Consider the following 144,179-nt stretch of genomic DNA (forward strand, 5'->3'; position numbering starts at 1 on the left):
TATAAGGTTTGCTAACATTTCTGTAAATGCAAAAAATCTCCTTGAAAATGCTACCAAAATGCCAAGGTCCAAAAAATAGGAACTGATTTACATAAAACATGAAAATGCCACTCTAACTATGAAATATTGAGGAGTATTTCTTTCCGCCATTATCTGATAGCCCGGAAGTGCTGCTTGATTACCTATTTAGTACTATTGTTATTGTAAAAAATAAGTTTGTGTGACATCGCTAATTATTTTACAGTGCACAAGTACGGTACAGTACGGTACGTGAAATTTTCTATTTGGTGCAAAGTCACGTCCCTTTAGTTAAAAGCAGCCATTTGTACTAACTAAACTAGAACAAAAACAATGAGAAGTTAAATTTGTGACAGTCATCAGTACATAATAAGCGATTATTTTCTAGGTACAAGTGATCCACAACGTCAAAGGAAAGAGTTAAGTCTGAAGTAAAGTACGTAGGTCATGATTTATTTATGTTAATCAGGTCGGAAACTTATCTTCCTTGTTGAAAGTCGTTCAGGTTGTTGTTTTTTTCACCAGAGAGACATTTTCTTGGGCTAAACACTGTCTCTCGTTTGAAAGACAAACCGCCTTTCGATCGAAAGACTCAAATTAGCTTAAGCAGTGAATATCAATGAAAGAATTAAAACACTCATTTTAGAATGCATAAATTTATTTCAAATATGTAGATGATGCTACTGGATAGCGTCCTACAACCGGACACTTTTGGAATATTTTTCAGGATAATTCGGGAAATAGATATATCAAGTGGTTGAAATTTTACGTGAACAAAGCTAGGTTCTCCTCCAAACTAAAGAACTAGAGTCAGTGTACCTGGTTTCGCACACTTTTTACACACTTCTTGAAATAAACTGAAATATGTGGAAGCAATTTATTATTTTGCATTTTCAGGCAGAAGAATAGATACATGGCTCTTTATTTATGCACTAGGTTATTCTTCATGTGATAACTGCTCACGACTGTTAGCTCTCCAATATAGCCAGAAAATGACCCATTATTCGAACATATTTGTACCCGGTTTCGCACACCGTGACTAAAAATTCTCTAATTCTTTGTACAGTACGGATATTGGTTGAATCGAAATTGCACAACACTGATACTTCTGTAGAAACTGCATTTTTAGCTGTCATTATCATAATGATGTCGCTATACCATGCACAAGCGAGGTACCCTCAGTGGTGTCTAATTTTATGCTGTCTGGGTGATACTTTTACTACACTTTTATATATCTTTGTCTTTTATCAGGATGCCTGCTTGTCGTTTAGAAAACTATAGGAACATTCAAAAGGAGACCTGGTCCCTTGATTTCACCAGTTAAAATTTCTCTTGGCAAGTATTTCATTACAAGAAACGGAAAATTCTTTGGTGTGCGAAACCGTGAACTGTGCGAAACCGAGTACACTTACTCTAATTTGTTTTCTTCTAAAATTATGTCAAGTACTTTTTCGAGGCCCGAACGAAGGGCCATCAGATCACGTTGTTTTAAGGTCTAACAGTACCATGTTTCTGGACAACAATTTAACACTTTATTGATTTTCAATTTACGTTCAACATTGAATTAAACTTTATTTTCAACCAAGGCAAAGTAGTCGTACAGTGTCTGAGTCAAAGAATTCTACGAATTACCTCTATTGAATCTGTAATTTGATCGTATCTCTCTTTTAAAATTTCACTTTTCGAAGTGGATATTTTGATATCAGGGGTCCTGAAATAAGCTGTCCGAGTTGTCCGATTCGTGGATTCCTCGGTCCGGACAAGCAGTTTTTAGAAGCTGGCTTGTCCAGGGACAAGTAAAATTTCTGTGGTAAACATTTTATGAAAACGAAACTAATCGGCGTCATTTGTGATTTCCGCATGCCTAAAGGCAATATCTAATCTGTTTGTGATCATTTATGACCCTTAAATTATCAAAACGAAATGTATGCAGCCATTTATAGACATGTGGACTGGTTTACTACAATGAATGATCATTATTGGAAAATTATACCGTGAAGTTGAAAATGAGTGCCAGTCTAAGGATTCCCGTTATCTACTTTCATTTTTGATTTAGCTAGGTTGGTGCTATGTAAAAAAGTTTAGTAGCCAAAATTTGTGGCTTAATTTTTCGAGTCGATTGTTTTGACATTTAACAACTCGGACAGCTTAGTTCAGGACCCCTGAAAGACCAGTGCAGTATTCAGTGAATGTTATGGGACCAGGGTAGAAATTCTAGGCATACTTAGACTATTTTTGTCAATGGCATGTGTTCAAGTGTTTTTAATTATTCTCTACTCATTAAACTTGCTAGTCATAACATATTTTCAAGTGGATGTTCTAGTCACTTAGTTTGCTAGTTATAACATATTTTCAAATGGATGGTTCGAGTCATAACGTAAAAACTTTATATAAGTCAAAATAGAAGTCAACATAAGTGTATGTTTGTATTATTTGTTTATTTAGTAATGATAATGCTTATCCTTCACTTTTTGAACTAAAAAGTACGGACAAGTTCTTCTTTGGTACGGACAAGTGGATTTGTGGGCCCAACTTGTCCGTGGACAAGTAGACTCTAAAAATATTTCAGGACCCCTGGATATGAAAATGTGTTTTAGGGTGTACTAAAATCATGCATTAAATTATCAAAGCTGTATTTCCCTGGTTTAAGTGTTTATCTGTTTATTAAACGTCTCGTCTGCTTACCTCAAATTTGCATGGGGCCTTTGATTTAATGGCGGGACCTCACAGAAATACTGCGCATGCGCATCACGCTACTTCCGACTTCCCCCCTACATGTAAACGTGCTCTGTGAGTGCAGAGGACATAAAATTTAGCATTTCTTGTAAAATACTTAAATTAAACTGTTGTTACTTCGCTATGTTGTTGAAAATCAAGTGTCCTTTAGATCATAAACAGATAAGCAAGGTTAAAGACCGAATAAAGCATTTACGGGACTGTCCGGTTTGGTGGTCGTCCGGATTTGGTGGTCACTAGCCAGTAGTCCAACAAATTTGACGCGATCATAGAAAATATTGAGATAATTTTTTCATATGGGCAATATCCCCACTTGCTTCAAACACTCGAAAGACCAAAATAGTGGAAGCAATTTCCGATGAAATTTTCATCGCTGCTGATGCTTTACATGCTATAGGTTTAAATGTTGATTATGTCACAAATTAGCCATAAATTCAAATAAAACTTACATGTATCATAAGGGATTAAATTCCTCATTAATTTTATGTAAAAATTATCAAATAATATCCAAAATTACAATTTTTCTTGTGATTTAAATCTATGTATGTACTGTACACGATTAATGTTTACCGTGTCTACATGCAAATATGCGCAAGCGATAAAACCAATAACTTTATATTCATGACTGTGTTCTGTGATTTATCCTCCATTATTTTGGTCCTACAAAGTTTTGACATTTAGATTGCCCCGTCACAAATATAAAACAATCTGAATGTCGAATTATTAGTCCCCTACTGGTTGAAAACCAGTTTCGGGGACTATAGGAATGCACTTTTCCGTCATTCTGTCATTCCGTCCGTCCGCAATTTCGTGTCCGGTCCATAACTCTTTTATCCATGAAGGGATTTTATTATTACTTGGCACAAATGTTCCCCATGATGAGACGACGTGTCATGTGCAAAACCTGGACCCCTAGCTTAAAGGTCAAGGTCACAATTGGAGGTCAAAGGTCAACAGGGCTTTTTTCCTGTCCGGTCCATAACTCTCCCATCCATGAAGGGATTTTAATATCACTTGGCACAATTGTACCTCATAATAAGACGATGTGTCATGCACAACTTTCAGACCCCTAGCTCAAAGGTCAAGGTCACACTTAGTAGTCAAATGCTAACATGGCATGAACAGGGTCTGTTTCGTGTCCGGTCCATAACTCTTTCATCCATGAAGGGATTTTAATATTACTTGACACAAATGTTCCCCATGATGTGACGATGTGTTATGCGCAAAACCTGCACCCCTGACTCAAAGGTCAAGGTCACAATTGGAGGTCAAAGGTCAACAGGGCTTTTTTCCTGTCCGGTCCATAACTCTTTCATCCATGAAGGGATATTAATATTACTTGACACAAATGTTCCCCATGATGTGACGATGTGTCTTGCGCAAAACCTGCACCCCTAACTCAGGGGTCTAGCTAGGTCCAAATTTTTGGGAGAAGTCACTTCTCCCTCAAGCTGTTTTAGGGAGAAGTGGGGAGACTTTAGGGAGAAGTGGGAAGACTTTCTACCGCAATGATGTTGAGTGATTCGAAAGGTGGCTGTAATTTTCTTGTTTCTTGATAAAAAACATTGATGTGACCGTTCATTTTCTTAGTTAGATCATTTCCCATACAGTGGTTATCGTTTTCTTACAAAATTCTGAAAAAAGTCGTTTTCAAAATTCAAGCCGATGCTATAAATGTAACACGCCGAATTTTGGTTATATCTTGTAACTGTATGAAGTGTTTATTATTAACACCGAGCAACGCGAAGTGTCAAAGACGTAAACGCGGCGCTGATTGGCTTAACACAATAGACTCTGGTGTATCGGATAATTTGATTCGCTTTCACACTTCTCGGCATAATCTCGCTTAAATTATGCTGCCGGCGTGTGTTTGTGTATTCGACACTCATTATGACACGGTGCAAATTGTCAACAGTCTGGGTAGCAGTAATTAGCGAGTGCGGAAATCAAAGAAAATCGGGCGACTTGCATTTCGCTTTGAGGTTAGATGTGAGCGAAGTTTGAAGTTCTAGAGCGCCTGTTTCGCTCAAGTCGCCCAGTCGCGAGAGCCCTGTAACTTAAAGGTCAAGGTCACAATTGGAGGTCAAAGGTCAACAGGGCTTTTTTCCTGTCCGGTCCATAACTCTCTCATCCATGAAGGGATTTTAATATCAATTTGCAAAATTGTATCTCATAATAAGACGATGTGTCGTGCACAACTTTCAGACCCCTAGCTCAAAGGTCAAGGTCACACTTAGTAGTCAGATGTTAACATGGCATGAACAGGGTCTGTTTAGTGTCCGGTCCATAACTCTGTCATTCATTAAGGGATTTCAATATTACATGGCACAGATGTTCTCCATGATGAGACAACGTGTCATACACAAATCCCGGAGCCCTTGCATACTTAGAGGTCAAAGGTCTAATTTAAGAAGGACTTTGTCTGGAGCATTTCTTCTTTATGCATGGAGGGATTTTAATGTAACTTGGCACAAATGTTCACCACCATAAGACAAATTGTCTTGCGCCAGAACCTGGTCGCTTGGACTAAGGTCAAGGTCATACTTAGAGGTCAAAGGTCAAATTCAAGAATGACTTTGTCCGGAGCATTTCTTCTTCATGCATGGAGAGATTTTGATGTAACTTGGCACAAATGTTCACCACCATAAGGCACACTTTTTTAGAATTACGTCCCTTCGTTGTTACTATAAATAGATTACATTGTAACTTTTTTTATTACTGGCCTTAGGGAAAATTCAAGACCACTTTTCTGTGGTACAACATGCATGTTACATCCAATATTTAGGTGTATTTTGGTCTATCTCTACCTGGTAAAGATTTTCTTGTGGACTTACATTTTATAGATTTTTTTTTTTTTTTTTTTTTTTTTAGGATTAATTTCACTTTGTTGTTACTATAAATAACTTTTATGATAACTTTTTGTAAAATCGGCCAAAAAAATTCCAAATGAAAACAACTGTACGTTTTTATATATGCAAATTTTAATCCAAGTGCTTTGTTATATTATATTGTAAATGTAGTACAATATTGTTTATACATCATTGACAAATATCAGTTCATTATGTTATACTGCAGTAGAGAAAATTAGGTGCCTTCCAGTAGGGGACTTTGTATTGCATGGCAATACTTCATTCACTTGTTTTGATTAGATGACGATCTAGATAATTATCTTTCTTTTAACAACTTTATTTGTGAATTTTGTTTAAGGATATTCCGCAAATTGAAATTAGAAATTCATGTGAAAAATTAGAATCCTCAAAACAGCTTTGGAAATGCAAGGACACAAAAAATAAATGATACAGTAAAAGTTGAAATGATATATCTGTAAGTAAATTTGCGAGTATGAAAGCTACGCTGAAATTTTCTGAAACTGAATTATTTGATTAAACGCCTATTTTTATACAATGATAATTATATTCAACAGTCAGGGGTGTAACTGTTTTTAGTTATGTAACCTATTTCAGTTACTTTTTCAAGCAGTTTATAACCTGTATTAGTTATAAAATATAGTTAACTCAGGTAAGTTATTCAAAAAAAGTATTTTGCTGTTCTCACAAAGTGATCTTTAAAGTGAAATTAGTAGCAAACTGTGGTTAATCAAATTCTCTTTTAATCTGAGCATGACCTGATAAGCATAATGGGATGTTAAGTGTTTTATAGCTTTAAAACTTTTGTGTAAAACTTTATCAGCCTTGCGTAAAAATTTTTACTGCATAGCTGGAAAGATAAAAGGTCAAGGATTCAGGAAATAATTGCATTAGTCTCATTTAAAATGAGGAATTGGCACTGGAGGGCTTTGTAATATTTCATGATAACTGAAAGAAGTTATGAAAGAATAAGCAATAACTCAAATGGGTTATAAATTGCGATAACTTGTAACAGTTACACCCCTAATTGTTCAATGGCGTTGTACATAATAACAATGATTATTATTATAACAATATTAATAATGACAATAATAATAATAACAGCCTTATTGTAACAAACAGTCATGACTGCACCCCTCCCCTTGAGGTCATTTTACCCCTATTGTGAATACCAGTGCTTAAAGCATCACATAGTATGCTCAGACAAGCTGCATATAGAGGTTCAAACCCCCCCCCCCACCCTGGTTAATGGTGCCATCATATACATTTTAAGAAAGAAATACTACACACTACCCTACCGATAGAGCCTTACCAACAAGTGCGTTTAATTAAACAAACCTTGGAAATAGAAATGTTGAAATGTAAAACCTTTCACAAAAATTTAAGAACTATCACCTGCTGTTTTTGCATAATAAACAGTTATCAAAAAATTTAAAACAACGCCGCGAAATCTCTGAAATACAGTGTCTTAAGATTTTTTTTTAATGTGTCAAGTGATTTACTTTTGCATAGTTCTAACGGCAGTTCATTCCAAAGTTTTTGACCAATAGTACAGAAACTTCTATCATTGAATGTTTTGCACTTGTTGTATGGCACAATATAACGACATTCTGAATTTTCAGATGATCTCAAACCTTGTCTACTAGGAGTATACTCTGTAAGCAATTATGTTTAAATGAACTGTCCGATCTTCTCCACAGTGCATTGAAAGAAAATGAGTGAACATTTTCGATGCAGAGTTTTTGTATTGTATGCAACTCAAACTGCTACAAAATGTGTATTTTCAAGTCAAAGAAATGCCAAAATAATGCATACGAGCATTACTTTTTCAAGAATATGTCATTAAACATTCTTAGACTAATGCGCAAAACACGTGCACAGTTTTTCTAGAATATTTCGCCGCCATGTTTATTTCAGGGAATTAAATATATGTTTGTTCTTTTACCCCAGATTTCCTTACTGAAATATATATTTTACCTTATTCACTGCTAGGCTTCTCCATTTAGTACAGTTTTGCACTGTCCGATCTCCTTGATCTGTTACCGATCCTTTATATTTAAAGAATAAACGCAATGTGTAAACATAGTTTTTGACTGTTTTTCGCTTAACACACTGCTCTTGGACAAGAAAGCCTTTTCACTTAAAATTTGTAAGCATCCGCTGGCAAAATATTAATGAAAGATCGGAACTTTTTCTAAAACAAAATTTAATTTCAATCATTTTCAAAAACTGGAAATATTGCACAAGGGAACTATACGTTTCAGCCGAACAACTCATTTCAAAATGACACAAAACTGTTTTCTCTTTGTAAACAATGTCAAAGTTCACCTGAGTAAAATTACTGAAAAAGGAGAAGTGCTTACTTGTTTCAGTTTTTCATCCTGTAGAAAGCAATCAACTTGCCACTCTAAAAGAACTGTCCGATCTTTTCCGTGAGAAATAAAATGAAGCAATTTTAACTATTTGTTTACACTTCAACCATGTGAAATTAAAGGCATGTACTGTCACAAGACACCCGTGCATTTTGAACCTCGTGGTGAATAAACTAAATTTACTTTAAAGTATGGTGTCTCAGTTCAGCCAGTTACCTGTTAATTCTAAACAAGTGTGCACTCGGCAAATAGCAAGACTATTATTTTGAGTTGTATACTGGACACTCATCCCAATGTTCATAATTTTCAGATGAAGAAGTGTTAGTACTGGACCGCTGCTTCCGCTGTTGACATTGCAGTAATATAAAGTCAAGGTCCATTTCTATGCCCGAATTGCAATACACATTATTATCAGTTTCAAGTATATGAAAGTTTGAAAAAATAAAAAATTATCATTCTTTAACGAAGAGCAAAAATATAAGTAAAAGTTACTAATGAGATATTTCTGATTTTAATCTAAAGGCTTTTCGTGTGAAAGGTTCAACTGATTGCATTTGTTTTCAAAACTTCTAAATGTTTCACAGTTATCTACAATTGTATACAAATTTTATTAACGAATATTTGGCTGTCCTTTTTTTTCTGTGAATTATTATGCCCCCCTTCGAAGAAGGAGGGGTATATTGTTTTGCAGATGTAGGTCGGTCGGTCGGTGGGAATGTAGACCAATCCGTTTCCGGATGATAACTCAAGAACGCTTGGGCCTAGGATCATGACATTTGATAGGGAGGTTGGTCATCGCCAGCAGATGACCCCTATTGATTTTGAGGTCTGTATGTCAAAGATCAAGGTCACAGTGACCCTGAATGGTAAAACGGTTTCCGGATAACTCAAGAACACTTGGGCCTAGGATCATGAAAGTTGATAGGGAGGTTGGTAATGACCAGCAGATGACCCCTATTGATTTTGAGGTCAGTATGTTAAAGGTCAAGGTCACAGTGACCCTGAACAGTAAAACGGTTTCCGGATGATAACTCAAGAACGCTTAGGCCTAGGGTCATGAAAGTTGATAGATTGGTCATGACTAGCAGATGACCCCTATTGATTTTGAGGTCAGTATGTCAAAGGTCAAGGTCACAGTGACCAGGAACAGTAAAATGGTTTCCAGGCAATAACTCTAGAACACTTGGGCCTAGTGTCAGGAAAATTGACAGTTAGGTTGGCCATGACCAGCAGATAACTCCTATTGATTTTGAGGTCATTAGGTCAAAGGTCAAGGTCACATTGGCCAGGAACAGTTAAAACGGTTTCTGATCTTCTTGTCCAAAACCATAGGGCCTAGGGCTTTGATATTTGGTATGTAGCAAAATCTAGTGGTCCTCTACCAAGATTGTTCAGATTATTTCCCTGGGGTCAAATATGGCTCCGCCCTGGGGGTCACATGGTTTACATAGACTTATATAGGGAAAAACTTTGAAAATCTTCTTGTCCAAACCACAAAGACTATGGCTTTGATATTTTGTAATGTAGCATCATTTAGTGGTTCTCTACCAAGTTTGTTCAAATTATCCATCTAGGGTCAAATATGGCCCCACCCCAGGGGCTCAACTCAACTTCATATAGGCTTATATAGGGAAAAACTTAGAACCTTTATGTCCATAACTTACATCATTCAAATTTGGACCACATGTATAGTTTTGAGTGGCAAGATGAACCTTGACATGAGTTGACCTTGATCTTGACCTAGTGACCTACTTCCACATTTCTGTAGCTACAGCCTTCAAATTTGGACCACATGCATAGGTTTGTGTACCGAAAAAACTTTGACCTTGTTATTGACCTACTTTCACATTTTTGAAGGTACAGGCTTCAAATTTGGACCACATGCATAGTTTTTTTTTTCCAAATTAAAATTTGACCTTGATTTTGACCTAGTGACCTACTTTCACATTTCTCAAGCTACAGCCTTCAAATTTGAACCACAAGCATAGTTTTGTGTACTGAAATGGACTTTGATCTTGAGATTGACCTAGTGACCTACTTTCACATTTCTGAAGGTACAGGCTTCAAATTTGGACCACTTGCATAGTTTTGTGTTTCAAAATAAAATTTGACCTTGATTTTGACCTAGTGACCTACTTTCACATTTCTCAAGCTACATCCTTCAAATTTGAACCACATGCATAGTTTTGTGTACAGAAATGAACTTTGATCTTGAGATTGACCTAGTGACCTACTTTCACATTTCTTAAGCTACAGGCTTGCATGTTTTTGTGTTCTGAATTGAAATTTGACATTGATTTTTACCTATTACCTACTTTCACACTTCTCAAGCTACAGCCTTCAGATTTGAAGCACATGCATAGTTCTGTCTACCGAAATGAACTTTGACCTTGAAATTGATCTACTGACCTGCTTTCACATTTCTCAAGCCACAGCTTTCAAATTTGGACCAAATACACATTGTTTTGTACCGAAATGAAATCTGACATTGATTTTGACCTTGAGCTGGTCTTGAAATTTGGAACATTCAAAAATGGCTCAGTGGATGGCGCCAAGATCACTCTGTAATCTCTCGTTAGGTTAATAGGTTAAAGGTCAAGGTCAGATTAAACCAGAATGGTAGAACTTTTGTTTACAGTGAGCATATAATTTCTGTTCCTTGTGCAATTACTGAATGCATCAAGGGGGGCATTTCGTGTTCGACTAGCTCTTGTTCTCACTGTGTTTAACCATTCTGCATAGATTAATTGTATAAAACATGGATAAATCAAAATTGGTTAGTTTACAACACATGTAACATCTAATAAGACATTACTATATAATTTAATACAAATCCGGCAAAGTAAGGTTTAGCTTGTCCCAGACCAATATGCGGAAATACAGTGGCTCGATGTTTCAAGATTGTCTCGAAAAATATTTGCATATATTGTGATAAAGCAAATATTTTGATTGTTTATATAATTTATAAATATACAACTACGTATGTGTGAAAAAGTTACGTTAAGCCATTTCGGTTAAGTTATCGCAGAAAATGCCGAAAATTCCATTTCCGCCAAATTTTCCGTCGGATAAGCAGTGCGTAAGTACATCAATTCCAGTATAATAAATTAAACCCTTATTAAACTTGCACAATCATTAAAACGAATTTTGGATCATTGCTTGATCTTGTTCACATTACGTCAGAGACTTATCTTACAATTTTAGGCAGTTTCACCATACATTGAAAAAATCTTGTCCACACATTGCACTACTTTTATGTATGCTGAAAATAGCAACATGTATTTTCATCTAAATAAATGCAGTGGTCAGATTTGAAAACAGATTTTGGAATATTAGTTCAGTTCTATTTAGTAAGACAATTCTCGTATGCATTAATTGAAACTTTAAACTAACTTTTGCCATTCATGAATTTTTAATTAAGTAATTGAAAAGGATTTATAGATGCTACCGGAAGTTTGGAAACTTACAGTGAATTTCCAAATTTCAGTTTTATTTTTTTATACAGCTACTTCTAGTTGAGGTCTTGCAAATGGAGCTGTTTTGTGCTATTGAACAGCTGCATTTGAAAGTTTTAGTTCACTATATTTACACACCCCAAATGAAGGTCTTTCTAAATTCAAGATGGCGGAAGTACCTTAAGCATTATAGTTCTTAAGGAAACTTTTATGAAAATGTGTTTCTTGTAAAGTTTATTTGAAATAAAAGGTTGTTTAAATGAATAAATAATGTAATTGTAATGAAATGGTTATTTCAATAATTATTTTATGGTAAGCTAAATCTATGGCCAGTCTACAGGAAAAACCAGTGATACCCTGTCATATGCAAAAATGGAAGCAAAACTTTAGTTTTAAATTTTAACGTGAACATTCATTTTTAAAAACATTTTTTTTTTCAACTGAAAGTGAAATACAGTTAGAGAAATCAGTTTTTATCAACAACTGTTTCAAAGTGATTTAAAAAATCACTAAATTAAGATTCACCATTTACTGAAAATTGTAATCCAATTTCAAACATAACTGACACAGAATAATTGTAGGAAAAAAGTGGCAAAGTTTAAATTTTTCCAGGCAATTTTCTATAGTAAATTATTTTTAATAATTTGATGGTTTTTTCGTGAATGTTAGTACAGGGTTGTCAATAAGTTTTTGTTGAACAGGCTGAAATAGAAAAGCCGACCAGGTGTGGGTAGGGTCCAGCATCACCACCCCCGACACCTCCCACACTGAAAATTTTGAAATTCAGTGCTTCATTTCTTGGGCACTTTAGGAGCATTCACACATTTTCCACTGCAATTTTGCATACAATATACCTGGTAATACACCTTATTTTCACATTTTTATGACTCACCTGTTAAAGTTGGGAAGAATAATGAAATTAAGTTTTCTTAAAGGTTAAATTCATTGTTTCTTTGAGATAATTAATGTAAATATGAATGACGTCGGGGTCATATGTAGCAGCAGCCACATACACTAAAAATGAATGTGGTCTTAATATTGCCTTTTCGAAAAATGAATTTCTTTCTTTTTCTCTTCTTTCTTATTTTAAGATTTTCCAGGGGTGGGGGTTTGGACCCCCCTCTGAATCCACAAATGTACTGAACCTAAACTATACCTTTTCTGTTCTAGAATCTTCAAATGGACCTTTGTGACTGGCAGATGGGAAGATCCCTAAACAGCTGTCTGGGAGAACTATTTTTGAAGAGGCTGTGGTCAGACATCAGCTTCAGGTGTAAAGACCAAGACCAACTTCCTCAGAACAGTATCCAGGCACATAAAATCATTCTTGCAGCGAGAAGTCCCGTCTATCAGGTTTTTATTACAGTTTTTGAATACAGTCAAACTTTGTTCTCTTAAACTCAAAGGGATTGGAAAAGTTTGTTCAAGCTATCAGTAGTTTGGACCATTGAACAATATACGTTATACAGGGACTTTGCCGGGACGATAATCATGAGTGAAGGGCAGTGCTCAAATTATCCAAGTTGGAGTGAATGAAGTTTGACTGTAGTTGACTTTTAATTTCAGTTTTTATGGTTTACAGTCAATTCATTTGTCTCCTCGAATGTTGTCTAGGTTTTCAATGGTTTTCTTGCAATCTTACATTCTATGTGGTTAAATTTTACTAAGGCATGGTCAAAGTAAAAATGATGAACACCAGCCAGTGGGCTGAACATAAAGACATTTACCAAAGACTTATTTTCTTTTGGAAATATTTCATAAGATTTTAAAATTGGACTTAAATTTTTAGCTCAACTACACAAAGTATATGGAGAACTGTTCTAAAACCTGTTTGCGTCACTGCTGCAACCACACCGTAGTTTACGTTTTGAAACTCTTTATATACTTTCACTCTATCTCTGTTATTACTTGATAGATTTGCTTTGAACCTAATATAGTTATTACTTACCATTACCTACATCATATAGACACAAGGGCATAATTTGACTTTAATAGAATTTCTGGTTAAAGGTTTGGTGCACGATTGCTCTATCTCTATTATTACTCAATGGATTTGATTCAAACTTAAAACAGTTCTTCACCATAATCATCCTTAACATATGACACTAAGTGCATAACTCTTGCACAAATATTTCATGAATAATGTCCCTTTTCACAATTTCAGTTTAATCTTGATGCTCTTTCACACATGCATTTTGAAATGGATTTGATTCAAACTTAAAATGTTTGCTGCACATCATATCTACTAGGGTACATCAAAAAATTTGGTCCAGAGTTATGAGGTCTCGATTTATCAAAAATGCTATATTTCACTTTCTTTAGTTTTCATCATATTGATAATTTTTCACCAGTTTTTTTTTTTCAATATTTAGACAGAACGTGTTTTCCTATAAAACCACGGTCATACAGCATAATTTAAAACTTTGTCGGGTCAGAGAGCACGGATTTATCACAGTTACATGCCCTTAATGTCTCCTTAAAATTACATCCACGACAATTTTGATCATATTGTGAATGTGTATGCAGACATGGCAGGCATTAAGTGAGAATATTTTTGAGGTCAGACTATTTGTCGGCGAGTTATGTGCACTTGACTAAGCAACAATTGCCATAACTTAATATTGTGCTGTAACTTCTATGTGACATCCCATGTATTCTAAACTTGGTATGTTAATTTATAACAGGATTTGATAGCATAGTGTCCGTAAGATGTGTCTCTGCGACTTTGAACAACTTTTTTTAATCCCCCGCCACAAATGGTGGGGGGTTATAGGAATGGTCTCCGTCCGTTCTTCCATCCGTCCGTCCTTCCGTCTGTCTGTAACACTTCCGTGTCCGCTCCATATCTCCTAAACACCTTGAAGGATTTTCATGAAACTTGGGTCAAATGATCACCTCATCAAGACGGTGTGCAGAACCCGTGAGTCAGCCATGTTGGCTCAAGGTCAAGGTCACAACTCAGTGTCAACGGTTTCAGCCTTCCATTTTGTGTCCGCTCTGAATCTCCTAAACCCCTTGAAGGAATTTTATAAAACTTGGGTCAAATGATCACCTCATCAAGACGATGTGCAGAACCCATGAGTCAGCCATGCCAGCTCAAGGTCAAGGTCACAACATAGAGTGAAAGGTTTGAGCCTTCCATTTTGTGTCCGCTCTATATCTCCTTGAAGGATGATCATGAAACTTGGGTCAAATGATCACCTCATCAAGACGATGTGCAGAACCCATGACTCAGCCAGGTCGGTTCAAGGTCAAGGTCACAACTCAAGGTCAAAGGTTTGAGCCTTCCAGTTTGTGTCCGCTCTATATCTCCTAAACCCCTTGAAGGATAATCATGAAACTTGGGTCAAATGATCACCTCATCAAGACGATGTGCAGAACCCATGAGTCAGCCATGCCGGCTCAAGGTCAAGGTCACAACTCAAGGTCAAAGGTTTGAGCCTTCCATTTTGTGTCCGCTCTATATCTCCTAAACCCCTTGAAGGAATTTTATAAAACTAATGGGTCAAATGATCACCTCATCAAAACGATGTGCAGAACTTATTGTTAAGCCATGCCGGCTCAAGGTCAAGGTCACAACTTAGAGTCAAAGGTTTGAGTCTTCCATTTTGTGTCCACTCTGTATCTCGTAAACCCCTTGAAGGATTTTCATCAAACTTGGGTCAAATGATCACCTCATCAAGAACTCATGAGTCAGCCATGTCAACTCAAGGTCAAGGTCACAACTCTAGGTCAAAGGTATGAGCTCTGTATCTCCTAAACCCCTTGAAGGATTTTCATGAAACTTGAGTCAAATGATCACCTCATCAAGACATTGTGCAGAATTCATGAGTCAGCCATGTCAGTTCAAGGTCAAGGTCACAGCTAAAGGTCAATGGTTTACCCTTTCACTGTCCATAGCAGTGACGGGGGATTTAGCTGTCTTTCAGACTGCCTTGTTCTTAAGAGCAATAGTCCTGAGAAAGAAAGGGCCATTATGTTTTGTATTTGATATAAATTATGATTTCAGACAATATTCTTTATACATTTAATTACTTTCCTTTCTATTTACCCAAATGTTAACTTATAACACAAACACTGTACCTTTTTGTTTTTTAGATCGGCTATACGAAGTATATGGAGATAAGAGCTATTCTACTCGCCCCGATGTCGGCGTCTCCGCATCCACACCTTGGTTAAAGTTTCGGTGCACTTTCACTCTTTATCTGATTTGATTCAAACTTAAAATAGTTGTTCCACATCATCACCCACATCATATGACACAAGGGTCCATAACTCTGGCACCATTTTTTCATGAATTATGCCCCCTTTTTTCATAAAATTACAGGTTAAAGTTTTGATGCACTTTCAATCTTTATCTGTTATTACCAATTGGATTTGATTCAAACTTAAAGTAGTTGTAGCACATCATCACCCACATAATATGACACAAGGGCCATAACTGTGGCACCAATATTTCATTAATTATTCCCCCTTTTTACTTAAGATTTCAAGTTAATTTTGGTGCACTTTCACTTTATCTGTGTTATTACTTAATGAATTTGATTCAAATTTAAAATGGGGGTTCCACATGGTCACCAACATCATATGACACAATGTTCATTATGCTGGCACCAAAATGCTATGAGAAATGCCCTCTTTTTACTAGAATCTCAAGTTCAAGTTGTGATGCACTTCTGTTCTATTTAAACTTCAAATAGTTGCTCCACATTACATTAGCCACATGATATGACACGATGTCCTGGTGCATTACTTTTGCAGAAATTTCGATGAATTGTGTCCCTTTTATCACATGTTTGACGTCGTGGCAGTGTAATAAAGCCATTACATAAAAATGATAATAAAGCTTTGACGTCGATGTCATTAATAGTATAAGAGACGTTGGTAAAATTGACCTGTTTATATAGTAAAAGAAAGTAGAATTTTTGATGTTTCGACAGGAAAAACTAACATGTGATAAAAAGAATATTACATTTGTGACTTTCCATATTGAATGTATTAAACTCGTTTAATAAAATTGATAAAATGCTCGGCAGTGCCTCACATTTTGGCAGAGCCTCACATATTTTTTTTTCAACTCGTTTATTTAATTCGATGTGAAAAGACGCTCATGTAATATCCTCTATTTATACTTATTTAATGTTTTGATACACTTCTCTATCCCTGTTATTACTAAATACATTTGACACAGACTTAAGCTATTGTCAAATATCTTCATCCACATTGGAGTAATTAAACACTTCAGTGACAGCTCCAGCTTCCTCAGATGTGCCCATCATCAGAATAGTCAAGCATGCTGTCTCCTGTGACAGTTCTTGTTCTGTCTTCCAGTATATTTTTTTTTAGCAATGACCAAGTTGTGCATGCCCATTCACATTTCCATTCTAAGGAAGTGTTGTCGGAGACAAGTGCTTATACCTAAAACAAGCTCTAGATTATAGTTGTCAGTTTCAGTGGCAGATTCATGAAATGATTACAGAATGAAAGAATCCGTGTGCTATTCAGTAATGTTGTACATTGCAAATATCTCTGAGATCTTAGTCAACCTTTGGACCATGTTTGATTTTAATACAACACAATGAAAATCTGGAACAGCATCTATGAAATATGGATTTAGTGATAAAAAGCATAACATTTTGGCCAGAACCTTTGACACACAGGATCCAGATAAATAATTTTCTAAGTAAACAATATTCATGAAAACTAAAAAATTAAATAAAAAAATCATGATATCTCATTGAAGAACAGACTTAATTTTTGAAAACATTATTTTGATTTATATGGATTTATTATTTAGAGCAATCACCATTACAAAGATATTGTCATATTGTGTATTATACAAAACCAAGCACAAAAGCAAATTTGCTATTCAGAAATATTTTTGTTTTCACCATTTTATCATCTTCGTGTTAGCAATCATGTTTCAAAGACTAAAACGTGTACTTCGATTACATTGATTTTTAATAGCTTTGCTTGTGACTCTGGATGGACTGTCGGGAGGTAACTAGAGTCCTAGATTGCGACTAGGAGTAAAGTAGCAAAACAACTATACCAAAATATTGTAGGGCCACTTCAACAAAAAATTTGTTTAGGGCGTATTTATTGAACTGAGACAAAATTCAGCTGCTTGGGTCCCATTATACTACAATTTGATATTCAGTCTGATCTGATTTAAATGATCCACATAGTGAAAAAATCCCAATGATGTTCAAACTTGATTTGACAGAAGGGCTCTTTACTTGGTAAAATTTCTAGTTCCTAGTTAAACTGAGAGACTGGGGAGACTTTTTGTTCTTTTGTTTATAATCAACTACCACCATTTTGTCTGATTCTGACATAAATTGACGGTTCATTTTAAAAAGCTGGAAATAAAACCAGTTGGACGTTTTCAGAAAAAAAACCTAATTTATTGTAAACGGTTAAAACGGAACCAATGAATAATCTTGCTATTAACAAGTGCACTGTAATACTTTAGGAATCTGCAGGGAGGAGTCGCATGGGATATTTAAAACCCCATTGGACATTGTATATGCATTTGGAATTTTGGATACATTCTATATGTAAAAAATAATAAATATTTCAAAATTAATACAGAATTTGTAATGCATTACTCATCGACCCTTAACTCACATCAGGACTAAAATGCAATTAGAAATAGAAGTGAAGATTGTCAAAATCGCGAATTTGCTGAGATATCCTAGTGCTGGTATATAGTTATGTGTTACAGTCCTAAATTCTATATTGCAGGCTATGTTTTATGGACCATGTGCGGACACGAATCCGGAGATAGAGCTTTCTGATACTGATTCTAATACATTCAGACTGTTTTTGAAGTGAGTTTTTGCAGTTTTATCCCAATTCTTACCAGTAAGTGAGTTAAACGACAACATTGCCATTCCTTCTTTGGTGGTAATATTTGGGACACACATCTGGATTATTAGTCTCAGATTGAAGGTTTTTATACCAGTTCAAACCAGTTAAATACTTGTCTTCAGTATGATGATACAAATTGATTACAATGTGCAAACTGGTCAACATTTTATCCACTACAAATACCTACCATGCATTACCAATTGTTAGTCCCCTGCCACAAGTGGAGAGGGGTTATAGGAATGGTCTCCGTCCGTCTTCCATCTTTCCGTCTGTTCGTAACATTTTGTGTCCGCTCTGTATTTCCAAAACCCCTTGAAGGATTTTCATGAAACTTGGGTCAGATGATTACCTCATGTGAACACACGAGTCAGCTGTGTCGGCTCAATGTCAAGATCACAACTCAAGGTCAAAGGTTTGAGCCTTCCCTTTGTGTCCGCTCTCTAAAACCCCTTGAAGGATCTTTGTGAAACTTTGGTCAAATGATCACCTCATCAAGACGATGTGCAGAACTCTTAAGCCAGCCATGTCGGCTCAAGGTGAAGTTCGCAACTCAAGGTCAAAGGTTTGAGCCTTCCATTTTGTGTACGCTCTGTATCTCCTAAACATCTTGGAGGATTTTCATGATACTTGAGTCAAATGATCACCTCATCATGATGATGTACAGAACTCATGAGTTAGCCGTGTTGACTCAAGGTCAAGGTTAGCCTGGGAATCCAGTCTGACAATTTCTAACTTTTTTTCTACCTGCAAATTGACAGCCTGGGGAAACCTGTTTTCCGACCGCAGCGCCACCTATATTACACCCGATATATGCGGGTGTTTGATAAAGAACGATAACTTCTGAAAGCAATAAATGGCTAAAAATAGAAACGGAATTCTCACGGAAAAGACAGATCAGAATCGTGTTCTTCCGAAGGTTTCCGAACATTTCCGGGCCATAGACAAATACCAGTTTGTACCTCCCATAGCTTTTCCAGCAAGTTGTAATAACTTTTAAATATGTCAGTAAACTTAAGTTTCCGCCATATCCATCAAGATGTTATATAAATGCAGACCTAGTGATCTACGGAAATTGACGAATTGACTGGAAAATATTCCAAAATTCGGCAGCATTGCCTCGTTTTCGTTTCAAACAAGCGCACATGTTAATTAGGCTAATTATAGAAAATCGATAGTCAGTAGTGACATGGAAACTCCTTCAGATTTCCCCAGGCGTTGATAATATCAGAAACTCGATGAATGCCAATTAACACTAATTAGCGCAAATGAAGTCGGATCTTTAATGCATAGATATTATGTAGTATTTCTTCTGGCAAAGCACAAATATTATCAACGGCTTCCCAGGCTAGGTCAAGGTCACAACTCGAGGTCAAAGTTTGAGCTCTGTATCTCCTAACCCCCCCCCCCCCCCCCACCCCACCTTGAAGGACTTTCATGAAACTTGAGTGAAATGTTCACCACATCAAGATGATGTGCAGAACTCATGATTCAGCCATATGATTCAGCCATATGGCTCAAGGTCAAGGTCACAACTCAAGGTCAAAAGTTTAAGCCTTTCATTTTGTGTCTGCTGTGTATCTCCTTATATCTCCTAAACCCTTTTATGTGTTTTCAAGTTCTTTGATTTCCTCATACATAGATTATAAAATATACTTAACAAAGTCAATTCTTCCACCGAATATCATCAACCCTTTCACTATCCATAACAGCGGCGGGGGATATAGCTGTCTTTCAGACTGCCTTGTTAGCGTCATAATTGTTTATTACCCATGTGTAATGAAATCACGTGATCGTCTTTAAAAATCCATGTATTTTATAGGAAGTTTTTCCACTTTTCCCTGAAGTATATATTATATTGCTTACTCCAGGTATCTCTATACAGACAGTACAGATCTGACAGAGGAATCCGTTCCTGCAGTTATGCAGATTGCACACAAGTACCAAGTTACAAGTCTGCTCGCATATTGCTCAGAGTACCTCATTGGTATACTCCGCCCTGACAATGTATGTGCTGTTCTAGAATTGGCATTGTTCTTTGGGGAAAAGAAACTAGAACAAGAAGCGATTGACTTTATTGATGACAATGGTGAAAAGGTTCTTAAATCAGACGGTTTCTATGAACTACAGCAGACGACACTTGAGTATGTTTTGAAAGGTGATACTTTTCTGGCACCAGAGAAATTCATTGTCAATGCTGCCATAAGATGGGCTAGAGGTAAATGCAATTCTATGTCTCTTGAAGAAACTGGTCCAAACATCAGAAAAGTGCTTGGTGGAGCATTCAAGTACCTACGTTTTCCAACGTTGTCAGCTGAAGAGTTTTCAAGGCTGACATACAGACAGGGTCTACTAGACTTTGAAGAGTTGGAAGAAACAGTCAGTTATATTACAGGAAACATTGATGCTCAACCGTATAACTCTGTCAGACATAGAAGAAGCAGGGCAGTTAAATGCCGACCGAAACACTTAAGAGAAAATTTCACAGGGCATTTAGAGTTCATACATTATGTCAATGTCACAACAACCATTAGGGTAAGGTCTAAAGACTTTGTGGTATTGACTGGTTTTGCAATGTCAGGACTCATCAAAAGTCCAATCGTGCCAGATTTCATTAACCCAAAAACCATGTACACTCTTGGAGTATCTATCTCAAAAACACGAGAAATTGACAGCGAAGATTTGATATTCCCTAAAATGTTCTACAACAACATTGAAACTCACAAACTGCAGGAGTTTCATTTTCTTCAAAGCGTTGAAATGAAGAAATCAACTGAATTGTACATTATTTTTCATATCATGAGTGATCCTCATTGTATGGTACTGATACCAGAAGTTAAACCCTCTACCATACCTTTCTCTCCACCGGATACCGTAGATGTTAAAGGACCGGAAATAGGTATTCGAGCTTTAGAAGCTACCTATATGGACAGCTGGAGATTTGTTGACTACATCATGCATGAGTCACCGTCGAATCGATGACGGTTTAGGAAGGAACTAAACAGGGTATTTATTACATAAATGCAGACTGTTAGAATGAATGGATTATAATGATACACATGTACTAATATGTTGTAACATGTTTGTCGTTGGCCGTGACGGGTGAAATCATAACTCTGACATTTTCTTTTATCTTCTTAACTATTCAAGAAGTTTATTTATGAATTATATGAAGGGGTTGCTTTGGTTTCGTCGAATAATTCAAGTTGTCGTATCCGATATAATGAGTTATGGAAGTCCGAGTGAATCATTTAAGTAATTTTGGATTCCTTGTCTGAATGACCACGAAGATCTAAAACTTTCGGCTAACTCAACACTCTCGGAGAAAAATCATATACTTTGAAGGAGAAAGAAAACTAAACGTTGGGAACGTTTAAACTGTTGATTAAAATAAGGGGTAAAATGCGGCTACATCAGTGAAAGACGTTCAAACATTTTGAATGAGAACAAAACGGTATAGGTCGAATATTTTAAGTTGTATATGTGTTTCATGCTTTTGCACATGCATTTCATTATGAATTTTTGTAATCAGGAGAATTGAACATGGGACCAAATTTCTGATAATTTTACTAATTTCAATCTCCGTTTGAGGTCGGTTTCATCATAGTTAATATATGATCCCAAAGTCACCGACCTTTTGTAGTTAAACACGTGCATTAAATTTCTTTAATTCTTTATTGATATGTTCTATCTCTCCAAGAATTGATCAACTTGATGGAACTAACTGTGGTCTTCTGTTATCGGAGTGCACTGTAAAAAGAAAAAAAAAATCAAAGTGAATATCACAAGTGCAATCATCGAGAAATCTACAATTTGAATTTCTTGAGTTGAATATAAAATAGAATGTAGGTTACGTCGGAAGAGAAAGGTAATGTTCATTTAAAACATTTGCTATTGATATTTAATACTGGCCAAACTGCATTCTGAGCAATTAAAAATACTTCACATTATCTGACATTTGAAGGAATAATTTAAACCCAAAACAGCAAAGTCAGTTACAATTTATTACATTATGACATTTTCGTATTGTTGTTTTATTTATAAATTCTTACATGTTTTGTTTTAACGTAAAGGAATCGGCTGAACTTCAAAAGTAGGCATTTTATATCGCAGGTTGTGAAGCCTTTTACAAATGTAAATACTTTAAATTCTATCTACTTAAAATCAGCTTAAAAGAAAATTCACTGAGTATAAATTTCATCCTGAATTGTTGTTTCATGACCCTAATCATTATGGAAGTTATCATTAGAATTTTAAAAATGCATTCAATGTCAAAGATTATTCTGTTATTTAGATATGCATACTCTTTGTGTAAATATATGTAAAATTTGTGTATTGTAGAAATCATCCCCCTGTAATAATTCAAATGTAAACATATCCTTGAAAATGTCTTCAGTACTTAGTTCTGTTGAAAAGGTAAGAAAGTAGTATTATGCACAATATGTATGATGTTTTACATATTTTATTGCATTTTAATTGTTGATATTTTTCTATGTTTTTATACGCCCGTTTGAAAAACGGGACGTATTATGGGAACGCCCCTGGCGGGCGGGCGGGCGGGCGGGTGGGTTGGCGGGCGGGCGGGCGGCGTCCACAGACCTTGTCCGGAGCATATCTTCTACATGCATGAAGGGAATTTGATGAAACTTGGCACAGTTGTTCACCATCATGAGACGGAGTGTCATGCGCAAGAACCAGGTCCCTAGGTCTAAGGTCAAGGTCACACTTAGAGGTCAAAGGTCAAATTCAAGAATGATTTTGTCCGGACCATATCTTCTTCATGCATAGAGGGATTTTGATGAAAGTTGGCACAATTGTTCATCATCATGAGACGGAGTGTCATGCGCAAGAACCAGGTCCCTAGGTCTAAGGTCAAGGTCACACTTAGAGGTCAAAGGATACAAGAATGAAAACTTTGTCCGGAGCATTTCTTCTTCATGCATAGAGGGATTTTGATATAACTTGCCACAAATGTTCACCACCATGAGGCGGAGTGTCAATGCATAAGAACCAGGTCTCTAGGTCTAAGGTCAAGGTCACACTTAGAGGTCAAAGGATACAAGAATGAAAACCTTGTCCGGAGCATTTCTTCTTCATGCATAGAGGGATTTTGATATAACTTGGCACAAATGTTCACCACCACGAGACGTAGTGTCATGCGCAAGAACCAGGTCCCTAGGTCTAAGGTCAAGGTCACACTTAGAGGCCAAAGGTCAGATACAAGAATGACTTTGTCCGAAGCATTTCTTCTTCATGCATGGAGGGATTTTGATGTAACTTGACACAATTATACACCATCATGAGACGAAGTGTCATGCGCAGTTCCCTTCTTTGGAATTACTTCCCTTTGTTGTTACTATAAATAGCTTATATTGTAACTTTTTCATTACTAGTCGTAGGGAAAAATAGAGACCACTTTTCTGTAGTACAACATGCATGCTACATCCAATTTTGAGGTGTATTTTGACCAGTCTCTACCTGGTAAAGATTTTTGTGAGGACTTACAATTTTTTTTTTGATTTTTTTTTTTTTTTTTTTTTTTTTTAAGATTAACTTCCCTTAGTTGTTACTATAAATAACTTATATTGTAACTTTTTTATAATTGACCGTAGGGAAAAACCAAGACCACTTTTCTGTGGTACAACATAGATGTTACTTTCCAATTTTAGGTGTATTTTAAGGTATCTCTACCTGGTAAGGAGTTTTTTTGAGGACTTAGAAAAACAAAACACTTAGTTATTACTAAACAACCACAAAATTAAAATTCCATTTGCAAATACAGGTGCTAGAGTAAAGAAATTTGCTGTGACGGGCGTATATTGTGACATTCTTGCACTCTTGTTTATTTTTCGTTTACTGTTTATTGTTTTGTTGTTTTTAGCTCACCTGTCACGAAGTGACAAGGTGAGCTTTTGTGATCGCGCAGCGTCCGTCGTCCTTGCGTTCGTCCGCGCATGCGTAAACCTTTCCTTGTGACATCTCTAGAGGTCACATTTTTCATGGGATCTTTATGAAAGTTGGTCAGAATGTTCATCTTGATGATATCTAGGTCAAGTTCGAAACTGGGTCACGTGCTTTAAAAACTAGGTCAGTTGGTCTAAAAATAGAAAAACCTTGTGAACTCTCTAGAGGCCATATATTTCACAAGACCTTCATGAAAATTGGTCAGAATGTTCACCTTGATGAAATCTAGGTCAAGTTCGAAACTGGGTCACGTGCCATCAAAAACTAGGTCAGTAGGTCTAAAAATAGAAAAACCTTGTGACCTCTCTAGAGGCCATATATTTCACAAGATCTTCATGAAAGTTGGTCAGAACGTTCACCTTCATGATATCTAGGTCAAGTTCAAAACTGGGTCACGTGCCGTCAAAAACTAGGTCAGTAGGTCAAATAATAGAAAAACCTTGTGACCTCTCTAACAGCCATATTTTTCAATGGATCTTCATGAAAGTTGGTCTGAATGTTCATCTTGATGATATCTAGGTCAGGTTCGAAACTGGGTTACGTGCGATCAAAAACTAAGTCAGTAGGTCTAAAAATAGAAAAACCTTGTGACCTCTCTAGAGGCCATATATTTTATGAGATCTTCATGAAAATTGGTCAGAATGTTCACCTTGATGATATCTAGGTCAAGTTCGAAAATGGGTCACATGCCGTCAAAAACTAGGTCAGTAGGTCAAATAATAGAAAAACCTTGTGACCTCTCTAGAGGCTTTACTTTTCAGTGGATCTTCATGAAAATTGGTCAGAATGTTCACCTTGATGATGTCTAGATCAGGTTCGAAACTGGGTTACGTGCGATCCAAAACTAGGTCAGTAGGTCTAAAAATAGAAAAACCTTGTGAGCTCTCTAGAGGCCATATTTTGTAATGGATCTTCATGAAAATCAGTCAGAATGTTAACCTTGATGATACCTAGGTCACGTTGGAAACTGGGTCAGTAGGTTTAAAAATAGAAAAACCTTATGACCTCTCTAGAGGCCATACTTGTGAATGGATCTCCATAAAAATTGGTCAGAATATTCACCTTGATGATATCTAGGTCAAGTTTGAAACTGGGTCACTAGGTCAGTAGGTCAAATAATAAAAAAACCTTGTGACCTCTCTAGAGGCCATTTCATGGGATCTGTATGAATATTGGTCTGAATGTTCATCTTGATGATATCTAGGTCAGTTTCGAAACTGGGTCACGTGCGGTCAAAAACTAGGCCAGTAGGTATAAAAATAGAAAAACCTTGTGACCTCTCTAGAGGCCATATTTTTCATGAGATCTTAATGAAAATTAGTGAGAATGTTCACCTTAATGATATCTAGATAAAGTTCAAAACAGGGTCACGTACCTTCAGAAAAACTAGGTCAATAGGTCAAATAATAGAAAAACCTTGTGACCTCTCTTAGAGACCATATTTTTCAATGGATCTTCATGAAAATTGGTCAGAATTTTTATCTTGATAATATCTAGATCAAGTTCAAAACTGGGTCACATGAGCTCAAAAACTAGGTCACTATGTCAAATAAAAGAAAAAACGACGTCATACTCAAAACTGGGTCATGTGGGAAGAGGTGAGCGATTCATGACCATCATGGTCCTCTTGTTTTAGCTCACCTGTGCACGAAGTGCTCAAGGTGAGCTTTTGTGATCGCCCTGTGTCCGTCGTCCGTCATCGTCCATCCGTCCGTCGTCAACAATTTGAATGTTGACACTCTAGAGGTCACAATTTTGACCTAATCTTAATGAAACTTGGTCAGAATGTTACCCTTAATAAAATCTTGGACGAATTCGATATTGGGTCATCTAGGGTCAAAAACTAGGTCACCAGGTCAAATCAAAGGAAAAGCTTGTTAACACTCTAGAGGTCACAATATTGGCCCATTCTTAATGAAACTTGGTCAGAATGTTACCCTCAATAAAATCTTGGACGAGTTCGATATTGGGTCATCTGGAGTCAAAAACTAGGTCCCCAGATCAAATCAAAGGAAATGCTTGTTAACACTCTAGAGGTCACAATTTTGGCCCAATCTTAATGAATCTTGGTCAGAATGTTACCCTCAATAAAATCTTGGACGAGTTCGATATTGGGTCATCTGGGATCAAAAACTAGGTCACCAGGTCAGATCAAAGGAAAAGCTTGTTAACACTGTAGAGCTCACATTTATGACTATATCTTCATGAAACTTGGTCAGAATGTTAATCTTGATGATCTCAATGTCCAGTTTGAATCTGGGTCATGTAGGGTCAAAAACTAGGTCACTAGGTCAAATCAAAGGAAAAGCTAGTTAACACTCTAGAGACCTCATTTATGACCATATCTTAATGAAACTTTGTCAGAATGTTAATCTTGATGATCCATAGGTCAAGTTCAAATCTGGGTCATATGGGGTCAAAAACTAGGTCACCAGGTTAAATCAAAGGAAAAGCTTGTTAACACTCTAGAGGTCACAATTTTGGCCCAATCTTAATGAAACTTGGTCAGAATGTTACCCTCAATAAAATCTTGGACAAGTTCGATATTGGGTTATCTGGGGTCAAAAACTAGGTCACCAGGTCAAATCAAAGGAAATGCTTGTTAACACTGTAGAGGTAACATTTATGATATATCTTCATGAAACTTGGTCAGAATGTTAACCTTGATGATCCAAAGATCCAGTTTGAATCTTGGTCATGTAGGGTCAAAAACTAGGTCACCAGGTAAAATTAAAGGAAAAGCTTGTTAACACTCTAGAAGTCACAATTTTGGCCCAATCTAAATAAAACTTGGTCAGAATGTTACCCTCAATAAAATCTTGGACGAGTTTGATATTGGGTCATCTGGGATCAAAAACTAGGTCACCAGGTCAAATCGAAGGAAAAACTTGTTAACACCGAAGTGGCCACATTTATGACCATATCTTAATGAAACTTGGTCAAAATGTTAATCTTGATGATCTATAGTTCAAGTTTAAATCTGGGTCAGGTGGGGTTCAAAAACTTGGTCACTAAGTCAAATCAAAGGAAAAGCTTGTTAACACTCTAGAGGCCACATTTATGACTGTATCTTCATGAAACTTAATCAGAATGTTAATCTTGATGATCTTTAGGTTAAGTTTGAATCTTGGTCATGTGGGGTCAAAAACTAGGTCACCGGGTCAAATCAAAGGAAAAGCTAGTTAACACTTTAGAGGCTACATTTATGACCATATCTTTATGAAACTTGGTCAGAATGTTGATCTTGATGATCTTTAGGTTTATAGGTCAGGTGAGCGATACAGGGCCTTCATGGCCCTCTTGTTAAATAATATCTTCTTTGGGCATTTGAGTGTGTGTTCGGATTTACGTTTACAAACGAACTGATTGTAATAATATTGATGAAATACGTTTTTAACTATACTAATAGTCTTTGGGCATTTAAATGTGTGTTCATCGTAAGGCTTTGTATAATATGATTTTAATAGACCGAAAACAATGTGGTTCATGTAACATGTCTAGAAGTAGAGTTGTTTGCTAGGGATCTATTATTTTTTTGTTTTTTTAGCTAACCTGAGCACGAAGTGCTCAAGGTGAGCTTTTGTGATCGCCTTGTGTCAGTTGTCGTACGTCGTCCGTCGTCAACAATTTGATTGTTAACACTCTAGATGTGAAACCAAAATTTGTAGTCCTGTTTGGCGCCATATAACCTATACTGTGTTGATGCGCCGTAAAACCCAAATAAATAACACTCTAGAGGTCACAATTTTGGCCTAATCTTAATGAAACTTGGTCAGAATGTTACCCTCAATAAAATCTTAGACGAGTTCGATATTTGGTCATCTGGAGTCAAAATCTAGGTCACCAGGGCAAAGCAAAGGAAAAGCTTGTTAACACTCTAGAGGCCACATTTATGACCATATCTTCATGAAACTTAGTCGGAATGTTAATCTTGATGATCGTAGATCAAGTTCAAATCTGGGCCATGTGGGGTCAAAAACAAGGTCAACAGGTCAAATCAAAGGCACAGCTAGCCACATTTTTTACCATATCTTAATGAAACTTGGTCAAAATGTTAATCTTGATGATCTTTAGATCAAGTTCAAATCTGGGTCAGAAGAGGTCAAAAACTAGGTCACCAGGTCAGATCAAATGAAAAGCTTCTTAACGCTCTAAAGGCCACATTTATGACTGTATCTTCACGAAACTTGGTCAGAATGTTAACTTTGATGATCTTTAGGTCAACCGATCTTAAAACAGATTTTCAGTGACCATGAATGTGACCTACTGACATACTTCCTTGTTTTTAGCTCACCTGAGCACGAAGTGCTCAAGGTGAGCTTTTGTGATCGCCCTGTGTCCGTCGGCCGTCGTCGTCCGTCCGTCCGTCGTCAACAATTTTACTGTTAACGCTCTAGAGGTCACAATTTTGGCCCAATCTTAATGAAACTTAGTCAGAATGTTACCCTCAATAAAATCTTGGACGAGCTCATTATTGGGTCATCTAGGGTCAAAAACTAGGTCACCAGGTCAAATCAAAGGAAAAGCTTGTTAACACTTTAGAGGTCACAATTTTGGTCCAATCTTAATGAATCTTGGGCAGAATGTTACTCTTAATAAAATCTTGGACGAGTTCGATATTGGGTCATCTGGGGTCAAAAACTAGGTCACCAGGAAAAGCTTGTTAACACTCTAGAACCCACATTTATGACTTTATCTTCTTGAAACTCAGTCAGAATGTTAATCTTGATGATCTTTAGGTCAAGTTTAAATCTGGGTAATGTGGGGTCAAAAACTAGGTCACCAGGTCAAATCAAAGGAAAAGCTATTTAACACTCTAGAGGCCACATTTATGACCTTATCTTAATGAAACTTTGTCACAATGTTAATCTTGATGATCTTTAGGTCAAGTTCAAATCTAGATTAAGTGGATTCAGAAACTAGGTCACCAGGTCAAATCAAAGGTAAAACTTGTTAACACTCTAGAGGCCACATTTATGACTATATCTTAATGAACCTTGGCCAGAATGTTAACCTTGATGATTTTAGGTCAAGTTCGAATCTGGGTCATATGGGGTCAAAAACTAGGTCACCAGGTCAAATCAAAGGAAAAGATAGTTAACACTCTAGAGACAACATTTATGACCATATCTTAATGAAACTTGGTCAGAATGTTAATCTTGAATATTTTTATGCCCCCAGCATCTACTGATGCGGAAGGCTTATAGTGATTGTCCTGTTCGTCCGTTCGTTCGTTCGTTAGTCCGTCCGTCCGTACGAGGTTAACCAAATGGGACCGTTTCGTCTAGCATCAATATCCCTTACTAGAATGACTTGATACTAATGCAGATGTAACCTGTGACCATTCCTCATCTTCAGACATCACTTGACCTCAGTTTGACCATGATCTTGACCTCATTTTTGACTTAGGTTGCTTTATATGGGCCATCTTTTGGTTAACCAAATGGGACCGTTTCGTCAAGCATCAATACCCCTTACAAGAATGAATTGATACTAATACAGATGTAAACTGTGACCATTCCTCATCTTCAAACATCACCTGACCTCAGTTTGACCTTGACCTTGACCTCGTTTTGGACTTAGGTGCAAAATCTATCGACAAGGATGCCACTGGGGGCATCAAGCGTTTATTGAACGCAGCTTCTTGTTAGGTTAAGTTTCAGTGTGGGTCAGGTAGGGTCAAACACTAGGTCACCAGGTCAAATCAAAGGTAAAGCTTTTTAACATTCTGGAGACCTAATTTTAAGTTTGAAACTCATGGGAATTGATCAGAATGTTTGTCTTGATGACCTCTAGGTTAGGTTCGAATCTTGGTCATGTGGGGTCAAAAACTAGGTCAGCAGGTCAAATCAAAGGTAAAGCTTGTTAACAGTCTAGAGGTCTAATTTGTGACTGTATCTTCATGAAACTTGGTCAGAATGTTAATCTTGGTGATCTTTAGACCATGTTGGAATCTGGGTCATGTGGGGTCAAAAACTAGATCACCAGGTCAAATCAAAGGAAAAGCTAGTGAACATTCTAGAGACCACATTTATGACCATATCTTTATGAAACTTGGTCAGAATGTTAATCTTAATGATCTTAAGGTTAAATTCCAATCTGGGTAAGGTGGGGTCAAAAACTAGGTCACCAGGTCAAATCAAATGTAAAGCTTGTTAACGATCTAGAAGCCACATTTATGACCGTGTCTTCATGAAACTTGGTCCGAATGTTAATTTTCATGAGCTTTAGGTCAAGTTCGAATCTGGGTCATGTGGGGTCAAAAACTAGGTCACTAGGTCAAATTATAGGAAAAACTAGTTGACGCTCTAGAGGCCACATTTATGACCATATCTTAATGAAACTTGGTCAGAATGTTAACCTTGATGGGTCATTAGGTCAGGTGAGCGATACAGGGCCTTCATGGCCCTCTTGTTTAAGATACAGCCTTGAAATTTGGATGACGTGTACTGTTTAGCACACCGATCTTAAAACTGACTTTCAGTTTCCATGAATGGGACCTACTGACATACATGTACAGTTTTGCCCACCAATCTTAAAACTGACTTTCAGTGACCAAGAATGTGACCTACTTACCTACTTTCTAATATTTTAGCATCAGTTTGACATTTGAAAAATGTAGCTCATATTACTCAGGTGAGCGATCCAGGGTCATCATGACCCTGTTGTTTTTATTATTAGTTTGTTCCTTTGTGCAAGTTGATATCGAAAATGTGTCTTTCTGATTATAGTATTACTTCATTTAGTATACATCATGCCCGCTTAGCTCAATATATATAGGGAGAGTTTTTTTTCTAAAATGACGATTTGAGAAGACATTGTGTCTAAAAATACTCTTCCAAAATACTCTTCATCCACCTCGGACCACTGCCTTACCCTTGCATGTTCGTAAGAGGCGACTAATAGGGTCTTAACACTTGGTTTTGCAGTAACTCTGTGATTCCAGCAGGTATGCAAATTTTGATTTCATACCTTATGTTTTTATTTCGATGTAAATGAGATGTGGAACCAAAATTTGTAGTCCTGTTTGGCGCCATATAACCTATACTGTGTTGGTGCGCCGTAAAACCCAAATAAATAAATAAATTAATAAATCCTCCACCTCTGATTCATGTGGGGAAGTTGGCAGTTACTTGCTGTGAACAGGTTTGAATTGGTAATGAATCCGGGAAGACTGGTTAGGTTAACTGCCCGCCGTTACATAACTGAAATGCTGTTGAAAAATAGCGTTAAACCAAAAACAAACAAAAAGATATGTAGTATATAATTTGCTTCTATATGTAGTGCAACACAAGAAGTACATTAAAATCAAGTCTCTGTAAAAAATAAGGATTACCAGGGAAAGGTATGTTGGGTTGGTGTGCATGAACCACACTGTATTTTGGTGTTGGATAAACTTACAATGTTGTTATTTAATAAATGTTGTTATTATTGATCTGGATACTTGCCTGTAATCTATTTTTCCATCAGAGGTCTTGTAATCTACGAGCATACTATCGAGAAAGTCTATATCGCTGCCAGACAGGTCAATCGCAACATCCTGTTTATAAAGTCTACATATTTTAGGTACCATCTATGACACTAAATTTGTTACGAAAAAGTTTAAATTTTCTAAGTTAGAAATTTCATTTTTTTTTTGTGTAAGCGTTTTGTAATACATTTTGATGTTTAATTTCCATTTTATCATAATGAATTTTACTTACTGCGAATGCCAATAGAAAGTCATTTCTGGTGAGTTTCTTCTCCTTTGTTTTATCGAACGTTACCATCGCGTCGTACAGAGGTAAACCATTTGAATCACTGTATGTTTTTATAACCACCATAATATTATCTGCCGTCACCTCATTAATTGGTGTTCCCAGAAACGTACCTGTAGTATAGAGAATAACAGGCTACTGTCTTTTGATATCAACGTTATCAGGTCGAGGTTGATATGGGGTGGAAGATGGGAGGGAACCGAACCCCTTCCGCCCATATCTGCCGAGCCTGATAACATTGATATCAAAATACAGTTGTCTGTTATTCTATTTATCATGAAACTCACACAGCCTGCATAGAACAACATATTTCGTCATCTCTTATTTCGTAAAAATTCACTTCTGAAGCAAAAATTAATAAATTCATATTTTACGGATTTGAAAATTCATCCGCCCCTGAAACATCTGAACGAAACAATACGGCAGCCATATTGAATTCAATTCCGACAATGTTTAAAAAAATAACAATGAAATAAATTCTTACCTGCGTAAAAATAAAAATCATGCTCTTGAATAAATCAGAACATGGTTTAGTTCAGCAGTAATTAACTTTGACTCGGACAACTACAGTCTAGTGCAAAAAGTATTGGTTAAAAATGGCGGCCATCTTGGATTTTTGTATTTTGTATAGCTTAAACATTTCATGTTATAGTGCTATTTAAAAACACAAAACAAATTAATATTAGTGAAAATCTTACCTCAATACTTTGTCAAATGTCCCTTTAATTTGATGACATTCAAAATTCACCTTGGAATGCTGTCATAGAGATTCTGAATGAACAGTACTGGAATGGCTGACCAAATGGCAAAAATATTGTTGTACAAATCTTCATTAGAATGAATCAAATATTGTCTGTCCCATTATTTTCGTTTGATATATAGCCACATATTTTCAATAATGTTGAGATCGGGTGACTGTGCTGGCCAAGACATAGTTTTTATATTGTTTCTTGCTATATATTGTTGGGTAACCCTTGAACGGTGGACCGGGCATTGTCATCTTGAAATAAATAGGAACCATTTGGGAAATGTCTTGCAATTACTGGCCATATATTGTCTTCAAGAATGTTAATGTCCTTTTCAGAATTGATATTGCCATTTACTTTTGTCAGAGTTCCAACACCAGACCAGCAAATGTACCCCTACACCATAACAGAGAACTTTCTGTTTGCCCTTGATGGAATCAAGTCTGGTCTATAGCCTTTGCCCTTCTTTCTTTAAATGTACACCCTGTTATTATTGCCTATTACAACTTAACTCTCATCAGAAAAAACTCATCTCACTGCCATTTACAGTCCATCTCTTCTTAACACCAAGAAGGGGCTCCGTGGCCGAGTGTTAGGCCTGACTTAATCACTTGCCCTCATCGTGTGGTTCGAGCCTCACTCGGCATGAATTCTTCATGTGAAAGCACCACTGCTTACGGAAGTCGGTTTTACTGCCGCTCGTATGAAATATGCACGAGGGCACCTGGTCTTCTCCACATCAAGCTGAAAGTCGCCATATACCTTAAATATCGTCGACTTAAACCCAACAAAAAAAAAAAAAAAAAAAAAAAAACACAAAAGTCTTCTTTCGGTTCTCCACCCTGATCACAACCTTTTTCCTGTTAATTCTCCTTTTGAAACCATGCTTGCTCAAATGATACTGCACAGTACGTTTAGATACTTTTCTTTCCCTGTCTTCATTAATTAGATATCACATCACTCAAACTGTCCCTTCTGTTCTTTTTCACAATCCGCTCTAACAGCATGTAAGCTCTGTCTGTCACAATTTTAGGCCTGCCACTTCTGGATTTGTTTTTTACAGAAGCAGTTGCTTTAAACTTTAAAACATTAAACACAGTGCTGTATGGTATATCCAATCTATTACAAATCTTACTTGGTTTAAATCCCATTTCATATAGACCTACAATAACATTTTTCTTATAAGGTGTAAGTTCCTGTCCTTTTCTACCCATGTTTGTCAACAAACTAAATTTTATGCAATGTCATTGATGATATCATATTTAGAAAATGCTTGAACCTATTTATATCAGTGAGGACAAGGTCAATATTTGTTTGTAAACAAATAAATTACATGTAATAACATCTAATGATTTTCAAATCAATATTCTGATTTTAACCATACTTTTTGCACTAACTGACATTCCAAAACAGCTGAAATGTCAGCGTGTCATTCTAGACTCATCGAGAAGTTACAGTTTATCACTATTTACACTGATCCAGAATTATTTAATACAAACACTATTGCTACTACTTCATAAAATGATGTTAATAGCAAATCGAGAATAAGTGCTCCGTCAGTGCATTGTGAGACAAGCATATTTAAGGAAATTAGTTGAGATTACCGAATCTGTTTAGAAAAAAAGTCGTGCAACATTTAAAAAACTGGATTCTGAAGTAAAATTCGATGTGAGAGGATACTGATGTAAAAACTAGTCCGTCATTATGGGAGGAGCTTAATTTTGATATCAGGTCTGATATCAAAGTAAAATATCAGGCAAGTGATATCAAGCACTTTGCATAGTAGTTGCATGATAAATTAGTACATAGTACAAAATAAAGAGCCTTTTTAAAATGTTTATACTTCTTAAACGGAATTTAAAAACAACCTGATCGAGATAATCAGTTCAAGCTTTTTGTGTTATGGCCGAAATTGTTCCAAGCAGGTAACGATTTAAATTCTGAAAAAAAAAGAAATTGTTGACTTTGAACAAAAGGCCAAAGAATATTAAAGATGGCACATTTACAACTTGCTTTAATAAATGAAAAGTTTAGACGACCAAACGGATATAAAATTGACCATTCATAGAACAAACGACGCGCATTTTCTTCGACTGTTGCGTGATGAGCCATGAAGTTATGGTTTGTCTACATATCTGCAGCACATTACTTAGGCACAAACTTAAAGTAGGCCCTGTGTATTTTAGATTTTGTCCACAGATTTTGTCCGGGGCATATCTTCTTCATGCATGGAGGGATTTTGATGAAACTTGGCACAGTTGTTCACCTCCATGAGACGGAGTGTCATGCGCAAGGACCAGATCCCTAGGTCTAAGGTCAAGGTCACACTTTGAGGTCAAAGGTCAAATTCAAGAATGACTTTGTCCGGAGCATATCTTCATGCATAGAGGGATTTTGATTTAACTTGGCACAATTGTTCACCATCATGAGACGGAGTGTCATGCGCAAGAACCAGGTCCCTAGGTCTAAGGTCAAGGTCACAGAGGTCAAAGGATACAAGAATGAAAACTTTGTCCGGAGCATTTCTTCTTCATGCATGGAGGGATTTTGATATAACTTGGCACAAATGTTCACCACCACGAGGTGGAGTGTCATGCGCAAGAACCAGGTCCCTAGGTCTAAGGTCAAGGTCGCACTTAGAGGCCAAATGTCAGATACAAGAATGACTGTCCGAAGCATTTCTTCTTCATGCATGGAGGGATTTTGATGTAACTTGGCAAAATTGTACACCATCATGAGACGAAGTGTCATGCGCATGTCCCTTCTTTAGAATTACTTCCCTTTGTTGTTACTATAAATAGCTTGTAGTGTAACTTTTTCATTACTAGTCGTAGGGAAAAATCGAGACCACTTTTCTGTAGTACAACATGCATGTTACATCCAATTCGGTGGTGTATTTTGACTTATCTCTACATGGTAAGGATTTTTGTGTGGACTTACAATTTTTTGGGGGCGGGGGATTTTTTTTTAAAGATTAACTTCCCTTAGTTGTAACTATAAATAACTTATATTGTAACTTTTTTATAATTGACCGTAGGGAAATACCAAGACCACTTTTCTGTGGTACAACATAGATGTTACTTTCAAATTTTAGGTGTATTTTAAGGTATCTCTACCTAGTAAGGAGTTTTTATGTGGATTTAGAAAAACAAAATAATTACAATAATTACTACCACAAAATTAAAATTTCATTTGCAAATACAGGTGCTAGTGTAAAGAAATTTGCTGTGAGGGGCGTATATTGTGACATTCTGGCCCTAAGAGAAGGGCTATAACTCTGGCCTAGCTGAGTAAAATCCAACAGAGAACACCAGGTACACAACTTCACATGCTATAAAACAATGACCTGTAAGTCAAATACATTTTGAGATACATTGGTCACACACTTAAAGTCAAGGGTCAAAGTGAAATATTAAAAAAAACTCGGGTGTACAAATTCACATGATAGATAATATTCCTACATGCTTTCATAACTCTAGGTGAAAATTTTATGTCCCTCCTGCCTTTTTGGAAAAAAGGGACATAGAAATAGGCTACGTCCTTCCGTTCGTTACACTTCGTGTCCGGTCCATAACGCTGTCATCCATGAAGGGATTTTGAAATAACTTGGCATAAATGTTCCCCACAATGAGACGACATGTCATGTGCAAGACCCAGACACCTAGCTCCAAGGTCAAAGTCACACTTAGAGGTCAAAGGTTAACATGGTCAGTTTCGTGTCCGGTCCATAACTCTTCCATTCATCAAGGAATTTTGAAATTATTTGGCACACATGTTCCTCATAATGAGACCACGTGCCATATGCAGTGCCCAGACCCCTAGCCCTAAAGTCAAGGTCACACTTAGAGGTTAAAGGTTTACATGGTCTGTTTCTTGTCCGGTCCATAACTCTGCCATTCATCAAGGGATTTTGATATTTCTTGACACAAATGTTCCCTATAATGAGACCGAGACCCCTACCTCCAAGGTCAAGGTCACCTTTGGAGATCGTTTTTTTTTTTTTGTAATTAATCTGTCTGGTCTGTAACTTTTTATTCATTGGTGTATATTTAAATAACTTGGCATATTCACCATTGCTAGACAATTTGTCATGTGCAAAGGTCAAGGTCATAGGCACCCACGTTCTCTTTGTTTTATTTTTGTTTGTACATGAAATTACATTCCTTTTATATGATAACGTAAAATACATGTGTTTTATATCAGTGTTCCTACTAATTTAAAAATGACATGTTTTAAGTAACATGATTGGTATTGATAGTTATAAAAAGCTACTAACAATTGTAGACTTGTAAATGCAAGCCGTATAACTTAATGCTATATATAGGTAAATGCAGCATTACTATAATTGCAAAACATTAGGTTGATATATAGATCAGCTCTGCATTGACCAACCGTAGAATTAACTTTTTCTGGTGTGTAATTTAAAAACAAGTTTTAGTACCATATAAGTGACATGCATTTCATTTGTTTTTGTTTATTAATTACGTCCCTTTAATATGATAAAATATTTCATTATATTTTGTCTTTATTTTTCCTTACCAATAATTTATATATAGAAGCACATTAAATCTTTAAAATACAGATATTAGCACTGAAAGCATTCATCAGTTATAGATTTCCAGACATTTTCAAGCTTCGTAACGTCTTCATGAATTATATAATACATAGTTATGATTTACATATATTGTTAGTATGTTGACCTATTACTTTAGAATATATTGTTTTGTCTTGCAATATGTTTTGTGAAAAATATCCATAAGCGGGAGACGTTGGTAATTCTGTTACAAATTCTTGTTAAGATATGCAACACAAACTTTCAAACTTTTTATGTGTATTTTTCACTACATCAAGGGCCATAACTTCAGTGTCGTTGAGTGGAATCCCAAACAGAACACCAGGTGCGCAGCTTTACATGCTATGTTACAATCCCTTAATGTTTTTTTTACTCTTAAGTCAAACACATTTTAGATACATGCGACACAAACGTGTATAACCTTTATGCATATTTTTGACAATCAAGGACCATAACTGGTCTGGCTTACAGAAATCTGGAACAAAAGCCTAGGTGCACAATTTCACATGATGAATGATATTCCTTATGATGTTTCATGACCCTAGGTCAAATACTTTTGAGATATGTTCGACACAACCTTTATGCCTTTTATGCATTTTTTTACTAAGTCAAGGGCCATAACTCTGGTCTGGTTGAGTGAAATCTCTTTCAAAACCCTGCACAACTTAACGTGCTGACTAACATTCTTGTAATGTTTCATAATACTGGGTCAAATACTTTCGACACAAACTTAGATCCTTTTCATGCATATTTTTGACTAAGTCAAGGGCCGTGACTCGAGTCTGGCTGTGTGAAAACCCCTGGTGCGCAACTTCCCAAGCTGAATAACAATCTTGCGAGGTTTGGTAACTCTGGATGAAATACTTTATGAGGTATGAACGACTCAAATTCGGATGGACAAGGGCAACTCTAAGTTCCCACCCCCTCCCTGTCCCCACGAAAAAAAAATGGGGCGGGGGCACAAAAATGGAGACAACTCCGCAAAAACTTTATTTTAGTATAACGTGACTTGGTATTTTTTATTTACTGAAAACCGTACAGTTTACCTCTAGGCATCCAAGAGCGTGCATTATTACTACAGTAGTCAGTGATTTGAAAAGAAAATTATGCAAAGATCAAACATAGAAATACCCTTGGGGAAAGTGTGTAATTTTTTGTACTGAAATTTATAAACAAAACAGGCGAGTTTTTTCAAAAAGTTAAAACCCTCAGAATTACACAGGGTAAAAAAAGGTTGAGAAAGCAACTGCTCGAAAGAGAATAATCTCATCTGCCTATGTTTATGCGTTAAGTGTTGGAAAATGCCCAGAAATGCGTGAAATTTAAAGACACTAAAACGCCAGAAACGCTTTTAGGACTTGGATGCATGATTATGTTAACCTGTGTAACAAAGATACTTTACTTTTCCATTTCGATGATAGAAATGGACAGGATTAGGATTGACAAACAGTGTTCAGTGAACTGTTTCACTCTCTAAACAGACTGTTTCCCATGTATAAAGTGAGTTTATGGTAAGTCTCTTCATGATTACAACTGAACGCGAATTCTGGTACTGGCAAGAGTAGAGTGGAAATCCACATCCACGAAATTAACTTAAGGCCTTTATTAAAGAGGATGAGCTATATATGAGATATATATGGGACAGCCACGCCCAAAATGAGCACCCACTTAGATTGACTTCAATGTGATTGTTTATATGTGACAGGATTCATTTGGTTATGGAAACTGGTGTCGAATCGCATTCCCTTCAACGGTGCTCTTTTGAGACCTGTCTATTGAATTTTTTTTATGTGAAAAAAGCCACCCGGATAGTTTGTTATGGTCCATGAACAATTGACGTCTTTTTCCGTCAGTGTGACTAAACCCAGTAACAACAGCACTGCAATGCGGAGCAATATACGCCCGAAAGTATGACCTTTGACCCCTAAGTGTGAACTTGGCCTTGAAGCGAGCCATCCGAAACATGCGCTCTGCACGTCGTCTTGGTGTGGTGAACATTTGTGGCAAGTTTCTTTAAAATTCTTCAATCAGTTCAAGAGTTACAGGACGGACACGAAACAAAGTCATATGACCTTTGACCCCTAACTGTGACCTTGACCTTGAAGCAAGCCATCCATAACATGCGCTCTCGTCTCGATGTGGTGAACAGTTGTGTCAAGTTCCTTTAAGATCCTTCAAACAGTTCAAGAGGTAAAGAGCGGACACGAAACATAGACATATGACCTTTGACCCTAAGTGTGACACTGACCTTGCGGTGAGCCATCCAGAACATGCGCTCTGCACGTTGTATCGATGTGGTGAACAGTTGTGTCAAGTTTCTTCGAAATCCTTCAAGGGGTTCAGGTAAGTCCTTTGACCCCTAAGTGTGAACTTAAACTTGAAGCGAGACATCCGAAACATGCGCTCTGCACGCCGTCTTGATGTGGTGAACATTTGTGCCAAGTTTCTTTAAAATCACTCGAGCAGTTCAAAAGTTACAGAGCGGACACGAAACAAAGTCATATGACCTTTGACCCCCTAAGTGTGACCTTGATCTTGAAGCGAGCCACCCATAACTTGCGCTCTGCACGCCGTCTTGATGTGGTGAACATTTGTGCCAAATTCTTTTAAAACCCTTCAAGCAGTTCAATAGTTAAAGAGCGGACACGAAACATAGTCATATGACCTTTGACCCTAAGAGTGACATTGACATTGCGGCGAGCCATTCAGAACATGCGCTCTGCACGTTGTTTCGATGTAGTGAACATGTGTGTCAAGTTTCTTCGAAATCCTTCAAGGGGTTCAGGTATGACCTTTGACCCCTAAGTGTGAACTTGACCTTAAAGCGAGCCATCCGAAACATGCACTCTGCACGTCATCTTGATGTGGTGAACATTTGAGCTAAGTTTCTTTAAAATCAGAGTTACAGAGCGGACACAAAACAAAGTCATATGACATTTTACCCCAAAGTGTGACCTTGACCTTGAAGCGAGACATCCAGAACATGCGCTCTGCACGTCGTCTCGATGTGGTGAATATTTGTGTCAAGTTTCTTCGAAATCCTTCAAGGGGTTCAAGAGTTACAGAGCAGCCACTAAACTGCTAACGGACAGACGGACGGACACCAGGGGTATAACAGAATACGTCCCTTCGGGCGTATAAAAATGAAAGAAGTGTTACTTTGCTTCTTCTTTGGTTTTCCAACGATGACGTAATCACTCAACAAGCGTCCATGTTCTATCTGTATTTTGCGTGACTGTTGCAGCTCTTCTTTCATTGCACGGAATTCCTTGTCTATTTCAATACCCTGTAAAATATTAATTACAATGAATGCATTAATATGTGCTTAATATAAGTTGTCTATCCTTGATATTACATTGTCTTATAAATTATTAAAAATATAATCTTTTGGTGAAAAATAAACATTTATTTTGCAGCATCTTGTCCAGAAAAATGCTTAGTTAACTCTTTATTTCATTCAAGTTGCTTCGCTGTTGAACTATGCGATAACACGAATACCATAAACAAATCTCTTTTTGAAAAGTTTCATGTACAGTAATGTTCCGCTTCTACTTATGGGCTGTGACATGCAAGTGTTATATTTTTAGAAATTTTTAAAACAATAATCCGGCCTGTTTCATTTTATTAAAACATTTGAGAAAAGGCTGAGCTTAAACCAGTGTAGTGATTATAGATTTAAAGGCCACTTCCAACAGCCTTGTTGTTAGGTTACCTTTAAACGACGTGGATAGGATGTCCGTCTACTGACCGAAACGTTCAGGGTTCAAGATCCGGTACGGACCTTGGTTTTGTCTCCTCCAAGTTTACTTTAAAGGCGATGAAGATGAGAGAAGTGTAATTATTGTAGGTTTGTAGGCATTTCGAACAGGTTGCTATAGCGACGTGGTAAGAAAATCGCCTACGGAACACGAGGTCTGGATTGCGAGCTCTGGTAGGGGGACCTTGGTATTTTTGTGCCACAAGTTTACTTTACTAGTTACGTCCCAAAGGCATCTGATAAGACAGTTTTAGATCAACAATTTCATCATGTTCTTACAATTCCAACTTACAAAAGAAAGAGATCTTTTTGCCGTATCGAACTTTGACAAGTTAATAATCTAATAGTACAAGCGTACAGGTTCCAACATGTTCTAACTTGTTACACTCATTGTTTGCTCCAGAACAATAGACATCTCATAAATGTGACATGTCCGATTATTTGTAGTGTACGGCATAAGTAAGCTATAGCGGTAAATATAAAGTAGGCCAAGAGTTAGCATCTTTCATCTATAGGCCATAGCGCGGGACCTGAATTGGCATATTAATATGTAGGCTAAATCGATAAATATAACATAAGGTCAGAGTTAGCATCTTGCGTCTGTAGGCTATATCGGTAGATATAACATAGGGTAAGAATTTGCATGTTTCAATAGTAGGCTATGGCAATAAATATAACAAAGGGTCAGAATTAGAATCTTACAACGGTAGATATAAAATAGGGTCGGAATTAGCATCTTTTATCTAAAGGCTATAATGGTAAATGTAACAAAGTCAGAATTAACGTCATTCACATGTAAGCTATCGCGGTAAGTATAGCATATGGTCAGAATTAGCAGGTAGAAGTCAGAATAACATTTACTCAGCGATAATGTATAAAGGCAATATTTGAAGCGAAGAGGATGAAAAACAATCAATAAAGTTTCCGGTACTGTAGAATTTAATGGCAAAATGAAACACACAGCTATGTAAAAACAAATTCAAATTTCGGAATTACATAGAATAATGTTAAAAAAGGTGAAGTATACTTAATCTTGAATTGAAATCTTACGCATTATTTTTTTTATCATACAGTATCTATTTTTTATTGTGATTTGATCCGTATTTGATATATTTATGTAGCCCTTTGAAAATTAGGAATATGTACGCATATTGTTTGGTTTTCATATGGTGTGATAAGACCATTGCTCGCTTGTTCACGTCTTTACATTTGCAAAAAGCAGAACCAGTACCTACATAGGCGAACTTATTACCCACTGGCAGTACTATATACCAATAGCAGAAACGGAAGCAATAATCGAACATCTATACTTCTGGGATTCATGACGTCAATGTCAAGGTCATACTAACCTTGAGGCTGAACTCTGTTTCCTGTCAACAAATGGGGAACTATAAAGTCAATAGTGACTGTAAAACTTCATAGGATGATTGCCTCTGATATGTAGGTAGATGACGCCTATTGTTTTGGATGTATGTACGCCAAAGATCAAAGTCACAGTGGCTAAAACAGTTTCCAGTCAGTAAATGAAAATTTAAAAACTTCTTAAAATGACAACTTGTTATCAGTAGATGAGCGTTGTTAATTTTTGGGTCACGAAACCGTTTTCAATGGTTTTAGTGGACAGAGTGCTTCTCAGTTCACAATGAAATGCAGCGGTTAATGCTTTTTATCCTACCTTCATGCAAAATAAAGGCAAAAATCAAGGGATATGATAAAATTTGCTTTATCATGCCAGTGACGAAATAAAGCTTGCCGGGCTACTTATCTATTTTTTAAACGACGCCATCTTGTTTTTGAGAATAACTGCTAAAAGACATATTTATGCAAAATAGTTTTATAAACGCGCTTTTATTAGGTACATAAGACCATGTCACTAATGTAAAGCGTATTCATACCGTATCTGCAATTACCTGCACAAAAAGTTTTTATAATGGAAACGCTCCGAGAAACGGAAAATGACTCATCTATGGAGGCAGTAAACAGTTTTCAGCTTGGACAGGGTCAAATTTAGAAATAAGAGGCAATTTACGGATTGAAGTGCATATTTGTACTATGATAATATATCTAATTACTAAAATAGAATTTCAGTGGCAGAATTGAATTTCAGTTATGATAAATTAGTTGACACCTGATCAGAAATTATACGTAGTGACTTTCAGATGCGAATACATCTTCTTGAATAGCTTAAAGTGAGTTGTATTTTAGCAGGGTCAGAAAATGTGAATAAGTGAAAAACAGTACGGATGCATAATACATTGTTTAGCTATTTTCAGATTTACAGTGTGTTACCGAGTAAAACATGTAGCAGTGTGCTATAACATTTGCAGGAATTTAAATGCAGCAATTTGAAAATTGCTAATTTAATTTTTTCCAACAGTCTTCACGACCGAGAGCAATCTTGTAAACAGAAAACTAAATAACAATGATTGCAGATGGTTTGTATGAAACATACATCATTTAATATTGCAATATCTTTATTTCAGGTGTGTGGTTACATTATTTTGTGTGAGGGTTTTAAAGTCAAGTAGGCGACTACAGTCCTAGAAGCTCTGAAAAACTGTTTACTGCCTCCTATAGCGTTTGTTCAGGATTTAGCTTAAGGAATATATTGCATCTGGAATGGAGTGTTTTTTAATAAAATAATCGAGGAAACGGTTACCTATTTTTTTCCTGCCATGCGGCGTTATGACGTACACGTGTATAAGGTACGTCTAACGTTTGTTTGGTGAGAATGAGTATCCGATTTGCAACTGAACACCGCATAAAACTTCACTTGGCGGCATATTATAATTATTCATTCATGATCAGCCGAACAGAGGTCGGGTACAAACCAAACTAGGTTAGCCTTTGTTTTCCCGCTTTTATTTTATAATATTTGGGGGTTTAAAGACCTATTTCAATGCAGTATGTGTGTTATTTGGAGGGCGTATTAATTTTTGAATTTCTATACTAGGCAGACTCAGATCTATTTGGTGGTAAATTTTGAATTTAAATTAAAAATTATTTTAGATCAGAAGGAAGGATAAATAGAACATTAGACCTGTTACTGTCTTATAAATCTAAATTTATTAAGTTCGTCTAAGAAAAAATAAAAGTCTCGGCTAGAGCCTCGTCTTTTATATTTCCTTCGATCTACCTAAATTTCAATTTATAAGACAGTAACCTAATATTCTCTATTAATTTGGGCAACGTGAAAAATTGAAAGATCTCTGCAATTACAAAGAGGAAGGACAAGTGGTTTGGAGTTATCGACATTACCTATTAAAAGACCACGGAGATTGCAGTTTCCACAGCGTTAAATCTTTTAACAATTACAAGAAGAATAAATGTAAACTGATGAGTTTCCACTTAATTAATATTGTTTTCATTGTCAAAGTTCTCAATGCACAGAGAAATGGGATTGGTCTTTGTAATTATTTTATAATTAAGGAATCAATAGTCACAAAAATATCCTTTAAAGTCCAAACAACGACCAAGAAATTAAACCTCATACTGTAATTAACGGCTCAGCTAAACGGTCATGTCTTTCAAGATATTTGTTGTATATAACCACAGGTAAACATTTTATTTCAAATAATCACAGCGGCAGTTTCTCTCTAGTAGAAAGCCTCTGCAAGTTGTTAAACAGGGTGGTATTTATATTATATAGTGTTTTGAAGAACACTGTTGTAAAAATACCTGACTGATATATTGACAAACATAATAAAATTATCTCACAATTTAATCGTGTCAATGTCTAGTTTTCAATGTTAAATGACCTTTCAGCTGTCTCTGTAGCGCAATCGGTTACCGCGTTCGGCTGTTAACCGAAAGGTTGGTGGTTCAAGCCCACCCAGGGACGTGTATTTTTCACACAAGTGTAAATTGAAACAGGGCAGCAAATTCGCCTTTTTCTGCAATACAATAGCTGTTTGTACATTTTAAAAGGATATACATAACTCTTATAGCATATTGAGTCAGGTGCGTTCGAACGTACATTAGCAAATTTAGCTTGAAGCAGAAAGTGTGTACTGAACTGACACCCTGTTACATCTGTTCACTAGATTTGTTGGTTTCACACTAAACTGACCCAATACAGGCAATATGGTGACGTTCCAGTTTTAATGGCGCCGGAAGACAGAAGCTGACCCTTCTTGAATTACCTCGGGCAAAGATTGTGGCACATGGCAAAAACCACCAGCTGTCTCTGTGGCGCAATCGGTTAGCGCGTTCGGCTGTTAACCGAAAGGTTGGTGGTTCAAGCCCACCAAGGGACGTGTATTTTTCACCCATGTGTAAAATGAAACAGGGCAGCAAATTTATACATTACTTTTATAGCATATTGAGGCACGTGCGTTCGAACGTACATTAGCAAATTTGGCTTAAAGGAGAAAGTGTGTACTGAACTGAAACCCTGTTACTTCTGTTCACTAGATTTGTTGGTTTCACACTAAACCAACCCAATACAGGCAATATGGTGACGTTCCAGTTTTAATGGCGCCGGAATACACAAGCAGTCCTTTTTGAATTACATCGGCGCAACCAAACTGAACAGTTATTTGTGTTAAAAGATCTCTGCAATTACAGAGAGGAAGGACAAGTGGATTTGAGTCATCCACATTACCTATTAAAAGACCACGGAGACTGCAGTTTCCAAAACTTTACATCTTTTAACAATTACGAGAAGAATAAATGTAAACTGATGAGTTTTCACTGATTGTTATCAGTTGTTAATATTCTCAATGCACACAGAAATGGGATTGGTTTTTTAAAGGTAGAAAATGTAATCATTTTATAATTTAGGAAATGACAGTCACAAAAATATCCTTTAAAGTCCAAACAGCGACCAAGAAATTAAACCTCAAATTAACGACTCAGCTAAACGGTCATGTCTTTCAAGATAGTAGTTGTATATCACCACAGGTAAACATTTACTTCAAATCACAGCGGCAGTTTCTCTCTAGTAGAAAGCCTCTGGAAGTTGTTAAACAGGCTGGTATTTATATTATATAGTGTTTTGAAGAACGCTGATATTTAATGTATTAAAGCGTAGGAGAAAGAAAGGCACAAATATCTTGGCATGAACCTTGTTTTCTAAATATTATAACGCTAAAAGGATGCAAAAATTACCGCCAAACGTGAGGCTCGAACCCACGACCCCGAGATTAAGAGTCTCGTACTCTACCGACTGAGCTAGCCGGGCTTGTTGCAAAAATACTTGACTGATATATTGACAACCCATATAAAAAAATTATCTCACAAATAAATAGTGTTCAATGTTAAATGAAATTTCAGCTGCCTCTGTGGCGCAATCGGTTAGAGCGTTCGGCTGTTAACCGAAAGGTTGGTGGTTCAAGCCCACCCAGGGACGTGTATTTTTCACCCATGTGTAAAATTAAACAGGGCAACAAACTCGTCTTTTTTCCTGCAGTACAAATGTTATTTGTACATTTTGAAAGGATATACATTAATTGTATAGCATACTGAGGCACGTGCGTTCCAACGTACATTAGCAAATTTAGCTTAAAGGAGAAAGTGTGTACTGAACTGACATCCTGTTACTTCTGTTCACTAGATTTGTTGGTTTCACACTAAACCGACCCAATACAGGCAATATGGTGACGTTCCAGTTTTAATGGCGCCGGAATACACAAGCAGTCCTTCTTGAATTACATCGACGCAACCAAACTGAACAGGTTATTTGTGTTAAAAGATCTCTGCAATTACAGAGAGGAAGGACAAGTGGATTTGAGTCATCCACATTACCTATTAAAAGACCACGGAAACTGCAGTTTCCAAAACTTTACATCTTTTAACAATTACGAGAAGAAGAAATGTAAACTGATGAGTTTTCACTGATTGTTATCAGTTGTCAATGTTCTCAATGCACACAGAAATGGGACTGTTTTTTTTTAAGGTAGAAAATGTAATCATTTTATAATTTAGGAAATGACAGTCACAAAAATATCCTTTAAAGTCCAAACAACGATCGACCAAGAAATTAAACCTCAAATTAACGACTCAGCTAAACGGTCATGTCTTTCAAGATAGTAGTTGTATATCACCACAGGTAAACATTTTATTTCTAATCACAGCGGAAGTTTCTGGAAGTTGTTAAACAGGCTGGTATTTATATTATATAATATTTTGAAGAACGCTGATATTAAGGAGGTAGGTTACCTTTATATTTGTATGTGCGCATGTCCAACCGGAAGCTAACGTGACGATTTACGACGACGTTTACGACAAACTAAGTGTGTTTGTATATTCATTCTTCTGAAAACAAATCATAGACCTATAACAACCTTCAGTTGTTATTTATATCTATGTGTGTTTTTATTATACAATAAGACCTGAAATTCTATATTATAAACTTTTAACGCCTCAAGAAAGCTAGATCCTAATATTGAAAGAACTGATAGGCATTCCGATAGACATATGACAGAACTGATAGACATTCCGATAGACAATTGATAGAACTGAAAGACTTAGTCAATCTTCTTGAAATCAAGTTCCATTTGAAAAACAATTTAGTTCAATAGCCACATTATCATTATGTAACATTTTAGTCACTTTTAGTTTGATGTTAGACTGATATATGCATGATTTCTTCAGATTTTCTCAAGAATATTTTGAGATTTAACGCGGAATCTTTCACTTCCGGTTGTCTGTAATGCTAAGTTTTCCAGCAATCTTTACAGTATTCTACAGTAAATCTGAAGTAATCATTATTTCAAGGTTTTTAAGTAAGGTTTTTACCATCATTCTGTCAATTTAACTTTTACTGTAGCATATGCTATAGGCTGTTTTCAGATCGATTCTGCTCAAAAGTTGAGTGAGCGCCATATTTTGAAATGTCTTTCGCTCACTTCATTTGTGAAAGACATATGTCTTTCGCCCTCTATCTGATAAAATAAGCAGTTCTACCAACCTTAATTTGCATGGATAAATTCCTTTTATTCCAAAGCATCCATTTGTTTAATGATAGATAACTTTCAACTGGTTACATTTATGTATTTCATCACTAAAGATATTTCAACTGCGAGATGTCTTTCAAGATGGCGGCATTCTGATAGATTTGCCAGAGATGCTGGCTGTAACGGCTCATTTCATTGGTCGACATTTTTAGACCGCGTTTTTTCATTGGTGTTAGACTTTTCTTGCCAGACTTTTTCTCTATAAATATAAGTGTGTCACTGGAAAAACCTTAACCTTCACGCCTACGTAAAAAGTATATATTGAAACTAGACTACTCTTTGTAAACTGCTACGCGACTAGTAAAACTTAGTCGTGACTTATTGTATGCCTGATAACTTAATACACCTATTTTAATGAGATGTACAGTTAATTATCATGGTTCAAAAGTAGCTTAAGTGGTAATGAACATCTGATTATAGATATTTTGAGCTGTTTACATCAAAATTACCAATTTGTGATGTATTGCTAAAGACTACTGAATCAGTTATTAAGTTAGTAAAAACTTCCAGCAATCTATATTGCTCATTACAACCATGAACTTAAAACTGTGTTGACTTTAATTTCTTCCGCCTGCCATTACTGACTTAGCACCTACGGGTGTTACAAGTGGTGTCATACCAGTGGGATCACCTTATAGGAACCCACACGGCTAATGAAGAATTATCGCGTACTACTTACAAAAGAGTGACATAACATTTAGAATGTAAACAAAAGTATCAAAGTACTTGAAGTACAAAGTAAACAATTAAAAAAAAAAATAATAAAAGAAGAAAAACAGTATCACAGTATGAGCTTATCACAGGGCCTATAAATAACAATAGCAATAAATATATAAACAGAAATAAGATCAATAAATAGATAGATATATAAATATATCAATCAAAAAATAGTATTGTTACTAGAAGTAAGCATTAAAACAATTATAGAAAACAAATTTAGAAAAATCTAAAAGAAGAACAAACACAACTGATTATCTTTCATTTATTTGCTGATAAGTATGGCTGATTCAGACAGTGAAGTAAATTTCAATATAAACAATCAAAATGAGGAAGAAGCAGGTGGTACTGCTCAGTCTCTGGAACCACAAGAACAACCTCCATCTCCAGCTTCAGTGATGAATGCAGAGGAAAGTGACACAGATGATGATGTGCCACATCTTTATGAACCTCAAGCACAACCTCGACAAAGACCCGCTATGAGAGAACAACCAGCGGTGCCTCAGAACAGAAATCACTCAAACAGATCAAATATCAGGTATTTGGATCTTCCAGTAAATCAACCAGGTCACTATGAGGGCCAACAGCCAAAGAATGGTCATTTAACAATCAAACCTCAGTGCTTCAGTGGTGAGGAAGACTGGGAAGTTTACTTGCGTCATTTTGAAGTATGTGCTGAACTTGGCCAGTGGACAGATCGTGAGCGAGCATTAGCACTTCTAGCCAGCCTGCGGGGTGAAGCTCAGAACTTTTCTATGACAATTCATAGTGCGGAGAGGGAGAGGTACTCAGACATAGTGTATCACCTTAGCCAAAGGTTTGGTAAAGCCAGACAGCAACCAATGTGGATGACAAGGTTCGAAGCCCGACTTAAAGGTCCCAATGAAACCTTTGCTAAGCTTGGAGATGATCTGCGTCGTTTAGCTCAGCGCGCTTACCCATCCATGACCCATGATGCCCAAGAAATGATTGCGCTTAACCAACTGTACAAGTCTGTTCCAGCTGAAATAAAATTTAAATGTCTTACAGAACAATGTCGCAGTGTTGAACAAGCAGTAGGTATCATAGAAATGTATGAAGGCGTCTTCTTCCCAACAGGTAACATGTCACAATATGCCACAGCTAGAATGGTGAGAAATGTAAATGGTACCGGGAGTGGTCAAAACTCTGAGGAGGCTGCAAACATTCCATCAGCATCAATGATGACACAGACTCTCCAACAACTCCAGGACTGTGTTAAGAAGCTTTCAGAAGCACAAGATGAGCTCAGAAGCAGACGAGGTAATCGTACTCTAAAGCAATGCTTTCAATGTCAGTCTCCAGACCATCTCATTAAAAACTGCCCTTACAACAGACATGGGTTCCGTCAGGCAAATCAAAACCAACAAAGACGATGGCTAGTGAGACCTCCTCAACAGAACCAAGTGCCACAACCCAACTCTCAGAACCAAGGTCAAGCAACTGTGCCACAGAAGAGCCAGGAAAACACCAGGCCGTCGACCCAGTAGGCCCACAGTCGATGGCGAGCAATGGGCCTGAAACTCCTGAAAATGAAATAAAAACAAGTTATGTCGGTAAAACATTTAAAAACACTGAAAAATGGGACAATGGATTTTATACAGGTGTTACAATTTCAAATGTTAATGTAGATATGCTTATAGACAGTGGTTCTTCCACAACCCTTTTGGCTAATAGAATATTTGAACAAATTGAAGCAGGAGTTAGGCCAATTTTGCAGAAAGGAACTATTCGTATGAAAGATGTTACTGGTTCTGAAATAAATGTCTATGGTACAGCAAATATTTCAATTCAAATGGGAGAAACTGAGTATACACACACAGTAACTGTTTGTGACATAGCACCTGATGGAATTCTTGGTCAAGACTTTATGTTACAATATGTTAAAGGGGTTGATTATGTAGAATATTCATTACAAACTAAACAAGGGGACAAAATTCCATGTTGGTTAGGGGGGAAAGACTCTATGGTTTGTAGAGTACTTGTGAAAGAGAAAACTACAATTCCAGGGAACTCTAGTGCATGGGTAACTGTGACAATTCCCAGCAAAGAACATCTTGATCAAATGGCTTTAATTGAACCTGTTAAGCAAAATAAGGCAATTCAGCTTCTGCCAGGCATTGTAAATACCAGTGATAATAGCTCAGTTAAACTAAATGTTGTAAATGGTGAAGAAGACCCAGTTGATATTTTTCCTCAAACTGTGCTTGGTAAATGCCAGTCTTTTAACATGTCTGTTACAAAACAGGAACACTGTGCACAGGTAACTTCTGAAATTAAAACTGAAGCATTAAGTAATAATTTTGACAATGAATCAGAATTACCGGACTTCCTGAGTGACTTGTATAATCGCAGCTCCAAAGGCCTCCTTGAATCTGAAAAGAAATCCTTAAAAACATTACTGTTTAAGTATCAGGACATATTCGCTAAGTCATCTAATGATTTAGGGTTAACAGACAGAATTGAACACAAAATTGAGGTTATACCCGGTACTGAACCTATCAAACAACAAATGAGAAGGTTACCACTATCAAAACGTGAAACTGAAAGAACTGAAATTCAGAAAATGCTGGACAAAGGCGTCATTGAGCCCTCAATGAGTCCCTGGTGCAGCAATCTGGTAATAGTGACTAAGAAAGATAAAACTGCTCGAATATGTGTGGACTATCGCCAGGTCAATGAAACCCTTAAGAAAGACTCTTACCCACTACCAAGAATGGATGAATGCCTAGATGCCCTTAGTGGAAATTCCTACTATAGTAGTATGGACTTATTCTCGGGCTACTGGCAAATAGGTATACGTCCTGAAGATCGTGAGAAAACTGCATTTGCATCCAGTATGGGTTTGTTTCAGTTTGTTCGTATGCCTTTCGGTATGGCTATTGGACCGGCAACATTTTGCCGACTAATGGGCGATGTAATGCGTGGTCTCCAATGGTCAAAATGCGTAGTGTATATGGACGATATAATTGTTCCTAGTAAGACAGTCGCCGAAAACATTGAACGCTTAGAACTGGTCTTTAAGAGATTAAAAGATGCAAAACTGAAGCTTAAACCATCAAAATGTGTATTTCTGCAAACATGTGTAAATTTTCTCGGTCATCAGGTATCTGAAAAAGGTATAAGTACAGATTCTGACAAAGTCAAGGACATTGTTAATTGGCCAATACCTAGGTCAGCCAAACAAGTTCGCTCTTTTTGCGGGTTGATTGCGTACTATAAACGTTTCATAGAAAATCACAGTGAAATTGCAAAACCCCTATATAAACTCTGTGAAAAGAATAGGAAATTCATCTGGACAGACGAATGCCAAACAGCCTTTGAAAATTTGAAACAAAAGTTGACCAGCGCCCCAGTCCTTACATTTCCAATAATTGGCGAACCATATATATTAGACACGGACAGTTCTCATCATTCTGTAGGGGCCGTGTTGTCACAGATACAAGAAGGATCTGAACGTGTGATTGCCTACATGAGTAAAACAATGTCTAAACACGAGCTTCAATACTGTATTACCAGGAAAGAACTGTTGGCTGTTGTCAAGGCTCTGAAACACTTTCATCCTTACTTAGTTGGACACCATGTAACACTTCGCACTGATAATGCCGCAGTGAGTTGGCTCCGCAACCTGAAAAACCCAACCGGACAAATTTCTAGATGGTTGGAACAAGTATCAAGTTATGATCTTACAGTGGTACACCGGCCGGGTAGATTACACCAAAACTCAGACGCATTATCCAGAATTCCATGTAAAGCATGTTCAAGACAGGAAAGTATGAACTTGAACTCCAACAAAACCCTGATGAGCAAGAACATGATATATCAAAACCTGTTCCCCTTACCAGTAGAGAATCTACTGATAAACTACAAGGTAATATTTGCGCAATCACTAGAAGTAAACAGCAGGCAGCTGAAATTGACATGAAGCCACACCCTTTACTTCTGGATGGCTGGGAACCAAGTACTGTACGCAAGAATCAATTAGAAGATCATGATATTGGACTTCTGTATGTTGCTCTTGAAGGTGGTGAACGTCCGGACTGGAACAATATTGCTAAACACTCAACAGTCGCAAAAACTCTGTGGCGTCAATGGGACCGGCTACAAATGAAAAATAATATGCTCTACAGACAATGGTTTGACCAAACAGGGGATTTAGTACTCCAGCTGATTGTTCCTACCAAACTGCGTTCAGATGTCCTGTACAATTACCATAATATTCCTTCAGCTGGTCACTTAGGTGCGGAGAAAATGTTAGCAAGAATCCAGCAACAGTTCTATTGGCCAGCAATGAAAGACTGTGTACAAGATTACTGCAAGCAATGTGACATTTGCCAGGTTAGAAAGAAGGCACAACCGGCCCACGCACCACTTGGTCAGGATCCGGTATATGCAGCTATGGAAAAAGTTTCCATAGATTTAACTGGTCCACTCCCAACAACAACAAATGGCAATAGATACATTCTAGTGATAACTGATGTGTTCACAAAATGGACTGAAGCAGTAGCTTTACCTAATATGGAAGCATCCACCGTAGCAGAGGCTTTCATAAGTAACTTTGTAGCTCGATTTGGTGTACCTCTTGTTGTCCTCACTGATCAAGGTTCAAATTTCGAGTCAGAACTATTTAAGGAAATGTGCCAGTTACTAGGTATAACCAAAGTCCGAACCTCTGTCATGAGACCGCAAGCAAATTCAGTCGTAGAGCGCTTTAACCGTACCATTAAGACCATGCTATCATCGTTCTGCACAAAGCAACAAAATCTATGGGATCAGTATCTTCCGCAGTTGTTAATGGCATATCGTGCATCACCACATGCCAGCACAGGAATATCACCAAACAGAATGGTTTTTGGTCATGAGGTCATGTTACCAATGGCAGCAATGATTGGTCATCCTGAGTCAACCAACAACCTTACTGGTGGTCCCTACATCACTGATCTGAAAAAGAAAATAAAAGTAGCTCATGATATTGCTAGAGAAAACCTCCAGACATCTGCAAATTATCGTAAGCGCTATTATGACGTAAAATCAAAAGCTAGAGTTCTTGAACCAGGACAAGCTGTATGGCTCTATGATACTAGGACTAAACCAGGTGTTTGCTCAAAATTAGTACCAAAATGGAAGGGACCATTCCTTGTTCAGAAACGTATCGATGATTTGACATATCTAGTTAAACAAAAGAAAACTTCCAATGCTAAGGTATACCACATTGACCGGCTACTGAAGTACCATGGAAATGCACTTCCAAAGTGGTTTAAATCTGCTAAATTGTAGACAAGAATGGTACAATGAACTGAAAAGTAAAAACAGACAAATGTATTAAACTGTTACATGTTATACAAAAGTTTAAGTTTTGTTCTTTATGTTAGAGTAAAAAAAAAAAAAAAAAAAAAAAAAAAGGGGAAAAATAAATAGAAAGTAAGACTGAACAATTAAATAGTATTACATAAAACCATAGAACAGACAAAGAAAGACAATAAAAAGTTAAAAATTCTAATATCACATAATACTGGTATCACAGACAAAAATGCTTACTTCTAGTGACAAAACAACATACATATATAAATATATAGCTATTTCATATGTACATGACCACTGGTGAAAAAGGTCATGGTCGCGGCAATTTAAAAGTTTAGCAGAAGAGGGTATGCACAATAATGACTTGGAATGTAGAAGTAAAAAAAAAATAACGAACTTTGTAGTGTTAACAGAGTAAGGCGGCGCCGCCCGATTGATTTCGTTAAGGGCAGGAGTAGCTACCCATGTCACTTAGCGAGGCGTTTGGTCAAAAAGGAAACTGGAGCGCGTATAAAACTTAGCCTAGTTGCAGATTAGCGTTCTTGAAATCTGGAATCCGATTGACTATGTAAAGCGCGAAAATGGAACAGTATATTTAAATTTCAAAGACAAATTCCAAGTCAGTATTGAGAAATCAGTGCTAATTAAAACCATTTTGTGATGGGCTAACCTCTCACTCATTTTGCCGGATACAGATGAAAATGATCAATTTAGACGTGCATAAGTAAATGATGTCCTTAATAAGTACTCATTCCCAAAAAAAAAAAAAAAAAAAATGTAAAAGACAAAGTTAGGAATTGTTTTTTTTGTTGTTTTTTTTTTATTCTTTTCTGACAGTAACTGTTATGAAAAACAAAACAAAACAAACAAACAAAAAAAGCCTGTAACAGAATCTAAGTGCAAGACAGTATTAAGTTATTAGGCATACAGAGGCTCTTGTGTGAAGAAAGAGCTCTTCTTAAATTTTAATTATCTTCCAGGATGGCTATGCAGTGTTGGCTCTGTCCAGGCATTTTTGCCTCTAGAAAGGACCTGAAAAACCATGTAGGGGGAGCAGTTCACCAACGCTTAAAAGTCATCTGCCCATGGTGCATAGAAGTTGAGAAAGTCAGTAACAGAATGGGAGACTTGAAGAAACATGTAATTCAAAAACATCAAGGGCTGGTGAACACTGTGTCAAACACCTTCTTTTCAGAAGCTTCAGGTTTTTATCTCTCCTTATATCCCGACGATTACAGCAAAATCATAAAACCAGCTGCTGAAAATTCCCAAGATGCCGTAGCAATAAAAAATACAGTAAGACTCTGGCACACAATGGTTAAGAGCCCTAGTAAGGACTTGAACAAATGGGAGGCTGGATGGGTGCAAGGAAGCAGTACACCCCTACAAACGGAGGGTTTCTTAAGTCCAAATCCAGGCAGCATAGCACCCGACAGGAGTAATTACGCATACAGCCCTAGCAGGCCTGAAGTCAGCATCAAGATTGGGGTGTTGACCAAAGGGATAGACTGTTTTAAATTACCTGTGGTCTACAGAAATACAAACTATACTGTGACACTATCTAGATCCATCCCAAATAATGTTATACAGAAGCTGGAAAGGTATGCTAGTGACATAAGTCATAATGAAAGTGGCCAAGAGCTCACTGGTTCCGAGTTCGGAGACATCTCAAATGAAGTAAGTGAGTCACTTGGATTCTCAGACTGCTACGTCGATAACATCATAAGGCATGTTAAGGCAGTATCTCTGCCTTTTCCTTTTCCCACCTATCAGCACCAGTCACCGTCTTTGCCATCTGCAGCAGCAGCTCCAGCATATGAACAGTCTAAGCCAAGTGATGAAAAGACCAACTTACAAGATGAAGCAATAATTATCTTGAAAACAGGTGCCATGCCACTTCTTCCCCCTGCTAGGCGAGAATGGGACTGTGAGAACATAGTCACCTTCAAGGGTACAGTACATAGCGTCTCATGGCCACCCACTGGCTGGAAACACATGGACAGCCAACGGAGAACACAAATGGCAGAACATGCGGCAAATTTGCTTGACGCCGACTTGACTGGGTTTCCTTGTACATCCAGAGAGGACATACTTGACAAATTTAACTTTCTGGTGCTACCTGGGTCCATTGTGCAGCATCCTAAACAGTTAACGCAGCGCCAGCACATGAGACTGCTAAATTTCCATCAAGTTAAGAAAATAGCACTGGGTAAATCAAAGGACTCGGAACTCATAAAAATGTTCAAAGGTGCTCAGTCACAGTCCGAAGGAAGTAACCACATCAAAATCATTGAAAATGCAAACATTAAATTAAGGTTATAAACAAAACACTGAAGTTTACATTAGAATGCAGCTGAACTCTTTTTTTTACCATTTTTTTTAAAGTAAGGAAAAGTATAACAACCTTCAGTTGTTATTTATATCTATGTGTGTTTTTATTATACAATAAGACCTGAAATTCTATATTATAAACTTTTAACGCCTCAAGAAAGCTAGATCCTAATATTGAAAGAACTGATAGGCATTCCGATAGACATATGACAGAACTGATAGACATTCCGATAGACAATTGATAGAACTGAAAGACTTAGTCAATCTTCTTGAAATCAAGTTCCATTTGAAAAACAATTTAGTTCAATAGCCACATTATCATTATGTAACATTTTAGTCACTTTTAGTTTGATGTTAGACTGATATATGCATGATTTCTTCAGATTTTCTCAAGAATATTTTGAGATTTAACGCGGAATCTTTCACTTCCGGTTGTCTGTAATGCTAAGTTTTCCAGCAATCTTTACAGTATTCTACAGTAAATCTGAAGTAATCATTATTTCAAGGTTTTTAAGTAAGGTTTTTACCATCATTCTGTCAATTTAACTTTTACTGTAGCATATGCTATAGGCTGTTTTCAGATCGATTCTGCTCAAAAGTTGAGTGAGCGCCATATTTTGAAATGTCTTTCGCTCACTTCATTTGTGAAAGACATATGTCTTTCGCCCTCTATCTGATAAAATAAGCAGTTCTACCAACCTTAATTTGCATGGATAAATTCCTTTTATTCCAAAGCATCCATTTGTTTAATGATAGATAACTTTCAACTGGTTACATTTATGTATTTCATCACTAAAGATATTTCAACTGCGAGATGTCTTTCAAGATGGCGGCATTCTGATAGATTTGCCAGAGATGCTGGCTGTAACGGCTCATATCATTGGTCGACATTTTTAGTCCGCGTTTTTTTCATTGGTGTTAGACTTTTCTTGCCAGACTTTTTCTTTATAAATATAAGAGTGTCACTGGAAAAACCTTAACCTTCACGCCTACGTAAAAAGTATATATTGAAACTAGACTACTCTTTGTAAACTGCTACGCGACTAGTAAAACTTAGTCGTGACTTATTGTATGCCTGATAACTTAATACACCTATTTTAATGAGATGTACAGTTAATTATCATGGTTCAAAAGTAGCTTAAGTGGTAATGAACATCTGATTATAGATATTTTGAGCTGTTTACATCAAAATTACCAATTTGTGATGTATTGCTAAAGACTACTGAATCAGTTATTAAGTTAGTAAAAACTTCCAGCAATCTATATTGCTCATTACAACCATGAACTTAAAACTGTGTTGACTTTAATTTCTTCCGCCTGCCATTACTGACTTAGCACCTACGGGTGTTACAGACCTATCTTCGATCTGACGCTTTATGGTTTAATAATACAGAAATAATTAATAAATTGCCGCAGAAACGCTTCAAAACAATGTTGTCTTAAGATGACGTCATGACGTTACGTGTCAGTTACCGCGCAAAATAAATAAGTTTTATCTTGAAAGTACGTAATTCTATGCATTTTCTTTATTCAAACTATTTTCAAATAACTATTATTTGCTAAAATATTCTTTATGAGTCTTTTGCTCTGAATAATAATCAATATTTTGCTTCTTTTATGTAATTATATTGAAATGTTATGCGGAATGTAAGAAAATGGATGATGGTAACCAATGTTATTAGGAATATAGTTGGGTGAGAGGTTACTTGTTACGGCCATTTTCAAATAAAAAATTTAGCAGTTTGATTTGTAATACCTATTTTTCAGGTTCCGTTGATAGTTTGTTACTTATATACTAAAACTAAGATCTAAAATTGTTCAAATTCCAGTAGAAAAGTGTGGTTTCTTGAATTGAATTGATGTTACCATGGAAACGAAGCCCGTGACCTATGTATCTCAATGTAAAATTCAAAAGCGTTGACACTAGTCTATTTAAGAAACACAGCTTCGGCTTTTTATTTTCATTTCAACAATATCCATGAGAATAATAGTAGCATGCTGAACGATTTTTCCATGAAAAATGCCAGACGAGGGGTACTGCTGTAAGTATTCTAAGCTTAGAAATTTGTTTGAATAAATGCAGATAACACGAAAATATAACTTACGTTAGAAATAATATGTTTTAAAGCTACATCAACTAGAAAGATAATCTTATTGAATATTATTTTATAAGAAATTACGACAAAAAGCAAGATATAAGCCATTTTAAACATCTCTGTTGCCATGGTTACTTTAAACATTAAGAAAAATAGGGTACCATGTATAGTGCTTGGTATGTTGCTAATAATATTACCCAAATATTCCATGTCGGTCATTAACAGAATGGCACTGAAGCCGTCGAAAACCCCTATTTTTATACATAATTGTTTAAAAATGAGAGAAAATGCGTTACCATGGAAACACGAGCCCCGCGACATATACATTTTAAGCTTATATTAGAAAGCCAACGTGCATACTAGTAAAATTATAGATTATGCGGACTTCTACGAATATCAATGAAACTGAAATACACTGAAAAGTGTTAAATATCCGTATTTTCCTTCTTCTTTCAATATGAGTACCTTTGGAGGGTCATGTTCTTCAAACCTGGATAAAAATCGAACTTGAAGGGACAGAGACAAACGAAACTGAGATTTTAGCAGTTAAAACTTCATATTACACGAAATACAAAAAGATGCTGCGGTTCAACTAATTTGAATTTACCCTTGTAACAAGGTAACCTACCTCCTTAAATGTATTAAAGCGTAGGAGAAAGAAAGGCACAAATATCTTGGCATGAACCTTGTTTTCTAAATATTATAACGCTAAAAGGATGCAAAAATTACCACCCAACGTGGGGCTCGAACCCACGACCCCGAGATTAAGAGTCTCGTACTCTACCGACTGAGTTAGCCGGGTTTGTTGCAAAAATACTTGACTGATATATTGACAACCCATATAACAAAATTATATCACAAATAAATAGTGTCAATATCTAGTGTTCAATGTTAAATGAAATTTCAGCTGTCTCTGTGGCGCAATCGGTTAGAGCGTTCGGCTGTTAACCGAAAGGTTGGTGGTTCAAGCCCACCCAGGGACGTGTATTTTTCACCCAAGTGTAAAATGAAACAGGGCAACAAACTCGTCTTTTTTCCTGCAGTACATTAATATATATACATTAATACACTAATTTTATAGCATATTGAGGCACGTGCGTTCGAACGTACATTAGCAAATTTAGCTTAAAGGAGAAAGTGTGTACTGAACTGAAACCCTGTTACTTCTGTTCACTAGATTTGTTGGTTTCACACTAAACCGACCCAATACAGGCAATATGGTGACGTTCCAGTTTTAATGGCGCCGGAATACACAAGCAGTCCTTCTTGAATTACATCGGCGCAACCAAACTGAACAGGTTATTTGTGTTAAAAGATCTCTGCAATTACAGAGAGGAAGGACAAGTGGATTTGAGTCATCCACATTACCTATTAAAAGACCACGGAGACTGCAGTTTTCACAACTTTACATCTTTTAACAATTACGAGAAGAATACATGTAAACTGATGTTCACTGTCCAGCAAACATACCACGTTGTTACAACGTTGTTATGACGTCTTTACCTCACGTTGTTACAACGTTGTTTTTTGGTTGATAATGAAAGGTGCGTTGACGTCTTTCTCACAACGTTGGAAAGACGTCTTTTTTGCAACGTTGGAAAGACGTCTTTTCCACAACGTTGGAAAGACGTTGTTTTTTGGTTGATAATGAAAGGTGTGTTGACGTCTTTTTCACAACGTTGAAAAGACGTCTTTTTCCCAACGTTGGACAAACATTGTTTTTTGGTTGATAATGAAAGGTGCTTTGACGTCTTTTTTGCCACCTTGGAAAGACGTCTTTTTCACAACGTTTGAAAGACGTAGTTTTTTGTTTGATTGTGAAAGGTGTTTTGACGTCTTTTGCAGTGTTGGGAAGACATATTTTTCACAACTTTGGAAGGATGTCCTTTTTACGTTTGAATGACATCTTTTCTCAATGTTGTTTCGTCTAAAAGCAGAAAAAAAAAACCAACAGTCTATGGTTTTAAACAAAAGTGTACTGAATAATAGAATAGTCACAAGACGTATCTTAACATGCTGGGTCTAGTAAGAAAACATACTAAATATGATTCAACTGAAATGTTTTTATTAAAAAGTACATATACCATTCAATCAAAAATAAATTTTGTTGATGCATGTAATCTGTAAAAAGAGCTGTTCAGGGACAGCAACAGTCAATCGACTATTCATCAATGAATACAACGATAAACACCAGTGGAAATGGGCAACCATTTTGCTTGAATGTAATAAAGTGTCATAGCATATAAAAACAGGAGCTGTCATAGAAGCAGTATGTTTAACTATTTCAAAACTTGATACTAAGTGAAGAAACATTATCTTGAATTCTAGCATAAAACTGCTGTTATTGTCACTTTTCGGGGGTGTTTTAACAGGAGAGAAAACGTGTGTTAACAGAGAGATTCTTGCGCTCACATGCTGTTGTAACACCTTTTTATTTATGCACGTTCCGTGGCAAAGCGTAAACGTATTACGGCCCCAAAACGGATAATTCAAAAGGAAATGACGTCAACGTGAAAAAACAAACTTTACCGCGCATTTCATGGGAATTTAATGACGTTGAGGGACAATATATTCATTTACTTGGTTTTTACGCGTTTTATGCCAGAATAGCGTTAGCGCATGTTATTTTCGTGTTATAACATCTACAGAATCCCTCGGGAATCATTGGTTCCGGGCTTGGGTACCAACCAATCCCTCGGGATTCTGGAGATGTTGTTACACGAAAAACATGCGTTATCCCTACACAATTACTTTATGTTTGAACAAAATGCAATGAATAATAGCCATTAATGAGTGAAACTGCCTAAAATTCCTTTAAATAATTCCAAGAAATACTGGTTCGATACCACACTTCGGTCTGTGAAATCTGATCTTAGATGCTGACAGAAAACAAGTAGGATAGCTCTGCATATAGTTTGTACAGTCTAGCTAAAATCTTAAAGTTACTCACCCACAGTTTGGGTGAAATTTTTCAACATCTTCATTTCAAAAAGTTTAGCAGAGAATGTGTATTTGACACAGAAATGTGATTTAAAACGGTTGAGAATAAAATTTAGATATTTGTAAAAATGCAACAGGAATGTAAATTTTCTGCAATATTTCAAATTTAGTATACTACATTCTGCACAAGATTTATTGTTATTTAATGGAATATCTTGCTTAATCATTCCAATAAGTTTGACTAAACCAATTTCCAACTCCAAAAAAGACCATAACTTATCCAAACTCGTTGACAGAGTTATCTGCTCTTGGCAACAGATGGAAATCATGATAGTAAGTAAGTAAGTGTTTCAAAGTTTCAAAGCCATATGTCAAATAGTTTTGACAAAAATGTACTTGTACGCAAACTGAACCAATTTCTAAGTACAAAAAAAGGCCATAATTCAGCCAAAATAGTTGATAGAGTTATGAACACTTACTTACAGATGGCGATCATATAATAAACAAGTATTCAAAGTTTCAAAGCCACACATGTTTTTACAAAACATGGACTGGTATGAAATTGTTAGTTTTCAGTTGTCAAAGTTCTCACTGCACAGAGAAATGGGATTGGTTTTTTAGGTAGTAAATGTAATCATTTTATAATTTAGGAAATGACAGTCACAAAAATATCCTTTAAAGTCCAAACAACGACCAAGAAATTAAACCTCAAATTAACGACTCAGCTTATCGGCCATGTCTTTCAAGATAGTACTGCTAGTTGTATATCACCGCAGGTAAACATTTACTTCAAATCACAGCGAAAGTTTCTCTCTAGTAGAAAGCCTCTGCAAGTTGTTAAACAGGCTGGTATTTATATTATATTATATAATGTTTTGAAGAACACTGATATTTAATGTATTAAAACGTAGGAGAAAGAAAGGCACACATATCTTGGCATGAACCTTGTTTTCTAAATATTGTTACGCTAAAAGGATGCAAAAATTACCGCCCAACGTGGGGCTCGAACCCACGACCCCGAGATTAAGAGTCTCGTGCTCTACCGACTGAGCTAGCCGGGCTTGTTGCAAAAACCCCTGACTGATATATTGACAACCCATACCAGAAAATTATCTCATAATTTCATCGTGACAATGTCTAGCTTTCAATGTTAAATGAAATTTCAGCTGTCTCTGTGGCGCAATCGGTTAGCGCGTTCGGCTGTTAACCGAAAGGTTGGTGGTTCAAGCCCACCCAGGGACGTGTACTTTTCACCCAAGTGTAAAATGATACAGGGCAACAAATTCGTCTTTTTTCCTGCAGTACAATTGTTATTTTCATTTTGAAAGGATAAACATTAGTTTTATAGCATATTGAGGCACGTGCGTTCGAACGTGCTATAGCAAATTTAGCTTAAAGAGAAAGTGTGTACTGAACTGACATCCTGTCACTTCTGTTCACTAGATTTGTTTGTTTCCCCAATACATATATAATTATTTGTTGGGTTTAACGTTGCACCGACACTGTTTTAGGTCATATGGCGACTTTCCAGCTTTTATGGTGGAGGAAGACCCCAGGTGCCCCTCCGTTCATTATTTCATCACGAGCGGGCACCTGTGTAGAACAATCGACCTTCCGTAAGCCAGCTGGATGACTTCCTCACATGAAGAATTCAAAGCCCCGAGTGAGGCTCGACCTCACTTCGATGAGGGACAAGTAATTCGAAGTCAGCGACCTTAACCCCTCGGACACGGAGGCCCCCTGACCCAATACATGCAATATGGTGACTTTTCAGTTTTAAAGGCGCCGGAAGACACTGGCTGTCCCTTATTGAATTACATCGGGCAAAGATTAAGGCACATGGTAAAACCCACCGAAGTTCCGCAACCAAACTGAACAGGTTATTCGTGTTAAATGATCTCTTCAATTACAGAGTGAAGGACAAGTGGTTTGGAGTCACGACATTACCTATTAAAAGACAACGGAGACTTCAGTTTCACCACGTTACATCTTTAAACAATTACGAGAAGAATAAATGTTAAACTGATGAGTTTTTACCGATTGTTTTCAGTTCTCAAAGTTCTCAATGCACAGAGAAATGGGATTGGTTTTTTAGGTAGAAAATGTAATATTTTATAATTTAGGAAACGACAGTCACAAAAATACTCCTTAAAGTCCAAACAACAACCAAGATATTAAACCTCATGCTTAATTAACGACTCAGCTAAACGGTCATGTATTTCAAGATATTAGCTGTATATCACCACAGGTAAACATTTTATTTCAAATCATAGAGGCAGTTTCTCTCTAGTAGAAAGCATCTGCAAGTTGTTAAACAGGCTGGTAATTATGTTATATAATGTTTTGAAGAACACTGATATTTAATGTATTAAAACGCAGGAGAAAAAAAGGGCACAAATATCTTGGCATGAACCTTGTTTTCTAAATATTTTTACCCTAAAAGAATGCAAAAATTACCGCCAAACGTGGGGCACGAACCCACGACCCCGAGATTAAGAGTCTCGTGCTCTACCGACTGAGCTAGCCGGGCTTGTTGCAAAAAACCCCTGACTGATATATTGACAACCCATATCAGAAAATTATCTCATAATTTCATCGTGACAATGTCTAGTTTTCAATGTTGAATGAAATTTCAGCTGTCTCTGTGGCGCAATCGGTTAGCGCGTTCGGCTGTTAACCGAAAGGTTGGTGGTTCAAGCCCACCCAGGGACGTGTATTTTTCACCCAAGTGTAAAATGAAACAGGGCAGCAAATTCATCTTTTTTCCTGCAGTATAATTGTTGTTTTACATTTTTCAAAGGATATACATTACTTTTATAGCATATTGAGGCACGTGCGTTCGAACGTGCTATAGCAAATTCAGCTTAAAGAGAAAGTGTGTACTGAACTGACATCCTGTCACTTCTGTTCACTAGATTTGTTTGTTTCCTCACTTAACCGACCCAATACATATATAATTATTTGTTGGGTTTAACGTCGCACCGACACTGTTTTAGGTCATATGGCGACTTTCCAGCTTTTATGGTGGAGGAAGACCCCAGGTGCCCCTCCGTTCATTATTTCATCAAGAGCGGGCACCTAGGTAGAACAATCGACCTTCCGTAAGCCAGCTGGATGGCTTCCTCACATGAAGAATTCAAAGCCCCGAGTGAGGCTCGAACCCACTTCGATGAGGGGCAAGTGATTCGAAGTCAGCGACCTTAACCACTCGGACACGGAGGCCCCCTGACCAAATACATGCAATATGGTGACTTTTCAGTTTTAATGGCGCCGGAAGACACTGGTTGTCCCTTATTGAATTACATCGGGCAAAGATTGAGGCACATGGTAAAACCCACCGACGTTCCGCAACCAAACTGAACAGGTTATTCGTGTTAAATGATCTCTTCAATTACAGAGAGGAAGGACAAGTGGTTTGGAGTCACCGACATTACCTATTAAAAGACAACGGAGACTTCAGTTTCCACCACGTTACATCTTTTAACAATTACGAGAAGAATAAATGTAAACTGATGAGTTTTTACCGATTGTTTTCAGTTCTCAAAGTTCTCAATGCATAGAGAAATGGGATTGGTTTTTTAAAGGTAGAAAATGTAATTATTTTATAATTTAGGAAACGACAGTCACAAAAATACTCCTTAAAGTCCAAATAACAACCAAGATATTAAACCTCATGCTCTAATTAACGACTCAGCTAAACGGTCATGTATTTCAAGATATTAGCTGTATATCACCACAGGTAAACATTTTATTTCAAATCACAGAGGCAGTTTCTCTCTAGTAGAAAGCCTCTGCAAGTTGTTAAACAGGCTGGTAATTATGTTATATAATGTTTTGAAGAACACTGATATTTAATGTATTAAAACGTAGGAGAAAAAAAGGCACAAATATCTTGGCATGAACCTTGTTTTCTAAATATTGTTACCCTAAAAGAATGCAAAAATTAGCGCCCAACGTGGGGCTCGAACCCACGACCCCGAGATTAAGAGTCTCGTGCTCTACCGACTGAGCTAGCCGGGCTTGTTGCAAAAACCCCTGACTGATATATTGACAACCCATATCAGAAAAATATCTCATAATTTCATCGTGACAATGTCTAGTTTTCAATGTTAAATGATATTTCAGCTGTCTCTGTGGCGCAATCGGTTAGCGCGTTCGGCTGTTAACCGAAAGGTTGGTGGTTCAAGCCCACCCAGGGACGTGTATTTTTCACCCAAGTGTAAAATGAAACATGGCAGCAAATTCGTCTTTTTTCCTGCAGTACAATTGTTATTTTACATTTTTGAAAGGATATACATTACTTTTATAGCATATTGAGGCACGTGCGTTCGAACGTGCTTTAGCAAATTTAGCTTAAAGAGAAAGTGTGTACTGAACTGACATCCTGTCACTTCTGTTCACTAGATTTGTTTGTTTCCTCACTTAACCGACCCAATACATATATAATTATTTGTTGGGTTTAACGTCGCACCGACACTGTTTTAGGTCATATGGCGACTTTCCAGCTTTTATGGTGGAGGAAGACCCCAGATGCCCCTCCGTTCATTATTTCATCATGAGCGGGCACCTGGGTAGAACAATCGACCTTCCGTAAGCCAGCTGGATGGCTTCCTCACATGAAGAATTCAAAGCCCCGAGTGAGGCTCGAACCCACTTCGATGAGGGGCAAGTGATTCGAAGTCAGCGACCTTAACCACTCGGACACGGAGGCCCCCTGACCAAATACATGCAATATGGTGACTTTTCAGTTTTAATGGCGCCGGAAGACACTGGTTGTCCCTTATTGAACTACATCGGGCAAAGATTGAGGCACATGGTAAAACCCACCGACGTTCCGCAACCAAACTGAACAGGTTATTCGTGTTAAATGATCTCTTCAATTACAGAGAGGGAGGACAAGTGGTTTGGAGTCACCGACATTACCTATTAAAAGACAACGGAGTCTTAAGTTTCCACCACGTTACATCTTTTAACAATTACGAGAAGAATAAATGTAAACTGATGAGTTTTTACCGATTGTTTTCAGTTCTCAAAGTTCTCAATGCATAGAGAAATGGGATTGGTTTTTTAAAGGTAGAAAATGTAATTATTTTATAATTTAGGAAACGACAGTCACAAAAATACTCCTTAAAGTTCAAACAACAACCAAGATATTAAACCTCATGCTCTAATTAACGACTCAGCTAAACGGTCATGTATTTCAAGATATTGGCTGTATATCACCACAGGTAAACATTTTATTTCAAATCACAGAGGCAGTTTCTCTCTAGTAGAAAGCCTCTGCAAGTTGTTAAACAGGCTGGTAATTATGTTATATAATGTTTTGAAGAACACTGGATATTTAATGTATTAAAACGTAGGAGAAAAAAAAAGGCAAAAATATCTTGGCATGAACCTTGTTTTCTAAATATTGTTACGCTAAAAGGATGCAAAAATAACCGCGCAACGTGGGGCTCGAACCCACGACCCCGAGATTAAGAGTCTCGTGCTCTACCGACTGAGCTAGCCGGGCTTGTTGCAAAAACACCTGACTGATATATTGACAACCCATATCAGAAAAATATCTCATAATTTCATCGTGTCAGTGTGTAGTTTTCAATGTTAAATGAAACTTCAGCTGTCTCTGTGGCGCAATCGGTTAGCGCGTTCGGCTGTTAACCGAAAGGTTGGTGGTTCAAGCCACCCAGGGACGTGTATTTCACCCAAGTGTAATGACATGGCAGCAATTCGTCTTTTCCTGCAGTACAATTGTTTTTCATTTTGAAGATATACATTATTATGCAATTAGGCACGTGCGTCGAACGTGCTTTAGCAAATTTAGCTAAGAGAAAGGTGTCTGAACTGACATCCTGTCATTCTGTTCACTAATTGTTTGTTCTCACTTACGCCCAATCTATTAATATTTGTGTTTAACGTCCACGACATGTTTAGGTATATGCGACTTTCCACTTTTTGGTGAGGAAGACCAGGATGCTCCTCGTATTATTTCATCATGAGCGGCACCTGGTTATACAATCGACTTCGTAAGCCAGCGGATGCTTCCCACATGAAATTCAAAGCCCGGTGAGGCTCGAACCCACTTCGATGAGGCAAGTATCGAAGTCAGCGACCTTAACCACTCGGACACGGAGGCCCCCTACCAAAAAAATGCAATTGGTGACTTTCAGTTTAATGGCGCCAAGACATGTGTCCCTATTGAATTACATCGGGCAAAGATTGAGGCACATGGTAAAACCCACCGACGTTCCGCACCAAACTGAACAGTGTTATTCGTTTTAATGATCTCTCAATACGAGAGGAGACAGTTTGGAGTCACCGACATTACCTATGAAAGACAGGAGACTATATTCCACCACGTTACATCTTTTAACATACGAGAAGAATAAATTAAACGATGAGTTTACCGATTGTTTTCAGTTCTCAATCTCAATGCTAGAGAATGGATTGGTTTTTAAGTAGAATGTATTATTTATAATTTAGAACGACAGTCACAAAATACTCCTTAAAGTTCAAACAACAACCAGTATTAACCATGCTCGTATTAACGACTCAGCTAAACGGTCATGTATTTCAAGATATTGGCTGTATATCACCACAGGTAAACATTTTATTTCAAATCACAGAGGCAGTTTCTCTCAAGTAGAAAGCCTCTGCAAGTTGTTAAACAGGCTGGTAATTATGTTATATAATGTTTTGAAGAACACTGATATTTAATGTATTAAAACGTAGGAGAAAAAAAAAGCACAAATATCTTGGCATGAACCTTGTTTTCTAAATATTGTTACGCTAAAAGGATGCAAAAGTAACCGCGCAACCTGGGGCTCGAACCCACGACCCCGAGATTAAGAGTCCGTGCTCTACCGATGAGCTAGCGGCTGTTCAAAACCTGATGATATATTGACAACCATACAGAATATCTATATTTCACGTGACATGTTAGTTTCAATGTTAAAGAATTCAGCTGTCTCTGTGGCGCAATCGTTAGCGCGTTCGACTGTTAACCGAAAGGTTGGTGGTTCAAGCCCACCCAGGAACGTGTATTTTTCACCCAAGTGTAAAATGAAACAGGGCAGCAAATTCGTCTTTTTTCCTGCAGTGCAATTGTTATTTTACATTTTTGAAAGGATATACATGACTATTATAGCATACTGATGCATGTGCGTGCGAACGTGCTTCAGCAAATTTAGCTTAAAGAGAAAGTTGTACTGAACTGACACTCCTGTTACTTCTGTTCACTAGATTGTTGATTTCCACTAAACTGACCCGAATACAGGAATATGTGACTTCAGTTTTAACGCGCCGAAGACACTTGCTGTCGCTTCTTGAATTACCTCGGACGAAGATTGCGGCACGTGGCAAAAACCACCGACGTTCTGCAACCAAATTGAACAGGTTATTCGTGTTAAATGATCTCTTCAATTACAGAGAGAAAGGACGAGTGGTTTGGAGTCACCGACATTACCTATTAAAAGACCATGGAGACTTCAGTTTCCACAACGTTACATCTTTTAACAATTACGAAAAGAATAAATATAAACTAATGAGTTTTCACTGATTGTTTTCAGTTGACAAAGTTCTCAATGCACAGAGAAATGGGATTGCTTTTTTAAAGGTAGTAAATGTAATTACTTTATAATTTAGGAAACGACAGTCACAAAAATATCCCTTGAAATCCAAACAACAACCAAGAAATTAAACCTCATGCTCTAATTAACGGCTCAGCTAAACGGTCATGTCTTTCAAGACATTAGTTGTATATCACCACAGGTAAACATTTTATTTCAAATCACAGCGGCAGTTTCTCTCTAGTAGAAAGCCTCTGCAAGTTGTTAAACAGGCTGGTATATAGGTTATATAATGTTTTGAAGAACAATGATATTTAATGTGTAAAAACGTAGGAGAAAAAATGCACAAATATCTTGGTATGAACCTTGTTTTCTAAATATTGTTACGCTAAAAGGATGCAAAAATTACCGCCCAACGTGGGGCTCGAACCCACGACCCCGAGATTAAGAGTCTCGTGCTCTACCGACTGAGCTAGCCGGGCTTGTTGCAAAAACACCTGACTGATATATTGACAACCCATATCAGAAAATTATCTCATAATTTCATCGTGACAATGTCTAGTTTTCAATGTTAAATGAAATTTCAGCTGTCTCTGTGGCGCAATCGGTTAGCGCGTTCGGCTGTTAACCGAAAGGTTGGTGGTTCAAGCCCACCCAGGGACGTGTATTTTTCACCCAAGTGTAAAATGAAACAGGGCAACAAACTCGTCTTTTTTCCTGCAGTACAATTGTTATTTGTACATTTTGAAAGGATATACATTACTTTTATAGAATATTGAGGTACGTGCGTTCGAACGTACATTAGCAAACTTAGCTTAAAAGAGAAAGCGTGTACTGAACTGAAACCCTGTTACTTCTGTTCACTAGATTTGTTGGTTTCACACTAATCTGACCCAATACAGGCAATATGGTGACGTTCCAGTTTTAATGGCGCCGGAAGACACTTGCTGTCCCTTCTTGAATTACCTCGGGCAAAGATCGCAGCACATGGCAAAAAACACCGACGTTCCGCAACCAAACTGAACAGGTTATTCGCGTTAAAAGATCTCTGCAATTACAGAGATGAAGGACAAGTGGTTTGGAGTCACCGACATTACCTATTAAGGATGTACGAGCGTTGAAACAGGACAAGACTTGCATCTTTATTCCTGTAGTGCATTTGTAATTTGTACATTCTGAAAGGATATACATTACTTTATTGCATATTTAGGTACACTTTAGTGCATTTAATTCATCTTAATGGAGAGAGTGTGTACTGAACTCACACCCTGTTACTTCTGTTACCTTGTTTTGTTGGTTTCACTCTAAACCGACCTAATACAGGCAATATGGCAAATAACCACCGACGTTTCACAAGCAAGCTGAACAGGTTATTTGCGTAAAATATCTCTGCAATTACAGAGATGAGGGACACATGGTTCGGAATGATCGACATTACCTATTAAAAGATCACGGATACTATAGTTTTCACAACGTTATATCTTTTAACAATTACGGGACTGATGAGCTTTTTTGCTTATTGTAAGTAAACGGAATGCTCCTGAATGTACAAAGAAATTGAACAGATTATCTTACAATTCGTGATATTGTCGAGCTTTCAATATTACATGAAAATTCAGCTGTACTCTGTCGCGCATTTGGCTTTAATTAAACCGAACTTTAGTTTAGTGGTTCAAGTCCACCTGGAGACGTGTCTTCCTGCCCTCTCCACTGAACCATCCCCTCCTCCCCTCTGCTTGTACAAAAATGAAACAGAGTAGCTATTTTGCCATTTTTACTGCAACGAATTTGTTATTTGTAAACGGTATTTCACACTGGGAGACAAGGCATATGTGTTTAAACGTTCATTAGCCTGTTAGATTCATCTTAAAAGACAGATTATGTACTACACTTATAGCCAGTGATTTTTGTTTTTGACAATATTTAACGAACAGACCGGTGCAAAGACACTGACATTCCACAAGGAAGCACATAAGAAATGAAACTGGTCTTTTAAAATGATTTTAATGTTTTTGTTTTCTAGTATTCTTTTAATATTAGGAAATGGCGAAAGTATCGACCAAAACGCCATTCATTATATGTAATGTTTACTTACCGAAAAGTCTAGAACACTAACGCAATTACTATCTGGACACACAGCTTTTAACAAAGTCTTCAGTCCATCCAGCCCGAGTGGATTATAACCAATCTGTGAATAAACAGTACTAAGCATTTTTTATTATATTTGTTATGATAATGAGGAGGGCGGAAATTGCAATGTTATCATCTTATTACAATTGGTAATAAGTCATAATCCTTTTTACCGACTGAGATATAAACCACTTGTTACATAACTGCAGTATGCATGATAACTCAATAAATCTGCATCAGATTTGTTAATTGTGGGTGATCATCAACAAATTGTTTCAAGTAGGCCTTATTTCTCTGACGCCTAAACAAAACATATTGCATGGAGTTATTCGAGCTGAGCTTTTGCAATACATCAAAACAAAATACCTTGAGTGTTTTGAGTAGGTCATTTGTCTCTAACGCCTTCCCTATGACAGTAGCGCCCACAGATGCTATCCTGTTGTGGCTGATGTCGATAGATGTTACCGTACCAGACTGTTTTAGAATATCAGCTACTCCAAATGCCCCTTCATTCCCAAAGCCGTTCATTGCAAGGTTGACAACTCTTAGCCTACTGTTTGACTATTGAAAAGATGGAGTTATTTCTAATTAAACGAAATGTATCATTACTTCAGATATAGCAATTTTAGATGTTGGACCATTCTCTGTCTTGTATCATACATAGATATAAATAAGTGATGATAAAGATTCTACCTCTATTACAACATGTCTTGTACTCCATATTTATTCATTACATAGCGTCACTGCAAAAAACGCAATGGTATAAAATTAAGTTCTTGTTTTTTGTTGATGACGCAAATATTATAATCAAAATTATCATTTAAGATAGAAAATTGTTGCATATTATATCAACTGAATGACGTCATGTAAAAATTTTACATTCAAACACCTTGACCCATATTGCACTGTACAATCAGCTATATTACAGTCAAACACCTTGAGCCACATTGCACTGTACAATCAGCTATATTACAGTCAAACACCTTGAGCCACATTGTACTGTACAATCAGCTATATTACAGTCAAACACCTTGACCCACATTGCACTGTACAATCAGCTATATTACAGTCAAACACCTTGAGCCACATTGCACTGTACAATCAGCTATATTACAGTCAAACACCTTGACCCACATTGCACTGTACAATCAGCTATATTACAGTCAAACTTCATTCGCTCGAACTCTGATAATTCCTACACCAACCTTCGCTTAAAATTGTCATCAGGTCCCGGCAAAATCCTTAATAATGTATTGGTTTCGGTGACTCGCACTACCTATAACTCGAACCAATTTTGCTGGTCCTGTCGGGTTCCAGCAAGCGAAGTTCGACTTTAATTAAAAAGTCTTTGTATCTTACATTCAGCTATATTTTAAAAATAAACAGGCCCAATGTTCACAAAACAATTTCAGTCTCAGCTGAGTTTGATAATGCAACTTTATTTGTCATTTATATCTAAATAATATGTTTAAAATTATATGTTACGCTTGTGGCTATTTCAAGGGACTATTCACAACTGATAGTCAATCTCAAGTGGAATTTAATCTTGAAGTTCAAAAATATGTTTACTAAATTTTCAATCTCAAACTCAGTTGAGACTGAAAAATGTTTTGTAAACATGATGCCAAGTAGATGAAAAAGCATGAAATTGGTATATTTCATTTGGTAATTACCGCAATACCGTCGCAGAGGCTGAGGGCACTTTTCATTCTAAAGTTATTCCAGCTGAAGTCAATGTTTTCTATGGTCTCGTTTTCAGCTAGAGATGAACAAAATATAGCAAAAATAATCAGTCATATTTACACACTGAAGTATATACGTACCACAATTGAGAAGCGTCATAAGAAAACCAAAATAGTGCGCTTGCGACCAGCATGGATCCAGACCAGCCTGCGCGGTCAGGATCCATGCTGTTCGCTTTCAAAGCCTATTGCAATTAGAGAAACTATTAGCGAACAGTATGGATCCTGACCAGACTGCGAGGATGCGCAGGTTAGTCTGAATCCATGCTGGTCGCAAATGCACTATGTTGGTTTTCTCATGGCGCGGCTCATATAACATATCTATCGAGACGTTTCTTCTAACCTTCAATATTTTTTTTTTTAAAATTAGATGTCCGGATCTTGCTTTCGTTGTACACAAATATTTCATTCTATGGCATCTTTGCAAACTCTACACCGATGATTTTATTTCTTTTCTCAGCATTTTGAACAATGTAACACAACATCAGTTGTGTAAACGTTCATTTAAAATAAATGTTTTCCATTAGGATAGTTATATAATTATACGTGTTTCAAAACAATATGTAAATAAACAGACATAAAATAACATGTAATTTTTCTTACATTATAAACACGTCGAAAACAGTGAGAAAGTCAGATAAAATCTGGTTATATTTCAATAATCACTGGAAAAACATGCGAAATAAAAGCTGAATTTGCTACATTCATATGATCAAAGACTCATTAATTAGCATAACTTACCTAAAGCGCTTGCAATTTCTGTGCTTGAAGTCTGACCGAAGTTGTTATGGCTTAGATTAAGTGTCTTCAGTCTTGTGTTCTCCTAGAAATTGAAAGTGAATTCATGAACTGAATGATGATGGTGAAGAAGTAGAGTACATAGATGATGATGATGATGATGATGATGATGATGACGATGACGATGACGATGACGATGACGATGATTGATGATGATTCTTTTTTTTTTCATTTTATGGCAGCGATGTAGATGTTGTTAAGGAGAATACTGAGGAAGAAATTGAATTGGAAATCAATTTGGTGATAATGCTGATGACGAGAAGTGATATAATTAGGACGATGACGATAATGATGATGATTAGAATCTTAAGGACAGATAAAAGCAGGATAGATACTACCAGAAATATTAACACTATTATTGTATCACCTGTCGTTATACAAATAATACTACTTACAGAGAGAGCTCCGGCTATATTGGTTGCATCCTTGTCATAGAAGTCGTTCCCTAAAACATCAAATCAGTTGTTCATACATGTAGTGATTATTCCTTATAGTATAAGTTTTTGTTTTATTATAGTTCATATGGCGACTTTCCAGCTTGAATGGTGGAGGAAGACCCAAGGTGCCCCTCCGCGCATTATGTCATCACGAGCGGGCACCTGTGTAGAACCACCGACCTTTTAATGTTCATGTAAGGAAATTAATAGTTCATACATTAACACATTAAACCTAGGCTAGAAACCAAAATTGTTGTTGTTGTTGTTGTTTTTGTTTAATTTAAAAGATATGCTAATAAAATTAGTTATTCATATCTCATATAAATAAATCATTGTTCAATACCAGACTTACCAGACAGATCTATGCTTTGAAGAGTAACATTTGTCTGCAGTACCTTACATATTGCCTCACATCCTCTGCTACCCAGCTTGTTGTTGGACAAGTTCTAAATGTAACATTCAAATTCAAGTACATTTGTACATGTATTTTGAAAAAAAAAATCAATAAAGGATGGACGTTTGAATATGTTTGCTTGTATATGTATTAAAATGTGTTCATTTCACGCTTTAGTATTTCAGAATGATGAGTAAAACTATTGACACGGAGTCTTTGATGGTATCCTGTCCAATGTATGAGAAGCCACTTTGGGCGCAATTTTGTTCGAGCATAGAACAATATTAGAAAAGATCATTGATTACTTTGAATATATCAGTACATTTCTGGGTGAATCAAAATAGTGTCAATAAATCTGATATAATGAATAATGCAGCCAATGCTCAAAGTAAAAATCTTATTTGAAAAAAGGGTTTTATTTTAGAAAAGTTAATAAACTTTTAAAGCGGGTGTTCATGTTTTGTGACCAAAGGATAATATTATCTAAGCTTAATGGGTTTTTTAAATAAAAAGTACCAAATCGGTGATATAGCAGTTTTCATTGATCATATCCGCCACGTACTCGCCTCCCTCTTCCTCCATGTAGTTATCTTGCAGGTCCAACGACAATATGAAAGTGTTTTTCTGAAATAGAAGAGATACCTTAAAAAAGATATGATAGAATTAGCGCACATTCTAATGTATTGGCACGCCTTAATTTCTTTAATGATGATCTTCTTTAACCCTTACTCTGCTAAATATCTATAATGAACTTGTCCATCTTTCAGTTTGGATAGTACCATTAACTGTTAAAAGGGATGCTTACCAAAAAGATACTGGCTGAATAGCGAACAGTGCAGATCATGATTAGACTGCATAGATGTGCAGGCTGATCATGATCTACACTGATCGCAAAGGCAGAATCAATCGTGTCCAGCATGGTAAGGGTTAAGGACGACATTTGAAACTATGTTATTCTTTTAATGGTCAGTTTACATTAATCATGACATTTTTGTTGTTTCGTCTGGTCGAGAAATAAAGGGATATAAACTTACCAATAACGCATACTGTAAATTCAAATTCCACTCCACAAATTAAGAAAACAGTTACATTTAGAAATGTAAATATTTTTTCCGATGAAACTAAAGCTATCCAATCCACAAGTAAGCAAGTTCTATAGAACAGTGCTATTAAAATATATTAAATAATAATGCCTGGTAAGCTCATATAATTTTGGTATCATTTGAAAGTGTATTTTCTACTGAAAAAGAAAATATAAAAATTACATATGACAAATATATATATATATATATATATATATATATATATATATATATATATATATATATATATATATATATATATATATTTTTTTTTTTTTTTTTTTTTTTTTTTTTTTTTTTTTTTTTAACTTAATATTCTTCAATGATACTTCAACAGAAATCCAATTATAGTGAAAGATTTAGCATTTCGCATTAAAAAAATCATGACTGTAATGATTCTTGCATATTATTTATGGTCACCTTATTTACTAATTCTTGTTCAGCAGACACAACTCCTTAAAATGATACCAGGGTCACCAGGCATCAAAATTTACCTATTGTGGATTGGATACCTTAATGCCTTGGCAAAAACAATGTAAAGATTGGTAATTTTTCTATCAGAAGAATAGTCAGTTGAAACGCACGTGCAATAGACACAGAGAAGAGCATGTAACGTGTTTGTACTTTTCATATATATCTAAGATTCATTAATTTGCGCCTAGATCTTTTCTTTTTCACACTTTGAGTATGATGAAATAGTGAGTTCAATGATCATTTCTAACGAAGTATTTATTTCAAGTTATATATCAACCGCTAAATGGAATGCTATGCAAGTGACAATTTTCAAACGGATGTGGTTTAATTGGTTTGTGATAGATAGGAATTGGTAGATCAAACGATACCATCCATTATTTATAGATAGAAAAAAAGAGTAAATGGCTAGAAAATACTATAAATTGCTCCCAAAAGTCTCAGATAATACCATATTTCACAGACAAATGGTTTACTAGTATACTAAATCTGCATCAGTGAGATGTAACGGTTGAATATATACCTGACTTATCGCTATCTTTCAAGATTTCAAAAAACAAACATAATTTAGAGAAAAGACAGAAAAAAGGACATCGCGACAGATTTTAGTGTTTTCTGCGGTAAATTATGATAATAAAAAATTCTTTTTGGACGTAAAGACTTCATATGTAAGTTTTAATATTGATGATTACAGTAAACTATAAACGTGAGGCGCATTGTAAAGCCATTGTTGAAAATGCCTTAATTATGTAAAAAACGGAAAAATAAAAGTCTTGCATATGTGCAAAAATAGGAAAACGTCGAGTTATTTTTTTACAAGTGATAGCCCACCTATATTTTAAATGGTGTCATGTATTTTTTTCACAATACCTACACTATGATATATTTCTATTTAAATGGTTGTTGTTATCATTATCATTAGAAGAGCCTTCACATTCACGTACTATGAGAGGATGTGATAAGGCTTTCATCCCCTGCGCCGCTAGACCATGATGTGCCAGGGATAGGTGCTGGTCTGTCATATGTCTGAGAAAGTAAGAGACTGGTATCATTCCCATCTTTCGGCATACACTCAAATAAGTAGCTCTTCCAGTCACGTCGAACTCCTCTTTCTCCTCTGAACAAAAATAAATAAATATCTAGTTATTTATAAACTCCATCATAACGGAAGATACCACGACATCATATGAAAATAGTAAGACGTTTGACACGTAACGTAACTTACAGAGTATTATTCAGTGACGTTGCCCGTGCATGTGTAAAGCTTGCAAGTTAACGCACACATTGATTAAAGCTCCGAAGGCAAAGTTCCGAATGAGCTTATGTGCGTTGAAACTTACATGTTTCATTAAGAAATAATGAGTTACCACTGTTGTTGTTGTTTTTTTTTTGTTTTTTTTTCGAATATTACTGTAATCTGATTCGGCATTGATGCGCCGCTGAAATACGCCCGTGAATACAAATGATACACCAGGGGCTCATCCATGTGTAGACGTCTCGGTTAAACCAATCAAATTACTCGAATTAATAGATATTGGAATTATTATATAATGAATGAATTTTATATCCTTTAACAAACATCAATATGAATCATGTATCCAATAGCATGAAAATATGTAAAATGCTCATCCTTTTTTCAGAATTGCAGGAACCTTTTACTATTATAAAACATCTTATTGTTGACACTACATATTCATTAATATTACATATGACATGTAAAACCACTTTAACACCAACGTCAACCCTACAGAAAGTATCTCTATAATCATGTTGATAAAAGAACAAAATTATGTAAAAAAAAAAAAATAGAAGGGTTGACTAAACACACCATTTTTTTTTTTATTATGCTTAACTTTTTTAAAATATTTAAAACAATATTGAGATACTTTTCTTCTTATATCAAGTATAACCTGAACCAGATCTGTTTATCTGGTGGTTGGCAAAACAAATGATTTTAACACCGTTTGCGTATTGAATCAGAATTTTTAATTTTTAATAACTTTTTTGCTCATTTATGGATTTTCAAAATTCAAAAAGATTTGAAATACTAACAATCTTCATATTTTTGTATCAAAATATCTTTTTTCAATGAATAACCGTTTTAAATGACATATAATTTTAAAAGCGGCGTAGTGATTTTCACAACCTTTAGAAAAACAGTGTAAGTTAAGCGTTCATAATTAATCCATTTTATTTCGAAATAACAATTAAAAGTAATCAATAAATTGCTTGTTTTATAACCTTTCCATTGATCAAAAAATTATTTATGTAATTTGTATTTTAAGAAAGTTTAGACCGTTAGAAAAACATCACTGTTTACAAAAAACATGGACGGTCGGCTTCTGCCCACCCGATCACTGTCTTGTCAGTTCTAAAAATAGAATTTGTATACAAACACGATCTCTCCTATTACGTATTAATAAAAACGAGATATAGACATAGGCCTATATTTATTTGTTCATAATAATGTCTTATTTGTATCTAAAAGTCCCTTCCCCTCTTAAGGATAATATAATATCTGAACAAGGAACTATTCCGGCTGCCTGTAGGAACAGTGAGCCCGCTCATCTATCTCTGTTTAAAAAATATTGTAGTTATGATCGACGCTTTACGTGCAAATTCACAAAGACTTCTGTCGACATTTACCTTCAAGTTCAAGGTCAGTTTCACAATCCTCGTCTTCCTCGTCCTTTTCGCTTTTTTGCTTTAATCTTTGTTTTGTTACGGCCGCCAACAGCTCACTAAATATTTGAATTGATACATTCTAAAAATTAAATGCGTTGCAGTAATCATTGTGCCATAATGATACGTTTTATGGCCACTTTTATAGACGAAACTTAGCTTTCCCTCTGGCTAAATTCTGTGCTCAAAACGTAATAAATGAAAAGTTAATTGCAAATGTAGAAATCTACTATTATTTAGCTGATGGTTTTGAATGATTGGTTGATTGATTTTAGCTCCTTGGCTCCTCGGGTAACTGGCAATATCTAAAAAACAATCTGAACAATTGCATTGGGCTAGGACAAATCTAACTTTTACATGGTTCAAAGAAACAAAAACATATCCTTTTTTTATTTGAGAGTCACAATATTGCATAATATGATACGGAAAACGAAATAAATATTCATAATGAATAAAATACCCGTTATCTGTTCCATCAATCTCGCAAATTTTGTCTGCAGCGTCCTCCGTTCCGTCTTCAAGTTCCTCCTCGTCCTCTTCTTGTATAGAATCTTCTATTATTGGACACATGATATCTGCCATTTTGAAAGCTGGTATCTTGATTTCCGTTTGTTGTCCAATGACGTCAAAAATGACGTCAGTTTTTTCTAGTGACGTCATTAAGGTAGTTCTGCACGTTTGAAAAACCGGAAGTGATGGCGTAACGTCATTTATCCGGAAAACGTAGAATAAAGCCTGGATTCGGCGTACGGAAATGAAATCAATCTATGAATTAATCGAAACATGTGAGTAAATTTGTTATAATGGCACTGTTGCTATATTTCTAAAGTCAAAATATGATATTAAAACATATGACACGTTAAAAAAATCAAAATAATTTCTTAAAATTAACGTGAAATGCCCGGTTCCCTTTAATCATGGTAAAATATCTCAAAAGTAAGCACACGGACCTATACATTTTATTTCACCAAATTATAGGCCATGTGTTTATTTACAATTGTGAGAAGTTTCATCAAAATCTACATTGTAGAAAAAATTCTATTCGCGAAAATGTTATGAAAGTTATGATTTTCCCATAGACTCCAATTATGAAATATTGCGTGAGGTCCAAATTTTTCAAACCAGCCTAGCTAAAAATCAAGCACACGACCCTATCTTTTTTATTTGCTGAATTTTCTAGGTATATTTTGAAGTTTTGAAAAATTGGAGTTTAATCAAATTCTACATTGTAGAAAAATTTTTGATCCAAACGTGCAGAACTACCTTAATGAACGTGACGTATTTTACAAGAATCTGTTAGATTTAATGGTACCAAAACTGCTTTTAGTTAAGAAAATTCATTTTACAATGTCGTTAAGGACGACAGCAGTAAAATTAATAAAATAACGCAGATTTGTTTTTTATTTCCGATACGCCAAAATGTCGCGTTTCTTATCCTTACAAAAGCAGAATGGCCAACTTTTCGGTATCGTACACCCGTGGAAAACCGGTTAAATTCGGATATCATTTTCGCTTATTATTTCCTTATTATTTGACAGTTTTTAGTAAAATAATAAGCGTTAAAGACAGGAAAAAGAGTGGTTTCCTCGCCACGAAGCTTTTTATTTATTTAAATTCCATCAAGTAATAAGGAAATTCTAAGCAAAAATGTTACATGGATAGGGCGTATTTCCCGTGGTGTATGATACCGAAAAGGTACATGGGTTGGCCACCCTATATAGGACCTTTCCAGAAATTTAGCTGGAAATATAATACGCTAAAATCCTTATCTTTTTTCCAAACTTTATTATGTAAATTAAAATGCTATGACTGTTGCATTCTATTTTTGTTCTTGAATATTTCATCATTAAACTGTTATATTCAAACATGCAATCATTTTTATGGGAAATTCATATTTAAAAAATATACATATATCGACATGCCCCTTCTTTTATTATTTTTAACACTCTAGTACATGAATTGGTTGGCAAAACGTTTTTTTACCATTTGTAGATGAAGTACATTTTTGCCATGTGTGTTGATTTTCCTTAGAAATTTAAATAAAACCCTGTTCTCCTCAGCGTAAATTGAACTTCTGTTTCTTAAGAAGAAATATTTAGACAATTTATTAATATCTGGCATAGATTATCTTTGTTAAAAACGTAAATAGAAGCCAAGTGATATATTTGCTATATGGCTTCAAGAACACGCTACTGTATACATTTATTCTTATTCTTTTGACAATATCAAATCGTGGTACGGATATAAAATATCATTTTCGCAAATATTATTTTAAAAATTGAAAATGAGAAGCAAATATTGAAATGAAATCTTGGTTACAAGTGCGCTTAAAATTTGTTTAAATATTTTATAAAATTATTCTTTTAGAGGGAATGTGTTACGAATTTCCTGTCACGAGCTGCACATTCTTTTCATCTTTTCAACAGTTCAAACAACGAACAAATAGAAAGTTATAATCGATACTAAACAAACAACTTACCACAGTTGGAAGAAGCAGCAAAATGTTTTATCATTTGCAGCAGCAGAAGCTACTTCTCAAAATTTTAATTTGTTTATTTATTTTTATTTACTTGCTTATTTATAGACATACACAATGTCAAGAAATGACTAGAATATCTCAGTTAACTGTCAGAAAAGAATAACGTCGTCATCAAAAACAGAAGCAGCAACAATAAAAGAAGACATGTCGGCACAAAGAAATTTTCTTTAATATGATTACTGTCATCATTGACGTATGACCCTATTTTTTTCTTTTTCTTTCTGAAGATCTATGATTGCATTTTTTCCACCTAAAACCTTGGTGAATGCTGACCCTGATCTTTTCAGATGCGAACTGATGTGAATTATCTTAAAATAAAAATTGTACAAACTGACTGACTCAAAAGTAATCCTGCATGATGGCCCTTTATCGGTTAAAAAATCTTTCTTGTATTTTCATCTTCGTCATTGTTTTCATTGTTTTCCTTTTTCTCCATATTATTTTAAAGCTACCTAACAAATCCACCGGTAGCTCGTGTCTTCAGGCTAGAGTGGCGTATGGTATTGCTTCATGCTCGTTCCTATCACACGTTTCTCGTGCCCCGGAGCGGCTAAGTTGCTCATCAAATTGTCACTTTATCAAAGGTATGTAATCATTAGTATCTACACCTTTATTGTTGATACTTATTTCATTATTTGCTGGTAATAACTTTCCAATCTAGTAACAGTAATTTCGGACAAGAATCGTGAAATCATATCTCGCCGTAGATAACAAATTGCCGTAACACATTGAGTCATAAAATTCAAAATTTAATGTGCTTTTCGGTCATCAAATTAGAATGACACCTCTTTAAAGGAATGTAAATTTCAGGACGGAGAGGGTATTAACTACTGTTTTCTTGATTTCATTTGTTATTTTCCGTCGTTCTATTTTGTCTGTTTATTACCAAATCAGCATTTAATAGCAGCCAGCATGTTGTTCTAAATATATCTTCAAGATTCTAAATTGTGATCAAGAATATTTTTAAATCTTTTACATACGTAAATGATGAAGTAGCTTTAGTAAAGGTTGTAGTCAAATATTACAGAATTATATGCATTTTTAACTTTATATTTTTGTGTTTGAAATACATATATTATTATATGCTGTATTTGCTAGAAACTAAATTTGGGATGACCAACGATGAAACCTTTGTTATTAAATTTAATTTCACAATGTTGGTATGTTGTGTCTGAAGTGAGTGAATGAAAATGGGTTATTTTCTCCATGTGAATGTTCCGATTAAAGCAGCGAAAGGCAAACTTATTTTATAATTTTGATACTTTATTTACTTAAGGTAATCAGTAAGGCAAGCAGCGGAATGAAATTATTGATAATATCAGTTCTTTTATCTTATTATTATTGTTTTGTTTAGTTTCACTGAAGATTTAATGAAGTTTTTCAAGTCATCGCTGTTACATGAAATAAAATAACCTCGACTAAAATATCAGCGGACTTTTAAATCTCGACCGAAATCTGAATTCCGTGGGTAAATGATATCTTAAGCCGATAACACATAATTGCAATTAATACCGTAAAGATTGTGGCATCCCTTGAATTCAACAGTGTACAATAGGATGTTCAGATTTCTTCACACACTGGGCGTTTTGTAATGATGTCAACTAAGTTTCATCAAATTGGATAAAAATCTGTGAAAATCACCCGTATCAGCACGCTGACATTTCCTGTTGAATAACCGAACTGCCGAAAACAGCAATCACCATCCGTATCTATGTTAAGTCTTTTAGCGTTTGCTTCACTTAGTTTCAATATCTAGAATAGTTTAAAATATTTCACCCAAGTTAAATAATTCAGTCGTTGCTCAGTACCCGAGCTTTAGTTAGAAGAGATGAAGAAATCATTGTTGAATCCCGATCTGGACAACATTCGAACCCGCGACCCCCTCACCTTAGATATGGGGTTGATGCTCTAGGTACCTCTGGTCCTGCGGATTTTTTTTCTTATGAAACATTTTTAATCTTGGAAAAATACGAGATATATATGAATACATGCAAATTGTGCTTAAAATGATAAGAAAAGCAAGGAAATTATACAATGAGCGTGACGATTTTCACATAAATGCCATTTGTATTCTAGTAAAGTTTTAAGCAAATACCAACAGCAGTTGGCTTTATCCAAATGTTACGAATATTGTTAGGAATTCAAATTTAAGGAATAGATATATGATAGTATGGAATTTATACATCAAACTAGCGAAACATCTAGCAAAAGAAGAACTGTTACTGAAACACGTAAGAAACCCGTTAAATCATTAAAAGGACATAAAATGGTTGTCATAACTTATCTTAGTGGGTTATTGTCACTTTTATTTCAAAATCGATTTTATTTTCAGGTCGAAATGTCCTTAAATGTGCCTGTCGCCAACCAGTGACCACTAACTGAGATAAGATCTGCTGGTCATCACCTTACACAAAACCTCCCTTTGGTCATTGTCCGTAAGACAGTCAGTCTGTGGTCAATAGTTTGGATAGTGATAGCTCAATTTATTCTGACACTAAAAATGTTGTTCTTTTTCTAAAAGTAACAAACCCTGGTCTCATTGTCATAAGGGTGTTGAATTATAATAGAGTCGTACATTTTACAATTAAAGTTTAAGATAATGACGTTGGAGTGAATTAGATACAATTATATTAAATAATAAAAAGTATTACATGTCTAATAGTCAGTCCATAGTTTGTGCTATTGAAATGTCTTTAGTTTAGCACTAAATTTTGTTGGGCTGAAGTCAAAACTTGTAGAAAATAATATGAAAGTTTATTTCTGGTGTCGTGTTTCTGTTCTTTTCTCTTTTAAACTCTCCTGTTCTGTTCAATTCTGTTCAGTTTTGCTTTGTTAAAATCAGTTCAGTTCTGTTCCACTCTGTTCTATCTTGCTCTTTCTTTATTTTTTAATTTTCAATCTGTTCATATCTGTTCTGTTTTGCTCTATTCTATTCTGTTCTCTGTCACTCCGTTCTGACCTATTCAATATTTCTCTAAGGTAATGAAAATCAAACATACGCCCTTCTAAAGCAATACATGTAACTGCATGTCGCCTAGTTCAGTATTACACAAGTTTACTACCTCCCTACATCATGTCACATAGTCCTACACAATTTACTACCTCCCTACATCATGTCACCTAGTTCAGTATTACACAAGTTTACTACCTCCCTACATCATGTCACTTAGTTCAGTACTACACAACTTTACTACCTCCCTACATCATGTCACTTAGTTCAGTACTACACAACTTTACTACCTCCCTACATTATGTCACCTAGTTCAGTACTACACAAGTTTACTACCTCCCTAAATTATGCCATCTAGTTCAGTATTACACAAGTTTACTACCTCCCTAAATCAGGTCACCTAGTTCAATATTACACAAGTTTACTACCTCCCTACATCATGTCACCTAGTTCAGTAATACAAAAGTTTAGTACCTCCCTACATCAAGTCATCTAGTTCAGTATTACACACGTTTACTACCTCCCTATATCATGTCACCTAGTTCAGTATTACAAAAGTTTACTACCTCCCTACATTATGTCACCTAGTTCAGTAATACAAAAGTTTAGTACCTCCCTACATCAGGTCACCTAGTTCAGTATTACACAAATTTACTACCTCCCTATATCATGTCACCTAGTTCAGTATTACACAAGTTTTCTACTTCCCTACATTATGTCATCTAGTTCAGTATTACACAATTTTACTACCTCCCTAAATCAGGTCACCTAATTCAGAGTACTACACAAGTTTACTACCTCCCTACATCATGTCACCTAGATCAGTATTACACAAGTTTTCTACTTCCCTACATCATGTCACCTAGTTCAGTATTACACAAGTTTACTACCTCCCTAAATCAGGTCACCTAGATCAGTATTACACAAGTTTTCTACTTCCCTACATCATGTCATCTAGTTCAGTATTACACAAGTTTACTACCTCCCTAAATCAGGTCACCTAATTCAGAGTACTACACAAGTTTACTACCTCCCTAAATCAGGTCACCTAGATCAGTATTACACAAGTTTACTACCTCCCTAAATCATGTCACCTAGTTCAGTATTACACAAGTTTACTACCTCCCTACATCATGTCACTTAGTTCAGTATTACACAAGTTTACTACCTCCCTACATCATGTCACCTAGTTCAGTATTACACAAGTTTACTACCTCCCTACATCATGTCACTTAGTTCAGTATAACACAAGTTTACTACCTCCCTACATCATGTCACCTAGTTCAGTACTACACAACTTTACTACCTCCCTACATTATGTCACCTAGTTCAGTACTACACAAGTGTACTACCTCCCTACATTATGCCATCTAGTTCAGTATTACACAAGTTTACTACCTGCCTAAATCAAGTCACCTAGTTCAGTATTACACAAGTTTACTACCTCCCTACATCACGTCACCTAGTTCAGTAATACAAAAGTTTAGTACCTCCCTACATCAGGTCACCTAGTTCAGTATTACACAAGTTTACTACCTCCCTATATCACGTCACCTAGTTCAGTGTTACAAAAGTTTACTACCTCTCTACATTATGTCATCTAGTTCAGTATTGCACAAGTTTACTACCTCCCTAAATCAGGTCACCTAATTCAGAGTACTACACAAGTTTACTACCTCCCTAAATCATGTCACCTAGATCAGTATTACACAAGTTTTCTACTTCCCTACATCATGTCACCTAGTTCAGTATTACACAAGTTTACTACTTCCCAACATCATGTCACCTAGTTCAGTACTACACAAGTTTACTACCTCCCTACATCATGTCACCTAGTTCAGTTCTACACAAGTTTACTACTTCCCTACATCACGTCACCTAGTTCAGTATAACACAAGTTTACTACCTCCCTACATCACGTCACCTAGTTCAGTACTACACAAGTTTACTTCCTCCCTACATCAGGTCAGCTAGTTCAGTATAACACAAGTTTACTACCTCCCTACATCAGGTCAGCTAGTTCAGTATAACACAAGTTAACTACCTCCCTACATCAGACACTTCTAAATAGCATTTGCTACAACTCTTCTCCATTAATAGGATGTGCATCGCATATCTTAATAATTTTTAATTACCTAAAAAGTCGCATCGTCAACATACTGTTTTTATACCTGATGTACTGATATATCTACCTCTTTAGTACCAACATTTTTTCTACAACACTCAAGCTGGCCTATATACTTTCTGAACATATATACTAAGTTGCAAAATTAAATAAGTATTAAAGAACATTGATAATTAAGACATGATTTGACAACCAAACTATTTTCTACGTTATTTTTGTCCAATATAGAATTCGATTCCTCAGCTGGCACTGTTGACGACTATCTCATTTGACATGTCCCTATTTTTCTAATTCAAATAGTTTCAATGAACAAATATTTCAGTCTATTTAGGGAATGATATATTATGATAACATATTATCGGGTCTAACAAAAACGATTCACCAGCTTTGTCAAAAAACGCCATCAGATATTTAGAATTAGTTTTATTGAAATTAAATCCACTGTTGAATACTTAAACATGACATTTCTTCAAAAAAACTGAAACGCAATGTAAAGTGTTTGGGGTGAAATATTTGTCTCATTACCAATAGATAATACATAGCAATATGACAGTTCATGACTCATCCGAAGAAATTGCCTATCGCCGAATGGTAATGCAGAAATGAACTTTCACGGCGCCATTGCAAATAGACAAAGTAAATTCTGAGTCAAATTACTGTTGCAATCTAAATTCTTGATGTTTTTTAACTGTTCTGCAAACAAACTATATTTCTTTTCTAAATTAAAAACAGGAACATGGAATTTACATTTTTACTTATTTGTAAATTGTTATTTTTTCGAAAGGTACCTGCCCACAAAGATCAATGTTGCAACCTTAATGAAATGATGTTTCATAAAGAAATTTAAGATTTATTTTAAAGAATCAAGTGGTATCTGTAATTCTGTATGTATCTAAGCATGTTGACAGGTACGTACGTACGTGCTCACGCACGTATGTATTTATGGAGGAGGATATTTCCTGAATTGTTACTGATGTCCTAGGTAGTCAGGTAGGTAGGAAAATAGGTACTTACGTTGGTACAAAAATGACATTTCTTTTAATGTTACTGATTTTCTTACAGACAAATAAGCACTAAGTATTATGTGTCAATATTAACAGAGATGATGTAAGCTAAAAGAGAAAAGAAAGTCATAAAATAATGTATTGTGAAAGAGAATCTAATTTTGCCCTGAAAAAACCCCAAAACATTTGGGTCATTTTGGGTAGTTCGAAATAAGAAGAAGTTAATCAAAGAAGCTTTTAATTTGTTCGATTAGTCAATATCAAAATTGGGCTAGAAACAGCCAATCAAATGCTGGTCTCCAAACACTGAAGTTTTTCCTTAATATGGTTGTGAGTACTTGTTGCTAGTACGACATCACTTTAATATATGAAACGAGGCTATGATATTAACTTGTTTCCGTATTTAGGCAAATATTATTTACCATGACTCATGCTCGGTTTACAAGATTGACGATATGAAATAAGAAACGTGTCTTTTGAAGGAATTCCGCGAGGGTCCTTTATGTGTAGATAAGACAAGCTCTCAATTATATATATAATTCCCAAATACTTTATTTGATAGCTATCAGAGATAGGCGATATTTGTTCTGGGAGTTGAACGGGCGGCGCTTCTTTCTCAATATAATAAGAAAAGTGTAATGTTCATAATTAGATGAAATATTATATATGTTTAGCAAATTGATGTGTTGTAGTAGTAATCTACTACGACGGTTCAAAGAACAATGACATTGTTTTGAAAATCAAGTACAAAAAGTGAAAGATACACTCGAGGGAAATTTTCTTCTGATTATTTTGCAGTTATTATTTTCATGCAATTCACTTTGAAATTGTTTCCTAATTAAATATATCAAGAGTAGCGTGGGTATAGATTTAAAAGAAATTTGAAGCTTTAATTTTAGATACCTTCATGTTTTGACATGACGTGGGTATTTTCTAGAAAGGTTTTTCAATGATCAGCAACCATGTTCTAAACTACTTCGGAATGGCATGCCTCTGAAAAATTTACGTAGCCCTTGATACTAGTATATCAAGAAAAAAACAACTTTTGGCCGAAGAATTCCATAAATGTAACCACTTTTTCTTTAAACATTATTGCGGGGAAAACTATTTCTAAAACAATGACCATGATCCGACCATTTTTGCTTTATGAATGTTTACAAAGCTGTCTGAACATTATCACATTGAGGAAGCGTACACCAAATATAGCCCAAAAACTGATAAGCAAATGCGCTCAGGTTTTATAATGATACAGTTGTATATAAGCGAAGGGTAACAAATAGCTTGGTCATACGCAATAGTACGGCTGTTTTTAGAAATATGTCTGTTCTGCAATACTGTGGCTCAGTTCCTACTTACGGTCGTTGGGCTGGTACTTGTTCAAACATCAAGCAAAAGAAGAAAATTATAATGAAACCTGAATCGAACGACTTGAAAATGATTAAACCGTTTATACCTGTGGAAGGTATGGATACGATCTGTTTGTTGCAAAAGAGATATTCATACCTTTTGGTTACCTTAAAGTATACGGAGGACAGACTTCACATGGAAGTACCAAAGATAGTAACGATGTATTTTTAATAAAAAGAGACTGTGATGATAATCACCCAATGAATACGAATTTTGTTATTACAGAATTGAATATCTTTGACTACTTATTTCTATTTTCATGATTATCCTTCACTGACTATTTTCTGTAAGTCCCATATAATATGATTTTTTACCACGAACTAGTCAAATAAATAACGATATTTACCTAAACACTGTGAATTCTTAGGTGAACGGGCCCGGACTTGAGGTAAATATTTCAATTGATAATATCTCACTGGTATTAAACGGTAATTAACACGACAATTAATCAATTTATCATTCATCTATTGATTAAAATAACGAATTAATTTGTGAATGCGGTAAATCAGCGTTGATACAGCAAGATCTTGCCTCTGGGGTGAAAAATGACGGCAGATCTGTTTATTAATTTATCCCTTTTTAGGCTGTATCCGGTTTAACACCTACCCCTCCCCAAACTCCCCAAACTCCCCATACATACATGTATACGGTTAAACTGTTTTTTTTTCTATACATAAAACATTGACATTGACACAGAAGGTCATTTCTTGCCCTACCACTCTTACTATCTGCATACCAAAATACTCTTACCCTAAAAACACTGATTTCTTAATCAGTCTACCTAAATAAGCTATGTCTAGCATTCTATGTCCCTAAACGTTGTAGCAAGAAAGAACTAAAATACTTTTTACATCAGTATCATTTTAACTTATTTTGCATGTTTAGTGCTTACCGTATTTCTACCTTTTTTGAAGCCAAAAGCTAATAAAGACATTCAGACGAATGCGGCGTTATTCATACAAGACAAATGTGTGGAATCGAAACATATTGAATATGGCATTTGCAAGAACAAATAATTAAATGTCTGTGTGTATTTTAAGATGACAGATGTTTCAATCTTTGTTTGGGTATCTTCAGAGATTATCAAAAGCGTGGTGACCATGTTCTCGCTCTTGTTCTGTAATTATGCTTTACTACCATATCGCATCGTCAGCTTCGTGAAACATTGGGCCTTTCTGCGCATGCTCCGTTGTGTCTGCTTTGTTGCATAAAAGCGTGCAGTTCTATATGCGGCAGTGCATGTGTATAGTATACATAATACACTGAATGTTGTTTCTAGAGATTATTTGACAACGATCATCGGTAAGCTCTATAGATGGACCACAAGACTCCCAAACCGGTGGGCATACGTTCGAATCTCGTACGCGGCGTTTGTTTCCCTGATGACTGGCTGAAGACAATGTGACTGAGGTTATTTGCATCCCTATCTCTGATTGATATATTGGAGCCCGCTCGCTTAGTTCAGCAGGGATGCGCAGATCTACGTCGACGGATCGCAGGGTGGTGAGCTCTATCCGCGGGCGAGGCATGTTATAAGAGACAATTTTATGAAAGAAATTGTATTTGACATCGGTCGCTCTCCGGAGACGTCTTCAGTTACTTGCTGAAAACAGACCAGTACATGCACAGAATACAGGAACATTGTTTAGGTTTATACTATATATTTAAAACGGCGCTAAATAAAAAAGCAAACAAACCATGCGTTGAAACTCACGGTTACCAGTGAAAGGCTGGGGCTTGAGCAGATCGATACTCTTAAGAAATTTAGGAGCACTGGTTAGGTCAACCGACCGCCTTGACTGGAAAACTGTTGCACAATGGCGTTTATAGCCAATCAAAACAAAATTCACGCTGCTAGGCCTCTAGGCTGCTAGTCATGTAATGGATAATTTGAGCTTCGGAATAACATAAACTCCGAGGTTTTTATTGCTCATAGCATTCCTTAATATGTTTATCCTGTGGGTGAATATCGTTAAGTTAAACACAAAGGCGTGAATATTGTGGACCAAATGAAATCTTTGTTGTCAGAGAGATGACGGCGATAATGAACTTTTTTCGTAAATTATTTTGCCCCACCATGTCTTCATAATCCAATGATAGCCATGGGTATAAGTGTGGTAATTCAATCAAATTGTTCTGAACAAGAAATATTCAGAGATGTTTTAAACGAAGAAGATTCCCTATTGCTGACGGGAAATGAGCTTTCTATTATGAAAACAATCAGCAATCACTTTTTGCCCTACTGGAGATATTTTTGATCATTTTTCTCAGCCGACAATTATTTTTCGTCTGCCTCGTTAAACGGTAAGCATCATCGACAGAAATGGCGCGATTCCATACACCACTTAAAACATAGAGAGGAACACAGATAATAAAATTAGCGATTTTGATTGGATGCCTGTCGTATATTTGCTGCCTCAGGACTATTCAGACATTGATCTTAAATTAGATTTCCCAGTGTTTTCCACTTAAGACGGTTTAAAGTAAATGTTACTCGGAGTTGATCAGGGCTGAGATAGTTTCTGCCATCTAGTAGTGTAAACACTCTAAGAGGGGTAATCTCGACATAGACTGCGGCTTCGTTATTGCCAAAACAATACCGAATAATGACTGGGGCTTAGGCGTAAAAACACTAAATGAGACACTAAATTTATAATTGTGATATATGATATATTAAGATTTGTAGTCATTTCAAGATGAAACAGATTCTTTTATCGAGATCATTCCATTCTGTTCAGTTGTGTTGCAAATGTTCAACAAGGTACGACATTACATCATGCAGAGGGTGGACCTGTTTCATACCGGAAGAAGATGATTAAGAAGACGAAGAAGAACCGTGTACGAAAATGTTATGTAATGTTAGCAAGAAATGAAAGTTAGGAGAATTGAATTATTTCGGCAACTATTTTAATCCGCTATATTAGTTTATATGATGGTCAGTTTCTGTATCAAAATGTTTATCCACGGAGTATACATCTTGATGGGAAATGCATTTTAGGTACACATGTATTCAAAACATAAGCATTTTGTCAAAAATTATTTTAGCGGGAAACTCTATACCTAGCAGACGAAATGTTTGCGGTTGGTAGTTTTTGTTACAGTGTTTCAACCTGTGGAAGGCTAATCCGTGTCATACTTTACACGCGTCTCTAACCAGATCGGTCTCTACTTCCAATTACAAATATTTATCTTGTATTAAGTCCCCTGAATCAACAGCCTACTTAATGGACCCTACATAATATCAACAAAAAGCATTAACTTGTTAAGATTGTCCACTTATCTCTCTCCAATACAGCTGCTACCACAACATGTTAATTTTTGTTTAAAGGCAGGATAAATATCAACTATCAATTTCGATATGTCATATTGTATCCGTGTATCTGCTTCTAGACTGAAAATTTTCTTGACCGGAAGTTGGCATAATTGACATGAAAATACTGAAATGTCAGTTGATTAAGTGATCATCTGGTACAGAAATGAGTACGAACAGGTAAATCAAATTCTTCTGTGTGACGTAAAACCGCCCAGGATGTAAATACAGAATATTCTTGATGTTTACAACAATTTTCCTGCAGTAAATAAGGTGATATGACATTAATACCCTAAAAACCTTAATTGCATTTAACTTAAAACAGCAGGTGGTTTTGTTTGCGACTTAACAACCTTGTATATAGCAAAAAAAACGTTTTGACTGGATGACGTCTGATATAAAGTATGTTACTTTAACCGCATTTGACGGACATTATTATCACCTTGAACTATCATGTGTTACTTTTCAACACTCTTCATTAACGAAGGCGAGAAAAGATGGCGGTGGTTCTTATTCCCGACAGTGCAACTGACAAGAAACGGAACATGTCAAATAAGACAAACCGACAAAAACTATATCAAACTAAATTTGGTTTAAATTCTATAACTGGTAAGTTTCGTCTCGTTACAAAAGGTAAACGTGCAGAACGACATTCTGTAGGAATACTGGGATCCATTGTATAACACTTTCATGGTACATAACTCTGTTGTTTTTGTTTTTTTACACCTAATAAATTTCAAATGCATATCATTAAAATTAACATTCAAATTTCGCTGTAGAATATATTCTTTACATTGCAAAAAAAACCCAACAACGTTTAAGTTGTTCTTATTCAAGTTATTTCATATGGACCGGTGGAAGAATGTCTCGCCTCGTCAGTCTACACACAGAGCAACATAGCTCATGAAAACGCATATATAGTTACCTCCAAAGTAAAAAGACTGACACTTCAGTAATGAAAAATAACGAATAAAATCAAGACAAAATAATCATTTGTGGTAGTTTTTGTTTCTTTGTGCCTTTTGTACGAAGAATAACTTTCCATACATTTTTTCATCTGACGGCAATATTTCATCAGACGGTTCTTGAGTTTCGAGGCAGACATCGATTTCATATTATTATGTAACACTCGGCTCTTTGATGTCTGTAATGTTTTCATGTTTCATCCAATATCTTATAATGTTATGATTCCATTAAATGCAATCGAAAAACAGTTTATAATAAAGTCGTTAATATCGGTGTGTTCTATACTGCGTTATTGTAATAACTGTGAACCACTGTGGTTATACACAGTCACACAAACCTTGTTTCTCCCTTACGTATTAACAACTGATTATATTACTTTTGAAACGTGGTATACCTGTGGTCAACCATTAATAAACTGTAAGTCTAATAAATGAGGGACTTTATTTCATATACGACTGGTGATATCAGCTATATGTAACTGTTACTTACAATACTTGTACACTGTATATATCAAAATAAAGCTCAAAGGGAGAATATACATCTCAATATTAACATTTTTAAAACATTTAGCAACGATTTTAAATTGTTAAACACGTTGGTATTTTTAGTATGATGTAGAGTACAGCTACATTCATTATTATATTTTACGCAATAAATGAATACTCCATATACTCTACATAACATGCTAGTGATTTTATAACTTATGATAAATTCCGTCTACATCTCACCGAATCACTTCGGGTTCATTTTTTTCTGTTCTACAATATATGACAAATTAAAGTTATTTTAGATTAAGGGAAAACTGGACCATTAAATGGGACATGAGTTTTTATAAAATTGTCAACACAGCTTTTTGTAAAGCGCAACACCGTGAAAAATCTCGTAATGTACGTTGAAAATGGGAGAATACAACGTCTCGCATACACATTTAAAACTTGTATATATTTTCTGAACTATTGCTAATTTTAAAATACAATTTACACCACTGCAACTATATTATGAGTATTTTTGGTCAATCTCCTAAGATATGTGTTAGTGACCCTTACTTTTGTCAACTTAGTCTGGGACTTTTTCGCGGATGAGGGATACAGATTTTTTTTATCGTTTTGCTTATCAGACGCTTGTCCTGCGTTTAAATATTTGTCAATGGAAATAATTCATTACCGTCTTTTGAGAGAGAATATGAAATGATTAAATAGTTAAAAGATTTTAAATATTATCAATGATTTCATGAAACAAACACTGCAAACAGTGGTTCTTTTGTAAATATTACAAGTGTGAAAAGAATCATGGTTTTATTTAACCAGGCTGTCGTTTTGACACCGACGTTAATAAAGCGTTATGAAATTTTGTTTAAATAAAGGTATCGCTTTACTAAGTTAGCTTCCCAGTTTTATTAATAAATTGTGTAAGGTCTTTCCTCAAGAATATTTACTTAGGGACCTTTTAAATACGGCAGACTTTTTCATATAAAAGTTAAACGCTTTACTAGTTACAAGAGAAATATGTATATTTGTTAACCCTTACCCTGCTAAAGTTCTACAATGAACTTGTCTATCTTTCAATTTTGGCAGTACCATTAACTGTAAAAAGGGGTGCATACTAAAAACATACTGACTGAATGTCGAACAGTGCAGATCATGACCAGACTGCACGGATGTGCAGACTGATCATGATCTGCACTGGTCGAAAAGGCAGAACCAATCGTGTCCATGCTGGTTACGGTTACGGTATGATGTATAAAAAGAGGTGTTTGCGTTCTGTTATACTTAAAAATGAACACTATCAAATCCCTTATGGCTGTTTTGTGTTTCTTTTTCATGAATTTAACATTATTTGCCTAGCCATCATAAATGCATTTTTTCTCAAAAAGGCAGAGGAATAAAAAAAAAATAATGCAGTAAAACCAAAACACGTATGTACATGTATATTGAGAACAGATAATGTTCTTACAGGATGATGGCATGTGAGTTGCAAAAAAAAATCTAAATGGCAAAAGAAGAATCTCTAAAAATTAAATTGAAAATATATCTGATCTTTTAGGGCTTTGCGGAATATTTTGGGCGAGCGGCATTCTGCATGTGTAAGCAGACTTTCATATATAGTGCGTGTTTCGTGGTTTCAAATTTAAAGTATCTTACTGCATTGACTTTCTCGCAGTATTCATTTGGAAATATACATGCACTCATACATATTGTAACTTATAAAATTATCTACCTTATACTGGGCTTGCATTTTCTTGTTACTCTATACTAAATTATTTGCCGTAACATCGCATAACAACCAATACATCTAACTAATACATCATCATACTGCAGGCATCACTATTTCTCTCATTTCTCCACAACCTAGAAACAATTTATATAACTGTCGATATAGCACAACTTTTATTGTATTATAGAAATATTTCAGAAAACATGCACCTATCAGTCATGACTTTTCAATAGCAGATAAAGATACGTGGATTTCAACTTTTACATTCTCATTTTGATAATGAGAACTACGGGGTATTTGTATATATTTCTAATTCCTTGGACATGATCTATGAAAAGAAAACGTTTGACACTTTTAATAAATTATAATATTGTCATCAAAATTACCAAATCATGTAAATAAACATGACTCTCTTTCTGTAAGGAGCTAAAAGTATTAAATTTTTATTGCTTTGCGGGAGATTTGTCGGTAAATCGCTCCACCTGTGCTAATTGTACCACTGAACCCTTATCGTATTGTTTCGTGGTATATTGTAATAAAACTGTATATGTTTTCGGATAGAATTCTTGCAATAATTCATAAATAAGGTATATTTATATATTTTGTTTATTTATTGTGTTGTCGATGAAGGCAGAAGGAAGGAAGCAGAGAAGAGACGAACTACTGAACGAAAGAAAAAAAGAAATAAAACCATGAAGAAATAATGAGACACAAAAAAAGAAACTAAAATGAAAGACAGAAAGAAAGAAAAAAACAAGTTAACACACACAAAAAAAAGAAATAAGGAGGCAAATAAATGAAACACCTCATCAAAACAAAAGGAAGGATGGAATGAATTAATGAATAAACAAAGGATTATTTTCATTTGCTTATTCATCTGTTTCTTTATTCATGCTGTCTTCATAAAACTACTGGCATAAATTACTTCATTACTCCAAGTCAGGTCAGCCAACCTTCATTTTATACCTATTTGTATCACATTTATATAGTATTTGCAAATTGTTGTCAATGTGTAATTTAATGAATTATTTACCGGTACAATGTCTTGGAAAAAGAATAATGTTATGTTTATATCAAAATGCTTGGGACTATTGTAAAGTATAAGAGTATATATGAATGTATCTCAATGTTTTTCCCAGTTTAGGAAAGGTTGAACAACTTCTTTTACAATAGTGTCAATATATTTGTCGTCTCTCTAACAGTGTTTAGGATAGTTATAACGGGAAATATGCCCGGCCTCACAAATACATATCGATACAGGTGGTATATATCATGTGAACTTCTCTGTTTATAACAACTTTATTCAAATGTTAAAATTGTTCAAGAGGACAGTGTTGGGTTATAAATTTATTTTTTTAGTCGGAGTGAAAAAAATATATTATCTATACACAGAAATAATCCAAGTTTATGATGGATTCTGCATTGTAGTTCTTTTACAATTATCACAAGCAAGTTCGAGATACATTTACATTCTAATGTATAATACTAGTGCGATATATGCGTAAATATGTAACTCGTGTATTTTGGCATTAATTGTTTTTTAAATGTCTGCAGAATATTCCCTTCTTATGGAGAAAAAAAAACCCGTAAGATATGTAGTATTGAAGAAGCCAAACACATGTATCAATATGACATCCATATCTCTTAAATAATGAAATAGAATATGATCGTCCAGTATGTTTTTATTTCCTATCTTAATAACGCCGATAAACCCGCGGCCCTTATCTTTCCACCTGTACTGGCTCAAATAAGCCACATTGTGATCAATTTCAACATAGTACCTCGTGTAATTTATTATGCTTCTTCTATTTTCAAGTATTTGTAAATATTAGAACGAAAAAAGCTCCAAGTCTGTAAGCTCCACCCCCTCTCGCCACGTGATTTATTTATTGTATAGCAGTATGTTGTATTGAGCGCCAAGCGTGAGTGACAGTTGCTATGCGGTAACCAAGATCACAGATATGTCATCGCCCAATAGCGCGGAGAAATATTAGTGATATGAAGTAAAGATAATACACAACCAATAAAACAGATATAAAATTTGACATCCCTGACGTGTGAACCTCCCCTTAGCTTAGTATTAAATACCACTATCAAAAAGATGTATAATAGACATCTTGAAAGGAATCGCCTATCCATTTTAAGATATGACGGTGCGAAAACAAAACATTAAACTTGTTGTCATATATCACCTGTGATATTTCGAGACTTTACTAAAGAGGATAAAATAAAGGATAAACACTATAAACTTTATAAACTATTAACTTTACTTGTGAAGCGCATCACTGTATTCAAGGGACGATGTTTGCTTTACCGACGTTGCATTTTACACCCCAACAAGTTGCGCAGGTTTGCGAAACTTTAGAGGAAAGTGGTGACATTGAGCGTCTTGGACGGTTCCTGTGGTCGTTGCCGGTGAACCCGTCAGCTCTGGAAGCTCTCAACAAGCACGAGTCGATCTTGCGTGCGCGGTGTTTAGTGTGCTTCCACACGGGAAACTATAGGGACTTGTATCATATCATAGAGAGTCATAAGTTCGGGAAGGCCTCCCATGCAAAGCTACAGGCTATGTGGCTCGAATCTCATTACCAGGAGGCTGAGAAACTTCGCGGCCGACCACTGGGTCCGGTTGACAAGTACAGAGTGCGCAAGAAGTTCCCATTGCCAAGAACCATCTGGGACGGCGAACAGAAGACGCATTGTTTCAAGGAACGAACCCGGAACCTACTGCGTGAGTGGTACCTCCAGGATCCCTACCCAAACCCAACCAAGAAGCGTGAACTTGCACAGGCTACGGGACTGACACCCACCCAAGTTGGCAACTGGTTCAAAAACAGGAGGCAGAGAGACAGAGCTGCGGCAGCGAAAAATAGGTTTGTTGTATACACTATATAATACTTTCGATGAATAAAATATTTTCTTTTTATTCTTTTGGCCCGAGAAGAGTGACATATAAGAATATAGCTGAAAACAAAAATCGCAAATTCAAGCAGTTTTCAAGGTGTTTCTTACAGAAAACTTGTTATGTATTTGAACTTGAATTGCTCGTTTTAAATGTATTGTATTACAAACAACCTAATTTCTCAGGAAAAGCGGAATTGTTTGAAAAAAGAGAGAAGAAATCTCAGAAATTTAGAAAGTAAGCAAATATAAGATAATAGCAGACTATTGGCTTGAATGCATTGTAATTGTCAGGATTTGATACAGAGGAGGAATATTTGATTGATCACTATTGATTTACAGCTTAATATTATGGTGAATTTAATGTTACTCAATTAATACTTTTTTCACTCATAGATTATGATAGATGGGCTAAATAAGCGTCAGAAAGTTATATTACAATTGTTCTCAGTACAAAATAATAAATGTTGCATTTTATGCAATTAATCTCGTACTGCGAAAATTAAATCTTTAAAATTTTCACAAAGTCAATAAAATATCTTAAATGGATAAAACGGAGACTGCAGTTGTATTTATAGATATATCTGGAATGGCGGTTTCAAACATGGTCGCTTTGAAGTTTTCTGATTAATTTGATTACGTGAAATTTTAATGAAGAGGGATGGTCTGGTCTAAACTTCAGAACGGAACAGTAATTGTCATATTTATCAAATAAAATTTGATTTTATTGGAAGCAATTAAATACAAAATAAATGTACAAAATGCATGGCCCTGGGTGGGATAAAACTAAAAGAGGATTAATAATGCAAAACAGCGTTCAGTATATTCTACCACAGGATATTCATATAAAATGCAGCATAATCATTATGAATTAGTTAACACACTATGGTCTAAATAAATAAATAAATAAATAAATAAATAAATAAATAAAAGCATGTGTATTGTAAAAGGAATTACAAAATTCACTCTTTCAAAATATTTCGCGTTCAGAAATGAACCGAACATAATGAACCGGACATAATTTTGCATAATAACCATGCCCAGTTTGAAATTTCATTTGGAACAAGCAACATAAGTTGAAATATTATATAAATAATTATTATCAAACTTCTAGTATCCTGTTTATTATTGTAAACGTGGATATTTTCTACGCAGAAAGACTTCAAAGTTTTAAATCTCTGTAATACAATAATAACTTTTCCTTCAGCAAAGTACACTTTTTAACACGTTCCAAGTTACATGTAGTTTAATGTTTGTTAAAGCTCTGCGAAAGAATCGCTATAAATAGGCTATTTCACTTTACTAAACTTTCAATTTCCAATATGAAATCAAGGAATGGAAATCGAACGCGCTCGTCATAACGTTGGTCAACGTGATTACGTTCAGCACGTAAAGATATAAAATACTAAATATAATAACGTAAAATTTTTTGTCACATAGCGGTAAATTTTGACTAACGGACAGAGCTACCTACAAGGTGCTGACAGCTTTATGGCGGCACGCTTGAACACCGTTATGGTAATTTTCCATTTTATCGTCAGTTTGGTGCATACGTAATAATTCATTTTTTTGTATTTTTGCTACCGGAATTGAAAAAAAACTAGCATGTTACCGACTGTTTCTTATTATGCCTCGCCCATTTTCTGCGATAATATTTTTCTTCTCAACAAGGGACTTAAACTACCTATTGATACTATATCATATTCTCTATAAGTAATTTCTTTATTATGTATTTAGCGAAATTATCACATTTTATCGTACAATCGGTGTGATAAGTATATTATATAAAAATAAACTGCACAATTCTCGCCGAGAATAAAGTGTTACGCTATCCAGTTATCGCCACTTCTTTTCAGACGTTATCTTAAACCTTAAACAAAATAATGAAAGCTCTTTAACCATAATAGACTCATACATGTGTCCATTACTTTTGTGTTTTACCTGCCTAAAATGTTTAGATCAGTGATGTTAGGGGTTCTGATCTTAGAGACAGGCGGTTCTGTACAAATGGTCCAATAAAAGGCAACAGTGCGCAAGTCCACAAATGCCACCGGGGCGAAGATGGAGACAATTTGCAGATTGTTTCGGGGCATACTTTGACAAGATAGTCTATATCGTAAAGCAAGTATACTGTTATTTCTGGAAGCGGACTGGAGATCTTCAAATTAAAATGAATCATTGTAATTTTAAGATTTTACCGTAGGTACAAGATGCTGGTTAATTATTCCTGTCGACTCGTGCCTATTGAGTAGTTTAAATGTTTAAAACACGCTTTAAAACATCTTGTTTTGTATCTGACCAAATATAAAGTTTCATTTCAAACTTCCGAAATACTTAGTTGAATACGCAAAAAGCTCTGAATTCACAAAAATGAATGCTACAAGAAAGCTTAAAAGTTATATTCTGCCTTTATTTACTTATGATATAGAATATTTAAAAGAAAGCAACTTATAACTAAACTTATAAAAGAAAGAAAAAATATTTCTGTCGGCTACGGATTCTCAGCGCGTCAGATGTATAGCAGCGCCACCTCGGGGGATCGCGCTCGGTCTAGAAAGATATTAGCTGGTAATTGAAATATCCCCGGGAAACAATTTAGACAAATTGGCACGAGGATAAAATCTATCGTATGTAATAAAATGACCAGTTAAAGTTGTATATACAAATCAAAATTAATTTTACAACATGTGAGGTAACGGTATAAATATTGAAACTGATGGAAAGATAGAGAAAATTGAGACGAAACGGTAAAATGTTTGATGTAAAAGATCTAGTGTCTTAAAGAAGTTGATTAAATTTGTTTACAAATCCAAATATTGTTCTAATAATAAAAACATTATATAATGATCTTTATTGATGATAAATATTTATATCAATAAATAGAAACATCTATGCATTACGAAGATCCCTAAATATATCGTAATTTATTAGGTTTCACACGAACCCTTCTTTCTGATTACAAATTATACGAAGAAGAAAAATAGAGATAAATGTATGTTAAGAATTTGTTGGATAAATTATTCAAATTAAACTGCAATATATATATTTAAGAAATATCCATTTCTTTAATTTAAAACGTTAGAAGCGTTTTCATTTAGTAAATGCGTACGATTCTGAATTCAGTTGAACCGCGTCCTAGAATTCACTTGAAATGCGCCTGAATCGGCTATAACATCGTAGATGGAAATGCTGCTTAAGATAAAAATGTAATGAATGCACAGAAATACAGATAGATGTCAGTCCTACATATTCATTTCAATGTGAAAATTTATTACCATTTTTAAAGCACCGAATGGTTTTACAGGATCACAAATATACCAGTCATACATAATGATAAATAGTATAAACTCTATCACAAGGATATTTATCGTAGCCATTTGAACAACGAAGGGAATAGAATCGGTAGAAAACTAATTCAGTCTTTTGTTTAACACTTCTGAAAATGCTAGTATATATAGATCTAGCTTTTAAATGCAGTTATTGTAACTGGTTTATTGCAGCAAAGTTTGCGCATTGATTTGACTGAAGCTCATTGTAAACTAAATTTAAATTATGAAAATAAAATTAACAGTTAAAAACTAATTAAATTGCAACTGATACAATAAGCGTCGGCATTCGCTCGTCATCATGTCATAATATGAGATTTACAATGTGCCTGGCAGCCAGTTTGTGAACTGAATCTCTTGTATATGTTTTGTGCACAGGCTAGCGCAAAATGAAAACTTTATGATCAGTCTTCCATCTTGTCTGTATAGAAAACAACAAATGACTAAAACTTAGATGAAATATATCGTTAAATAATTCAAAATAAATCAACTGTTCTGTTCTGTTCTGTTCTGTATATCGTTAAAAAGAAAAGCTCATATCATTACATTTCATATAAAACAGATGAATTTAATATTATATACTACGCACCATTGTAATTTTGAATGTGATTTTTATTGAATGAACAAAGTATTGTGTAAATTTCTTTAATTCCTAACTTCTTTCTTTCATTCATTGGCTAAAATGAACGGAATTTTTCACGACAAACGAGCACCTTGCATTTTGGCCTTTTACTTATTTTAAACGGAAATGATACCCAAAGAAATAATTTGAATATCATCTTTTCCCCTAAAGGCAGCAGTGTATATATTAGCGTCTTTGTTACCAACGATACCATAATATTATTTTCCTTTCCATATCATTTCTCTGGTTTGTTGATCTCTTTGAAACTGAGATTTTTTCTTTGTATGGTTTAGAAGTTTGTATGTATTCTCTGAGACATTTTGTTATTCTAGCGAAAATCAAGATATTTTCACATGACCTTAAAACATGTTGTGAATCAGGGAATATTTTCTGCGCGGATAGTTTCGAATGATAAGACGGTAAGATAGGAAGCCAAGTGGATTAATACGTTCATTGGGCTCTTTGGAACCACGTGTAGAAAATAAACAAAGCATTGAACGATTACTTATACTGATACATTAGACGGAATAAATGATAAGATGATGGCATGTTATTGACATTTGTATATATATGTATCTTGGCGGGAAGCTACAGACGTTGCAGAAGTAAAATTACATGCGTTGTTAAACAGATGGGGATACAAGCGATGTATACCTTTCATTAAGACTTAGTACTAGTTTGGCGCCCGTCCGCTTCCATGCATTCAATGAAAATTTATACCTTATTTAATAATTTTACATCGTCATAAAAGTAAACGCAGACAAAACAACATCAGTGTACTCAGTAAGGTTCCTACATATATAATATTTTTTTTAATCTTTGATTACAAGAAGTAGAATATATATCAATATGAGTAAAAATAAGACATTCCTTGGTTTTTAAATTTCGTAATTCTTACCGATGTGTACTTTTTATCTCTGTGTTTGCCTAGACACAGGTCCCTTAATTACAATTTACCCGATAAATAGAACTTCAAATCTGATATAATATTTACAATTTTTTGTATGTAAAACAGGTACATACATGTTGAATTTTTCATGCTTGCGCATCTGTTTAGTGTACTAGTATATCTATATGTGATGGAATCGTTTCCACGACCTCCATTGAAGTGTCATTGCAGATTTAGCGAAATAATTCTCACGGCAGAATTAAGGGTGTCTTTTCATTCACTCAAGACTGAAGAAAGCTATTGTTTCTATCACGTATTTGGTATCATTTAATTGAAGTATCGGCCATTTTTGTCATCTGCGTAAGAATACAGTACAAGCAATATTATACAAGGCATCATGATGTATTGGTTTGGTTTATTATTGATTGTTTATTATGATACCCACCTGTTGATCCAAGATTCAATCGTGGATGTATTTACCAGATAAGGGAAATGTTCTTCATTGTGCGCTTGTTTGTTCTTGACACCTGTCCGTTCATTGTATCCGCCAGGATCTCTCTAGTCCCTCATCTCTTTCGTATTTACCATTCCGAAATGCCAATCTCGGTCTGTCGTTGCCTACAGAACGCTCTATGACCATATCAGAAAAATCCCGAACGTATCTCGTAACATTGTGTAATGGAGTAGGGTCCTCGATAGCTCGGTATTATACTGGGAGATTTGTAGGGAGATTAAAGTATGTAGTTGATATGGTCTCTTATTATCCCTGCTATCTCTTAGAGTGTCAAACAGATCATGTAAAACAATCCACACTTTGATACCACGGCTTAACACTGTCCAAACCTTTCTCAATCATCAGAGAACATGTGTCAACAGATTGATAAATTTGCTAAACTCTGATGAGGACATTTAACAAAATTCCTATCAGTCCAGAATTTACATGATTGAAATTTAAAAAGAGAAAGGTATATTGCAAGCGGCATTTTCCCCCAAATACAGTATATACAAAAAGATATGTAACTTACACAACACATCATAGTACACAGAGAGTTTATTAATTTATTCCATAAGGCTTTCAGTCCATTGTGGTGTGACATATATGCAACATATATCAGATTTCATAGTAGTGAAATAGTTTTAATTTTCACTTTGCATGAAGTTCAACTATTTAAATTTTCAAAACTGGCTTTAATTGAAATTTGTTCTGTAAAATCAATCATGTCTATGCTTTTTCCAACTTGAACACAAAATCAAGATTTACATCTTTAACTCATGAAGCTGTTCAAAAAGGTTTTTGATACAAAAATAAATCAGCTGTGTGTAAATGACGTCATAAATACACTAAAATGGCTGCTCCATGGTTAATAATTTTCTGCAATTAAAACTTCCATCGATATATGATTTGTTTTGTACATGTCACGTACAATATAGAGCATTAAAATTCAGATATGCGCGTGCATTCATGTATGCACGTATTGACATAAATTGCTCTCTGTATAGAAATTCTATTGGGCACATATTATTATTATTATTGTTATTATTATTATTATTATTATTATTGTTGTTGTTATTGTTAGGCAATACATCCAATTCTACGTAGTAGAAACTAAAGTTGAGGCTGATCTCTTTTGATCTATGTGTATTTAAAGTGGCGATTTTTTAACCATGTAATTGCATATTCTGTACTTGAACATCTGTTTTTTCTGTTGTAACATAAAATAAAAGCACTGTTACACCTTAAAATGGTAGGAACGCATTTTGGTAGTCACTACCAAAATTCGGCCGTGTTCTGGTAGCGACAAAATGCGTTGCAAGGGTACATATGATGTGTTAGGATCATAAAATGGAACGTATTTTGGTAGTTTTTTTTTCTAAATCAGGTGATGTGCTCATTTATACATTACGCACAAAATAGAGATATAAAAGGAGGGAATGTCTCCTATAAAAATGGTGGGGGAAGGGGTTCGGAGTTCCCCTCTCGAGATATAGTTTTCGTATAAAAACAACCAAAATATAGATTCCTGAGCGTGTGAAAGGGGCCTCAAACGACGCTTCCTGTGCAAAAACATTGTATTGTTTTGTTGTTTTAATGTGTTAATGTTGTCGGGATAGTCTACCGAGATTTTTTAAAACATGAAAATGTTGAATTCTGTAAAACGAAGTATAAATGTGAGGATGGCACGTGGGTCCTCCACCTAGATATTTTTAAAACATCCCACAGAAACATAAATGGTGAATTCTGCTAAATTCTCCGTCTTTAAATTTAGATTTTTATTTTGGTGTATACATGCGAGTGGTATTTTGGGGTCCTCCCCGGACAACGCATGGAAATGGTGGGTTCTGTGGGTTTAGATGGGTAAGAAATATATCATTTACTCAGAAATGAAGCTTCCTCCGCAGTAAGGTATACAATGTCATGTATCTTATTATTTATCTATATATATAAATGCGAATGATTTTCTCTAAATATTTATCGCAAGTTTTGGCTTTTTTCTTCATTTGTATACGACGTATTATGAGAACACCTACGGAGGGCGGGCGGGCGGCTCCAAAAGTTGTTCGCTATCTAACATGAGCAGTTCTTATCCAATGTTCACCAAACTTGGTCAGAATGTTAACAACTCGGGCAAGTTTGATCATCAGCCGGATCGTCCCAGTAGTTCTGGAGTTACGCCCCACGATTCTCTTTGAAATAATATTGTCCATTCGTCACAAAATATTCTTTTTGTAAATCATGAGATTATTATTATTACTGTTTTGCGTTGGATGTGTACATATCCAATGCATTTTGGTACTACATTTGTGTAAACTACCAAACTGCGTTGAGTGTAACGCATTCTCGGCCGAAATGCGTTGCTACCATTTTGAGGTGCAAAGCACTTTGGAAATTTAAAGAAATTCTGGCAAATTCTCAAAAGCCAAGAAATGTGTGCTTTCTCCATTGGATGTTTACTCCTTCTACAGTCAGTTCTCAGCTGACAAAGAAACGTCTCTTTCCTTGCTAATTTCTCCAGAAGATTAAATTTGTCTTCTGCTAAACCGCTAGTCTTGTCCCTGCTTCATTTCCTGGCCTTTTTAAAAACATTGTCACTATAATACATTGAGATGTCATATCAATTTCTGTCTCCTCTTTCACCGCTCCAACCATACTGTTCCCCATATAATAATGTTAGCCTAAGCCAATTTGGCCGCTTGCAAAATCCGTTCCAGTTTTCTTCTTGAATAAGTCACACAAGGCGGATGAAGCCGAGAAATGACATTGATCACTATTAGGCTTGTTATTATCTTGTGTTCGAAATAAGTTAAGGATGTGTTAAGGCAGAGAAAAGACGATAATGCACATGGAAATGTGGGCTCAATGAAGAGAAGATGTCGCTGCGAATTTTCTTGAGATGTTGTCTTCAGTAGATAGGAGTGCGCTTGACAAAGCAATTACGTTCCTCACATATCCAATCTTGATTTGATACGGTGAAATTATGGCTCTCACACCATGACAATTTCCTGCGCACTCACACACACTCTTTTGCAAGGCTAAAATAATTTCAAAAATGATCGGTTTAAATTGCAAATTTAATTCCTTTAAAGACAACTATGCATACCAAATTTCGGCTCAGTTTCTGCACTTATATTAGGAAGAGGTTGTGGGGGTAAATTAGAGGGAGATCGTATTAAATTTAAGAAGACGAGATTCTCACTAGCATATAAAAAGTGGATTTCATTTTGTTTTAAGAAATACATGTGAAATCGTATTACGTAAAGTAAATACTAGCAGTGTTTTGTTCATACAGCTGGAGAACAAATTGTTGGTTGTTGCTTTCGTTTTAGTCAACGGTTTTATTACACTGTTCGTGTGCAATGCAAATAAAAGAAATAAAAAAACCCCCAGTTATTTGAAAGATCGTTACATCAGTACAACAAAACGATTATGCGAATTAAGCTTTTACCTGTCATAGACCACAAAAGTTAATAAATGAATTAAATTAATTGATTCTTAAAACAAAAGAAAAATGTGATATTGCCATGTCTATATTGAAAGCTTGACAAAAGAACACTACCGACCGTCCTTAGATTTACCATCTGCGGCTAGAAGAACGCAATTACAACTAAAACTCATGTATTTTTATACAGGCTATACCTACAAAACAGTACCCCAAGGTTTTGATATATTTACAATGAAAATATAAAATTTGTCTTCTAATTTTTAAATGTTCTGTAAGCGATACATCTGGCAGAAAAAAAAACACAAAACTGAAATACAAAGAATGAAATAAATGTCTAACTAAGCAAAGCTACGTTAGTTGACGATATTTAAATGCGAGTTAAACAAAAAATAAAAAAGAGAACACTGATGACACCATCGTTTTCAATTATATTTGACGTAAGTCAATTTTAAACGGGCGAGAATCAACTACAACAGCAGTCTTTATTCGTTTTCTTTTCTGGCAACCAAATAGTTCAAATCTTATTCAAAATCAAATAAAATACAAATATTACACATAACTTTACTATGTTGTTTAAATTGCATCAAAAACCTTTCCTTTTCAATTTAATTGACAAAATATTCAAGGATCTCTATTGGTATAGCTTTCAAAATGCGTATTTTTCTAAAACGACGTAAAAGTTTTTCTTATTGTTATAAGCAGACAGTGGCAGACTACCCGGATGAAATGGCACCATTTTTATTGACACAAGCGGCAGGTAATCTTAAAGTAACGTACATTTAATGTAACACATTAGCGAATTATGAGAACACTTTCGATGTCTAAACAAATACTTGAAGGCTGACGTTGATGATTAAGCCGGGATCTAATTCTTTGATATTTTTTGATAATTATAAATGTCAGACTATGAAAGCTGGTCCTTGTCTTGTACAAACAAGATGGTGAAATATAAACTAAGTTTAAATATCATGATATAATAATTTAAACAAATTAAATGGGGGAAATGTGTGAAACTGGTTAATGGAAGATGTGTTGGGATGACATTTAAGGTTTTAAAGATCAGATCAAGAGAATATCATGCAAATGTTGTTTTGAATAGAAACCAAAAAGAGGAAACAATCATGTGTGCGTGTTTAAGGAACGTTTGGCGTGCTCAAACGGGCATGAAGGGCGTAAGGAGACATTACATCATTGTTTGAAAAAATTATATTCAAGGTAAAAAGAAATCTACATGTATGCTAGTAGCTGTAGCAAGTTTAAAAATCCGGGCATTTTTTTTCTCTGGAAATGTCTTAAAACTCGTTGCTTTTTTATATCCAAGTCAACAACAATTTTTACAAACCTCCAACAAACAGTTGACAAGTTAATTAAGAGTTGGAGGACGACTAATAGTTAAAATTATTGTCCTTTCTTGTAAGACTTTAAGAGTATCTTTTTCAGTGATATAATGAATAAAGTGAATATTTGCCATCATAGGACTTTCGAAAAGTCTACTGAATTTAAGTTTTGCAAGACAATAACATGTAAGCCATAGTTTAATCCTTGAGACTTGCGTCCACTGAAAACGTTTTCCATTGATTGAATATCGTTACAAAAATAAATATATAAAAATGTATCAATTTTGATAAGCTATTAGTAACGTATTACACAAAACCCACTCATAATAAAAATATTGTATCATATATTCAAATTCTGAATGGTACTCTATCCTACATTTAAGCCGATTCAGAGTCAATAAAATAGTATTAGACTTATTCAGTGGAATAATACACACAATTTTGAATAGAATGGACTTCTTTCTTGAGATATTATTATACAAATTACAAGGGTAGGGAAGTGTCTGTAGCCTACTGTCACATTTTGTTTGTGTTGGGGCTTCCTTCTTATTTTTACACCTGCCAAAAGATATACTTTACATAAACGTTTTCCTTGTGAAATAAGATTAAGATATGGGCTAATTTTGTTTGTTGAATTTGACAATTCTGTTTGTATAGTGTGATAGCTACCATCTAATATAAACATGTTAAGCTCCTTTAAGTGTAAGATTTCTTACATATTTTTACAAAATGAATCATTCTTGAATGTCGATAGACGCCAAAATTAAGCAAACAAAATGTGCTTATTTTTCTTTTTTCTTTAAACCGAAGTTGTGTATTACGGAACTAAGTATGTCCTTAAGACCATATCTTCTTGTGAGCAACTCCAGATTACTTCTTGAAATGCTCTTATATTATTTCGTTTTAATATGTAAAATTATGTTTTGAAAGTACTTGTTTCCAAATTAATGGCTTGAACAGATCTTATAATACTATCACTGATTCAAAACTCGTTTTTCTCGCGGTTTTTTTTCATTGCAGCCGCTTAATCATTATGATCCACAACAGTATGCAACAACAATTATTTTATTTTGTTCTGCTATTTTTTCTGTGTATTCGATTTTTTCCTATTTTAATATTATTCATTATTTACCAGAAAAAAATTAAAATAAAATGATTCTAAAGAATTTTGCAATACTTTTTACGTTGCCTGCAGTCTGTATTAGACCACTAAAATACACTTTGCATATTATGCTGAATGATTTCGATATCATTTTAAGTTTAAAAGAAATAGAATTCGTATTTTTTTGCTACAAAAAGCACTAACCGTTTATAACTATGCAAATGATATGTAAAAAATATAATAGTAATTATTATAATGTAATTATGATATAACTTATAATGTATTGATGATGAAGATGATGATGAGTTGGTGGTGGAGGAGGAGGGAATTAAACATGATGAATGTGATGGTAATGATGATGATGATGATGATGATAGTGATGTGAACAATAGATTGTTATGAAAATGTATAATCAGCATTTTCATACTCAAACAAACAAATTTCACTTGATAAAAAATTAAAACTTGTAACAAATATTTGAAAAGGAGTATCCTACTTCTCTTATAAAGACGTTTTTAATCTTTCTACAGAATGAGTCATGCTAGATCAATTTATTTCCGATATTCTCAGGGTATCTATTATTTTGAGAGGGTATTCAAAGACGCACTTCTGTCATGATCTGTTTACATTCTACTTTCAAAAACACATATTTTCCTATCCCTATTTAGCCTGGCGGATTTTTTTTACAAACGAGAGTAATTCAAGATCGTTTGCACCAGGCAAAATTCTATTAATTCGTCAAAATGGGTTATTAAATATATTAACCAAAAACGATATGAATTACTAATAATCCATATAATATTTTTTGTTGAAAATTAAACATATTCGTGTCATACTGTCTCAATCAATATGAAACATTCAGCGATACCGTCGGTTTATTGTGGCGATCTTAATGAAATTTCATAGCAAGACAATGGCTGCGTCAATCATATATGTTTGTTCAGTAAAGCGGCAGTATCAAGCACTTAATAGAAATCCAATTAAAATTGACCCATAGGAACTTTTAAAAGAAAAATCAAATAAAATGCCAACCAATTTCTTGGGTAATTTGATAAGACGTGTTTAGAGTACCGAGATAGGAGTCTGTATACGTTACAACAAAATTTCTTTTTGAACCAATATTTATTATAGATTAATACAGAAATGTTCGCGACTTTTTTCCCCACAAAAATCGCATTACCATCTAGTTCTTTATTATAGTTATATCTGGCCCCGTGTTCACAAAACATTTTTCGGTCTCAGCTGAATTTGAGTTTGAAATTTTTATATCAGTTTTTCTAAAACTTCAAAGTAAAATTGCAACTGAGACTGACCATAAATAATGAAAAGACACTTGAAAATAGTTATTTACTTAAAACTTAGTTTTAAATATGCTATTTAGATATAAATGACAAATAAACTTTCGTTATCAAACTCAGCTGAGACTGAAAATGTTTTGTGAACACGGGGCCTGTTCATTAGCCAAAGACATGTTATGTCGATATTGCTAATAAAGTATTTTGTTGTTGTTGTTGTTGTTGTTGTTGTTGTTACAAAAATTATTTGATAAGAATTATGAATTGAAAATAACTGAAATCAAACAGCATTTTTTTGCACAAATGCTTGATAAAAATGTTATTCACAGAAATACTTACTGACACAAGCCCCTTTCTAAATGCTTTTAACCATATTTTTTCACTACATGATCTCAACGATTAAGAACATACACTATTCTGTAGACAGTGTTATTTAACCAGCCTTATTTTGTATAATTCCAGACTTAACAGCCAAGGTGGAGACAGCTCGAGACTCGATCATTACCAAGGTTCCTCGCCCGACCGGGACTCCTCTACTGACTTTGACGATCTAGATGTAGATGACAAATCTTTCGAAGAGGATGACGATGAAAAAATCGATATTGAAAATGAAGATGAAACCGGAAGTACAGCTTCTCTAGCTTCCCCTTCCGCCACACACACAGCTCCACCTACACCACAGATCTCGCCCACCTGACTATATGGCCTGCAGAACCGGGATATAGCTTCAGCTGTCGGCAAAGCAACTTTTCTTCCCCAACCATGGGCTTTGAACTTGAGTGTTCCTAAGGTGCAACCAAACCCTGGACCTGTCAGGTCGTTTGGTATAGACGATATTTTACACAAACCCTTAGATTTCTCACAAGGTAGTCTTCAGCAATTACAACATAATCTTAGACACGTGCATAGTAGTTTTCCTTATAAATATATGAATAATTATATGGCTAATTTTCAACAGACACATACCGTAACCTCGCGTGACGTGGAGCAGACGGACAAAATTGAGCCCACGTGCCGCGAAAATCCGGAAAGCAGCGAGAACGCACAATCCGGAAATGGAGATTAGTGTCAGAGTGAATCCAAATGTTAGATAGATAAAGCATGAAAATAACACCTATATGAGGCCAGGAAGAGAATTAGCTTTCTTCTGGAATTACTGATGATTTGTTTAATTTGTAAATAATTTAGAAATTGCAGAAATCTCCAATAATGGATGTCAAGATTTATACATTTCAAACACAAAGACATCATATGAACACACAGAAAGTGCTATGTTTGTTTTCTTTGTAAACAGTTTATCTTGTGGATAAAGCAGTAAAAAAGTTTAGTCTAAAGCACAGGTCTCTGAATTCTCAAGCTAGACCAAATGATACGATGGAATTATTTGTTTTATTTATCTAATCATAATAAATTTATACAAAAAAAACTAAAACGATATACATTTTAAGCCTTTCTAAGTTGACTGGACTTGTTAAACTTAAAACACCGAAAAGTTATCGCGTCGAAAACAAATGGACAAAAAGCATTTTCATTTTTGGTTTTTTTTTCATCAGTATATTTTTAATATTAGATCTATTTAACGCAACATTTTTTTTCAAAGCAAAGTTTTTGAAATATAATTTTTTAGAAAATATTGATAAAAAAAATCAATATATTATTTCATTAAGCTTTAACTATTGCTTGCCAATATCATCATTTTTGTTTGTATTTTCATTTCGAATATTGTGTAAATACAGATATATGCTTGGAATCGTACAGATAGACAAACGTATGTGTGAGTCTCTTGACTGTTATTTCTAGTGTACCTCATTTTCCTTTTATGCTTTGAATAGGAAAGATTTGTTTTGAGCTTTAAAGAAAATATATAAAGACCAATTTAGTTGATACATTTGCATTTTCACATACTTTTAAATTTCTTGAACTAAGTTCCCTGTATTGTATTATACCATTGTACAAGTACTTGACATGAATTCTCTAATTCCAAATACATGTATTTTCTTTCAACAAAGCTATACTCTGCTTATTTATACGGGAATGTGTACGCGTCAAAAGGGTCTACTTTAACGTCCAACGCTTTGTTGAACCTTTTCGTGTTTCCGTACGTGTTACTAGTAGTTCCATTTTACTCCAAAGTATTCACTTAAAACACAAGAAGCTTTTCATTTAATAGCATGAGCATCAACTTGAAAGAATATCGGAACGCTAATCCTGTACAACTTCACTTCTAAGCAGACATCTTGCGGAAGAATTAGATACGATATTTGAAACTTCTAAATATTCCCTTCCTTTCTGTTTTTTTTTTATATTTTCTTTCATATTTTAGTTGTTATTCTTTGAGTAAATCTTTATCATGTTTGTAGTATATGGACATTGCGTTGTTTATTTTCTTGTTTTTGACCATATTCATTTTGTCGGCATTGTTTAATTTATTATTGATCGATAAAAATAATTAAACTTATTTCTTGTATGTTTTATTTGGTCTTTGAATAATTTAGAGTCGTATGTTAAAAGTTGCTAAGCCTGATTTCGTAACATATATTGCCTTTTCTGTAAGCCAGTATGCCTTGAACATATCTCTAAATGATGAACTTGGGGAGCGGTGGAGTCACAATATAACATTTCTTTTGGAACAAATAGTTTATATAAAGTTTTACAAGGAAGTGTCTCACTGAGACTTTCTCCACAATTCAGCTAAATAAGACAGGTTAAAAACACAGTAGGTTGAAAAGGCTTTTGGTACTAGCAGCATCTTGATGTGCTGGTCACAATTGTAACAGAGTAAAATGTCTAGAACAAGTCATAAAGACTGTTCAAAAAATGTCCCAGAATGTTCTGCTGCACGTTTCATCTAACGATTAGTCATAAGGACACTTTCCACAAAGGCAAGAACAGCAGACAGCTTTTAACACATTCCCTATTGAGTAAGTGCCCATCACAATACTCCTAGAACAAGAGTCACATTTAGGATCTGAGTTGGGAACCTAGGTTTCAGGTTGGGAATCTGGGCTCTAAGGTAAGAAGTCGATTTGTCATATAGTCAGCTGAAAAGTATCGTTGATAATTGATGAATGCAAGAGAACAGTTATTTCGTACCAAACAATTATCTTTCTGAAACTGTCATGTGAACATAGAGCGGAATATCGCTATATCCCGTGTGATCCGAATGAGATCTCGTTTATCAATAAAAACGCTTTTTATGTAATTTATTTAATAAGTGCCAAGGCTTTTGATAAATTGATCAGACTGATACGTCATTTCATGGCGTCTGCGCGATTCCGTTCTTATTTCATTCAACGTTTAATGCATTAGCTGAAGAATCCTGGGACCTCAAGAGACTACAGTTTCTACCCTAGGCCACATACTCCAACACTCTAGACTGGTCATAAACACGTTATAACACAAAATAAAATGCCTGTTATATACTTTTTCTTGATTTAGAAAAGTAGTTCCAGCAATGGGCATAGTATATGGCTCATTTCTTCACTACAAACGTGAAAAAACACTACATCATATCATCGTCAAATGATAGTCTTGACAGGAAACTAATGTATTATTGTTTCCGTGGCCTTCCCACTTTTACCGAAGGAAAAATGAAGTATTTCGATCAATTAATAAAAACTGTAAACATTGCTGCACGACGTGTTGCAGGTGTAGTAACATTTTGTAAGATCATGGGTGCATAATTTATCACTTTTCTGTAAATATTTGAGCATTCAAATCAAAATAAGATTGAAAGCAAATGTCTTCTGTTGACAGCTGCCCGTTCCGACACACTCGGAGGAAATGTTACAGCACTTGGGACTGTCTTTCTTGTTTTTGTCCAAGATTTGCTAAACTAGTTGGTTAAGCATTGTAAAGGTAATCCCGGACTATTATGTTCATATGCACAAAAAGAAGACAGTATTCATTAATAAGCCTATAATATATTACATTTGAAACTTTCATTAGATTGAATATATACAAATTACAAACACAATTTCATATCACATTAAAACATTGCTCACTTCTTCAAAAGGTTCTTTCTCAATTCCTTAAACATTAGTGGTTTGAATATACATTATATATAACAGATCCTTATTTAAGAGCATATTTGGAAGTCCAGAAATCAAAGCTAAATCTAGGATGCATGCATTTTATTTGACTATAGGCATATGAAGAATATTATGGAAATTTAAAACAGTTAGAAGTTTTCATTTTTACACAGTGTCATTTCTTATACTTATAGATTCCCATCTCTTGAACTCCAGTTTTTAATGTTTTTCAATTTAACGCTAAAATAAGGTAAAAGTCTCTTTTTATCGCCTGATTATTTGTAGAGGCACATTTTTCGTTGAAAAAAAAATGACCCAGACGTGCAGAATCACCTTAAGTTAGAAATGTCTCACGGCATTATCATATGTTCAAATATATAAATAAAAAATGTTTATGTAATGGTTAATCAAATATGACCAAACACAGTTTTAATGAGATGCTATCAATTAAAAGGACAATAAGAAAAAATAAAGCATCTCTATAACCACGGCTGTGATATATTATACAACATCACTTCAAAGGCGACATAAAACGTAAAACTGATAGTCAAAGGTAAATCCATTATATGTAGCGTTTCGTTAGATGTGTCATTTATACGTTTTTTTTGTGCTGAAAAGTAAAATATCTTATACAGACAGAGACGCCTTATCATTGTTAACGTAAATGCGACACATTGTCTCTTTAAACTGATACATTCATCTAGGCTGTTCACCTGTCAGAAAGATATGATAATACCTATGAAATTAATAAAGTTGCGGACAATATGTGGATTGGGACCAGGAAAGTGCTTTCATGTTAGTCGGTCTGATGGCACGGAAACCATGGCAATATTTTTTGTACATTATAGTTTATCCACTGTTAATACGTCTTAGAAACAATCTTTTTGCGAATTTTGGTCATATGTGGAGATGCCATGAGAGAGGTTGGTATGTACATCACCCGGGTTGAGCGACTGACACCTAACCAGGTAAACATACAAAAGTTTCAATTGCTTAATATATATATAATAATAATATATATGATGACCATACAAAAAAAATAACAAAACTAATATTTTCAAAACAAACAACCCCTGCAGAAAGCATGTCCTATTTGTTCTAAATATTTAAGTATAAACTTCATACTACAAGGAAAAGTGGTATAGAAGTGAACAAAAATCTAAACAAAAACTGAAAACCTTGCATTTTTTTTAAAATCTAAATGATTAGCACAATCTTTTCTCTGGCATATTTGTGTAAGGAATGTCTGTGAAATGAAATAGGATGTGCTTGGTCGATTACTACATATCTCCCAATGGAGATCATCCTATTATTAGAACAGAACACAACATACATTTATTTCCGATTTGTACAATAAGTATATCATCACAAATTACATAAATAATACAAATAATATACAAATATATATTAGAAATCAAACATGGATATCGGGAAAGTTTAAACGTCGTTATACTGAAAGATAGATAGACTGTGAAAAAAGTAGAAGCATAAACACCCTATCAGTCAAATGATCGATGTTTTCGATTATTTTCTGATATATCAATCAGTACTTAATTAGTATTTGATCACCTTGTAGATCAATACTTTGAAAAAAGTAGATCGATCATTGCCTACTTTGCAGGCGTTGGACATGTTATGAGCATTGTTCGTTTTGTAAGCATCTGTCCTGAGAACTAATATTTTATCAACAGATAAAATATTGTCTTTGTTAAAAAAATGAATAGTACATTTATCGGACAATAATTTAAAAAATGACACCACTGGCTTTTTATAGGACATGGTTTAGTTATGGTATTGTGTACTATAAAAACAAAGCGGACAGAAATGAACCCTGACGCACTCCAATAAAAGTAATGAACTTTTAGCATGACGTTCTCATTGAGTATTATATTTATGTTTTATTTTTAAAATATTTCATGTGCTTTTTTTTTTTTAAAATAATTTCTACAATGATACAAAAGAACAAAAGTTCTTTACGTACAGAATTGCCATATGGAGTTTTTACCAGATAGACTCAAAATCGCTGTTGACCAGAAATAAAATTTCGAATTGGTCTCGGTGATTTCCCAAAAAAACATGTACACTAAATAATTCGTAAAAAAGCCTAAAAATGAAACAGGTGTAAAATTGAAATTAATTAATGTGACGTGTTTGTTGGAAAAATCAAGTTTTTGTACTTTTTGACAAAACCGTGTACTTTTTTCTCATAAGACGGTAGTTCGCATACCTTTGTTTAAAAAACCAGTCTCAGTTTAATATATCACTTTAAGTTTCATAGATACAATTTATAATTTATTTTACGTTAACAACTGTTTATAACGTTCCTAGGTGATTAAGTAATTCATCAGTAAATAAAAAGTAAGATTCATTATAGCGGTAATCATCATTGTTTTGTATGAAACTTGTTGACACCTGATTTGTGTAATATCAAAGTGAGGGTTTAGATCTTAGCGTTTATGCTAACTCCCTTGATCAGGAGACTGGAACGCTGTTAGTTGTTTTACTGGACCAATTTATTTACCATCTATTTCCATTTCGCCAAATGATATTATACATTATCTTTTAGTGACTCATCTAAAGAAAATGATAATATTTTTGGTATTAAACTTGTTAGGAAATAAATCATCTGTTTTAAGATTTAGGCAGGTGTTTTAAATCATAGAATATTTGTGTAAAATGTGCAATAAAATATGCAAATTTTTGTCCTGTAATTTCATAAAAATATCAGAATGATGAACAGTTTAATATACGCACTGCGTGTGTTAAAGTGTTGGTGATGTAACATCAGCTACAAAATTCCTGTTAATCCTGTCTGAAATGTTTATTAATTAGTTATCTTTTTTTATGACCAAATGATTAAAAGACAGAGATTAAAAGAGATTAAAGCATTTTGCGAAAGGTTTCTAACTCAAATTCTACAGTGGTTTTCCAAATTATAATTATGACACGGTTAGACTTTCTTTTTAAACAAAGAGAACTGAAAGTGTAACATTACTATGCAATACAATCAATGGTTGAACACCACAGGTAATGCGTTATAGCGCCAAACGTCATATCGGCGCTCCGGAACGGAAAAAAAACTATACAGAACAGGCAAATATTTGGTGGATGCCGTCAAGGATGTACACAGTAATACTTGACATCGTGTTAGAATCTAATTACTATATCTCTTACAGCATTATATCTATGAAATAATATATCCCAACAATGGCTGACCATATTTAGGAGTTCAGATGCAAAGGTGTATATCAAAGTGATATAATAATAGGCATTCGAACGACAAACACTTATTTTCTTCAAGACAAAAACCACTGTTTATTTCGACACTAAAACGACAGGATTACTATCTATATACATTGAACATTTTATTTCCGTTATAAGCCATTTCTGGCCCATGAACATTTACAAAACATGTTAACATGTACACTAAATACTAGTATGACATGCAGGTCAGATGGCGAACAGAAACACATACCAAATACTACTAAGCATCAGAACATTATATACAACATTTACAGGGAGAGACAATAATGAGCTATTTATTATTATATAAAAGTATTCAATAGTTGTCTTCTTCTTTCAAATGCTTTATATACATAAGCTGCTAGCGATCTTAGATATGTTGTGTTTTCACTTGTTATTAGTTCATATATACATACTTGTCGACGTCCATTTTCGTATTCATTTTCAGCACGCCGCGATAGCGTTTAACGTTGTGAGGTAATCGCTGTGAAGTAGCCTACAAAGGGTGATTTAATTATATACTAACGTCACTGTTTCAATCTTCTTTGTTTAATAGGAAAAATATCGGGTATCTAGTCGTGATATATATTTCATATTTATATATATATTTTAATTATCAAAGCATATGCGTTTCCATGTGGAAAATCATCACTGGTGACATTTACGTACTTGATAAGGTTTAATGATTACGTCCACCGGCGACACTACTTTTAATGTCATCACATGCAGGTGGACGTTGCCCCACAAAATGTCAATTGTGTAACCGGGAAAAACGGTCCTTACCTACGTGAATATCCATTTTTCTAAATATTATAATCATATACAATGTACTTTTTGGCGTGGTTTAATTTTGAACGTATGCCACTTTGTTGATATGATGGCACTGTCGTCCCTATTTATCAAAAGGGAATGCATTACGTAATCTGTCCTCAGCACGATATTTGCGTTCTTTTCTCTGTCTGCAGAAAGTAAAAATATAGTTAATTATTCGATAATGATCTGTTGCTTACATTATTACGCAGCTCAAAATGCATAGCAACGACAGTATTAGACCTGAAATAATGAAAGCATTGTCTTTTAGACATTTTAAAATAGCATATGGAAATGTTAAACCCATGCGGATTTCAGAGTTTATACGTAAGTAGACGCTGAATTATATAAGGATGTTGTTTTAATTAGCGTTTACTCCTGTCGTTAGGTAACTTTCTATAATGCCTTTATATGGTCAACCAAACCAAACCTCAAGTTGTGGCAAAAGTTGTATTATGTCTGTCCTTATATGCCAGTACGGCAAAAATGGGCATCAGCTAATTTTTTTGTCTCTTTTCATGCTTTATGGTGAGGGTATTATCTTTATCGTATTTTTGGACAGTATGCGTATGTAGGTCGACGTTTCCCTACTCCAGGTACAGAGGAGAGATGGGAATGGAAATGTAAACAAACTCAAGTACCGAGACTTTCGGTCCCGAAAAGTGTTACGGAAACAGCCAAGAAACTGTAAATGATACCGAATTTCGGGGAAGCACATGTCAAATACAGCACAGCAAGACATGTGCTATATATTTTGCATGTAAATTGAGCATACTGAGGACACCTGTAACTAAACGACATTTATCCTTTCCGTGACTGTCGCAATGGTGGGCCTGTGTGAAATAATTTATAAAAGGTAATATGTAAAAAACCTAATAAATATACGGGAGATGTACACGATGAAATGTTTAATTGACATTGAAATATCAACAACTGTCATAATTAAATAGATCTTAATGAATTTGTGCATTCACTTGATTAACATTATTATTGACGACGGCATAGTACTTTTTGTTTTGTTTTGTTTTTGTTGGGTTTAACGTCGCACCGACACAATTATAGGTAATATGGCGACAATCCAGCTTTAATGGTGGAGGAAGACCCCAGGTGCCCCTCCGTGCGGCTTAGTACTAGTCCAATATTCTATTTCAAAATAAAATCCAACTTGCTCTTCATGACTGGGCATTTGCAAAAAGGAATAAACGTAGCTGATAATCATCATCATCATATGACATTGTCTAGGTTATTTTCCGTTTTTTTTTTTGTTTTTTTTTCTTGGCTCAGCGCTTTCATTTGAGCCGTTCCTTAAATGTAAGTAATCGCTGACTGTTTCCCCGCTTTCGATTTCCTTTGAATAGATCTAATTCAAAGAAATATTTGTGAGACTGATTATTTCTGTCTGTACTTGCATCTGTACTATTTATTAAATCTACAACTATAGTCGGTTTCATTGGCCTAAAGACCGTCACATGGTAAGAGATAAAAATGACACTGACTCGAAGGCGGAACCATAAACGTATATTTGCCTAGTGACGTCACCAGGTTGTGACACCATGAAATAGGACGTTATACACAATTTAAGCCAATAACACAAGAAAAATACCAATCGCTGCAATCCTTTGAGTTGCTGGATTCAGTAATAAAACAATGGCTGCCTTTCAAGGTTCGGACAATATGAGAATTTATCAACTTTGTTTACCACATTGACCCCTCTTAGGCAATAACTGTATACTAGTATTATTGTCACTTGACATTATTTGTAAAGATAACAATAAAATCTGAAAAGTGGATCCCTCGGAAGCGCCGAGAACAAGGCAAACAGTGAAAATTGCAGACTCGGTTTGATTGAGTCTGTTCGTGAGCAGTAATGGAAAATGCAACACTGCCCACGCCCCCTAACACCGGCTTAAGCAGTATTCAATCTTCAAATCTAAATGCGTTGAAATCAATGATCCCGAAGGACCAGAAAACAAGCCAAATAAATAGAGAAAACGACTTCTGCTTATTCATCACAAAATGTTCGAGATCCTACACATATGTAGATCTTGAAGGGTCTGTGTTGGTAAAATATGTAGTTATGCGAAAAGACAGAATAACGTTGTCTGGTAAAATAATCATACATTTCTTCTGGAACCAGATTTTGGAATTATTTATAGGAATAGCTCTAACACAGACCTTTAAATGACTGTAATCATTATAAGACGTATTATGAACACTTTTTACTAATCTTTATTAAGGTCACAGATTTTGAGAGAGAAAAACTGTTTAACTAGGCAGACTAATTCAATTGCATGCAAGTGTCTGTCATGAATGCTGCTTTTTAAATAAATGTTGGCAATATATAAAATACACTTGCACAAATTTGATTATATTACATCTGATATATGTGACATTCAGCTCCTAACCTAGTTCTAAACAATAAATTCTAGGGTTTTAACATTCCATTGCCATATCAATGATTAACATGCAAACCGAACTCTTCAACACCGAGTACAGTCAACCTTATTTCAGATCATCATTACAAAAAATACATAAAACTGAACATTTTTTACTATTTTATGTTCATGTAACCAGTTATTAAAAACAATAAAAAGTATGATTAATTAATACTAGCAAAGGATACATCATAAATTATCATAATTCAAATAAGTAAGCTGGCAATGATTAGAGATGTAAATTGTTTAAACAGAATCATATCTCAATCTATCAACTCACAAACATTACATGTCACTAGCTTGTCGTCCTCGGCGATCAAATTATTTCATTTTGTCACACTCCTCTGACTTCTACCTTTATTTGTGGGTGGTAATATTCAAATAAAATTGTCTTCTTAAAACAATGCGTTCTTTTGATGCGTTTGTAGTATGCTGACGTCGCCTTTGTGGTAGTAACGTTTATCCCGCATTCATTGAATAATGTGACCGTTTCTTATTATGCGAAAGATTACATTTTATTGTCATTTATGATGGGGATTGTCATACATCTACCTTTTTGAGGTCTTATTAGCATTGTCACGTGACGTTGTAATTGTGTGTGGTATTGCCATCAACAGTTTCACGATGGACCATCTAAATCCGTGATAAGACGTGAAGTTGATTGAACTGACCTTGATACAAGCCTGTTCCAATATTAGAAACGAAGGAAAAAGGTTGTCCTTGTTATTCGTACGCCTAATCAAACAAAAATAGACGATGATTACAAAACAAAGATAACTAAAAGGATTCAGTTCAGATTCATGTGATTTTGAAACAGATTTGTACTCATAGGAAGGCTTATCAGACAAAATTCATATACTTAAAAGAAAGAATATTATCTATTATTTTTAGTCCAAAAGTAAAAGATTAAATACAAAAATAATGATTTATCTGTAAACGATTCATTTGTTAACGTCATCGGAACATGCGAGGAGTCGTAGTCACTCGGTCACAATCAAACGAAAACAAAAAAGAAAAAAAAAGAGTGTAAAAACAGCCCTGCTAGGATGCTGGCGGAAATTGCCCGAAAACGTTGCAAACCTCAGATAATAATGATCCTTTCTCTTTCCTTCTTATGTTTCAATGTCTCTTAAATGTCTATTAACTTGTATGCAAATTAAAGTCTGAATTTTATTCATGAAAACCAGGAGCGTGTGTTGGAATAAAATTTCCCATTTTTATTACTATTTAAAACATAAGAAAATCGGTGATGCGAATACATACGCATTGATGGAAGAAATCTGGTTCATCCGTATTTACTAAATACAATCTGCTCCAAAACACCGGCTGTTCTAAAATAACGAGTGTTCCAAGGTGAAGCAAGTAAAAGGTTTGCAGAAAAGATAATGAAATTCGCCCCTTTAAAGGTCAGAGCATTATATCCTGATATTTTATAATATGTAAGGACATTCATGGTTTTTGAACAGATGGATTTAGCATCTTTGATAATAAATTACATCAGGAAACTCCTAGTTGAAGTTAATGTTTATTTTTGCTTTGAAGGAACTGCAATTAATATTTCATTATTCATACATTTATTACATTCGCGTTATATATTATGTAAAATAAACATAGGAGATAATATACGAACTCTTGTTATAAGTTTGGTTAAACACCTTTTGCCATGACGGTGATAATCTCTTTAAACGCTATGTAAATTTTTCCCCCTTTGCTTTGATTATCTAAATGTGTGCCGACTTGTTTTGTTTTTTTTTATATGTAAATGTATAAAGAACTTTACTTACTGGAACCTATTCAACTTCCATGTCTTTTTTCTGGAGGGGGTGGGGATTCAATAGCGTCATTTGATAAGAGTTGAAATGACCAATTTACGTTGCACAATATATATTACCCCGCAATCTAGACAGACCACACAGGAATGTAACATCTGACTTGAGAAAATGAATATATTATACCATCTCCGAAAAATCTTTCAAAATACATTAATATAAGTTTCGTATTCATCTCCTAATAAAATCGTCTTAATTAAGTGTCAGTTTAAGTTTCACGATAGCATCACCGGTATTGTTCGTGTTCAGATGGTAGGACAGTTAACGGTGTCTTGTTGCACGATGTTTTCGTACCAATCCGTCAGATGTTCCGCTTCCGGGCAATATCACTGCCAGCTCAGTGTTTTGATGACTTCATTACTTGGTCTCCTTTTAAATGCACCAGCTCTAAAACATATTAGAAAAAAGAATAGGCATATCGCATTCAGGATGAGATAGAAACATAAAATCACAAGATAAAATTAATATCGTCTCAATTCTGTGGTAGTGTTGCCAGAAGGCCTGTCGCCAAAACCTTGTTACAGGGATCTGAATTCTATATTACACCGACGATAATGACAGAAATGTAACCATGGACCTTCAATTATCCAACATTAAAGTATCTTGTCTAAGGTAAACAGCAGGTTGCTGTGTTGTTATACGAGTCTTTCCATGTGTAATAGTATAATTTTCTTTTAGAACAACTCATATGAGTACATCACCATGACGACGCATTGAGACTACCATTAATTGAAATTTGTCAATCACCGCGGCAGGGTAATTTTGCATTTACTGTGATATTAAGAGAAAATATCGAAACATGTGAATAGGGACCGAGTACTTCAAGGAAGTCAAAAGGCGTCAAAAGAGCTTGACAATGTTGAGCGATGCTAAATGTTTCTTTATCTCTGGTATCAAGCGGCGTAGTAATTTGTGGTAGTTTTCCACTTAATTATCGCTACTCATTATTCCTAATTTGGCTTCACTAGTGAGCATTGTCAGGATAATTTTGACTGGTCTGTTCTCGTCCAAATGCCTCAATCAGATCCCGGTAGTCTTTGGATAGGAGCAAATATGATGGTCGCTCAATTGAACTGCAATAATAGAACCATGCGCCCCGTCGGGAGACAGGTGAAAAGAGGGTCTTCATGAAATTAGTGTTTACGGAGAATTCAAAAGGGAAAGGTAAATTAATTTGCTCGCAACGAAAACACCCTAACAGGGTATATTAACACTTTCTATAGCAAGGTGGCCATGCGGAAGACTAGAACGGAGAAAAATTACACGGCTACAAATTGCCGGATTTTATGATAGTCTCATATCGGCGGGGAGTTGAAAATGCATGATATTAATTGAAGTTGCCATTATATTATAGGTGGCTGTAGTGTGATATAATTGACGTAATATAAGAACTGCTTGTTTTTCTGCATCTCATTAGTCCGGCAACAATTACATTGTCGTGTATCTCATACAAGGATATATTTAGTACTTTGACTCTGTATAGTTTAGATGAATATGTTGTAATCAGTTGATGTCTATGCTTATAGCTGATTTTTGCGTTTTTAATTTACTGAATTATTTATCTATTTAGTGGACTGAAATCTGTGTCTGAATGTCCATTTGCAATGGCATGCTCACCTCAAGGAAAACAGTTACATTACAGAAATACTAAAATTTGAATTTTAAACCATATAAACATGGTACATTTTAAGTTATATATATGGGAACAGTTATAACTTAAATTTTTAAGCACTTGGTCTAAGCCGGCTCAAAATGTACACACCACGCATGGTGTTGATATCATTGTTTTTATTTAATTATAAAATTAAAGATGTGACAGGTTTTTGGAAAAGTCATCGTTGTGAACAAAACTACTTCATATATTCAGGTGTACACAATCATTCTTACATTGTCATCACATTTACATTTGATTATGCATATTTCTGTGCAGTACTGCTGCTCGTGTTTGTGTTTTTGTTATCTGTTCTTCTTTAAAATGTTATATACCTTGAAATTTGGGGCAAAAAGAACGCTTAAATTAAATGATAACATAAAGAAAATTTTTTTTCGTTTTAGAGCTATTTGGTATTATATATATTATAAAGTCACTGACTCTTGGCCCATTGGATAGGATTCGAGATTCACTAGAAGGCAACGGCGACCCAGGCGATAGCCGAGGTCAACCTTAAATTCTTGTGAAAAAGTCACATCATATCCGATTGCTCAAGGTCAATAATTGTTTTATTATAATTACATGTATTAAATATTTGTTTTCTTGCACCGAATGGCAAAAGCTGAACATTGACAGACATTTACATTGACACTCGGGAAAAATAGTTTATTTATAGACTATATAATAATGCATTATATTATATGAGCGTGCTTGAAACAGAGAAGTGATAGTGGAAATTATATTAATAGTAATATCCCATTTATTTTAGGGAGATTGCGGCTAATTCTGTCTGTCATTTATGTGATATAGTTGCGAGCATCGTTGTTTATTTCAAAACTTCAAAACCGTTTGTCCAGCTAGTGGATTTACAAAATTAAAATTATGTAGTGTTGTCATTCTTTCAAAGTCCTTTCAAGCTTATTTTATGTACCATTTATGAAATGTCATTGTGAATGGATATGTATAAACTGAACTGAACATGATGGTATATAAACGTCAACATAAGATATTCAAGAACACGGGGCCACTAACCCCAAAAGAAAATATAACTCAATTTTGTGACAATTATCATAATTTAATAAGACCTGTCAAAGTGACACAACTAGATATAAATAGCCAATCTTTTTCAGATGACCATCTGCTCTATAGAATATAAAAAGCCAGATAAATTTTCATGTCATCTAGTTAGTTAATTAGTTGGTTAATTACCTGTATAAAAAGTACATTTTGTAGTTATATTGAGACAAAGATGTATTCATGATAAATGAATATCATCAACTAATCAAAAAGAAGATGTTTCATGACAAATTGCTAATTTTAAAGGGAAAGGAGCGACTGTGTACGCACATTCTTTAGGTGAAAAGGTGCTATATTATACATACTGTATAAATGTATTCTGTATAAAGATGGCAGATTTCACCGAGTTGTTTTGAACATTCTAGTGTACGTCAAACTTATCTACATGTAGGCCTACTCCGCAAGAATTAATGTAACAAGAGGGTCATGATGACCCTGGATCGCTCACCTGAGTAATATGAGCTACATGTTTCAAATGTCAAACTGATGATAAAATATTAAGAAAGTCAGTAGGTCACATTCGTGGTCAATGAAATTCAGTTTTACAATTGGTGTGCAAAACTGTGTAAGTCATCAAAATTTCAACTAAGGCTGTATCTTAAAAAACAGGAAAGTAGGTCAGTAGGTCAAGGTCACAGTCAAGTGACATCATATTACTTGGGGTCATCAGGTAATTATAATTAAACAGTCTTGGAAATAGGATCAGATTATTTTAAAGTATTTTTTCCTACATAACTCACATAATAACTAAGTGACCCCAGGGCGGGGCCTCTTTTAACCCCAGGGGCATAATTTGAACAGTTTTGGTAGAGGACTACTAGACAATGCATCATACCAAATATCAAAAGCCTAGGTCGTATGGTTTCAGACAAGAAGATTTTTAAAGTTTTTTCCTATATAAGTCTATATAAAACTTGGGACCCCTAGGGCAGGGCCTCTTTTCACCCAGGGGTACAATTTGAACATTTTGGTTGAGAACCATAAGACAATGCTACAAACCAAATATCAAAGGTCTAAGTGTTGTGGTTTCAGAGAAGAAGATTTTTAAACTTTTTTTCCTATATAAGTCTATGTAAAACTTGGGACACCCGGGGCAGGGCCATATTTGACCCTAGGGGGATAATTTGGACAATCTTGGTAGAAGACCTCTAGATAATGCTACATACCAAATATCAAAGCCCTAGGCCGTGTGGTTTTGTACAAGAAGATTTTCAAAGTTTTCCATATATAAGTCTATATAAACCATGTGACCCCCGGGGCAGGGCCATATTTGACCCTAGGGGAATAATTTGAATAATTTTGGTAGAGAATCACTAGATGATGCCAAAGACTAGATATCAAAGCCCTAGGCCCTGTGGTTTTGGATAAGAAGATTTTTAATGTTTTTCCTTTCCGTTGCCATGGCAACCAGAGTTCTGCATGGAATTCAATTCTTTGAACAAATTTGAAAGGGGGCTATCCAAGGATCATTCTTGTGAAGTTTGGTGTAAATCTGCACAGTGGTTTTCAAGTTTTCAAGACGAAGATTTTTTTAGAAAATGTTGACGGACGCACGACGCACGACGGACATTGAGCGGTCACAAAAGCTCAACATGAGCCTTTGGCTCAGGTGAGCTAAAAACAAAACAAAAACAAGAGCTCAAGTAAACTGTTGTAAAGAACGTACGAGATGAACGCCTGATTTACGAAGAAGCACAAGGTATATTCAGAATTTACATAGAAACAGATGCAAAATTGATTAATATTTTATATAACAGCGATACTGAAGTAAGCGTCTAGATGATACAGACTCTAAAATTGTAGAGAGAATTTTCCTGCACGGTCTCATCAGTGTCTACGATGGTAATGAATGACAATCTCGGTCTTTGATTAAGTCTTCAAACTCTAATGATACCATTCTTTACCATAATGCAGACTTCTGATACCACAGATGTAGTGTTTATTTAATTTGCTCTCTTTCTTTCAAGCCTCTAGTTGAATAGGACGAAACCAAGATCGTTCAAGATTGAAGAGAAATGAAAAACGCCGTAACGAGCCCGTCCCACATACGGGATAATTTCCGTGATATTCAGAGCCTCTTAAAAGAGAATAAGGATGAATTTCAGATATTGAAATGAAAATGCAATTCCGATGTAACTGGTGATTTACAGTAAATGATATTTCCTATGTATGGTAAATGGATGTTCGTCTGGTGAAATGTAGAAAACCACTCAATGGATCTAATGAGGTTCATTCAGCAAACTCATCTTGATGGAAGGATCTTACTGTAATTTTGTAAGCCAGTAAGACTGACAGAGAAATGCAAACACTGCCGAAGAAAGAATATTTCATTCTCATGAATATATTTTGCATGACTTTGTTGTGTGCATACAATCTTATACTAGTATATGGATTACATAATACTTTGTTAAGGGTACATAGTATATATGTTTGCAGTATATATGAAACATTGAGATTTACAGGTATACCGCCAAAACTACTGATTATTCAAGTATAACAATTAATAGGACACGACTTCTAATGTTAATTTTTCACAGTTACTGTTAGGACCTTTTAGCTCTAAACAAATAAATGATTTCAGAACTGGACATATTATAATGTCGAGAAGTCTCTGTTTATTTCTGAAATAGCTTTCAAATTTCTCTGATTTAAAGCCATTGTTCGTTTGTGCAAATACTCGACTAACGCCATTATCACAAATGCAACGCAAGTAAAAGGACTTGCACTTTTGAGATGTTTTTTGTGTGTATCAATGTTGAAATGTCGCTAATGTTTTATTGTAAATTACGAAAAAATGTTGTTAATTCGTGTAATATGAACCGTCTACATTAACCTAATTATGACTTTATTACGAAAAAGTTGATCTTACAATTCTATTTTGTGTCACCCGGAATATTTTGTTTAACATTGTTAGAGGTAAACCGTCAGTGAATTTCCATGTTTGTGAAAAAAAATCCTGAATTTTTACGGCTTTTTGTACTGCGATCATAAAATCTGTTAAAAAAAAAAAATAATATTTCACTGCATTTCTCTTTTTTTTCTATTTATTAATTTCGTGGTTGAGTATGACATATATGGCTAATGTCCATCATATGAAGTAACACTAATTATTATTAAACTTCAGTTTAAGTGCGCATAAATCTATTACAAGGAGGAGCCACACACAATTGCATGTTACAATAATATTCTCCGTAAGAGCACACTGCACTTATCTTTACGTTTTATTTTGTGTGTGTGTTTTGTGTTGTTTTTTCTTGTGTGTGTTTTTCCAAGATATTTGATGAAATAAGGCTAAATGATGACATCGAAAGTATTTTATGTCCCATTTATCTTTGTAATTTTGAGAAGTGTAGCTTATCTTTCAGTGTTTGAAAATATTACAGCTTTAACTTCAGACACTATATACATTTACCGATTTTATCCAGGAATATACAATTAAATTGTTGAAATCTTAGATGTTAAATGTGTTTTTTGTCCGCATTTGAAATATTCTCTTGAAAATAATTACGTCTATTACTGTGTAATTGTGCCAAGACATGAATATAAAGAATTTATTACATAAAGTAATACAACCTGACTTTAGTATTACATTTTCTTTATGGTGCGTTTGTCTAGTTTGTGCCCATACCGCGGCGTACGCCATAGTGATCATGTCGACACTAGTACTGGGGCATTTGAACTTCAAACTCAAAGAAACCATTAGAAGATATCAGACGAATCACTCATAAAGACATTATCTGACAAGTTTTATTAACATCAGATTGATGTGTTTCCAGTCACCTGATTTTCTGTCCCTGATCCTCACTCATTTCCGTAATTCAGTGCAGGTAATTGAAAAGGAGAAGTAATCTAAATAATGGACAAGAATTACAGTCAAATATCACATACTGGCTTAACACACATGCTCTTTTTTGTCTTAGATATTTATATATTTATGTTTGGTAAGAGCGAGCTCATGAAACTCTTAAATATTGCGCTAGTGCTTACATGTATATTGCGCGTTTATTGTTTTACGTTATAGTGCGCATTGACTGCTTTACTTTGTGTGGGTATTTTATTAGAAAGACAATGGAATGTTATGTATAATTATACGTGTTAGGGAAATCCTCAGACTCCACAAAGCCAGTAAAAAAAAAAAAAAACAGACGCCTTTTCATGTAGGGAATAGAAAATAACGCCATCGGGAATACAGGGGTAAATTTACTAAACAAGTCATTTTACAAATTTTTATGTCCACTGAGTTTAGCCTTACCTATATATCTCTTTAGTGAAGCCGTTACATGTTTTCTAAACGTCTATGCACAATGGTGCTAGGAAAAACGTTTTCAATGTGTTCTGAACACTACATACTTTTTTCAATTTATTGGTCTTTTGAATTCTTTATCCGGGCAGCACCAGACTGGCTAAACACAAGAAATGCACAAGCTTAAAACACATGTACATATTCTGCCATTGACATTTAATCGACCTTGACATTTAGGCAAAATAGCTATGTTCTTCTTTGGGAAGCATACATTTCAATTACAAGACATTCACTGAAAATAATTGTACCTCGAATTTACAATTTAAAGTAACGTAATATCGACAAAATACATAATTGACAAAAATTATAGCTTTTGGTATTTCATCAGAAGGTTAACATCGTAACATTCTCTGTAGGCAGCCTCTATGAATTGATCTCCATGTGGTGTATGTTATCAAGGTGAAAAACAATGACAGTTTGGATATTGAAATGGCGGCCAATTGTAAATGCTCTAAAGGTTTACTTTCTGAAGCTTGCTGTCAGAAAGTAGACTGATGGTATATTTATTAATTCTCTTGTAGAAACACCACTTATCATGATAATATTTTTTCATTGGCGTTTTGAAGTATGTCAAGAAAATGACAAAAACACATAAATATTGCTAGACAAGGTTGGGTGGGAAGGGGAAGAGGAGAAGGGAGAGAGGTTAAAGGGTAAAAGTGTTTGGATTCATATTTATACATGTATTAGTATTTCATGTTCCAATGCATTAAGAATATCTCTGGTTGTGTGACTTGGAAAACTACAAGCATACGTCGTCAATATTTAGTCATATGCATCGGCCACTCTAACGAACGGGGTCTGTTTTCATCAGCATTTAAGGCTTAGATTTTTTGTTCTTTAATTTCTTTTCGTGTTTTGTTAATTTCTGTTCACACTTGGTCTTTTTTATTCATATGTGCTCAGATATGGTTTTAGCCATCCAGTTCTTTCTTTTCTCGTCCTTTTCTGGTGTCCATTCAGCAACAGCATCTGATGTCGCACTGCGTAACCTGGAATAAAAACAACGCAAAATGAGTTCCATAGCAAACGTTACAGCCGATTCCATTTCGTTTGCTTTGTTCGATACAATATGTATTTAGATCCAGATTTACTCTGACACGTCCAATAAGTGACATCAGATTTGTTCGTATTTTGATATGTCTATGGATCTCTAATTTGTCAATAGTAAAATATTTGCGGCGTTTGTAATGTTTGCTTTCGTCCTTTCCATTTGAATACTTTTCTAACGAGATAAAGTGCTAACACTGTTAGCAATGGTGTTATGTTTCAATTTTGAATCGTACAAAAGAGTGATGCTTGCATTGTTATACCCATATTACGAATAATCCTCTCAAACCCCTCCCACTAAATCAAAGTATTGCCCAGGGGCTGTCACAAATTGCATGTTTGTTTGCAATTCACGCATGCGCGAAAAAGTAATCTAGAAGTCTTTGGCCGTTGTTGAGCGCCGAACATTGGGTATCGTTGAGCGCTCGTTGTCCTCCACCATGAAAGGTTTAAATTACTCGGATTTCAACTCTCTTAAACATAATCGGTGATCAATGCATATTGTTGCCAATGTCCTGGAGGGCAGAAATACGAGCCCATTGACGTAGGACTTCTGTTCACCATCTGTATAGAGGTTTGCTAGCGGAAAATGCCACTAGCACAAGACAGCTCCCTCCTCTTTGTTTACTCTACTAAACCAATCAAATAAATTAATAAAGACATCAAGAAAAATTTCAGAAATGCAATACGAAACTTACCTATTGTGTTATATGTTTTGACACTAGATTGGGTTTAGTAGTTTTATAGGTTTCGGAGGAACCTTACTATTGGCACTTGGATTAGGAATGATAAGCTGTCATAAGATATCTGTTTCCTATATAGCTGTCAATTATATTTTCATGTTCCATTAGCTGAATTAGATAATTATATACCTCTACATATCAGATGTATAATTAGACAGACTCGGGTGATAAAATCTCGGTATTGACAATTATTGACCACTTACCCATTCCATCTTATCTTCGAAATGTATTTTCTTTCACAGTTGTTGTATTTCCTTATGTCAATAAGCCTTGAGATAAGCAAATCCGATGCAAATCAGCCATATTTCAGTTGTTTTTTTCTCTTTATCTCATACATCACATATTGTACGCTTGAATCTATGACTGTCGTAAATATACCCAGCATATTAAAAAGGTACATGATAACATATAATATACAGAGATGAAAGGAAAATAACACGGTAGTTTACTCGTGAAGATGCATGCGTATTTATCCAAACTAATAAAACTTGCTTTACAATTTGTATTTAAATTTTGTTTTATTCATATAAGCTGACTTAAATGTTGTTGCAAAAATGCCTTAATGTATCAGTGCTAGGAAAGGAGGGTATCTCTATAATAATACAATATATGTAAAAAGTACTACTGACTGCATGAATATATAAAGGAAATACTAAACTCATGTTCTTTTTTCTTGTTTTTTTTTCTTTTGTTCACATAAGCAAAGCATTTAATGTATGTGTGTATATTATAGTTAGTTATTACATACAGTTATTCAATTGGAAATGTTTTCCTTAACACTGTTTGATTTTAATGACTTTTTATTCACATAAGAAAAAATATCGATGCAAAGATGTTTAATAATAAATAAAACGCTAAGTTATTTGAATCGAACTTTTTTCCTAACGCTATGGAAACTGCAGTCATATGATGTAATTATAAGTTGGTTTGATGATGAATATACTCATTCCAGCTGATAAATTGCGCAATAAAGTTGTTAAAAAGGGCATTGTTTTATTTATATAAAGACGTTTTATTACAAAGATATAAACCTGAAACGAAAAAAATATATATCTTATTTAACAGCAGTTTAAGTTCGGTGATAATTGCATTCATTTATACAAACTGACTGACAAATTACGCTGTATTTTCACCACTTAAATGAAGAGCAATGCATAAAACAACTGTCTTGCAGGCATAGTTTTAATTTAATCTTAAAAAGTGAATTACAAATAGGTGACGGTCAGGGCGACCTCGACCTCCTGAGTTGGACACTGTATTGTCCCATCAGCATTGATTCAATGTAATTAACGTACGTCTTTACGAAAATATCCACAAGAAACAGGTCCACCTGGCTAAGTATAGCTCTACTGCGTTGGAACCTGACGCTATGGTCAACTGCGTGTTTGTCCAAAAAGCACTCTATCGAACAGCATTTTTTTTCTCTAATATTTTGTCAATAAATTATTTCGTATACGTCTCTGTATGTGGAAAAAGTATCTCAACTTGTCACAATGAAGAGGCCTCTGACTTTTCAAACGTTTCTCACGACAATTTGAATCATTACCCTTTACAACTCGGGACATATCTTCACACATCATGTCAGCGCGCTATATAATAACCCTAAATAGTCGCAACTATCCGTCAGTTATTCACGGACCTGCCATCTCTAACATATAACGTTTCAGCACCCATGCTGGGTCCAGTCTTGACGAAACTAATACAGAGTTAGACGGATGTGCGGATGACAATGTGATCTATGATAAAATTGCCGATGCCATGATTATCTCTCTATCACTGCCGTGAAGATAATGGAGTAAGATTGTGGGAGTCCGATCTGTGAGGGTTAGAAGATGTCCAGACAAAAATTGCTATAGTAATCGAAAACTTAGATATATCAGGAAATGAAAAAGCCAAAAAAAAATCTATGCTGACGAAAACAATGAAATGTGTATCTTTGACAGAGCAAATTGATCAGCGAAAATACTAGCAAAAGCTTTTTATACTTCTACACCGGTATAATAGAACTTCAGGAAAAGTAGTGAAAAGAGGCCTTAATTTCAAATAATATTTGCTGTCAAAAGATAATATGAATACTGACCAGCTCATTACTGAACTGAATTGAAAAAGAATCATTTCAGAATACATCCGTATCTATTATGCTAGACATGGTTCATACTAGTCCGTGTTTTATTTTTAGGAGGTGTTTCCTGAAGCTCTTCAGTTTTATACAAATAGTGTCCATTTCTCCTCAAAACATATATATGGATAATTAGTGCTTTGTCGAGACAGTGAAAACCTAAAAATAAATATTTAGCAAAACCTTATTTCAAAATATTATCTAGTCAGTAGCCTGGCAAGGTTTATTCTGATATACAGAGTATGGCATATATGTATCCGGTTATATATTATTATTGCTGTCACTGCTTTGTAACATCTATTCTAAAATGTGCTTTTTTCGTCGTATTTTTCTTCCATAAAATTTCTGCTGATAAATTTCCTCTCTGATCTGTTTTATTGAGATATATTGCTATATAGTTTGCACGTGTTGTAAGTAGTCAGGAGTTTAAAAATTTTGATAAATCATACATATTTTTGTGATTGCGCACAATTACTTATCACTGTGTTTCTTGAGCATCTGTCTTCTGGGAGTACTTAAAATAAAGTTTTGTCGTATATTTTATAACATCATTAAGACTGATATTTGATGAAAAATTTTAAAACATTTCTGATCTCCTCTTTTGTGTATACATTTGTTAAGTAAGTCATTATCAGATCACCAACAAATACTTTCAAGGGAAAATGTCAATTTAAGAAGGATATTACAGTCTGGATGTAGCATCGGTCTATATTCTCAATGTTTCAGCCCTGTTTTATCAAACACAATAAGTTATGCATTGAGTTTGGTTTACCACTAATTTTTATTTTTTTTTGCTTATTGAATTTGAATGCGCTAGTTTTAGATATTTTATCTTGCAAATATAAATTACGTGTATGCGATAAAGGGGATAGATATACATTGGGCGTTGTTAAACATTTCTTTTTCTTTTTTGTAATATATTATATACAAATATCCATTTTGCATAAACATATTGATTGCTTTCGTGTGTGCACGTGCGCATTTCTTCACGTGTTCATGCTCTAACGTGAAATCACGAACTTCCAGTTCACGTGAATACATTTTCTATTATACCTACTGGTGTAAGCATTGTGTCTATGTCATTTTATTCATTTATTTTACCGAACATTATGTTCCTTTTAATGTCCGCCGAGAAAATTGCTCTGCGGCGAGATCAAAGTGCAATAAAATCAAGAATGTCTTAAATGCCTACAGTCCTGAGGGATCTAATTATATAAATATGATAACTAAAATGAGGAACGACAGTCATAGCATGACAATATATTCATAGCCAAAATAATCGGATGATATCCGGCGGGTCTAACGAGCACTTTTCCCGGGCTATCAAATTATGATCGCAAAATACGTTAGACGGTAATGAATAACTTTGAATATTGCTGTATATGATTTTGCTATTGGGAGGGGAATAACGACCTTCTGTAAAAGAAAAATACAATTCTGGGTTTTAATAATAATAATAATAATAGAATTTTGTTTCTCAAATGCTGACATTTCAAACTGAAACAAAGAATTAGGAAGACAGATCAAAGGGTTGTGACTTAACCCTTACCCTGCTATATTTCTATAATGGACTGGTCCATCTTTCAATTTGGACAGTACTACTTATTATTCAAAGAGGTTTTCACTGAAAATGTACTGACTGAATAGCGAACAGTGCAGACCATGATCAGACTGCACGGATGTGCAGGCTGATCTTGGTCTGCACTGGTCGCAAAGGCAGAATCATCTGCCGCCAGTAGGCAAAGGGTTAAGAGCTAATGCTGTTGTTCATTCTTGGCGTAGTCTATTGCTTCTTTGACCAACTCTTGGGTACCTTTCTTGTGAAAAAAAAAGTTTTTAATTTCAGGTTATTTCTTTCAACAGAACACTCCATCATTAAGTTATGTTCTAAATTTAAATTCCCATAGACGAAAAAGATTTTATTAAATTGCAATTCGAGAGTCGCATTGAGCGTTTTGTACGTGTACGCGAATATGAAGAAAATCTCTATACATAAACGAGACATATACACACTCACTATGTACAAATGCATTTTCAACGTCACGAGTTAAATTATTTGAAAAGTGGAATGACGTTCGACGCTTATTGAAATAAAGGATGTATATCAGCATGCAACAGAAATCTGGCTACAATGAAGCTGTGTCGCTGTGAAAAGGGCCATCATGCAGTTATACATTGAAAATAATATCCTGCAACTTTGTTTGAAAGCATTTCGAATCAAATAACCGATATTTGCAAGGAGTCTAACGTATACAATATATTATCAAACAAACTCAATGAACCTATTGCCATATGGACAGTCTTGTCAGAATACACATAGCTGAAACAGATTCATATCGAAATTTCATAACTTAATATCAATAAAATATGCCCAAACAAATAGATTACAAACAGCATAAATACGTTATTCAATTATGTTTTAAAAATCAAACGGCAAAATTTATTAAATTATAATTGATATTTGTTTTGATTACTATCTACAATGTAGATATCCACAATATTAAAAGAAGCCGACAAATTAAATCTAGATTTTATATGTGATAAAGTAATAAAATTGTTATTAGTAAATGTTGTATTTGCATTTGGTTTCTTATCATATACAACATTTAGAAAGCTCTGTTTTGGAAGAAAATAAACAATATTTGTTTTATTGCATAATTACAAAGTTTAGTACATGTGACATTCAAATCAGATACGCAAATCATCTTGTGAGCATAATTTGCAAAAATTAAAATTTAACTTTTTCTTTTCGGTGCCAGATAAAGTATTTTAATTTTATGACCTTGAGACTGAATTATTCTCCTCCGTCTAGTGCCTTAATTAATTAATTAATTAATTAATTGTTTATTTATTTAGTAAAACTGAAAATTGAGACAATAGAAAAGAAATTGAAATTATCATGCTGTAACAGTTATCAATGCATTAAAAAAGTGTACGAATGTTAAAACATTATTTTTGTCTATATTGTTTATAATGTTAAATGACAACAAAAATAACTTGTACATTTTTACAGTTTTATTGTCGTAATAGCTTGACATAAGAGATAGCAAATAAGAATCAGATAAGAGCTTCTTTATTACTGCGTTTTATAGATATAGATTGTTTGGCTTGCTCATTCTAATTTCTAAATTACTTTGCACTCACTTTGCATATAGTTGTCCATGTATTTCTGCAATTAAAAGGTACTGTTTCAGAAGATTTTAGTATTGGGACGCATGTAAATATATAATGGTTGGTTTGTCAGCATGTCATTTAAGCACATGTAGAGTGTCCAAAAGAGTGTCAGTTGAACCATAAAAGGCATATTATATATAAACTGAAACTCAACTGAGAAGGTTTTGCACATTATACAAACATTTTTTACCAGCTGAAACAACATTTCGCTTAATTTTGATAAAGTATTGTAATTAGGAAACCATTACTATATTTTTTTGACAAAATAACATAATTCAGTTCTAACATATTCTTATGTGACATTCTTCAGTAACTTAGAAATAAAACGTGGCTAAAGACGGAAATATAAAATTCTGAGAATTTTAGAAGTGGTAAAAAATAAGGAAAACCAAAATCAGTAATACCCTATAAATCAATTAGGGGCACAGTGACGTCACCATTTTGTCTTTGTATATTACCAAATATAGTATTTGGCAAAATTTTAAGTTGCTGGATTTTAATTCAATTTAATTTTTTTCAAAACTAATTTGAGTATAATTTTTGTAGTATTTTAATTCAATATATATTTTTTTATTTGCTCATTTTGGCCTTCGTGATATGGTATTCTTAGTTGTCATGCATTAATTTCATTTATTACATGACTCATTATATAACCCATACATCTATTCTCAGTATTTTAAGGCTGTATTTATACATTTGGATTAGCAGTAACAATCTAGTTTTAAGGGTATGTATAATAACAATTTGTTACTATAAAAGGTGACTATTATTCACACAATAATTTAGATGTCTGTAAGTAGTTTTAAAAGTCTCTTGTAATTCATTTATGAATGACAATGTTCTTTGGTTATATGTACATTTTAAGTATATCATGTTTTAATATTTGAACATGTTTTTATTCCACGTATACTGTACATTGATGACATTGATGAACATTTACTTTTGGTGTCATATAATAATACATTTTTTTAATGTCTTTCTTGTCAATAGCAATAAAGTATTTATTATAGTCTTGACGTCATTCAGTAAGTGAATAGAAAATATGATAACTGAAAGATGAACGCAAAGTGCTAAAATGGCCATCACACAAGGATATTCTAGTAATATTAAAGGGAAAGACAACTCTATTCATTATGTGTGCTAAAGGAGAACGGTTCACTTTTATCCTGATATGTCATATAAAGTGAAAGTCTCGAAATTGAGTAAATTCCAAGTTTACTTTCATCAAGAACTTTTTTATTTACTAAACTGTATGAAAGAGTTTGCAAATTTATTTATTATCGAAGAAAATTCATGACCTTTATGAAACTTTAAGACCTAACACTATGGATATGGGAAACCTTCAACTTTTAAACAATTTTTTATTGCAGCTGTAGAGCACAACCATAAAAGTTCACTATAAACCACTCACCGTAAATCAAGCTGGACCAATGGTCAAAATATCTTCTTTTTTTTCTTCGGCTGTGCCTAATACTGGAAACATACTCATATTACCTTAATGGCATACAGGCACTAAATAAGAAAATGGCGCGAAAAAAATGGTATCTCATAATGGCGGATACAAATAGTCCTCGTTTTTTTTTTTGCTCTGTAGAGCTATTTCTCTTCTTTTCTTTGCATTTGTTTTGCTAAAATCACATGGCAGATCTATGCTTGACATGTAGGTAGCATGTTCATAACGAAATAACAACATGGCAGATTTTTTTATGGAAACTTAGATACCACCACTACAATTTGGGGTCTCATTTTTAGCTGGTTTTGCAGTTTGTGTTTGACTGAAAATATTTCTCTTGCATCAAACATGACCCCCACTTTTCTTTTGATTTTTATTCTGCGCTGACACTATTCTTCAAGTAAATGTAAGTTACTGACATTTAAAATGGGTCCTAATGTGCATGGGCAGTATTTGCTGCTGTGTGTAAATGACGTCATAAACGCTATTTCAACAGTGGTTTGATTTTGAAAATTCTTTCAGCATTTCGAACAGTTGGACATTGACGCTCTTTTATGATTAGGTTTTCCTTCTACTTCAAATAGATCCTCTATTGCGTATGTTTGATGGCAACTACTCACAATAACATATTATTTGGTTTAGTGTACGTGCAGTAACAAAAACACAATACCAACAAAAATTGTCCTATTTTGATGCACCCTAACATTAAGTCGATTTTGTCAAAAAGAATAACGTAGGGGTCCTCTTCGGCCTTGTTGTAAGTGCACTAGCATCACAGGCTCAAACCCTACCGGATGCTGGATTGAAATATCTTTCAGACGAGGTCAGGTTACATGCATGTTAAAGAAACGGGGTATTTATAAATTTTTGTTACAACCTGAATATAAATTTATAGGGCGGTTTAAAGGAGGTCTTCATGCATACTATAAACATGTACAAAAATACAGCATCTTAATTGACTTTATGCTATACTGCTTATTAACATGAAAACCGAAAACATTCACACTTAGAAACTATATTATCTTCGTTTCGTTATTTAGCATGTTTAAATGGTTACTTTAATTACATGATATATATTTGGTAGATATATGTCATGTATTGTAATTTTGGGCTGAAATTACGTATTTCATGCTGAGACAATGCTACCAACTCAAATACCATTAGGGTCAGGTACAAAATATGCATTTGGTGCAGCGCCACTAAAGAAATACATTGGATTCTTGACCTGAAATTACGTTTTCCAATGCAAGAGTGTTGGCATTTACACGAAAACACCGTTCACATTTTAAACATATAGTAGTTACTCCCAGATATCGGCCAGTTTCTACGGATGAAAACAACGTACAACTATCGACATTTATTGCAAAGATAGACCATGTGTTTTTAAGGATAACCAGTTATTAACAAACAAAAGCAGTATCTAAATTTCGAAAGACGCCCTTTAGATTAGAGACAACCGTATCAATTGGAAGTTTTAAATGAAATAGTGACAAATTTCCACTCTTGTTTTTATCTTAATTTTGAACAATACCGTGTTTAACACTTTCAATTACTGCTCCTGCAAATTAAATTTTCGCGTGTCATATTATATCGCTTATAACAATGCAAATATATCCACAATGCAAAAGGCTTGAAATGCAATTAATACTTTTTAAATATCCATTCCATATGTTTATTAGAAAAATGCCAATTTTGAAGTTATATAAAGTGCTTTGCCATTTAAATCATTTTAATATGTTAGTTAGCTCTAATTCAGAATCCATTATATTCCCAATTTTTAACTTGGCACAAGTTGACACCGCAGATATTATATCTCAAATACTCTGGTGTCATTTCTAACCCTTTTACAAAACAACAAAAGCCAAGTTGTCAATATGTAAGGGTAGAAATTTAATACATTCCCGCCCCCTAAATAATTTCTCTAGAATATCACTTCACGTAGCTACTCCATCATTGATCGTTATTCCGTTTTGGTCGGCTTTTTGGTGCGAGTAAATTTAAATGACATGCTATGAATCGAACTGTTAAGTATGGAATAATGATTAAACATATTTTGCTATTTTTGTGAATGAAAATAGAATTATAGCATATTAAATCTTCGATAATGGGCCTGTTGTACGATACTCTAACATGTGGGCTGACACTAATTGATGTCTGTCTAACTTTTTTTGACAAAAAGTTGCAGTTTGAAATAAAAATTTAGAAAATAAAAAAGGTAGTCTTATAGAAAGAAGAAAAGACAACAGAAGGATTTACTTAAAAGTCGCCTGAGGATGAGGCAGTTTAAACCACTGAAACGGAGTAACACTTAAGTACTCTACTTGGTTCCAAAACAGAACAAAGAGCAGTCGCCTTAGTTCATCCATAAATGTAATTATATAACATTTCATATGGAAATAAAATGAACGTCCATAACAATTATCCCACCCAAAACGTTTTTCGAGGAGCATGGGATTCAAGCCCTCGCGGACAGAGCCTAACGTATTAATTACATACAAAATAGTTCTTGCGCAAACAGAAGCTTGGTATGTAAGTAATAAAAAGGAACTTGATTAACTTGGGGGAATGGGGTGGGGGTGGGGGTCGGGAGTATGACAATTCTGGGATTAGCGCGCATTTGGTTATCATCAACATGCGAGTAGGTAGTCAAAGAACCAAAACTTTGATATTATTCTCAGGGTGACATTAATGCGACCCTATATGACCTTCTGTGCATGCCAACCAGAAGTCGACACAACGTAAAATAATTTGTGATGACCTTAAGTTATCGGATGGCGACCCCACCAGCACGACAGTATGGCATCACGACTAAAAAAAGTGTCGAGTCGTCGCCCTTCATTTGTCGTGTCCTCGTCCTGGCAGAGGCGTCACATGACCAAAAAATGATTTTTCGTGCGGTAGAGTTGTCGTTCTGACGGGACCGCCAACACAACAGCGCTACATGACAAAAACACTTTTTGATTATTTCAGTCACATTGATAAATCACTGTTAAAAAGTATCAAAAAAAAAAAAATAAGACTTTTAAGTAAAATGTTTTAAAATGATATTCTGACACAATGAAATTTTAAAGTGTTTTTAATTTTTCCTAAAAAAAACATATGGTGGTTGATTAAGGAGATTACGTTGTGGTGCGCGGGGCTTTTTTAGCACATTTCGTTGTGTTGTCCTGGAGCGCACATCAACGCGTCATAATGAAATTTTGAAAATTTTGACGCACGCGTCAACGCGACAAAGTGACATAACGAAACGTAATTCGATTGAAACACTAGAGTACCTTTTATTAACAGTCATTCAGGAATATACGAACGGTTTCACTTTCGTTAAATCTGCAGAATTTCACTAATGCTCGTGAATCAAACAGAGTTAGCTATTCTTGCTTTGTTTTGTTGTGCTTTTTACATTAAAAGGATATTCTTAAAGCTCTTTTAAATTCAACAAATAGAGTAGAGATAGTACCTAAGTTTTTCAAATCACAAGTTTGAAGTTAAAAAGCTTTGAAATGAAGACAAAGGTCCATATATTTCTCAAAAACAGAAATATAGACAATGTTTTAACCAGAAGTGTGGAGTTATGAGCATTTAATATTTTCATGTTAACGAAAATTTTGTGATCAAGGAAATGTAACTCTTCTTGAACATGGAGAGCATAAACATCAAAGGGGCATAATAAAGTCAATATTTTCTAATTGGGTGCATTTGATTTAACATTCAACTTTGATCTGGATTGCTAAATAATGATCCATGATACTGTGTGCTAAAAATTTAGAACATCTGGAACAGTCTATTAACAGCAAAACAATGCTGTAGCAGAATCTAAATAGTTAAGCTCTAACTGGGACTCGAACCCAGGACCTCTCACACCTAAGGCAGACACTCTACCACTTCCCTATAACAGCAGTAGCTAATAGCTATGCATTTTAATTGCTGGATTACATTGCGTGAGCTGGAACAATAATCGGTGAACTCCGGATTATCGGCGTATTCGCTTTGTTACCTAACGGCAATTTTTGTGTAAAGAAAAAATATAATCTAATGCTGCCAAGGCCATAATTGGTCAAATCTGCCCAAATTTCTCTGACGTCTTGTTCAGAGTATGAACTTACTAACTGGTAGTACCAGCGAAATATTACTTACACTGAATCTTTTATATTTGCCCTTTTTGCAGCTGTCGAACGGCAAAGACGGTGAGTTTTGGCCAAATATAAGTAATTATTTTACCAGTTTTGAGAGGATTTCAATTGATGGGAAATTACAGTTACAAACTAAATACCTTTCTGCAACACATTGAGTCATTAGCATTCACTGTCAATCAGTATTATGACTAAGATCGACTGTCATTCATTCATTTCAAAGTTTCATAGACAGAGTCTGTTGTTTACATTTTTTTATCGTAACCGGTGCACTTGTAAAAATCACTTTAGTTTGAAAAATCAAAGTATGCAAAGAGCTATGGTACGGTCTCTAAATAGAGTGTAAGTATAATACGGTATATGCTGATAAGTGCCAAAAAGTTGTTACAAAAGAAGAAAAATATGCCTTGTACGACAATCGAACCTGTAAAAATGATTCTCCCGAAATATAGATAGGCATTCTTTCTGCTGTACCGGCTGCACTAATCACCAACTGATGAAAACACTTAAGTTATGGTCCGCATATCATAACTCTGTGTAAAATATTTATTGTGTTCAGTATACGTCAATTAGATTAACGGTACATTTGATGTTGTTTTTTTTTGGTAAGCAAATCGTAAATGATGCAGTATTTTAAAACAATGTCTGACTGGGATATATATTAATGGATCGCGATAATTTCATTTTAACGGTACTCGGTAAAATCCAAAAACAGGTAAAGCAGGTGTGTTATCCAATAAGTGATGTTAATTTGTATATTGTAGTATTCTTAACTCTAAATACGATTCTTTATTCTATAACAGATTTGTAGTCTAGTGGATAGTGTGTTGGACATTTATTCTTTTTATGTTTGTATGGTGTAGGTTCGAGCCCTTCTTTTTTTTTAAATGATTTTTACTTACTCTTTTTGCAGGTTTTTGTTCATATCGTTTTATGGATTTGTTTAATTATTATTGCAATGTTTATAGATTCAATGTCTATCATAAAAAGAGATCCTCTGAAAAATGTCAATAAGTACTCAGTATAAGTTCATGAGATATAAATAGTTTTACATGAATTCCTTCTCCAGGTAAAAACATGTTGGAAAAATTAAAAAGTAGCTCGTCCTGTATTCGAACCAGCATCGTATGCTTACAAATCATACGTGTTAACCACTGGACCACGCCGCAACTTGCACTGGTTTTGCGATATAAGATATTTGTCATATAATGTGTCCACCTGATTCCCTATTTCATTGTTATGGGTTAATCCGGTATAAGTAAATAAAGGCCACAGTTATCACGTTTTGTTAATAAATGTGAAGTTTAGCAGGGTAGGCCAAATTTCTTAGAACGTTTTTCATGTGTTTGTTACATGAATGAGTTAATGCACATTTCTTTTAACCATTGGGCAACTTCCTTTTGTTAAAAAGCTTTATGCAATCAGGAG

General features: G+C 35.0%; 4 protein-coding genes and 17 non-coding genes across 21 annotated transcripts; 13 read left to right on the plus strand and 8 right to left on the minus strand.

The window, feature by feature from the left end:
• Window positions 1–318: 318 nt before the first annotated feature.
• LOC123525526 (BTB/POZ domain-containing protein 1-like) lies at window positions 319–21,639 on the plus strand. Its single transcript, XM_045304640.2, has 4 exons — window positions 319–454; window positions 12,619–12,801; window positions 18,196–18,281; window positions 20,190–21,639. The coding sequence occupies exons 2-4, from the start codon at window positions 12,628–12,630 to the stop codon at window positions 21,298–21,300; spliced, it is 1,371 nt and encodes a 456-aa protein (XP_045160575.2). The 5' UTR covers window positions 319–454; window positions 12,619–12,627; the 3' UTR covers window positions 21,301–21,639.
• Window positions 21,640–21,775: 136 nt separating this feature from the next.
• LOC123525519 (leucine-rich repeat-containing protein 74A-like) lies at window positions 21,776–79,397 on the minus strand. The gene is made up of 14 exons (XM_045304628.2): window positions 79,236–79,397; window positions 78,740–78,834; window positions 77,038–77,210; window positions 75,057–75,164; window positions 74,499–74,592; window positions 74,105–74,154; window positions 73,653–73,734; window positions 72,843–72,928; window positions 71,536–71,730; window positions 71,135–71,227; window positions 40,518–40,644; window positions 31,986–32,152; window positions 31,731–31,822; window positions 21,776–22,068 (listed from the first exon to the last, which is right to left on the minus strand). The coding sequence occupies exons 1-14, from the start codon at window positions 79,355–79,357 to the stop codon at window positions 22,056–22,058; spliced, it is 1,497 nt and encodes a 498-aa protein (XP_045160563.1). The 5' UTR covers window positions 79,358–79,397; the 3' UTR covers window positions 21,776–22,055.
• On the plus strand, window positions 44,883–44,956 carry Trnan-guu (transfer RNA asparagine (anticodon GUU)). Its single transcript has one exon. It is a non-coding gene; the product is annotated as a tRNA-Asn (tRNA).
• Window positions 45,298–45,371, plus strand: Trnan-guu (transfer RNA asparagine (anticodon GUU)). The gene has a single exon. It is a non-coding gene; the product is annotated as a tRNA-Asn (tRNA).
• Window positions 46,225–46,297, minus strand: Trnak-cuu (transfer RNA lysine (anticodon CUU)). The gene has a single exon. It is a non-coding gene; the product is annotated as a tRNA-Lys (tRNA).
• Window positions 46,392–46,465, plus strand: Trnan-guu (transfer RNA asparagine (anticodon GUU)). The gene has a single exon. It is a non-coding gene; the product is annotated as a tRNA-Asn (tRNA).
• Window positions 47,388–50,565, plus strand: LOC128547844 (uncharacterized). Its single transcript, XM_053521318.1, has 2 exons — window positions 47,388–48,325; window positions 48,492–50,565. The coding sequence occupies exon 2, from the start codon at window positions 49,070–49,072 to the stop codon at window positions 50,294–50,296; it is 1,227 nt and encodes a 408-aa protein (XP_053377293.1). The 5' UTR covers window positions 47,388–48,325; window positions 48,492–49,069; the 3' UTR covers window positions 50,297–50,565.
• On the minus strand, window positions 59,264–59,336 carry Trnak-cuu (transfer RNA lysine (anticodon CUU)). The gene has a single exon. It is a non-coding gene; the product is annotated as a tRNA-Lys (tRNA).
• Window positions 59,444–59,517, plus strand: Trnan-guu (transfer RNA asparagine (anticodon GUU)). Its single transcript has one exon. It is a non-coding gene; the product is annotated as a tRNA-Asn (tRNA).
• Window positions 62,463–62,535, minus strand: Trnak-cuu (transfer RNA lysine (anticodon CUU)). Its single transcript has one exon. It is a non-coding gene; the product is annotated as a tRNA-Lys (tRNA).
• Window positions 62,643–62,716, plus strand: Trnan-guu (transfer RNA asparagine (anticodon GUU)). Its single transcript has one exon. It is a non-coding gene; the product is annotated as a tRNA-Asn (tRNA).
• Trnak-cuu (transfer RNA lysine (anticodon CUU)) lies at window positions 63,932–64,004 on the minus strand. Its single transcript has one exon. It is a non-coding gene; the product is annotated as a tRNA-Lys (tRNA).
• Trnan-guu (transfer RNA asparagine (anticodon GUU)) lies at window positions 64,113–64,186 on the plus strand. Its single transcript has one exon. It is a non-coding gene; the product is annotated as a tRNA-Asn (tRNA).
• On the minus strand, window positions 65,422–65,494 carry Trnak-cuu (transfer RNA lysine (anticodon CUU)). The gene has a single exon. It is a non-coding gene; the product is annotated as a tRNA-Lys (tRNA).
• On the plus strand, window positions 65,602–65,675 carry Trnan-guu (transfer RNA asparagine (anticodon GUU)). Its single transcript has one exon. It is a non-coding gene; the product is annotated as a tRNA-Asn (tRNA).
• Trnak-cuu (transfer RNA lysine (anticodon CUU)) lies at window positions 66,914–66,986 on the minus strand. Its single transcript has one exon. It is a non-coding gene; the product is annotated as a tRNA-Lys (tRNA).
• Window positions 67,094–67,166, plus strand: Trnan-guu (transfer RNA asparagine (anticodon GUU)). Its single transcript has one exon. It is a non-coding gene; the product is annotated as a tRNA-Asn (tRNA).
• Window positions 68,438–68,510, plus strand: Trnan-guu (transfer RNA asparagine (anticodon GUU)). Its single transcript has one exon. It is a non-coding gene; the product is annotated as a tRNA-Asn (tRNA).
• Window positions 69,449–69,521, minus strand: Trnak-cuu (transfer RNA lysine (anticodon CUU)). The gene has a single exon. It is a non-coding gene; the product is annotated as a tRNA-Lys (tRNA).
• Window positions 69,629–69,702, plus strand: Trnan-guu (transfer RNA asparagine (anticodon GUU)). The gene has a single exon. It is a non-coding gene; the product is annotated as a tRNA-Asn (tRNA).
• Window positions 79,398–97,387: 17,990 nt separating the features above from the next.
• Window positions 97,388–113,273, plus strand: LOC123525533 (homeobox protein SIX6-like). Its single transcript, XM_045304654.2, has 2 exons — window positions 97,388–98,163; window positions 111,166–113,273. The coding sequence occupies exons 1-2, from the start codon at window positions 97,592–97,594 to the stop codon at window positions 111,398–111,400; spliced, it is 807 nt and encodes a 268-aa protein (XP_045160589.1). The 5' UTR covers window positions 97,388–97,591; the 3' UTR covers window positions 111,401–113,273.
• Window positions 113,274–144,179: the final 30,906 nt, after the last annotated feature.

This window comes from Mercenaria mercenaria, chromosome 1, assembly GCF_021730395.1.
Source record: "Mercenaria mercenaria strain notata chromosome 1, MADL_Memer_1, whole genome shotgun sequence".
Classification (NCBI taxonomy): domain Eukaryota; kingdom Metazoa; phylum Mollusca; class Bivalvia; order Venerida; family Veneridae; genus Mercenaria; species Mercenaria mercenaria.

Excerpts from the sequence above, each read along its gene's own strand:
- LOC123525526 (XM_045304640.2), top strand. The coding sequence starts at position 12,628 with ATGGACCTTTGTGACTGGCAGATGGGAAGATCCCTAAACAGCTGTCTG. Across the intron at positions 12,802-18,195 it reads CGAGAAGTCCCGTCTATCAG|GCTATGTTTTATGGACCATG; the intron begins GTTTTTATTACA and ends TCTATATTGCAG. Across the intron at positions 18,282-20,189 it reads ACATTCAGACTGTTTTTGAA|GTATCTCTATACAGACAGTA; the intron begins GTGAGTTTTTGC and ends TGCTTACTCCAG.
- LOC128547844 (XM_053521318.1), top strand. The coding sequence starts at position 49,070 with ATGGCTGATTCAGACAGTGAAGTAAATTTCAATATAAACAATCAAAAT.
- LOC123525519 (XM_045304628.2), bottom strand. The coding sequence starts at position 79,357 with ATGGCAGATATCATGTGTCCAATAATAGAAGATTCTATACAAGAAGAG. Across the intron at positions 78,835-79,235 it reads ATTGATGGAACAGATAACGG|TGAGCTGTTGGCGGCCGTAA; the intron begins GTATTTTATTCA and ends TCAAATATTTAG. Across the intron at positions 71,731-72,842 it reads GCCTCTGCGACGGTATTGCG|TCAAACAGTAGGCTAAGAGT; the intron begins GTAATTACCAAA and ends TCTTTTCAATAG.
- LOC123525533 (XM_045304654.2), top strand. The coding sequence starts at position 97,592 with ATGTTTGCTTTACCGACGTTGCATTTTACACCCCAACAAGTTGCGCAG. Across the intron at positions 98,164-111,165 it reads GCTGCGGCAGCGAAAAATAG|ACTTAACAGCCAAGGTGGAG; the intron begins GTTTGTTGTATA and ends GTATAATTCCAG.